Below are 114526 nucleotides of genomic sequence, written 5' to 3' on the forward strand. Positions count from 1 at the left end.
ATTTCCTTGAAAAAGCTTAAAGAGAATTGGGAATAAATCCTCTTTAAAAATTTGGAAGAATTCACTTGTAAATCCATCTGGGCCAGGATTTTTGTGTTTGGGGAAACTTTTTATTACCATTTCAATTTCCTTGATGGTGATAGGTCTGATCAGGTATTCCAGATCTTCTTGGTTCAGCCTTGGGAGGCTATAGGAATTCAGGAACTTATCTATTTTTTCAAGGTTTTCTTGTTTCATGGCATAAAGCTTCTCAAAGTAATCTCTGAGGATCCTTTGAATTTCTGTAGTTTCCTTTTCATTTCCGATTCGGTTTATTAGGGTTTTCTCTTACTTTCTTTCAGTCTTGCTAGAGGTTTATCAATCTTGTTTTTCTCAAAGAACCAGCCCTTGGCGTCACTGATCTTTCAGATTGTTTTTTTGGGTTTCCATCTCGTTAATTTCTGCTCTGAGTTTTATTTTTTCCTTCCTCCTGCCCAGGTTGGGCATCTTGGGTTGGTCATTCTCCAAGCTCTTAAGCTTGAGGTTAGGTTACTTATGTGGGCTCACCCTTCCTGAGGAATGCTTGTAGAGCTATAAACTTTCCTCTTAACATAGCTTTTGCTGTGTCCCATAAGTTTTGGTAACTCGTGTCCTCATTTTCGTTTATTTCCAGGAATCTTTTTATTCCTCTTTGATTTCCTTTCTCAGCCACTCGTTGTTCAGTGGTGAGCTGTTTAATTTCCAAGTGTTTGATTTTATTTTCTATGTGAGTGATTTACTTTTATTTTCAGCGCATCATGGTCTGAGAAGATCATTGATGCAATCTCTATCTTCTTAATTTTATGGAGGTATGTTTTGTGGCTCAGCACGTGGTCTATCTTGGAGAATGTCCCATGCATACTCGAGAAGAACGTATCCAGCTTTTTGAGGATAGTGTTCTGTATATATCTACTAAGCCTGTTTCTTCCATTTCTTCCCTCAGATAAGTATGTCCTTGCTAAGCTTGAGTCTGGCTGATCTATCGAGAGGTGATAAAGCAGTATTGAAATCTCCCACTAGTATTGTATTGCTCTCAATGTCTTTCTTCAAGACTATGAGTAGTTGTTTTAAGTACTTTACTGGTCCCTCATTAGGTGTATATACATTTAGGAGTATAAGTTCTTCCTGCTTGTACAGACCCCTTGATCAATAAGAAATGAACTTCACTGTCTCTTGTGACCACCTTCAGTCTGAAATCAACGTGGTCTGATATCAGAAGGTCCACCCCAGCATTTTTATGGGAGTGGTTTGCCTATAGGCTTGTTTTCCAGCCTTTGACTTTGAGTCTGTGTTTGCTCTGACTATTCAGATGTGTTTCTTGCAGGCAGCAGAATGTTGGATTCCATTTTCTTGATTCATCCTGGACTCTGTCTTTTAATTGGTGCATTTAACCCATTGACACTGAGAGAGATTATTGTTATGGAGTTTTGTCCCATCTTTCTGCTTAAGTTTGGTGCATTTGAGGGGCTTGTCTTGTCTTAAAATAGCCCATTTAGTTGTTCTTGTAACCATGGTTTTGAGTCTATGAAGTTCCTGAACTATTGTCTGTGAAACTGTGTTGTTCCTTCTGATATGAACGAGAGTCTAGCTGGGTAAAGTATTTTTGGTGAGGCATTTATTTCATTGAGTTTTTCCACTATATCCTACCACTGTTCAGGCCCTGAGGGTTTCATCAGATAAATTGGCTGTCAAGCTTAAGGATTTCCTTTATAGGCAATTTCTTTCTTGCGGCTTTCAGAATTTTGTCTCTAAGGTTTTCGTCATTTTGATCACGATGTGTCTTGGGATATTTTTATTTGGATTTCTTTTAGCTAGTACCCTTCCCGCCTCCTGAATATGGTAGCATGTGTTCTTCAGCTCTGGGAACATCATAGCAATGATCTTTCAGTTTCTTTTTTGTCAAGGTTTTCTTTCCTGTCCCTCTGGGACTCCAATAATTCTTATATTATTCCTTTTGGCTTTACCTGATTTTCTCAACACCTGTTCATTGATTGTCTCTTTTCCATTTTTTGCTCTTTTCTGAGGGGTTCTGATTTTTTGTCAAGTTTTGTTTCAAGCTTTAGAAACCTGGATATATGAAACACAAGCATGAAAATTTGTAAATCTATAACTTTATCTCACAGTGATTCACTAATAAAAAAATTTTGTTAAAAGTCACTTGAGAAAATTCAGTTCAATCCAAAAAAAAACCCTGGATATGAGCCTTTTCTCAGATATGAGGTGAGCAAATACTTTTATCATCTTTTCTTTCACAGTTCAGAAGATTTTAATTTGATCTAGTCCCACCTGTTTCCTTTTACTTCTGTTTTCTTGCTTAATTAGATCATTGAAGATTTCTCCAGGTATCAGGTAGAGGTCTTTTATTCGACTATATTTTATAGATTAGTGTCTAATTATCAAGGTCTAATTTATTTTTAATTAGTTTTTGTGTATGGCATGATATAGGTTCAGATTCACTATTTTGCTATAGGTAATCAGTTTTCCCAACATCATTTGTTTAAGAGAAATTAACATAAATGGATGCTGGATCTTGTTGAATGCTTTCTCTATACCTACTGATATGATCGTATGAAGATTTTTGCACCTATGTTCATCAGGGATACTGGTCTGTGGTTTTCTATTCTAGTGATGTTTCTGCCTATTGGTATCAGGGCAATACTGAGTTCATAGAAACTTCAGGAGGTTTCTTCTTTCTTCACCAAGAAGTGAAATTCCTGTATCAAGAACTTTTGGAAAAGCCTTAAGAGGAAGTAGGTCTTTTTTAACGGTTTCAAAGATCTCCTAGTAAGTCCATCTGGGCCCAAGCTCTTGTTTTGGGGAAGAGTTCAATTACTGCTTTGACTTCCATATCAGTAACTGGTCTGTTCAGATGTTTGGTGTCCTTCTGACTCAAATCTTAAGAGGTTACAAGCATCCAAGAATTTCTTTTAGGTTTTCCAAATTCATAGCATAAAGATTTTCACATTATTTTTGGATCATCTTTTGAGTTTCTGCAGTATCTGTTGGAACCTTTCACCTTTAGTTTCTGGTCTGATTTTTGAGGTTGTTTTGTTTTGGGGGGCCACACCCAGTGGTGCTCAGGGCTTACTCTTGGTTTTTTGCTCAGGCTGTTTTGTGGTGCCATGAATCAAACCCAAGTTGGCCATGTGCAAAGCAAGAACCCTACCTGCTGTGCTAATCCTCCAGTCCCCGATTTATGAATTTTCACTCTTTGAGTCTAACCAAAACTTTGCTGGCCTTTATTCTTTTGAAAAACATCTCTTGGTTATCTTTTATATTTTTGTTTTTATTGTCTCTATTTATTTCCACTCTGAATTTTATTATTTCTCTCATTCTATTTACTTTAGGCCCTCCTTGTTGTTCTTTTCCTAGCAAATTAAGATGTGCACTTAGATTATTTTGGGAGGCTTTTTTCTATTTCCTGATGAGCACTTGCATTGCTATGAACTTCCCTTAGAACAGCTTTTGCTGTGTCCCATAAGTTCTGGTATCTAGTGTCTTGTTGCTTTCCAGGAATCTTATTTTTCTCTTTCACCCACTGGTTGTTCAAGTGTAAGCTGTTTAGTTTCCAACTATTTGAGTCTTACCCCTCTGTTTGTGGGTAACTTTTACATTCAAAGCATCATTGCCTGAACACAGTTGATGTGATTTTCATCTTCTTGGTTTTATGGAGACATGTTTTGTGTTCCAACATGTGATCTATCTTGGAGAATATCCCATGTGTATCAGAGAAGAATATATTCAACTTTATTAAATGGAAAGTCCATACCAGTCTATTAGGTCCAATCTCTTCCACTTCTTCCTTTAAAGCCAACATTTCCTTGATTCTTTTCCCAGTTTACCTTTCCAGTAGTTGTGGGGGACGGGGCAAAAATTATAGAGACAGTAAAAAATATTTTCAGGTATACTACAAACCAAGGCAAAAATGAAGTAAAAGTAGAGAAAAAAGGGACAACTTTAGTTCAAGTAAATTTAATAATTATAAAGGCTGTTCTTACAGAATAAACAGATGCAATTTCCATTTCACATTACTTTCATCACCACTGGCACCTAGTGTACAAAGCTTTCACTAGTGACCACTCATTTTCCCTTCCTGTTAGGAAGAAATGCTCTTGTCAACTTGGAGGTCAATCACTGAGGTCAACAATATGCTGAAGAGTCTTTCAGAGTGGTCCTACACAGAACGTGTCCTTTAAGTGTCTGAGAGCTGGCAGAAGTGATCTGGAAAAAAATGTTTTAAGAAACAAGTCATAATGGGGCTGGAGCAATAGCACAGCGGGTAGGGTGTTTGCCTTGCACGCAGCCAACCCGGGTTCAGTTCCCAGCATCCCATATGGTCCCCCGAGCACCACCAGGAGTAATTCCTGAGTGCAGAGACAGGAATAACCCCTGTGCATTGCCAGGTGTGGCCCAAAAAGAAAAAAAAAGTCACAAGAAGATAGATAAAAAGGTAAAAAATGTCTGCCACAGAGGCAAGCTGGGGGGAGGAAAACTGGGGACATCGGTGGAGGAAAGTGGACAGTGGTGAAGGGATTGGTTCTCGAACATTACACCCCTGGATCTCAATCATTAATAACTTTATATCTTTGTAATTCACAGTAGATTCGGTATCTTCTCTGTCCTTAAAAAAGAATTTTCAGGATAAGAAATAACACAACAAATACACAAACAAAGATGATTTCAGGCACAGAAAAATGCTAAGAGGTAAAATGGGCTAATAAGTATATCCTGACAAGAATCAGGTAGAGGAAAGCTAGCTATATTAATATGACAGTGGATAGAAAAGACCTGAGAAGATAAATTTAGAAAGAACAAAGGCTGAAAAAGCAGCCAGCCAAAGATTTAAAGCCTCCTAAGCAACACGGCATGTTTAAAGCCCTAACACTAGAACCAGCTGAAGGGCAAAAGAGAGGCCACCAAGAGTGGAGAAGAGAGAAAAAGAAAATTGGAGAGGACATTGAGGTTGAAAAAGGTAGCTGAAGACTGAACATACAAGGTCTAGAATACTCTGCCTTTCATGCTGGCTCCAGTGAGAGGTCACTGAAGGGTATAAACAAAGGTGATCTGATTTAGAAAGAGCACTGTAGGATAACATGGGGTTTGTCCTTTTAGCCTTGCTGCAAGGAACTTAGTTTACCTTAAAGCAATGTCCTTTCTATATGGATACAGGAAGACAGTTAATAATATGCTTTGTAACTTGGGAGCTGATTAACTCCAATAATATTTACTCCCGGGCATCTGCTTTCTCAACTCAGTTGCCCTTAGTTTCTAGCACCCCAAAAGCAGGGTCCCGACGAGGGACGGAATGGACCTGTAAGCTACCGTGGCATCGAAATGGGCCAGGTCAAAGCGCCACAATACTCAACTATAAGTTGAGAGCATGGTCATAGACAAATGCTGTCATGATCCAAAAGTAACAACGAGACTAGGACCCTGCTGAGGTTAGGAAGACTAACCTGGCCTGAGGACTGTGGTCTGGAATATACAGTGAATGTCCTCAGGAAGAACCAAACTTTAAGTTTGATATATCTCTTACTGTGCTCATACAGAATGACATTGCTAGAAATATTAGAAGTAAATTTACTTTAACTATTTAAGCAGATTACTAGCTCACACACTGACACACCCTTATTTGGACCCCACCCTTGAGTGGATCTCCTAGTAATCTCCTTAGTGAGGTTTTGTTAATCTCCTCAAGAAATGGTCTTACCCTTCTTTGTTGATTTGTTAATGTTAAACCCACCTTTGTGTTACCGCCCTATGTAATTTGCTATATAAACTAAGACTGTGGGGGCACTGATGGGAGACAGAAGAAGACGGGCGACACAAGAGAAGACACAGAAGACACAGGGGAAGACACAGAAGTTAAGGAGACAACATAGACAGAAGAAGACACAGAAGCAGAGACATAGAGAGGTCGGAAGAGACTAGAGGACAGACTACAGAGGCAGAGATAGAGAGACAGACAGAAGAGAGCACAGCAGCACACACAGAAGCAGAGCACAAGGAGGAGCCGTCCCGAACCGGTCCTTACACAGTGGCTCAAGAACACCAAAGGCGAGAACACTAAAGGCGAGTGCGCGAGTGCGCGTGTGAGAGAGAGCTGCCCTGAGTGCCTGAGACAACAGAACAACACAACGCATCATTGAGTCTCCCCCTCCCGCGCGCTCATGCCACCTTTGTGATTTTTTACAGAGCACACTGACTGCCTTTGAACAGACAGACAGTAAAAGGGCATGAATGGAAACAGAATACTGGATGCCTTGGGAATCTTAAGCAGTGATGAAGGAAAATCTAAACTTTGACTATTTCTTATACACACACAATGACCCAACTATTCTAAGCCATATATCCAAAAGAATCAATATATGCACGTACTAAAGTAAATACACAGGAATACTCTTGCAACTTCTATTTGTGCTGGCTCCAACAGAAAACAATCAAAACAACCATCAACAGTACAATGCATAAATAGATTTAATAAATTATTATAGTATAAAACATTCATGAAGCAATGGATAAACTACATAACTAAAGCCGAGGGAAAGAAATAGCATATATATATATATGATTTCATATTGTTATGTTTTGTTTTGTTTTGTTTGGGGGCTACACCCAGCAGAACTCAGGACTTACTCCTGGCTTTCCAATCAGGAATCACTGCTGGCAGAATTCAGAGACTCGGGAGATGCCATGGATTGGAACTAGTCAGTCACATGCAAGGCAAGTGCCTAGCTCACTGTACTATTTCTCCAGCCCCTCAATGTTTTGTTTGTTTTCTGTTCTCATTTGGTGGCAATCAAGTGTTACTCCTATTAAAAGTGCTCAGTGGTCCATTCCCAGACCTCCCATATGCAAAGTATATAGGATGTCCAGTCCTTTGAAGTATTTCCCAGGTCCTGTGAGATTCAATTTTACAACAATCAAAAACAGACAAAACTGAACTATGGTCTTAGAAATCAGGGTGCAGGGAAGGGCACATGAGGATGTTCTGGGGTGCTAAAAATATTTCTCCAGAAATTAGCTTATAAATGGATGGACATGGAGAATCTCACGCTGAGTGAGGTCAGTCAGAAGGAGAAGGACAGACACAGAATGACTGCATTCATTTGTGGAATATTAAAAAATAAAAATAAATAAAACATAGTATGAGACAAACAGCCATGAACAGCAGAAACAAAGGCCAGAATAAATGATCCACAGTGGGAAGCTTGCCTCAAGGGCTAGGGAGAGAGGGAAATTGGGATAAAGAAAGGACCATTATGACAATGATGGTTGGAAGGGATCACTCTGGATGGGAGCTGTTTGCTTGACAGTGGGTAAAGGACCAAACATGATGGCCTCTCATTATCGGTATTGCAAACCATAATGCCCAAAAGAACAGAGGGAGAGGAAGGGGAAGGGGAGGAGAGGGGACAAGGAGGGGAGAGAACAAAGGGGAAGGGAAGGAGGGGAGGGGAGGGAAAGGAGGAATAGGAAGAGGGAGAGGGGGAGAGGGGAGAGAGAAGAAGGACAAAGAAGAAAAGTGTCTGACATGGGGGCAGGTGGGGAGAAGCATAGAGCAGTCTGATAGGGGTGAGGGAAGGGATGCAGGGAAAACTGGTGGTGGGAAATGTACACTGTGTACACTGGGGGAGGGATGGGTGATGGAACATTGTTTGACTGAAACCAATCACAAAAGCTTTGTAACTATCTCACAGTGATTCAATTTTTTCAAAAGTTTTTAATTTAAAAATTAAATTAGGGACTGAAGAAATAGCACAACGGGTAGGGCATTTGCCTTGCATTCGGCCAACCCAGGTTCAATTCCCAGTATCCCATATTGTCCCCCAAGCACTGCCAGGAATAATTCCTAAGTGCAGAGCCAGGAATAACCCAAGCATCACCGGGTGTTACCCAAAAAAGAGAAAAATTAATTAAATTAAATTTATATATATATATATGTATGTGTGTGTATATATATATGTATATATATATATATATCTACTTGATTTCAGTGATATAGTCACTGTGATAACTCAGACAGTGTACTTCAAATGTGGGCAATATACTAATAGCATCAAATGTTTTGATAAAATAACTTATTTAAAATGCAGAAGAAAAGCTGAAACAGATGGACTGCTGATGTGGATACAAGTAAATATCTAGAACGATTTCTTATCTTTGGCAGAAGCAACTAAATGATATCATTTACTGAGAAGAGGACAGGTCAAAAATTAGAAAACTGAAAAACAGTAGGAAAAATTTATTCTATTAGGGCCACATTAAGTTTATGATATGAGAGAAAGGAGATCAATGCAAATCTCTTGAAAGGATAGGAAGGGACAGAAGACATAGGTGCAAAGAGCAGCAGGACATTAAAAGATAAAAGATACTTCTTACACAATCCAATGTAGCAAGAGCATGTTGGGAGTAGATATAAGTGATCTTGTGGGAACTGATGAAACAATGAAGTATTTGATACATCTCTTTATCAAATATGAAGCAAGGACATTAACTGACCCTGGAGATTGAACAGTGAAGATTTAAGGAGAAAGGGAGTGGAAAGCTCATTATAAGGGAAATATAGTAAGACTAGGACTTCAGGGCCAAGCTGTGTGACATGTGAGTTTTATGGTCATGAACAGGAACCTTCTATAGCTGCATTCAAGGCAGAAACTTACTTGTCTCTCAACATTTCTCCCATATTTTCTTACTAAAAGAACTCCCAGTTTTAAGTTGGGCATCTTCTCCTTCAGAATAAAGACCAGATTTCTTGGTTTCTTTGCAGCTCAGTGTGATGCTATACTATGCGGAACTTTTGTAAAGTGTCATGTAAGAAAGAAAGCAGCATCCCAGGGCCGGAGCGATAGCACAGCGGGTAGGGCGTTTGCCTTGCACGCGGCCGACCCGGGTTCAATCCCCGGCATCCCATATGGTCCCCCAAGCACTGCCAGGAGTAATTCCTGAGTGCAAATCCAGGAGTAACCCCTGAGCATTGCTGGGTGTGACCCAAAAAGCAAAAAAAAAAAAAAGCAGCATCCCTTCCCTCTCCTTGTTTCTTCTTACTAGCTAGAACATAGACATGGTAGCTGGAGAAAGCACCATGGATCATGAGGTGATCTTGAGATTAGAGGTACACACAGCACAGCAAAGACAAAAGGAATCAAGACCCCTGATGATCATTATGCTATCACAAATGCCGATTCTGAACCTTCCATACAGCTATATTTTCATGAGAACAAGAATACCTTAAGTCAATTTTCAGTCTTCTAACATCATCTGAACTAATCTGTGTAAGATAGAGTCAGTGTGCTTTTTCCCAGTAATAAGACCTGTTTGGTGGCAGATGCAGAGTAAAATAATCTACATGGAAAGAAACGAGAGCAGCAGAAATGAGCTAAAGAGAAAGTGAGGCAACAGAGGCCCACAGTTCCACATCTCTTCCTTTGTTTTAAGACCCTTAAATTGTAGCTTACTTGTGGGATTTAAGTCCCACAGAAACAACAGCTCTCAACACTCAACTAATATAGTATCACCTATCTTCTGTCACACACCTATCAACTTTATTGTTTTTCACAAAATCCTCAGCTAAAGTCAGAAAACAAAGAGGAGGTGGAACAGAAAAGCAACCAACTGAATCTGCTAATCCAGGAAAGGGATCCCAGAAACCTGGAACACAAAAAAATGCCTAAAGCATCAAAGGCCTGGGACATATTGATCTCTGATAAAAAGAAGTAACACACTTCTTTCCCTGTATCAAGAAGTTAATGCATGCTAGTATGTATTTCAACCATCCCAAATTCCCAAAAACATTCCTCTTAGGGAAGGAGAGAAATGAAGACAGACAAGGAGACATCAGTTCAAAATTTACAATTCAAGATGCCTTTCCAAAGTTTGGTGTTAGATTTTTATTTTGCTTAAGAATTTTTCCAGGAGAGGCTGGAGCGATAGCACAGTGGGTAAGGCGTTTGCCTTGCACGCAGCCGATCTGGGTTCAATTCCCAGCATCCCATATGGTCCCCCGAGCACCGCCAGGAGTAATTCCTGAGTGCAGAGCCAGGTGTCACCCCTGTGCATCACCTGGTGTGACCCAAAAAGAAAAAGAAAAAAAGAATTTTTCCAGGAAAAACATTTTACTACCCCAAATTATCCAATTCAATACTCATGTCCCAGTGCAAGCCCAAAACACAAAGATATCTTACCTTCACCAATACATAGTCCCCAGGCTGAGCTCTGACCCTGATCCCAGGGTTAGTGGAATCTTCTATCTCTACATCAGAGAAGATCACCTTAAGATTTCCATCATTCCGGCCACACAAGTCAGTGGCAGAGCGTTTACTGACCTGCAGAGATAACAAAGGAATTCATTTGTCAGTGTTCAGTGTGCAGAAACTGGGCATTCTATGTCTCAGATCTCCCAAGGTCTTACTCATTGAGCATTCTTCAACCAATCACTGATGACTAACTTTTTCCTACTGCATTACAAATAAGCGAGTGCATGGCACACTGGAGAGCCACAATGAACTTTTACTGCATATAGGCTTTGCTTTTTTGTTTTTTGTTTATTTGTTTGTTTGCTTGCTTGCTTGCTTCTTGGGTCACACCTGACGATGCACAGTAGTTATTCCTAGCTCTGCACTCAGGAATTACTCCTGGCAGCGCTTGGGGACCATACGGGATGCTGGGAATCAAACCCAGGTTGGCCGAATGCAAGGCAAACACCCTACCCACTGTGCAATCTCTCCAGCCCCTGAATATACGTAAATGAATGACTCAATCAAGTTGTTTTTCATTTTCTTTACTTAATGGATTTTTGACTACAGAATTACCTTCTGTATGATGTGCTGTAAAGAGGGGGAGATGAGGTGCCAAGGATATAAACTGGAGCCTAGCACTTGCAAGCACATGTTCCAGCACCTTGAGCTAACTTACTGACCCCTGAAAGTATATTTTCATAAGGTATGTGACAGGTCAGAGATAGCTCAACAGACTGAGTTGCGTGCAAGATTTGCAAAACAGAAGGCCCAGGTTGATACCCACATTTCATGGTCCCCAGAGTGCCACAGAAGCAATCTGAAGCACAGAGCATAGCCCTGAGCACCACCAGTTCATTTTTTTTCAGGCAGTCTAGGGATGTGGTTCGTGGAAAAGCAAATACCTCATGTGTGAGGCCCTGGGTTCAATCCCCAGCAATAAAAAAAAAAAAAAAAATCAGACAACCAAAAGCTGAGACTCTTCATCACCCAAAGACTGACAATGTAAGAAATATTAGAGGTTCCCAAGCATGAAAAAAATGATATCAACTCTCTCAAGACAAACTACCCAGATCATAGTTTTTCTTTTTTAGTGTTTTTTTTTTTTTTTTTTTAGCTTTTTGGGTCACATCCAGCGATGTTCAGTAATTACTCCTGGCTCTGCGATCAGGAATTACTCCTGGCGGGGCATGGGGGACCATATGGGATGCTGGGGATTGAACCCGGGTCAGCTGCGTGCAAGGCAAACACCCTACCTGCTGTACTACCGCTCCAGCCCCGATCATAGTTTTTCTTCACAAAGAAACAACAAATTGTATCTTTACAGTTTTTTTTAAGAGTTCCTTTTAGAAGATCAAAGGTTGCTAATAATATTTTTCCCTAGTTCACTAAGTACAAACATAAATTCAAAAATGAAGGAAAATAGATCAATTTCATTTAGATACATGCAAATAGCAGGAGGGAAAAGCAGAAAACATCATGATAAGCAAATAGGAAGGACAAAAGCACATGCCTGCGAGAAAGCAATGTGGCTCAGAGACTCCCCCACCCTAGATATCTAAGGTTTTATCCATCATCTGAAAGGTGAACTGGAGAGGAGAGATGGGACAGTCAGATACAGGAAAATAACAGAGGGTTGCTTAGCCTGAGAACAAGAGGACTGAGAAGCTGAGCTAAGAGAAACAGACTGGGCCATACCCAGAGGTTCTTAGGGTTCTCAGGTTCTATGCTCAGGGATCACTGATACTTAGGAAACCATTTGTGGTGTTCAGGAATAGAACCCAGGCCTGCAGTATGTAATGCAAGTATCTTACTCACTATGCTATTTATCCAACCCTCAAAGGATAAATTTTATAATGCACAACTAAAATGCGTGTAAAGTAACTGATTACATGCTTTAAAAAAAAGGGGGGGAGAAATTTAATAATACCTCAAAACAGTGAGTAGACAGAATTTATGAATACAATGGAATAAAGATGCACTATGGGGAAAAGTTTTATAGTAATATACACAAAACACAAAACACTTCAAATAAACCATCTTACACATAATGGAATTTGAGAAAGAACAAATAATGTTAAAAACAGTAAAAGAAAGAAAATCATAAAAATCCTAGCAGAAATAAATGAAACCAAAATCTGGGCAGAAAGATGGTAAAAGGTATTAAAGTGCTTGTCTTATATCGGGTTGACTCCAACAGGCATGGTCCCCTGAGTATCACCAGGGGCAATTCCCAAGCACCAAGCCAGGAGTGGAGCAAGAGCACTACCAGGGATTGCTCAACCCTCCCAAAACACACACATATTCCAAAAGAAAGGAAAAAAGGAAACCAAAATACAAAATAAAAGATCACTGAAGGGACTGGAGCAATAGCACAGCAGGCAGGGAGTTTGCCTTGCATGCGGCTGACCCGGGATCGGTTCCCAGCATCCCATATGGTTCCCTGAGCACTGCCAGGGGTGATTCCTGAGTGCAAAGCCAGGAGTAACCCCTGTGCATTGCCAGGTGTGATACAAAAAACAATTAATTAATTAATTAATTAATTAAAAATCATTGAAAATGAAGGGCCAGAGCAATAGTACAGCAGGTTGGGCGTTTGCCTTGCAGGCGGCCAATCCAGATTGCATCTCCAGCATCCCATGTGGTCCCCTAGTACTGCCAGGAGTAATTGCTGACTGCAGTGCTAGGAGTAACCCCTGAGCATCAACAGGTATGAACAAAAGAAAAAGGGAAAAGGAGAGCCTGCTCCGCGGCCCTGAGCACCCCGTGCTTCCCTCCCCTCCGGACTGCCAGCTAAGTGGCCAGCACACCGACCCCAAGCGCCACCACCATTCTGTCTTCCAGCAAAGGTCTATGACGCTCCCTCGACCCGCCCTTCCGGACCCAGCCTGCTCCGTGGCCCTGAGCACCCCGCGCTTCCCTCTCCTCCGGACTGCCGGCCAAGTGGCCGGCACGCCGACCCCAAGCACCGCCGGCATTCTGTCTTCCGGAAAAGGTCTGTGATGCTCCCTCGACCCGCCCTTCCAGACACAGCCTGCTCCGCGGCCCTGAGCACCCCGCGCTTCCCTCCCCTCCGGACTGCCGGCCGACGCCCACCCCAGCCCGTTGTCGGGTTGTGGGAAAGGGGCGCGGCCTAATAGTCAGGGGGCTTGACCTAAGAAAAGTGGGCGTGGCCTTATTACCTGCGGCCAAAGCTCACGCAGCGGCAGATAGTTTCCTCAACATCCTATCCAAGACTAACATCCTACCTATTCGCAAGCAGTAGGACAATAAAACAAAAGACTTCACAGAAGGATTGAAGGAAACATCTCAGTAGGAGACCAGGTTCTACAACCGGCAAGTAAAAAGGCAACCACTATTAACTGAGCCTATTCACAATCCTTTTTCACAACAAAAGGAAACAGGGATACTCATCTTCAAGGGCCCTCTTTCATACCACAACAACAACATGAAGAAACAGTGAAAATCCCCAGTGCAAGCAGAGGATGATCAAAGGAGTCCGGAAACCTCAATGGGCGTTTCCTACAAACTTGACCTCTCTGATAAAGAATTCAGAGTTGAAATCCTCAACATGTTCAATGAACTCAATGCAAAGATGGACAACTTCAAGGAAGACCTGGCAGAAACAATACAACAGACAGCCGACAAAATACGGGAAGAAATGAGAGCAGAAATAAAAAACCTTCAAAAAGAAATGAAGGATTCAGTACATGAAATCAAAAACTCTCTGGCTGCCCTCAACAATAGGATGACTGCAGCCGAAGACAGAATCAGTATGCTTGAAGATGAGCTGCAAGAGGCCTACAGGCAACAACAAACCATGGCAAGAGACCTCAAAATAGCTCTAGCCAGAATCAGAGTCCTAGGGGATGATTTCAAGAGGAACAACATTAGAATCATTGGACTACCAGAACCACAGGGAACCAACCCCAACGAAAAAGGCACAGTCAAACAAATCATTGCGGAAAACTTCCCACAGCTGGACAATGCGGGCATCCAGATTCAAGGCCCCCGAAGAGTGCCAGCTAAAAGAGATCCTAACAGAAAAACCCCAAGATATATCATAGTTACAATGATGGACATCGTTCAGAGAGACACAATACTGCAAGCAGCAAGGTCCAAGAAGGAAATTGCATACAAAGGAGCACCCCTTAGACTCACAGCAGATCTATCAGAGGAAACCCTCCAAGCTCGAAGGCAATGGTGGGATATAGGGAAAAAACTCAATGAAATCAACGCTTCACCAAGAATACTTTATCCGGCTAAACTCTCATTCAAACTAGAAGGAATCATACACTACTTTGGAGATAAACAACAGCTCAGGAACTTCATAGACTCAAAACCAAACCTAAAAGAAGCATTAAAGGGGCTATTGTAAGACAAGAACAACCCCTACAAGCACAACAAACCCTTGCACAAACATGGCACAAAATCCCATAACAATAATCTCCCTTAATGTCAATGGTCTGAATTCACCAATTAAGAGACACAGACTGGCAAAATGGATTCAAAGACTGAACCCAACATTCTGCTGCCTGCAAGAAACACATCTGAATAGCCAGAACAAACACAGACTCAAAGTCAAAGGATGGAAAACAATCCTGCAAGCAAACAACTCCCTCAAGAAAGCTGGGGTGGCGTTACTAGTATGGGACAACATAGACTTCAGGTTGAAAAAGATTAGAAGGGATAGTGAAGGCCACTTTTTATTAATCACGGGATGTGTACATCAGAAGAAATCACACTCCTAAATGTCTACGCACCCAATGAGGGACCAGCTAAATACCTACAACAGCTGCTAAGAGACCTTAAGAAGGACATCTCGAGCAACACAATAGTAGTTGGAGACTTCAACACCGCACTGTCTCCTCTGGACAGATCAAGAAGATTAAAACTCACAAAGGAAATACTGGCTTTGAAGGAAGAAATAGAAGAGAGAGGGCTAATAGATCTATACAGGGCTTTATATTCCCAAAAAAAGGAATACACATTCTTTTCCAGTGCACATGGAACATTTTCCAGAATAGACCATGCGCTAGGCCACACAGCATACCTCAACAGAATCAAAAAGATAGACATTGTACCAGCTATCTTTTCAGACCATGATGCACGAAGATAAAACTTAATCGTGGACAGATGCAGAAAACCAAATCAAACACCTGGAAATTAAATAGCTCGATATTGAACAATGAGTGGGTCAGGAAGGAAATCAAGGAAGAAATCAAAAGGTACCTAGAAACAAATGAGAATGAAGACACAAGCTACCAGAACCTGTGGGACGCAGCTAAAGCCGTTTTAAGGGGAAAATTTATAGCTCTGCAAGCATATCTCAGGAAGGAAGAAAGGGCCCACATAAATAACTTGACTTCACAGCTCAAGACGTTAGTAAAGGACCAACAAAAGGAGCCCAAATCAGGCAGAAGGAAAGAGATAATAAAACTTAGAGCAGAAATTAACGACATGGAAACCCAAAAGACAATCCGAAAGATCAATGAAACCAAGAGCTGGTTCTTTGAGAAAATAAACAAGATTGATAAACCACTAGCAAGACTCACAAATAAAGAGAGAGAGAGAACCTTTATAAGCCGAATCAGAAATGAAAAGGGGGACATCACAACAGAAACCAATGAAATTCAAAAGATCATCAGAGACTACTTCAAAAATCTCTATGCCACGAAACAAGAGAACCTAGAAGAAATGGATAAATTCCTCAACTCCTATAATCTCCCAAGGCTGAACCAAGAAGACCTGGAGTACCTGGATAGTCCAATTAACATCAAGGAAATTGAAATGGTAATCAAAAGTCTTCCCAAAAACAAAAGCCCAGGTCCAGACGGATTCACTAGCGAGTTCTTCCAAACATTTAAAGAGGACCTTTTGCCAGTCCTTCTCAAGCTTTTCCAGGAAATTGAAGAAACCCTCCCAAACAGTTTCTATGAGGCTCATATCTCCCTAATACCAAAAGCAAACAAAGACACCACAAAAAAAAAACTACAGGCCAATATCCCTGATGAACACAGATGCGAAGATCCTCAACAAAATATTAGCAAATAGAATTCAACAACTCATCAAAAAGATCATACACCACGACCAAGTGGGATTCATCCCGGCGATGCAAGGATGGTTTAACATCCGGAAATCAATCAACATAATCCATCATATCAACAAAAGAAAAGATAAAAATCATATAATCATATCAATAGATGCAGAGAAAGCATTTGACAAGATCCAGCATCCATTTATGATGAAAACACTCGTCAAAATGGGTATAGAAGGGACCTTCCTCAATATAGTCAAAGCCATTTATCACAAGCCTATGGCAAGCATTGTCCTCAATGGGGAAAAACTAAGAGCCTTCCCTCTGAGAACAGGGATGAGACAAGGATGCCCACTCTCTCCACTTCTGTTCAATATAGTACTGGAAGTACTTGCAATAGCAATTAGGCAAGAAAAAGATATTAAGGGCATTCAGGTAGGAAAGGAAGAAATCAAGCTCTCACTATTTGCAGATGATATGATACTATACCTAGAGAACCCTAAAACCTCTACCAAGAAACTCCTAGAAACAATAGACTCGTATAGTAAAGTTGCAGGCTATAGAATCAATACCCAAAGGTCAATGGCTTTCCTATATGCAAACAATGAGAGAGAAGAAAGTTACCTGAGAAAAGCAATCCCGTTCACAATTGCGCCTCAAAAACTCAAGTACCTCGGAATCAGCTTAACAAAGGAGGTAAAGGACTTGTATAATGAAAACTATAAAACACTACTTCGGGAAATAAAAGAGGACACGAGGAAATGGAAAGACATCCCCTGCTCATGGATTGGAAGAATTAATATTGTCAAAATGGCAATTCTCCCCAAAGCATTGTACAAATTCAATGCAATCCCTATAGGAATACCCTTGACATTCTTCAAAGAAATGGAGCAAGCGCTCCTGAAATTCATATGGAACAATAAGCCCCCACGAATAGCTAAAGCAATCCTTGGGAAAAAGAAAATGGGAGGAATCAACCTCCCCAACTTCCAACTCTACTACAAAGTGGCAGTCATTAAAACAGCATGGTATTGGAACAAAGGCAGAGCTGCAGACCAATGGAATAGGGTTGAATACTCTGACATACACCCCCAAATATATGATCATCTAATCTTTGATAAGGGAGCAAGAAATGTGAAGTGGAGCAAGGAAAGCATGTTTAACAAATTGTGCTGGCAAAACTGGACGGCTACATGCAAAAAAATGGGCTTAGATCTCCATCTATCACCATGTACAAAAATCAGATCAAAATGGATTAAAGACCTCAACATCAGACCAGAATCCCTAAGGTACATTGAAGATAAGGTCGGCAAAACCGTCCACGACATTGAAGCCAAAGTTATCTTCAAAGCTGACATGCCACTGGCCAAGCAAGTGAAAACAAAGATAAATAAATGGGACTATCTCAAACTAAGAAGCTTCTGCAACTCAAAAGAAACAGTGACCCAAATACAAAGACAATCTACAGAATGGGAAAGGATATTTATGCAGTACCCATCCGATAAAGGGTTGATAACAAGAATATACAATGCACTGGTTGAACTCCACAAGAAGAAAACTGCCAACCCAATCAAAAAATGGGGTGACGAAATGAACAGAAACTTTCCCAAAGAAGAAATCCGAATGGCTGAGAGGCACATGAGAAAATGTTCAACATCACTAATCATCAGGGAGATGCAGATCAAAACAACAATGAGATATCATGTCACACCACAGAGACTGGCCCACATCCGAAAAAACAAAAGCAACCGGTGTTGGCATGGATGTGGGGAGAAAGGGACTCTCCTTCACTGCTGGTGGGAATGCCAACTGGTTCAGCCCTTTTGGAAAACAATACAGACGATTCTCAAAAAGTTAGAAATTGAGCTCCCATTTGACCCAGCAATACCACTCCTGGGAATATATCCCGGAGAGGCAAAAAGGTATAGTAGAGATGACATCTGCATTTCCATGTTCATTGTCGCTCTGTTTACAATAGCCACAATATGGAAAAAACCAGAGTGCCCGAAAACAGATGATTGGCTAAAGAAACTCTGGTATATTTACACAATGGAACGTAGCTGTCAGAAAACATGAAGTCATGAAATTTTCATATAAGAGGATCAACATGGAAAGTATGCTGAGTGAAATGAGTCAGAAAGAAAGAGACAGACATAGAAAGATCGCACTCATATGTGGAATATAAAGTAGCTGAGAGATACAAGCTTACAATGCTGCAATTCCTGGCAGACACTTCTCTGGACTTAGTTACTAAAATACTAAAATACAGAAATCCAAAACTATGCTGCTGCTAGTGCGGCCTCCTGACCTCATATCTCTTCATTCTCAGCAATGGAAAGCAAATTACCAAATGCTTTCTTTTCAGCAGATCGACTTTAGGGGGGAGAAACTCTAAATCAATAATAGTGAATTTTTTTGTTTAAATATTGAATGTAGGGGCTGGAATGATAGCACAGCAGGGAGGGCGTTTGCCTTGCATGCGGCCGACCCGGGTTCAAATCCCAGCATCCATATGGTCCCCTGAGCACCGCCAGGGGTGATTCCTGAGTGCATGAGCCAGGAGTGACCCCTGTGCATTGCTGGGTGTGACCCAAAAAAAGCAAATAAATAAATAAATAAATAAATATTGAATGTAATCAAAGTAAAGTGAAAGTAAAATGAAATTTACCAGTTACACATGCGGGGTGGGTGGCTGGGAGGTGGGGGGAAGGGGGAGGTATATCGTGATTCTTGGTGGTAGAATATGTGCACTGGTGAAGGGATGGGTGTTTGAGCATTGTATAACTGAGACTTTAACCTGAAAGCTTTGTAACTTTCCACATGGTGAATCAATAAAAGAATTTAAAAAAAAAAAAGGGAAATGGAAATGTAAGCTGGTTACAGTTCATTTTTAAGAAATTGTGATTTCAAAAGGATTTAAAGACATAATAAAATGTATTCACACGATACTACTTCCACAAAGATGTTGCTGATAATACTTTTCCTTAGTCTGTCCACTAAGTACAAATATAAATTTAAGAATGAAGGAAAAAAAGACATTGTAAAATGAAGGAAAATAGATTATTTGCTTCCAGAGTATTTAAAAGTTCTTTATCAGGAAGACAATAAAGGAATTTTAAATCAACAGGAGAAAAGGAAAATATGATGAAATGATAATCTATGTAGGAAACCCAACAAAAACCTCTAAAAATAAAAACCTAGAGGTACCTGAATTCAGCAAAGTATCAGAAAACAATATAAACATACAAAATAAATTATTTCTACACAGTAGTAATAATCACAAGAAAACCCAAAACACAATAGCAACTACAAGAGCTTAAAAAGTTAAAATACTTGGCTGTAAACCTAACAAAATATATACAGAATCTGTATGCTGAAAATCACGTAAACTCTGGGATATGGCTCAGTGGCAGAGCACCTGCCTTGTAGGCATGAGGTCACAAGTTCTATACCTGGAGCCACCCCCACATAATTAAGTGATTACAAAATGCAAAGTGTACAATCTCCAGCAGCCACAAACATGTGTGTAAACCCTAGGAGGCACCACATCAAGTGTGTGAGCACAGCAAGCAAATCTGCAGCCCTCAAATATCACAACAATGACAACAGGGAAAGACGAAGGGAAGGAGAGAAAATGCCTTAAAAAAATCAAAGATCTAAATAAAGGAAGACATACTAATATTCTAAAACACACACACTCTGCTGGCGGGAAAGGCAGGCAGGATGGAGAAGAGACCACTAAGCAAATGATCATTGGAAGGATCACTTGAAATGGGAGATGCGTGCTGCAAGGCAAACGCCCAAACATGATGGTTGCTTAGTGTCATGTTGCAAACCATAACACCCAAAAGGAGAGAGTAAGAGGGAATGTGTCTGCCACAGAGGCAAGGGTGGGAAGGGATGGGGGTGGCAGGAGGGACATTGGGAACACTGATGGTAGAGAATGGCACTGGTGGAGGGAAGGGTACTTGAACATTGTTTGACTGAAATAATCATGAAAATTTGTAAGTCTGTAACTGTACCTCATGATGATTCATTAAAACAAAAAATAAATAAAACACACTCTCATTCTCCCTCTCCCATTTTCTGAGTGTTCTAAAACTCCCCCTCCCTCGCCTTGCTCTCCCCCTCCCCCTTCCTCCCTCCCTCCCTCCCTCCCTCTCTCTCTCTCTCTCTCTCTCTCTCTCTCTCTCTCAGAGCCTCACCCCTTCCACCAGCACCAGTTGGGTACAACCCACAGCAGTCTTGTTGGCTTTTGTAGCTTCTTCCCGGAAGACAGTAATAAGTTCTTCTAAACGCCTTAATTTGACCTCTTCTGGAACATCATCCTTCAACCTATGATATGCCCGTGTCTTCTATAAAAAGAGAGAGAAGCAAGACTTAAGAAAGAGTACAGAAGAATGCTTGTCTTGCACACAGCAGACCCAGATTTGATCCCCAGTACCACACAAGTACCACACAATTTGATCCCCAACCCCCACCAGGAGTGATCCCCGAGTGCACAGCCAGGAATAAGCTCTGAGTACCACTGGATAAGATGCCAAAAACAAACAAAAAAGTTCTAATTAAAACAGGAAGACAGATTGGGGCATAATGGGGAGGACAAGAGGGCAGGAACAGACCTGGTAATGAGTTCTCAGGAAGTAGTAAAAGAATGATGTAATTAAAAGAAGATAATGTCATTAGTCCTAAATTAGTAAAAAATCATGAAGGTTCAATAAAAAATAATTTAAAAAATTGAAAAATAAAATGATAACAAAAATTAAGACAAAAAAATCATGAGGGCTGAACTGCTTTGTGGACACAGGGACTGAAGCCAATAAGACTAGTGCCAGTCTCGAATGTTCATCGCAGCACTGTTTACAATAGCCAGAATTTGGAAAAAAAAACAAGTACCTGAGAACAGATGACTGGTTAAAGAAACTTTAGTAGATCTATACAATGGAATACTATGCTGCTGTTAGAAAAGATGAAGTCATGACCTTTGCATATAAGTGGATCAACATAGAAAGTATCATGCTAAGTGAAATGAGTCAGAAAGAGAGAGACAGACATAGAAAGGTTGCACTCATTTGTGGAATATAAAGTAACAGAATGGGAGACTAACACCTAAGAATAGTAGAGATAAGTACCAGGAGGTTGGATCCAAGGCTTGGAAACTGGCCTCACACGCTGGAGGAAGGAACAGCTCTGATAGAGAACGGAACACCAAGTAAAGTATGGTTTGAGGACCCGCATGGGATAGGAGATGCGCACTGAAAATAGACTAGACCAAACACAATGGCCACTATTTCAAACCACAACACCCATAAGGAGAGAGAGAATAAAAGGGAATGCCCTGCTACAGAGATGGGGTGGGGTGGGGGGGATGGGATGAAAGGGTGGGAGGGATACTGGGAACATTGGTGGAGGAGAATGGGCACTGGTAAAGGGATATAAACAAAATGCAAACACGAAAGTTCCTAAGTTTGTAACTGTACCTCACAGTGATTCACTAATAAAAATTAAAAAATAAAAAAAGAGAGAGAGAGACTAGTGCAAGCACTAGTCCAAAGAAGACGGAACCTTTTCCAGAGAGAGGCTTCACAGGAACAGAAGGCTGCGATAAGAACATGGAGGTTGACCACCAAAAGTTCAAAGCTCGTTCCTTTCATGATGCCCTAGCAAGACTGTTTATCTACATAGCAAGCCCCAAGTGGAAACTGTTTGGGATCTATAAAACCAACTTTACAAAGGCCAATAGAATAAGTCCCAATTCTGGGAGTCACCTGAATCCCAACGTGGGATGTGCAATTTCTTTTTATTACTTTATGGGTATCTTTGATTCTCTCCCCTCTGGGGAAGCCCACATTCTCTCTTGAGTATGTTGCTCTCTTTCTCCTTCCCTCCTAATACTCTCTTAATTAAAACTGTTTACTTCACTATTCTTCTCTACCTGAAATTCTTTTCTGCCATGGCAGATAACAGATCTGAAAAGAACCTGGACAGAGATGAGCACTGATTTTCCTTTTCCTGCAAAGGGCAAGTCCTTGCTCCAACCTGAGTTTTAAGGTGCCTCAAGAAACCAAGTGGTGGGGATTAATTCCCAAGCTACGCAGATTAAGTCGGAGTCAGATGCAGTCTACCACTCTCTAGTGGGGCTGGTGGAAAGCAGCATCCACACCATAGGTCACACTTTATCAGGCCTGACCCTTCCAGGCTCTTCCCCAGGTATCTGAAGTGAGCGAAGAGAAAAGCAATAAACTCCCCTCTCCAGGGTATGACCTCTCTTCTCCCCACTTCATAAAAGTCATCCACAACAATTTTACTGAACTACATAAAATAGTAGAGAAATTAATTAAAATAAAAAGACAAATTGCAAATTGAGATCCTTTCCGATCTCAAGGACTGCCTCACGCCCACTCTCTTTTCTCCCGGTTGTTTAACAATTGATCCCAAACAGGTCAGGAACGCCAGTCTCAGTCCAGAGTAGCTCTTATCCTCATCCCCAGACATCCCAAGTCTCACCTGTCTCATGCTGTAGGCAAAGAGAAAGCCTGTGTTGTATTGAACTTCTCGAAGCAAAGACACTGTCTGGAGATGGTCTTCCTCCATCTCACCACAAAAGCCAGCAATGAAATCACTACTGAGGCTCACACCTACGACCCAAAAGACAACAAGGGTGAAGCTGCTACTTACCTTTAAAATTATAGGCTCTATGAATTACAAATGAAAAAAATAATAGATACATGATCTTTCTTGAGACCACTGAAAACAAGTGCAAATGAAATAAAATTTGTTACAGTACAAAAGGATGATAAATCCGCCAGTCTACAAATTTTACATTCCAAAACTGGCTTTTTGATTTGCATTCTATTCAACAAAGGAAGGTATTTTTGTTTCAAATTATGGATTTAATCACTCATTTAGAAATTCACATTTTTTAAATGGTCCTGCTTTAAAACCAAGATAAAAACCTTGCAATGCCTCATACATATAATCTTGAAGTCATTTAACACAATATTCATTTAGTAGCAATAAGAATTACTAACTGAGGCTGGAGCAATCACAAAGTGGGTAGGGCGTTTCCCTTGCACTCGGCCGACCAGAGTTCAATTCCCAGCATCCCATATTGTCCCCTGAGCATCGCCAAGAGAAATTTCTGAGTGCAAAGCCAGGAGTAACCCCTGTGCGTTGCCAGGTGTGAACCCCCAAAATAATTACTAACTACTGATACTAAGAAGCTAAACTATTTATACCAGCAGTCCAATGGCAACTATTGATTCTATCTCACAAAATGTGGATCTTATAGATGTGGATGTGGAATGTGTAACCTTACAGATGTGGAGTCCAGAGACACTGCTCATTACTGTACGCCATAAAAAAATATTTATAAACATTAAAATCACTCCTGCAAAAAGTGATCCTCGAGGACAGAGCCAAGAGTAAGTTCTGGGAACTACTGAGTATAACCCAAAAAATAAAATAATGAGAAATTTGGAACAAATTGTAGGCACTTTCAACCAAATGTAAACTTAAAATAGACTCTCTAGGGTCTAAAAGTAAGGGAAAACCTAGATCATCTTTGGAACCAAAGTATAGGGAGGAGAAAGAAAGAAATTGAGTGAAGGGTGTGTGGAAAACTGGGGACCCTGGTGGCAGGAAATGTGCACTGGTAGACTAATGTGCTCAGCAGAAAATATTTTTAAAATGCACCTGGTATCGAGTCTCTGATATGATCAATCAATTCCATGTATGCTTCCCTTGAATATCTGTAATAAATGAAAAGACTTAGATGAACCAATTATCTTTATTTTTGTTTTTTTTTTTTTTTTTTGCTTTTTGGGTCACACCTGGAGATGCACAGGGGTTACTCCGAGCTCTACACTCAGGAATTACTCCTGGCGGTGGCCAGGGGACCATATGGGATGCTGGGATTTGAACCCGGGTCGGCTGCGTGCAAGGCAAACACCCTACCTGCTGTGCTATCACTCCAGCCCCAGAACCAATTATCTTTAAATTAATTCTGTAAAATGAAAACAGTGGGTCAGAGCAATAGTGCTTGCCTTACATGTGGCTGACCCAGATTCAATTCCCAGTATCCTATACGGTTCCCCAAGCTCTACCTGGAGTGATCAATAAGTGCAGAGCCAGGAGTAAGCCTTGAGTACTGCCATTTGTGGCCCAAACAACAATAACAAAAAGATAACACTATGAATTATCACTTATAATTGCTTCTCACCCTCATAAGTCAGTATAGATTATATTTAAATATCTCAAGATTATGTTTTTGCTTTTAGTTTGTTTTCTGTTTTGTTAAATATTAGGGTTTATTACAAGATGTTTGCATAAGAAAAATATGTTACTGACTGCTATAAAGCATCATACAATTATCAATAAGCTAATTATTAATGGTACAGTCAAAATAAGTACACATTCAGGTGGAGTGATGGGTGTTGGAAACTGTATGACTGAAATCCAATCATGAATAGCTTTGGAAGGGTCCATCTCACAGTGATTCAATAAAAATTTTTTTTTTAAATATGATACACACAATAAATTTAAGATCTAGTTCTTATATCTTGCAGCAGAGATATGACACCATGCCACATCTCCAAAAGAACATGATACCACCAAATATTCCCAAGTAGACTGGACTGGGCTGAGAATTCTGGAGTCTTCTCACAATGGGGACAGGCAGATTCCTCTTCCTGCCTGAAGGCACAGTATCCTGCAACCACACCAATACCCTCCAACATAGAAACAACCCAGCTCTATTATTATTACATTATTAATAATTAGTGTTGTTATTGATAATAATGGGCTGGAGCGATAGCACAGCAGGTAGGGCATTTGCCCTGCACACGGGTAACCCAGGTTCGATTCCTCTGCCCCTCTCAGAGAGCCCAGCAAGCTACTGAGAGTATCTCGCCCGCACGGCAGAGCCTGGCAAGCTCCCCGTGGCATATTCAATATGCCGAAAACAGTAACAACAAGTCTCACAATGGAGACATTACTGGTGCCCGCTCGAGCAAATCAATGAGCAACAGGATGACAGTGATACAGTGATTGATAATTATTATATTATTATTAAAACACCCGTATGGTACTGTGTTCAGGGACCATACCATATGTGGTGCTGGAGAACAAACCAAGGTCAGCCACATGCAAGGCAAGTGTCCTACCTGCTAATCTCTCTGGCACCTTACATATTGTTCTTTAATAAATGAAGATAGGGGCCGGAGCAATAGCATAGCAGGTAGGGGATTTGCCTTGCATGTGGCCGACCAGGGTTCAATCCCTGGCATCCCATATGGCCCGAGAACCACTAGGAATAATTCCTGAGTGCAGACAGCAGTAACCTCTGAGCATCACTAGGTATGACCTAAAAAGCAAAATAAAATAAAATGAATATGTAAACTGCAAAACTCTGCCTATGTGGAAAACAAGGTAAAACCCTAAAACTCCATAGCATCGTTTGCCACCTTCTCCTTTCAGTTTTTTTCTCTAAAACACTCTTAAATTAAGTGACCACCAAAGGTATAAATTCCAAGACCTAAAATAATTAAGTGTTAAGAGCTACAGGATTATAAGCTCAAAGTGTGCTATACTAAACATGCTCCTAAAAAAGTAACCAGGGGACCAGAGCGATAATATAGCAGGTTAGGCGTTTGCCTTGCATGTGGCCAGCCCAAGTTCAATCCCTAACATGCCGTATGGTTCCCCAAGCACTACCAGGAGTAATTCCTGAGTGTAGAGCCAGGAGTAACCCCTGAGCATTTGTGTGACCCAAAAAGCAAAAAAAAAAAAAGTAACCAGTGATCCAACCTTTAGTCTATACTGGCAGGGTGAACAAATATTCTAATGTCCAAGAGTATATTCCCATAATAAATATTTCTTAAGCAGCTACAATGTGACACACAAAATGCTGGATTTTCTGTCTGGTTTTGATTTAGGGTCACAACTGTCCAGGTTCAGGAACTACTATTAGGAAGTCTCAGGAGATTATGAGGGATTTTAAACCAGGGCTCCTGCATGCAAAATATGTGCTCATATGCTGGGCTCTCAGAAAATGTTTGATCTTTAAAGAAATATAGAAATATGGGGATGCCCCCTTCTTGAGAAGTCTGACCCCCGCCTCATGGCCTCCAACACACGACTGCTTCCACTCTGGGCCGGCAGATGGATCTGTTTACAGATATTGTCTCTCTCATGAATCAGCTGCAGGACCTGATCAAACAGAACACAATACAGATCATAAAGAATTTAACATAAAGGAACATTACACTTCTGTTATTTCACTAAGAATAATTTTTAAATAACTTTAGAAGCTCATTAAACCAAACACAATTAAGCAAATCGATTACTTTTACTCAAGCTATATTCTGTCCCAAGCATTTCACCTGACAGTACCTCAACTTTCAAAGAGTGAATAAAACAAGTAGAGATCAGATTTAAGCCACGGTGCTATTTAGAAGTTAGTGCTGACAAACAGCAGAAATGGCATTTGTTTCACCTAAAGTATAAACTAACGAGTTCGTAAAGATAAGAAACTAGAATTAGACTAGCTGGGAATGTAGCTATATGACAAGAGCACATCGCCTAGCATGAGTGACGACCTGAGTTCAATACCCAGCACTGAGAGAAAAAGAAAACATAAATTGAACCTAGAGGTACAGTGGGTGGGGCCAGGCTGGGGCTTGGAATGGGGGTAGGAGTGTCTTTGATTTGGGGGTTCATATCCAGAGGCACCAAGGAGTTCCTTATATGGTGCTCAGGGAACCATATGGAATGCCAGAGATTAAACCCTGGTTGGCCGCGTGCAAGGCAAATGTTCTACCACTGTATTATTATTCTGGCCCCGGATGTGCAAGCTTTGCATGTATTTGATACCAAATACAATCCCTATACCACTGATCCCCCAGCACTGATAGAAGTGTCCCCAGAGTTCCTGTCACTCAAACCCTGCCTAAGCACCTCCAAATATGGTATACACAACAATAACAACAAATAACAATAAAGAAATTTCACAACTTGATGACAATCCAGTAGGGGAGAGACAAATGGCTAGAGACAAAATTTCAAAAGTCACCCAAACTAAAAGGTTTCCTAAGTAGGCTACATACTTCATGTCAGGCATGTTACTATGCACCTTCTGTGTGTTAGACCTCTTTTGCAACAACCCAAGAAGTGATTATTAATCCCATTTACAGATGAAGATGATAAGAGGTGATACCCATGGATAAAGCAGAACAACTAAGACTTTAAACTTATGGGGCCAGAGTGATAGTGCCGTGGGTAGCGCACTTGCCTTGCATGCAGCCAACCTGGGATCAATCCCTGGTACTCCATATGGTCCCCTGAGCACCTCCAGAAGTGATCCCCAAGCACAGTCAGGAATAAACCCTACGTACAGCTTATTTGTGTGTGTCCCAAAAACTAACAAAAAATAAAATAAACTTCTGTCTGAAGCCAGAGTCTGGACTTCCCATTGCATCACACTGTCTCCCTTCCTGTCCATCCTATATCACCTTATATTAAAACCTCTAATGCAAAGCCCTGCTCGCCTCAGGTGAGCTTAATCACCCATTAATATCAGTCCTCTGCTGCCACCTTGTGGACTTTCAATCTTTCTAAAGGTACAAAAAAAATTAGAAATTGATTTAGCACTACACCAAGGAGATTCAGAGCAGAAGTCAAAGTTACTGCTGGGCCTGCTGGATCCAAGCCTTCAGTATGCTTAAGGACACTGGGATCAGTTTGGCATAGATAAATACAAACACTTACCTCATCAGGAAAGTCCTTAGGGTGGGGAGAGGTAAAACGGATCCTCATTTCAGGATCTACTCTGGAGACCTGATCCAGAAGGTAAGCAAAACGAAGTCCCCCTTGCTTGATTTTATAGTTGGCGGAGAAACCACGGCTGAGGTTGGCGGAGACTGTATTGTTGAACTGGATCTCTGAATTGTCCTGAAAGCTATTAACATTCTGTCCAAGAAGTGTCACTTCTTTCACTCCCTGAAAAAAGGAAAGCAAATATATTGAAATCCATTTAAAACCATTTGGGGGGGGGGGGGAGGCAAAATGACAGTAATAACGAGTAGGGCACTTGTCTTGCACATTGACCCAGGTTTGATCCCTAGCACCTCATATGGTCCTGTGCCTGGCCAGGAGTGATCCCTGAATGCAACACCAGGAGTATGCTGGGTATGGCCCCCAAAACAAAAGAACCATATTTGGTAGCTTATCTCTGCTTGGCACCTGGTTCTTGGAGGTACTCACCTGGGAATTTAGCAGAATTGAACAGTGGTGCTAACCTACATAAAGATATACTTCTACATGGTCCTGAAAGCTGTCTTATAAATAAGCTAATTATGTAAATAGAAATATTTATAAAGTCTTTAATTTATTGGCAAAAAACAGAAATAAAACCTGCAGTTAGTTTAACTTCAATATTATTCTTTCGTTTTGGCAAAAGTAACAAAAATAGGAAAATTAGAAGTAATCTCTGTGCAACTCTTCTTTAAACTCAGTTTTTAAAAAAAGTACTATTTTTAAAAAGGCGGGGGCATGAGGGAGGCCCTGCTAGAGACAGTACAGCAGGAAGGGTGCGTGCCTTGCACGAGGTCGACCCAGGTTCAATTCCCAGCATTCCATCTGGTCCACCATGCACTGCCAGGAGTAATTCCTGAGTGCAGTACCAGGTGTAGCTGTTTAAAAAAAAAAAAAAATACAAAACTAAGTATTATTCACACCCATGCATGTAAAAAAAAAAAAAAAAGACACCAGTATTGCAAGCCATAATGCCCAAAAGTAGAGAGAGAGAGTATGGGGAATATTGTCTGCCATGTAGGCAGGGGGCGGGTCAGAAGGACGGGAGTATACCTGGGATATCGGTGGTGGGGAATGTGCACTGGTGGAGGGATGGGTGTTTGATCATTATGAGATTGTAACCCAAACATGAAAGCTTGTAATTATCTCACAGTGATTCAATAAAATAATATTTTTTAATAAAATAAAATAAATAAGAAAAAAGACACCAAACCAAATATCATAAACGTTATGGTACTGATGGTGTCAGAGAGAGAGCTCAAAGGGCTGAAAGCTTGCTGTACATATTGAAGCCGAAGTTGTATCACCCATGCTCAACGCACCCTCCCCCTGACTACATGCCCCCATCCTAACACCACTAGATGTGGCCCCAAAGCAAAAAAACAAAGAGACAAACAAGCAAAAAAATTAGGAAACCGGGATAGCTCAGTGGCAAAGCACTTGCTCTGCAAGAGTGAATCTGATCCCTGGTACCCCCATTTGCACTAACAGTGTTTCTCAACCTTTTTCCAACTACGGCTCCCTTTTAGCCTTGTTTCCTTCCCAGGATCCACCCCCACCCCCACCCACCAATTGGGAACTTAGTCTCACGCCAGGGTCCCCGTTTCCACAATATTCACCTGGGACCCCCTGGAAGTATAGCCCCCAGATGAAAGGCACTGCACTGGCATGATCCTAGCAGTGAGTGGCACTGCTGTTCAGGATACTGGGGGCACAGCGAAAAGCATGTAATCTGTACAACCAAATGTGTTCTTGGACAATTAAAAGGTGATATCATTCCAATAACCCAGCAAAGATGCATTTTTTTGGTTTATTTTTACCACACCCAAGGGAGATCGGAGATCAGTCCCAGAGGTACTTGGGGCATCATGTGGTGTCAAGGATAAAACCCAGCGGTCTCACACATAAAGCATGTGCTCCGGTCCTTTGAGTTACCTGCCCAGCCTCATGTAGAAATCATTTATATATATGATTTTATACATAGATAGAGAGTTATATATATAAATCCCCATGAGAGGGATTTACAGGAAGAAAGTCTAGAGAACTTCTCACCTGCTCAGAAAGCTTCCTCACTTCCTCTAGAATGGAAGCAACAGGCCTACTCCTCTCTCGACCACGTGTGAAAGGAACAATACAATAGCTGCACATGTTGTTACAGCCTCGCATGATAGAACTGGAGAAGAAAACAATATAACTTAGAAATAGAAGCAGAACGTGGCAGTTCAACCCAAGTCACTGGGCACATAGCTTCCTTCACTTTAATTATTCTCTGGCTCTGAATCTTCTTGGCAAGAGGATCACAATGGACCAATCTGACAATCTATATAGCAGTGACAAACACTTCATCCTAGGCTCTAGGGCCAGAGAGATATGAACTACAGTACATGTTTTGTATGCAGAAGGCCCGGGATCAATCCCTAGAACTACATGGTTCTACAAGAACTGGCAGGAGCGACCCAAGTACAAAGTCAAGAGTGGTCCCTGAGCACTGCCAAGTGTAGCCCCCTCCACACTACTCCCAAAATAAACAAGAAACTCTAGTATCTAATCACAGTATATAAATCAAACTATTATTGGTGCTTATAATGTTACTAAAAACTCTGAGGGACAACAGTGGTAAAGTAATGGGGCATAGACATAACAAACTTCCTGGAATTCCTAGGTGCTTGGAGCTTTACCGCTCATCCTTTTAAATAAGATTAGATAGGCCGGAGTGACAGTAATAGTATAGTGGGTAGGATGCTTGCCTTGCATGCGGCCAACCCAGGTTCAATCCCCAACACCCCATATGTGATTCCCCAAGCACTGCCAGGAATAATTCCTGAGTGCAGAACTAGGAATAACACCTGAGCATCACCAATGTGGTCAAAAAAAGAAAAACAGAGGAGGTAATGACTGGCAGAGGGTTTGGTGGAGAACTGTGTTATGCATGAAACCCTATCATTAAAGTATTATAAACGACAGTGCTCAAATTAAAAAAAAATTAATAATAGGTTATGGGACTGGAGAGATACAGTTGGATGGACTAAGCTTTGTATGCAGGAGCCCCAAGTCTAGTACCCAGCATTAAATGGCTCCCCAAGCACCGCTGTAAATGACCTGAGCACCAAGCAGAAAACTGACCCAAAGAACTGCCAGGTGTGGTCCAAAAACCCAATGCAAATTTTTATAAACTCACACAATACACAGACACATAAACACAAAGGAAAACAAAGAAATGATAATAATAATGGTATTTAACATTAGGTGGTAGAAATACAATTTTTTTTCTTTTCCAAATATTTTTCAACAAATAGGAACAACTATTATCATATTTTTAACTTAACAAAACAGGGAAGGGGGAATTAGGGTCGGAAAAGCCTGAAGTATTTTAAGTGAAAACATAATCTTCAGCCATAAGTAAAGAAGGAAATCATACAGTTTTCTACTACATGATGGATCTAGAGAGTACCATGCTGAATGAAATGAGTCAGAGGGAGAAGGACAGACAGAATGATTGTACTCATATGTAGGATATAAAGAAACAGTAGAGGAATGACTAATGCCCAAAAATAACTGAAATGAAGAGCGGGAGAACTAGCCCTTAGCAGAAATCTTGCCAATGTCCAGGAGGGGACAGTTCAGGGAAGGGACCACTGTGACAATGATAGAGGGTGGTGGTGACTCTGGACGAGGATTGGGTGCTGAAAGGTGAAGTGATATGCAGGATACCCTAGCAGTAACAGTACTGTAAATCACAGGGCCTAAAAGGAAAAAAAGAAAGAAAAAGAAAAAGAAAAAGGGCAGGAGGGAAACTGAGGACTTTGGTAGAAGGAAGTGGACACTAGTGAAGGGACTGGTTTTGGAATATCGCATACTTGAAACAAGTAATGAATAACTTTATAGCTTTGTAACTTATGGTGATTAATTTAAGTGTAAGAGGAACTGCAGAAAAAAATCTCATATTACATGAAAGCATATGAAAAGAATCTTTCTGAAAGAGAGATATAGGAAACTACTAGTATGACTACCTGTAAGAGGTGGCCTAGAAAACTGAGTTATGACAGATGAGAGGAAACGGCACACCATTTTTTTGTTTTTGCATTTTGTACTATTTATTGATTTGGTTTGGTTTTGGGGCCACCTCTGGCTGTACTCAGCACCTGCTCCTAGCTATGAGCTCAGAGGATCACTTCTGGACAGGGCTCAGGGGTCCTAGGGATCCAACTGGGGTAATAAGCACACAAGGCAAGTGCGCTATCCACTAAACCATCTCTCCGCCCCCTAAGTTTTCGTTTTGCTTTTTAATAAAAAGCAAAAAAGTGAAAAAGTTTACTCACTCACACAAAGGCAGAAGTAGCGCTGGGGCTCGTCTGAACTGGCATGACATCAGCATAGGTCTCATCCAGAGAAAGCAGAACATTGGCAGCTTGCTGGCCTGACTCAGCAACAGCCAACAAGCGAGGCAGGTCACGGTAGGCATCTGGACCAGCCAAAATATCCACCATTCTCTCTCTGTTGAGGAGCTCCTCCTTCAGTCTCTCAGCCATGCAGCCTGGGAGGGAAAAGAAGTCAGTGCCTGTTCCAAAACGCCTCAAGTCCCACGGCTTCTCTGTACACATTACCTCCAGCCAGAGATAATGCCAGGGCACAGAAATTTCTCTAGAAGTTTAGCATCTTTCCCCATTTCCCCAAAACAGTGCTGAAACCTACATTTTCCTACATGAGAATCAATAGGAAAAGAGTTCAACAAAAATTAAATGCCCAGAAAAAAGTTAAGTATCCCCTAAGTACCTTTCTAGTCGTGACCCAATCTTTTTTTTTTTTTTTTTTTTTGCTTTTTGGGTCACACCCAGCGATGCTCAGGGGTTACTCCTGGCTTTGCACTCAGGAACTACTCCTGGCGGTGCTTGGGGGACCATATGGGATGCCAGGGATCGAACCCGGGTCGGCCGCGTGCAAGGCAAACGCCCTACCCGCTGTGCTATCGCTCCGGCCCCCCAATCTTCTATCTATTGCAAATTACTTGGTAATATAAGTAACAAGTATTTCGTCAAGAAATTTTTTTTGTGGATGTATAATACCTGGTGCTCAGGACATCATACAGTGCCGGAAATCAAAATTAGGGCTCATGCATGTGAAGCATGCACTCTAGCCCTCTGAGCCATCTGCTGGACAGGAACATTCTTAGATATAATGTGCTTACAAATTTTAAAGAGTATAGAATTATACAGAGTTGCCTTGGCACTCCATAGTCACCCAGGCCCCACAAGAAGCGATCCCTATGAGCCAGAGCCAGGAGAAAGCCCTGAGCACAGCTGGATGTGGCCCAAACTAAGTACTTTTTATGACACCTATGTTACTTCAATACCTATTTAGGAGATTTCTGAAATTTCTAACATATACTCAGGAACAAATATATTCCTAACATATACTTAGTTCTCTTGATACTGAGAGAACTAAAGCTGCAAAACATTTTAGTTAACCTCCCATCATCCTATGTCTACTTAGTACATTAATCTGAACACAAGATATGCTCCAACTATGTTCTGACCATCATCAAGAGGAATTAATTTAACTATTCCACAACAGAGGACCTCCGGAACCCAGCCACGGCCATGCTCAGGGCCACTCTCCACACATTCGGACGAGCCTCACACATGGGGGAGCCGGCAGAGGAACCCAGGTGTGCAGGACCCAGGGCCAAGATCTCCAAGGCTGCTCGGATTGGGACTGGGCCTCTTCCACCCAGATCCCCCATTTTCCAGAAGCTAGGCAGTCACACCCAGGGACTGCCCCCTGTGCCATGTAATCACATCAACGTCCAACATCGAGAGACTACAAAACCAAGCTCCCGGAACCTGACAAGCTACCGAGAGTCTATTGCCCACCCAAGAGAGCCTGGCAAGCTACCCGTGGCATATTCATATCCAAAATACAGTAACAGATATATACATACCTCTTGGAGATGCCTGCAAGCTACTGAGAGTATCCCGCCCGCACGGCAGAGCCTGGCAAGCTACCCATGGTGTATTCGATATGCCAAAAACAGTAACGATAGGGCTCATTCCCCTGACCCTGAAAGAGCCTTCAATTGTTGGGGAAGACAAGTAAGGAGAGGCTGCTAAAATCTCAGGGCTGAGTGTAACAGAGACGTTACTGGTCCCCGCTCAAGTAAATCAACAAACAACGGGATGACAGTGATACAGTGATCCCACTACAGAGAGTCTGTCTTTTTTGTTGTTTTTTTTTGACAGGGGAAGGGGGTTTGTTTTGTTTTGGGGCCACACACAGCGGTGCTTAGGGGTTACCTGGCACATGGGATGCAGGGATGGAACCCAGATCAGCCATATGCAAGGCAAGTACCCTACCCACTGTACTATCAGACCCAACAGATAGAACTTTTCTAGTATCTGTACTTCAAGGCACCATGAAAAGCCCCTTTGTAAGTTGCTGCTCAATTAATGCTATAGCTTCCAACATTAAGTACAAGAGTTATTCAATATATATGATATCTTGATACACTGGCTATAATAATTATAATTCATAGAAAAATATATTTTAGGGGGCTGGAGCAATAGCACAGCGGGTAGGGCGTTTGCCTTGCACGCGGCCGACCCGGGTTTGATTCCCAGCATCCCATATGGTCCCCCGAGCACCGCCAGGAGTAATTCCTGAGTGCATGAGCCAGGAGTAACCCCTGTGCATCGCCGGGTGTGACCCAAAAAGCAAAAAAATATATATATATATATTTTATATATATACACATATATGTGTATGCATCAATATATTTGATAATTCAAATATATCAATTTTTGATAAGTTGACCAAGACAATTTTCTCATATATTTAATCTCCATCCATAGTTCTTGGTTTACAGCATCCATAATGGCCAATGAACTAGTCAGTCATGCCAATGTGCTGAATCCTACATAAAAAGCAAGAGGAGGGGTACACAGAGCTTCCAGTTTTACGAATATGAAGCTTTAGAGGAACTCCGAGCCTTGCAGGTCTTCCACCGGGCTATCAACTCATTACCTCTGTAATAAATTGGTGATCTAGTTAAGAAAATAGGTTTCTTGAATTAAGTGAGCTATACTAGAGAATTAATCAAACCTGAGGTGGTTGCCCTGGAAACCTGATTTAATGTTAATCAGCAAAACAGATAATAATTTGGGCTCCAAAAGATACCTTAAGTCTGAATAGAGTATATGAGAAAATCCCATCTATAGTCTGAAGACAGAATTCAAAAGTCCAGGTTACCAAATGGGACTGGTCTGAAGCTTACAACAGGTATCTGAAGTAAAGGGTAAACCTGAGAGACCGACTCTCTAAATCTGCAAAACCTGATGTTCTCTCTTCAGGTGTTAGACAGTGTTAGAATTAAGATGAACTCTTAACATTCTGCTGGTGCATAATAATTTGCTTGTGTGAGATGTCAGCATTTATATGTCTACCACTGGCATATAAAGTCACATCAAGTTCAGGTCTCAAAGGTGACAAAATCCAGTAATATCTGGATACCTAGAATCCCAATCCTGAGAGGTCCTTGGGAACGAGGCCGCTTTGTCTTCAGGACTTTAAGCTGTTTCAAACGATTCCAGATGGTTTGTTCAGCCTTCTCCCTAGAGATGAAAAAGCAAGAACTAAATTGGAAAGCAAACTATGCATAGAGTAATCTAAAAGCAAAGAACAATGTGAAAAAATAAAAATCACTCTCGAGGTCCAGGGATATAGCTCAATGATACAGTATTTACCTAGCAAGTGTGAGACTCAGGTTTCAATCACCAGCACTAAATAAATGTATAGCAATTCGAGGAAGCATTGACACTGACATGGTTTGTCCACCAAGATAAAGAAAATGTTCACCTCCTACAAATGTTCACCCATTTCTCTTCAGAAACACCTTCCTCCTCCACTGAGCCTAACGGAAGACCTACGTCATAAATCTGGGCCACCCACTTAATAAAAAACTTAGGAAAAGGTGACTCACTCAGCAACACACTCTATTTCCACAAAAGGTGTTTAGGGACAGCACATAATTCATAGTTATAAACTTAGTGCCTACATATTATTTAGTACAGGACCTGACACACAGTTATTTGCTCAGCAAATGTCAGTTATAGCATTACTATTTACATGCAGGTCCACTGGCTGATCTTTGAAAGTAAGCCAGTCTAGCACTGTTAGCTCTAACATTATATAAAATATACTAACTTTATAGGAAAGAACAAATTCCCACCTGATTGAACATGTGACAAGGAGGATCACATCAGCCTAAATAAAGAATAGAGAAAAAAATTATGATCTTTGAAATACCCACAATCCTTTTTTTGAAACTGGAAAAAGCATACATAAAACTTACCTTTATAATCATCAAATATACATTCAGAAACATCAAGTACATAGATATTCAACCATTATCACTATTAACCTCCATAACCATTTCATCTTTCCCAACTTAAACTCTTAGGAAAGATGAAATAATTTAACCCATTAAGCCCCCTATTTTCCTCCTACTTGCATCCCATTTTATTTCTTTGCCTGAAGGAACTATTTAAGAAAGCATAAAAATTTCAAAAGTAACTAAAAGAAGCATACTTAAGTCCCATACTATACACTTTACTCAAAGAATTCACTCTTGGTTTTTTGTCTTTTGTTTTTTTCTGATCACACCTGGTGGTGGCAGGGACTTAACTGGGGTCAGCTACATGCATGAGAAGCATCTTAACCACTGTACAATGTTTTTCTCCAGGCCTCATGGAACTCACAATTTCCAGGCTGTACTCATTCCTGCACTTAAGAACAAGAAATGCAGTCTCACCCAAGGTTAGGCGACAAGACGTAAGAGGAAATACAGATACCTCTTGGAGATTACTGGTTCGCAGGTAGCCACTCTTCTGTAAGATGGACCATGCTATCTCTGTGTCATTCACATTCATCTGGCAGCCATAGGTCTCAAGGTAGACTACAAAGAGAAGGTAAGTTCATGTTACGCAGACAAAAAGGAGATCACACAACTGGCATTACCTTGCTAATATTAAATATATATATAGCTATGTTTTATTTTTTTAAATAATGTAAGAGAGAGGAAGGGAGAGAGAGAGAGAGAGAGAAAGAGAGAGAGAGAGAGAAAGAGAATATGTTACTGAAAATATGTTACTGACCTGGGTTTGATCCCCAGAACCCCATATACTCCCTGGAGCACTGCCAGGATTAATTCCTAAGTGTAGAGCCAGAAGTAACCCCTGAGCACTGCCGGGTGTAACCCCAAACTGAGGGGGAAAAAAGAAACCTTTCCAAATGTCCTAAACAAATTAAAGACAGCCTTTCAGGAGCCAAAGAAATACTATGGGGATTAGGGCATTTGCATTGCATGAAACCAACCCCACAGTTCAATTCCCAACACTACACATCGTTCCCTGAACACCACCAGCAGTCACTCATGAGCACGGAGTCAGGAGCAGGTCTCCTGCATAACTGGCCCAAAAATCAAAAAAAATGAAGACAGTTCTTTCAACAAAACTAAGTTACATATGTATTCAATTATAAGCCCATTTCCCATGAGGGAAAACTATGTATCTAAGAATCAAGAAAATGTGGTCTGAAAAATATATAGGAAAAGGGAGGACTGACAGTGATTATCAATCTGGGGGGAAATTAATTAGAATCCAAACATTACATTACTTGAAATAAGATTCTCTAGACTCTGGAAATAAGAGTACTAGTCAGACAGTATACAAAACCACAAATTAAAAATGAGCAATTTGACCCAGCAATACCACTTCTGGGAAAATACCCTGGGGGCCCATAAAACACACAGCAGCAACACCAACTGTATTTCTATATTCACTGAAGTACTAGTCACAGAATCTGGAAAAAAAAATTTGAGAACAGATGACTGGATAAAGAAACTATAGTACATCTACACAATGGAATACTACGCAGCTGTTAGGGAAAATTAAGTCATGAAATCTGCCTACAAATGGATGGACATGGAGGGTATCATGCTGAGTGAAATGAGTCAGAAGGAGAGGGTCAGATATAAAATGACTGCACTCATTTGTGGAATATAAAAAAAAAAATAGTATCCAAGGCCAGGAAAAACAGGGGCCAGGAGGACTGGTCAATGGATGGGAGTTTGCTTCATACTACAAAAAGTCCAATTCAGTGCATATTCCTAAACGCAATAATTTTTTTTTAATTGTTTTGCTTTTTGCTTTTTGGACAGTGGTCAGGGCTACTCCCACAGTGTTGCTTGTGGAGTCACTTCCAGAAATGCTCAGGGAACTGAACCCAGGTTTCCTGCATGCAAAGTACACCAGCCATCTGAGTTATGTTTCCAACCTCCAGAAGCACACTTTAGTACACAGACCCAATACACTCTAGTGACATTAAGTTTAATGATAGGTACTAGAAATAAGGCTTCAATAACAGAGTATATGCCTCATATGTTCAATGTCCTAGGTTCAATTACAGGCACATGATCACTTAAGCACCTTCAGTGTCCAGGGACACCACCACGTCAGTACCATTAGAATCACTGAGAGTGGCCCCTATTAAAAAAATTTTGGAGGGCTGGAGTCATAGTACAGTGGGTAGGGCGTTTGCCTTGCACGCGGCCGACCTGGGTTCGATTCCCAGCATCCCATATGGTCCCCTGAGCACCACCAGGGGTAATTCCTAAGTACAGAGCCAGGAGTAACCCCTGTGCATCACTGGGTGTGACCCAAAAAGAAAGAAAAAATTTTGAATGACAAAGAATCATAATAAAATCAATAGAAATAATTTAGAAAAGAAGAAAGGGCCAGAGGGATAGTACAGCATGTAGTATGCTTGCCTTGCACACAGGCAACCTGGATTTGATCTCTAGCACCCCATATAGTCCCCTGATTCTGCCAGGAGTGATCCCTGAACAGAGAGCCAGGAATAAGACCTGAGTATGGTCATAAAACATCTAAAACATTTGTTGGTTGTTTCCTTGTCTGAAAAAAATGTCAATATTTCTGTCAGTACCCAAGAGGAACAAAAATTTTTTAAAAAACACAATAAGTAGCAGTTGGGGTGGGAGAAATAATACTGAAGATAAAACCCCTTGCACGTGGTGGATGCTGTTTTCCCACATGGTCCCACAAATACCACCAGCCTCAATCAGAGAGCTGGGAGTAGTAATAAATATGGCATGAACATCCCCTGAGTTCCCGGGCAAAAAAAAAAAAAAAGTCATTGATGTACATACTCCATGATTTCTTAATTCAATTCCTAGACTGATTATAATGAAAAAAAAATTAACAGAAATGACAAAAAGAAAATTCCAAGAATGGAACTTAAGTAATTCAAGCTAAAGGACACGAAATGGGGGGTGAGGGGGAGAAGAGGGGGTCACAAGTTAAAACCACCAAGGTAGAGAGTATTATACTGACTCAACCTGCTACATAGGAAACCAAAATATCAACAACCCAAAAGCCAGAGTTTCTGGGGCTAGAGCAATAGTACAGTGGGCAGAGTGTTTACCTTGCACACAGCTGACCCAATTTGATCCCCGGCACTCCACAGAGCCAGGAGTAAGCCTTGAGCACCACTGGATATAGCTCCAAAACAAAACAAAATTCCAAAAGCCAGAGTTTCTAGGAAACTGCAGAAGAAACTGCAAAGACCTGAGAGATGCCCATCAATACTGCAGACTCAACTTGGAAGAGAGCAAGAGCTGCAGAGACGCCTCCTCACCCCGGGCCAGGCTGACTTCATCCGAGTACCGGAGAGCGGAGTAGGTGAGCCCCTCCACCTACCCTAACAAAACTGAAGCAGCCGCAAACTCCAGAACCCAATCACCACCACGTTTGTGGCCAATCTTCACAGGCTCCGGATGCATGAATCCACTGAAAAACCCAGATAAGCAGGTTTTGTGACTGAAACCTCCAGGCTTGCACAGAGTTGGGAATGGGAACCCTTCCTCCATCTCCCTGTGCTTCTGGGTGCCTAGCAGTCATGCCCAAGAACTGCCTCTGGGCACCATACAAGCTCATTAATGGCCATGATCCAGAGACTCACAAATCTCGAAAGAGAGCAACATGCTGCAGAGATGCCTAAAGACCTAAAAGTCACCATTCAGTCGAAAATTTAACTCCAGCTCTAGCACCTTATTTAAAATTTTAGAATTCACGGATTCTCATACTTTATGCCACTGATATACCAAGAATAGCACACTCCATTTGATGGGGTGTGAAGTGTAAGATAACTGATCTTGATCAAAATATAGAGAGATATATATTAGCACACAAGGCTCAACCTGTGACAACATGTTAGTGATCTCTTATACAGGGACTTAAAGGCTCCACGGTGAGATACAACAATTTTCACACACTTTCCTCTAAGGAAAATTTTTTTGATCATTTTATAGTGCATTAGTCATAACAAGCAATACAAAATAAATTATTTAGCATCTGCCTTTGGGCGGTGGTGGAAAAACTTGAAATAATGGTGGTGGGAAGACATTCGAAATTATGGTGATGGGATTGGTGTTGAAATATCGAATGTAATCAATTATTGTGAATCTGCAGAACTTTCAGGACAGTGATTACACGGTTAACACTTAAATGTCAACCAATTACAATTCTTGGTAACAATCTCCGCACTAGAAAGCTTCGTCTACTTTTGGCCTTTCTATAAGCCCTTTTCTAGCAAGTGGAGCTCTCACCCAAGATAGCCTTGGTTAGGAGACTCAAGCTACAGACCATAACCTGACCCCTAAAAAAACTAAAATATGTACAAATATAAGAATATTTTTATGATAGAAAAAAACAAATTTTTGTTTGTTTTTGGTCCATATCTGGCAGAGCTGGGAAAATCATGTGCAGTGAAGGGGATCAAACCCAAATCAGCTGCATGCTGGACCAACTGTTTGACCAAGAGATAGCATAGCAGATAAGAAGATAAAACACTTGCCTTGCACATGACTCATCTGACTTCAAACTCCTGAGCCAGTAGTAAACCCTAAGCATGACTGTGTATGGACCCAAAACAAAAGCAACAACAAGAAATTAATAACTTAATAACCATCTACAGGACAAAAACTAAAATACATCATAGTATTATGATGCCGCAATTTTTCTTAATTATGGATATATTTGGAAACTTTTTTTTTTCCTTTGGAGAGGGTTCAGGGTAGTGGGCAGTGCTCGGGGACCTCTCCTGGCTCTGAACTCAGGGGTTGCTCCCTAGCGTGCTCGGGGAATCCAGTGACAGGACCAATCCGCTATCATATGCAAGGCAAGTGCGTTAACTCCAGCACTGCACTATCATTCCAGCCCTGAAAACATTTTAAAAGAAAATAACAACTTATAATTTGTTCCATGTTGCAGCCAAATCTTTATTATTTTTAAATAAAGGCCACCGCCACTGGTGCTTGGAGGTTCTTATGGTGCCAGGAATCTAACCAAGGGACTCAAATAAGCACCATGAGCACTACCACTTAAGTCGTAGATTCAGTCCCTACACCAAAAATCTCTAAATTATAAAGGGGGGCGAGAGAGAGATAGTACAGCAGGTAGGGTGTCTGCCTTGCATGCACCCAACCCGGTTCAATCTCCAGGATTCCCTATGGTCCCGAGCACGACCAGGAGTAATTTCTGAGAGCAGAGCCATGAGTAACTAGAATACTGCTGGGCGTAGCCCAAAAACAAATAAACAAAAAATATATAAAAAGATATATATTTTTTGAAACAGACGAAAGGTGAAATCTAGTACTCTTTTAGTTATTTTTCAAATATTTTAATGCATTTTAACTAACTGTATAATGTTTCTAAGTAAACTTCTGTATAAGTATAAAAAAAGCACATTTCTAAACCACCAACTGAGAAATCTGTCTTATGATTGAAGACAATCCAAAAATAAGAACAAAAAGTATAGGACTTCCAAAGGTAACCAAAGAACCAAGAGAGGATTTCTGTCCACCAGTTGCATGTACCAACACTGTGAGTGTTATATAAATGTTACGTGGTGGCATTTGACACTTATAATTAAGTGGTCTTCCCATACTTACTTCCCTCCAAAGCTAGATCCACAAAAAAAAAAAAAAAAAGGTAAAGAATCAGGACACAGATGCTGCAAAAGAGCATAGCAAGAAGATTAAAGAGAAAAGCAAAAGTAAAACCAACCTTTTCTCTGTTTTCCTAAAAGTTCATCCATCATGAGATAAGGGGGTAGATCCTCCACATCTGGAGAAAAGTGTTTCTGTTGAGTTGCTGAAGTACTTAAAAAATACTGAAAAGTTGGTCCAGTAGCCAGTCTGGTGCCAAAATCCTTCCGCACTCCATCCTCCTGCTGCTTCTCTGGGTGGGGACATGCAGTGCTGGGGACACTCTTTTGTTCAGTGAAGGTTCTAAGCGATAGCCAGGACACAGAGGCTAAGGGACATCTCCTCAGTGACCTCTGTGATGGGAGGATACGAGTGAAGGGATGCATGGTGCTAAATACAGTCCAACATCTGCAAAGGAATGAAAGTCATCACCAACTTTTATTAAACTTCTTACCCTAAGTACTTCAAGTTTACAGGCAATCCAATTTCACTGCACTTCTCAGATTCTGTTTTCCACTAAATGAAGGTTTGTGGCAACCTCTGAATAAGTCTTTATTAGATCCATTTCACCAGCGTCATGTAGTCACTTCATAATGTGTCTCTCTTTGGTGATTCTCACGCTAGCTCACACCTTTCCATTACTAGCTCTGTTACAGTGATGTGTAAAGTTACAAATTTAATTAATTATGGGCACCACAAACCCTAACTTGTAAGTCAGTAAACCCAATAAATAATGTGCTGCTTTTCATTCCTTTCCTTGTCCCTCCCCAACTCCTTTCCTTCACTGTTGTCTATTGACTGAAATGACGGGGGCTGCACACAGCCTGCTGTGCTGCTCCCACACATTTTTAGCTCTGGTGCTTGCCAAAGTTTGCCCATCAAGTTGTAGTACTTGCAGACCTCACCACAGTGTTCACTGAAATTTGCACTCCTTTAATTCCAATGTCTGCACATATTTGCCAGGAATACCTCCATTAGTTTAGGTACAGTTATAATTATACAGGCCACCAGAAGTCCCCTCCTAGCCATGGCACTCATATCTTTATTTAATTTATCCACAGTACTTTCACTATGTGCTCATTCAACAGTAAAGATACAAGAAATGTTCACATCAGGAAATAACTTAGTCCTGCATATTATTATACAAGCTCAAAATCTGGGTTACTGGGGCTGCAGCAATAGCACAGCGGGTAGGGTGTTTGCCTTGCACGCAGCTGACTGGGTTCAATTCCCAGCATCCCATATGGTCCCCTGAGTACCACCAGGAGTAATTCCTGAGTGCATGTGCCAGGAGTAACCCCTGTGCATCGCCGGGTGTGACCCAAAAAGAATTGAGCTGAATTTCACTCCACGCTCATGGCTACTCTCAACACGCTCGGGCCGAGTCTCAACCACAAATGAACTTTCTCCTGGACCTCGTGCCACTATATTCTAAAAGCAGTGCACCATATTTGGTGGGGTTTAAAGTAGAAGGCAACCAATCTTGGAGGGAAATATATTTTTACAGATATAATATATATATATAAATAAACACATGAGGCTCAATCTTCAACAACATATTAGTGATCTCTTATAACAGGGCTTAATAGCCCCTGGGTGAAATACAAGTATCATCATACACTTTCCTCTAAGGAAACTTTTTTGAATTACTTCCAGCCGTTTATTCATAACAAAAAAATACAATGAATTTCGGTTCTGCTTTGGGGCCGGGGTAGAGGACAGGGATGGAAACATCCCAAATACGGTGGTGGGAAGGTGTTATGGGTGCTCAAATATAATCAAATATTATGGACAACTTTATAATAATAAAAATAAACTGTTAATCATATGAGTAAATCTAAGCAAATAGCCAGAAGAAAATAAATGCAATGTTTTGGTAGTGTAGCTAAAAATAAAATCGTATCATAGATAACTAAAATGAACGAGGAATAAATTATCAAAGAGCTAAGATGTGATTCAGTGATTTCTACTCCTGGCATCTATCTACTCCAAGAACACTTAAACATTAATTCAAAAATATTTTCATGTTTATTATAATGCTATTTAAAAGAGCCAAGATCTGGAAACAACCCAAGTGCCCAGCAATGGACAAGAGGATAAATTGTGAGGGTGGAGCTGTAGTCTAGTGACACAGCATTTGCCTTGCACATGTGAGGCTCTGGGTTTGATCCCTAGCAGCACGGGGAGAAAAAGCTGGACAAGCTATACTTGTATCAGACCCAATGGCACTCAAACTAAAGAGAGAAAGGACAGACACAACTTATTGATCATAGGAACAACAGATGAAGAGGTACTAACTTTAGCCAACACATATGCAACAAATCAAGGGGCAACAACGTGTATTAAGCTTCTGCTCACAGATCTAAAGAGGCATACCGGTAGGGACACAGTTGTGGGAGGCTTCAACACTCCACTTCTGTCATTAGATCAACCATAAAGGCCATTATGTCCTTTATCTCCCTCCGTCCCTCCCTCCTTCTCTTCACTCTTCTCTCAACATGTTCCAGGAGAAACCACATGCTGGGGCACTAACTCAAACAGACATAAATTTCCACATACAAAAATTTTATCAGGGATCCTCTCAAACCATGCTGTGAAAACAGATACTAATCGCAAAAGGGCCAGTGAGATGGTACAGCAGGTTAGGTGTTTGTCTTGCAAGCTGCTCATGGGGTTCGATTCCCAGCACCACATATGGATACCCCAGGAGTAAGCCTGGCATACTGAGGACAGTCAGGTGTGGCCCAAAACACAGGGGAAAAAAACTAAAACTGATCTTAAAAACAGAGTGGGACATTCAGTAAATAAAAGGGGCCAAGGACAGAGATACTACATGCTAAGGTCTTGCACACGGCAGGCCCGTGTTCAATCCCTGGAACCCCATACGATCCCCCCAGCCACCCCGGGAGCTATCCCTGAGCACAGAGCCAGGAGTAAGCTTGTGGCGCCAATATCTAATGGAGCAGGGGAGGGGTTCAGCAATAGAGCGCGGGCCTCACGCAGGCAGGCGAGACCCTGGGTTCCATCCCCGACGACACAAAACACTAAAAAAGTAAATGAGAACCAGGGCCAGGGAGAGAACTCACGGGGCCGGAGCTCACGCCGGGCCTGCGTGTGGCCAGGGCGGCATGAGCCAAAAAAAAAAAAAAATTAAATTAAAATAATATTTTTTTTAAAACACGGAGGCGCTCGCTGAGGGCCCCGAGATTCGTGGGGAGCCGACTGCCGGGAAGCCGCCAGCCTGGCCGCGACGCAAAGTCACAAGTGCGCGACCCCCCGGTCCTGGCGGGCTCGGCGGGCGGCCCCCGAGGTCCGGGCGGGGAGACCCCGCAGTGCGACTCCGCGGGGGGCGCCGTGGCGCCGCGCCCCCGTGTCCAGGCACACCGCGAGGCTCCCCGCCAGGCCAGGCCACGACGGCGGCGCCCCCGACCCCGAGGGGAGTCCGTCCCCACTCACCCGGACAGCCCTGTCCGCGCGCACGGACACACAACTTCCGGTCCGCCGGGACTTTGGTCCGGGGTGTTCCTCCCCGGAACCTCGGTGCCTCCCCGAAAGGGTCCGGGTGGACGGAAGTGCCCTCCCCAAAGGGTCCGGCTGGATTCGAGTTCCGGGATGGGGGTCGGTGGGGAATTAAAAATCATCCGCAGCTGCAGTGAGCCTGTATGTATGGCAGTTCCCCAAAGTCAACTGAAAGCTGGGGTGCGAGTGGGAGGTGCTGCACTCGGAAAATGCATGCCGGGTAGGGGAGGAAGAAGGCAGTATATCTCTTTTTTTTTTCCATAATGTAGGAGTACTGCTATTTGTTTAGCCATTGATTAAGCTGATAGAATTGAGCATGAACTCCTCATTACTTTTTTTTCTTTTTTTAATTGTATCACCGTGGGATAATTACAAAGCTTTCATGTTTGAGATCCGGCCATATAATGTGGGAACATCCATCCCTCCACCAGTGAACATTTTCTACCACCAATAGCCCCAGTATTCAACCCTTCCCAAACACACACACACACACACACACACACACACACACACACACACACACACACACACCAGTCCTCACCCACATCCCAGTCCTCTATGGCAGACAATTTCCCCAATAGTCTCTCTCTAATTTTGGACATTATGTTTTGCTTGAACTTTCCCACCACCATTCAAGACTACCTGCCAGGGGCAGATGCTAGATTGTTTATTTTCCATTGCTCATTTTGAATATCATGAGAGCTCACACAACCACGATTGTAAATGTAAATTTCTAGATTGTAAATTGTTGGGTTCCAGAGACATCTCTGTATGGCACTAATCTATTTTGGGATTCACTTGGGAGTCTCTGGGCCAAGGCTGTTGGTGCGCTAAGATGGCGCCTGGAGGAGAATTGTTGGTGTGGCAGCCAGTCTGCTGGGCAGGCGTGGATCTGGGGAAGGACAGCCCGGGTCTTCTGCCACCATGGAGCCTGGAGGTTCAGTCCTGCAATCCGAACACCTGGGCCTTGCTTGTGGAAGCTCTTGGTCACTGGGATTCCATCTGGAGTAGGCGGGGAAACTGCACCTGCTCTATCTGGGGTAAAGGCAGTATATCTCACCCGAAATTCGGGCTAGCTGCAGAGAGGAGACCACATTGAACCTTAGGTACTTCAAGCCCTGAGTTTGATCCCGACTTCAACTAAAAAGGAAAGATGGGACCAGAGACACAGTTCAACAGGTGGGGTACTTGTTTTGTATATAGCTGAACAGGGTTCACTCTCCAGCACTTCATGTGGTCTCCCAAACGCCGCCAGAGTGATTCCTGAATGCAGACCTAGACGTAAGCCCTGAGCACCGCCTGAAATGGCAAAAAAAATCTTAAATAAGTATTTAAAAATAAAAAGGAGGGGCTGGAGCAATAGCACAGTGGGTAGGGCATTGCCTTGCATGCGACCAACTGGGTTCAATTCCCAGCATCCCATATGGTCCCCTGAGCAACGCCATGAGTGTTTCCTGAGTGCATGAGCCAGGAGTAACCCCTGTGCATCGCCAGGTGTGACCCAAAAAAAGCAAAATAAATAAATAAAAAGGAAAGTAAAAAACTATATTGGTTATGTGTTGACATCATATTGGGTTAAATAAGCATAATTTACAGGGGATGGGGATGCAGCTTAGTGGTAGAACGCCTGACTTGCATATGTGAGGTCCTGAATGGTATCCCAAGACTGCAAAAATTAATTTCGCCTGTTCCTTTTTATAAATAAGTTTCAGCAAACTGATGATTTTATCTTTTATTATGGGTGCATAGTGTTCCATTGGGCTGGAGCGATAGCACAGCGGGAAAGGTGTTTGCCTTGCACACGGCCAACCCGGGTTTGATTCCTCTGCCCCACTCAGAGAGCCTGGCAAGCTACTGAGAGTATCTCCTCCACACGGCAGAGCCTGGCAAGCTCCTTGTGGCGTATTCAATATGCAAAAAACAGTAACAACGGGGCTGGAGCGATAGCACGGCGGGTAGGGCATTTGCCTTGCACGTGGCCAACTCGGGCTTGATTTCCAGCATCCCATATGGTCCCCTGAGCAGCACCAGGGGTAATTCCTGAGTGCAGAGCCAGGAGTAACCCCTAAGCATTGCTGGGTTTGACCCAAAAAGCAAAAAAAAAAAAAAAAAAAGAAAAGTAACAAGTCTCACAATGGAGATGTTACTGGTTGTGGAGAACCTCCACAGGACCGTGCTTCATAAATAACACCTGTTTCTTGTTAATTGCACCGTACTTCGAAAACAACTCCTAATAAGGAAATAGGATGTCCTGTCACGCCCACAAGGTGTAACTAGCCTATCAGCTGCAGACACTTGGGCGTAAACAAGCAGCGAGAGGTATTTAGGGGGGAAGTCACCTAGCTAGAGGTTCCCCCTCCTCAGTCCCTCTCTCCTCCTCCTCTCCTCCTTTCTCCTTGTTCCAGTTGTTCCCTTTTCATGGAAAGTCCCTGAATAAATCGTGGCAAGAAGGATCTCCAAGTTGCGTGACAGCTGGTGGGCCGTACAGGGAACCCGACCTCCAGTACCCGCCAGTCAATTCAGAACTTGCTGCGATTCAGGCCGATGAAGTTCCTGTGGTGAGTCAGGACCATAAAATCCATGGATGTGTATGTTTTGTTTGCAGGTTGGGTTTTTATTTGTCTTTCCTTTTGTTTTTTTGCTCTTGCTTTCTATGCCTACATTAAGGATCAGAAGTGCGGTAAGGCCGTACAACCGGGACAAGTAGTGTTAGAAGAGACAAAGAAGGAACTGTTGGACAGAGGCAACCGTCATGGCATTTAGCCTCTGAGCTAGAGGAGGGCTCGGACGTGGAAAGCGAGGCCTCTAGGGGAACCCCACTGATGCAGGGACGCGCCCCAAAAAAGAGAGGAAGGCCCCGAGAACCATCCATGACCCGTCCATCTGTCTCTTTATCCCTCGCTACGTCAATTTCAGCAGGGACAGGCTAATGGGGATTCTGACCCCTCTATTGAGGAGGAAGCTGCGACACATGATAGTGACCTATACTTGCCGCTAAAGGGCTCTGAGGATGATCCGCCCCCTTATCTTAACAAAGCGGGAGGTGGACTTTATTTCGCAAAACCCGGGCTCTGGGCAGAGGTTAGGCGAGAGTTGCAGTTAACTTATCCTGTTTTTGAAGATAATCAACAGCGATATCACGAGCCCCTAGATGTTAAAATAATTAAGTCCTTGGCAGAATCAATAAAGATGTATGGAGCCAACGCGGCATTTACCTTAACTCAAGTAGAAGGCTTATTTGGATGTTGTATGACCCCAAGTGGTTGGCAACAGGTGGCTAGAGCGGTGTTGACGCCCGGCCAATACTTGGACTGGCGCACTTTCCTAATGGAATTTGCAAAATTGAGCAAGCTCTTACTGCTGCTGGCAATACACGCGTACACATGCTCCAGTATTATTCATGCCACTCCCCTTCATGGAGAGCGATCCACGAATGTTATCTCATTGCCTTGAAGCATGGGCAGCCTGGGGCATCCCAGCCCAACTGAAAACAGATAACGGTCCTGCATACACCTCTGCAAAATCCACCGCATTTTGTGCCCAGATGGGAGTCTCTTTATCTCATGGCCTCCCATATAACCCACAAGGCAGGGCATCGTTGAGCGTGCCCATTCCACCCTTAAAGCATGCTTAATAAAACAAAAAGGGGGAGTTGGCCTGGGACGGCCCCCTTGAGAAAGAACCTCTATTGCACTTTTTACTCTAAATTTTTTGATTATTGATGATAAGGGCACCTCCCCTGCAGACAGGCATTCTTCAAAGATCCCTGTGTGCCAAGGATATGTTAAATGGAAGGATATCCTTTCTCATGAATGGCGCGGCCCGGACCCCATGTTAACCTGGGCCAGGGATTCTGTTTGTGTTTTTCCACAGGACAGGGCAGAACCAATGTGGATTCCTGAACACCTGACACGGAAGACTGAACCCCCAGTAGACCAAGATGTGGAAACTGATGCTCCTGCTCAGCCTGGTTCCTGTGACAATATGAGCTGAAGAAGCAGCTTTCTGGGCCATTGCTACAACATGGCCTGCTTTAATCCCTTCCTTACCCATCTTAATGTGACCAGAGTAGAAGTCCCCTCCATTTCTTCAAAGAGTGGGCGGGGGTGGGAGCAGTACTATCCTTATTGTTTCTCACTGCTTTGGTTTTTGCCTGGTGTCTATACAAAATGCAGCAAGAACAACTATTTACAAAGGCGTGGTATTTACAGGCATTCGTGGCCCTGGAGGCACAGCAATCCCAGCAGCTTTGGCTTGCAACTCTGAAACAATAATCTCGCTTAGAACAATCAGGTCTAGCTGGATGTAGCAAAGGATGCAGCTGAGAGCCCTTAACTGCAGGGGACCTCCTGTAGTTGAGTTTGAAAGGGTGCATTATACCCACCTGACCCTTGGACCAACCTAAGACAGGGACCTAGGAGCGAGAGGGCTCCCAATGACGGGTAAGGCCAAGGGGGCCGCTTACTGTTCTAAAACAAAAAGGGGGAACTGTGGAGAGCCTCCACAGGACCCGTGCTTCATAAACAACACCTGTTTCTTGTTAATTGCACCGTGCTTGAAAACAACTCCTAATAAGGAAACAGGGTGTCCTGTCACGCCCACAAGGTGTAACTAGCCTATCAGCTGCAGACACTTGGGTGTAAACAAGCAGCCAGAGGTATATAAGGGAGTAGTCACCTAGCTAGAGGTTCCCCCTTTCGTACCTCTCTCCTCCTCGTTCCTCCTTGTTCCCATTTTTCCCTTTTCATGGAAAGTCCCTGAATAAATCGTGGCAAGAAGGATCTCCGAGTTGTGTGTTTCTTCGCTGGTCGAAGCAGCGCGTGACAACTGGTGCCCGCTCCAGCAAATGAGCAACGGAATGACAGTGATACAGTGTTCCATTGTGTTTATATATCACAACTTCTTTATTCATCCATTATTTGATGTTTGATTTGTTTCCATATCCTGGTGAGTGTATTAAGCACTATAATGAATATAGGTGTGCATATATATTTTTGAATGAAAATTTCTTGAGCATGGGGTAAATATCATGATGGGAATGTTGACTCCTTCAGCATCTTTGGAAAATAGAATGGAGATTTCTCAAAATGTAAAAACCGGGGCTGGAGCAATAGCACGGCGGGTGGGGTGTTTGCCTTGCACGCGGCCAACCCGGGTTGATTCCCAGCATCCCATATGGTCCCCTGAGCACCACCAGGGGTAATTCCTGAGTGCAGAGCCAGGAGTAATCCCTAAGCATCGCCAGGTGTGAGCCCCCAAAAAAGCAAAAAATAAATAAAAACAGAACTTCCATATGATTCAACGATTTCTTGTCTTTCTACTTTGGGGGATGTGTGTGAGAGATTTCAACCAACTATGCTCAAGACTTACTCCTGCTCTATGCACAGGGATCATTCCTGGCAGTGAAAAGGGACCATATGTGATGCTGGGGGATTGAGCCCAGGTTGCCTCATAGAAAGCAGGTGTCTTACCCCTATACTATCTCTGTGGTCCCTTCTCTTTGCTCTTATTGATATGGCTACTGAAAAAAAATTATTACATAGGTGGTTCACATTCTTTTTCCATTCCATAGCCTAGTTCTATCAGTTAAAGACTTCCAACACATACCTTATGCTGCAACTTTCTTCGGGTGTCTAATGACCGCTTCTAACTTCTACAGATCACTTAATTCCCACACACATTACTGTCATTGTCACTGTCATCCTGTTGCTCATCGACTTGCCCAAGCGGGCACCAATAACGTCTCCATTGTGACATTTGTTACTGTTTTTGGCATTTCAAATACGCCACGGGGAGCTTGCCAGGCTATACCATGCAGGCAAGATACTCTCAGTAGCTTGCCGGGCTCTCCAAGAAGGACACAGGAATCAAACCCGGGTGGGCCTCATGCAAGGCAAAAGCCCTACCCGCTGTGCTATCGCTCCAGCCCACATACACATCATCTCACAAAATCTGTTCGACCCAGTTTGGCCAATCCCTGTGTAAGGTTCAAGCATCCTCCCAGTAGCACAGGAGAAATCTACAAATCATTTTTGTTTCCTATCTCAATCTCCATATTCAATCTGTCATCCAGGACTGTCAGCTCAAACTTCAAAATGTTGCAAATCTGTCGACTTCGGGTTCTGCTGTTTTTCTACTACAGATGGCATCGTTAACATAAAAAAAAAAAATGACTGCAGTCTGGGGATGTGGCTCAATGCTAGCTCATGTGCTAGAATGCATGAGACCTGGAGTTTGATCCCAGCACTGCAAAATAAATAATGGCAATCACCTGCATGCTAACTATTCTTGCTTCTGCCCTTGCCCCTGTGCCCCAGAGCAGTGGCTTTCAATCTACTTATGCTGACCAGTGACAACAGGAGAAACACTTCTCATTCCAGTCATTGTCACTGTAGCACTGTCCTCCCATTGTTCATCGATTTGCTCGAGTGGGCACCAGTAACATCTCCATTGTGAGACTTGTTACTGTTTTTTGCATATAGAATACGCCACAGGTAGCTTGCCAGGCTCTGCTGTGCGGGCGGGATACTCTCGGTAGCTTGCCGGGCTCTCCGAGAGGCACGGAGGAATCGAACACAGGTTGGCCAAGTGCAAGGCAAACGCTCTACCCGCTGTGCTATCACTCCAGCCCCTCATTCCAGTAAGATAGAAAATTGTTAAATTGTAGCAAAAAATATTTTTTTCCATATCATTATATACAGTAGTGCTGCAACATGATCCAGGCATATCATATGTTATGTGACAATCACCTTTTTTTCTGGGCCACATCCAGCAATGATCACAGCTTCCTCCTGGCTCTGTGTTCAGGGGTAACTCCCGGCAGTACTTGGGATCGTATGTGGCACTGGGGATTGAAGTAGAGTTAGCTGTGCACAAGGTAAGCATCTTAACTCCTACACTATTTCTCCAGTGGCAATAAACTTTTCTGCAATAGGCAGGAAATTTCTGCAAACCTGTGGCTCTGTATAAACCATTTCTCACAGAGTCTAAGAGAGTGTTTTTTTTCTTTGTTTTGTTAACCCAGACCATATCATTCCTCTGCTGAGAACTCCTAATGGAGTTCTTAACACTAAAACCTAGATTTTCTAATGTGCCCTAGGGTCTACATGATCTGATTTCTGATTACTTTTAGTTCTCCAGCATACTTTTTTTTACTGCTTACTTCTCTTACCATGGTTTCTCTAACTGGACCCCACTTCAACTACATAATTTTATTTTGCTCCTTCAAGATCCTAAGCCCCTGTTTACCTCAGAGCCTTCATGCTTACTACACTCTTTCTGGGAAGTTTACCCACAAATTCTTTCTTGGGTAGTTCCTTCACAGCCTTTTACTCACAGCTTAAATATCAATTCTTCATTAAAAATATATATGTATTTGTATTTCATATGAGTATACTTATACATACATGTCAAGCTACTGAGAGTATCCCGCCCGCACAGCAGAGTCTGGCAAGCTACCTGTGGTGCATTCAATATGCCAAAAATAGTAACAAGTCTCACATTGGAGACGTTACTGGTGCCCGCTCCAGCAAATCGATGAGCAACGGGATGACAGTGATACAGTGATACATATATGTATGGGCCAGCAGTGGACTTTAGAAGTAGAACATTTACTGAGGCTGGAGCGATAGCACAGCGGGTAGGGCGTTTGCCTTGCATGCGGTCGACCCGAATGCGGTCGACCTAGGTTCGATTCCCAGCATCCCATATGGTCCCCTGAGCACCGCCAGGGGTAATTCCTGAGTGCAGAGCCAGGAGTAACCCCTGTGCATTGCCGGGTGTGACCCAAAAAGCAGAAAAAAAAAAAGGAGTAGAACATTTACTTCATATGTGTGTAGCCCTGGGGTCCATCCCTGCACTGCACCAAAAAAAAAAATAAACTTAAAATTTAAAAATATATTTAAAAAATAAATTACAGTTCAATGAGGCCCTCTCTGACCATGACTAATAAATGGCACGTCTATACTGTCATGATCCAAAATGCTAGCATTATTTGTTCTCTTTTTCTCTGAGACCAGGGCTAGTCTGTCTTCACTGAAATATCCCCAAGGTCTAGCATAGAGTCTGACTCATAGAAGAGTTTAATAAGCATGTGTTGAATGAATAAATGATCGCTTTGTGTTTTAGTTTGTGTTGCTAGGAAGCTGACCCTACAACAAGGATCTGAGTGCAGTAGGTGATGTCAGGAACCCCGCAGGGCGTGGGGGAATGAGGCAGAGGGGAGGGATCCCATCACGAATGTGCTGTCAAACCAGTTACCCTGGGTGCCGCATGGATCTGAGTTCTGGTGGGGCCTTCTGGGCAACAGTGTATAATATCTCAGAACTATTTCCCCCAAGGGAGAAGGAATTTGGGTAGTTATATGCTAGCAGTCGGACTGGAGCGATAGCACAGCGGATAGGGCGTTTGCCTTGCACGTGGCCGACCCAGGTCCAATTCCTCTGTCCCTCCCGGAGAGCCTGGCAAGCTACCGAGAGTATCCCGCCCACAGGGCAGAGCCTGGCAAACTCCCCGTGGCATATCCGATATGCCAAAAACAGTAACAACAAGTCTCACAGTGGAGACATTATTGATGCCTGCTTGAGCAAATCAGTGAACAACGGGAGGACAGTGCTACAATGCAGTGCTAGCAGTCATTGTGGTAGAATGCTTCTACCGTTTTAATTCTCAGCCTGCTGTGTAGAGACCTGTGGTTCTGAAGAAAACCCTCAGTCTCAAGACGCCAACATCAGCCCCAATACTCAAATCTGGAAAGCAAGAAGAGCCTGACCATCCTGCCTCAACTCAAACTTTAACCTTCATTAGAAGTCTACAGGGTTATTTTTGGCCCATCTGGTGGGGGGGGGCGATTATATTTGTTAATGGGTGTTGTTTTTGTTTGAGGGTTCAGGGATTACTCCTGGTTCTTTGCTCCAGGGATCACTCCTGGCAGGACTCAGGAGTCTATATGCAATGCTAGGGATTGAACCAGAATTAGCCATATGCAAGGCAAGTAAGTGCCTCATCCACTGTACTAGCTCTGCAGCCCCTAGAGTTAAAGTGGTGACAAGAGTGGAGCAGTAGCACAGCGGATAGGGTATTTGCCTTGCATGCCGATGACCCGGGTTCAATTCCAATTCCCAGCATCCCATATGGTCCCCTGAGCACTGCCAGGGGTAATTCCTGAGTGCAGAGCCAGGACTAACCCCTGTGCATCACCAGGTGTGACCCAAAAAGCAAAAGAATAAAAAGTGAATGTTTATGGAGCGTCCAATGTTACCACACCATGCCTGTCACCAAAGTGTCCCACCCTCTATAGCAATCTCAATTCGATGGTCAGAATGTAAGACTGTTTCTTTACGTACCCCCTATGGGTGAGAATATAGGGTATTTCTTCATCTCTTTGCCTCCATAGTGACTTGTGTGGAGAATACACTGCACTGGAGAGGGGAAGGTGAGGAGACACATCAGGAGAGTATTTCAGAGTCTGGAGCAATTGTTCAGAGAATGATATCAAAGCCCCGGAAAACAGTGGCAATAATCCTTCTGGATGCTATTTGAGACTAATGCAATGAGGTTTACTCTGTCTCCTTAGAGGATCATTGGATATTAATCCAATCAAAAATATACGGCTGGGGGCCAGAGTGATAGTACAGTGGGTAGGGCATTGCACATGGTCAACCCAGGTTTGATTCCCAGCATGCCATATGGTCCCCAAGCACCTCCATGAGTAATTCCTGAGTGCAGAGCCAGGAATAACCCCTAAGCATTGCTGGATGTGACCCAAAGATAAAAAACATATACATATATATATATGGCTGAGAACTGGAGCATAGTACAATGAAAAGGACTTGCCTTATACGTAGTCAAGCCAGGTAACCCAGCAACCCCATGTGGTCCTGAGTAAACCCAGTGTAACCTAAAAAAAAGAGGGAAAAAAACAGGGCTGGAGATATGGCTCCTGGGAACAATACATGTCTCACATGTGTGAAGTTCCAAGTTTAATCTGTGATGCCACAAACACAAACACATAAACTCACACATACAAAGGCACATACTAGCCAAGAAATGTATTAGGGGGGCTGGAGATATACAGTAGATAGGGCACTTTCTTGTATGCGACTGACCCAGCTTCAATCTCTGGCATCCCATATAGTCCCTCATAGAGCCCACCAGGTATAATTCCTGAGCACAGAGCTAGGAGTAACCTCCAAGCACTGTCAAGTGTGGCAAAAAAAAAAGCAAAGAATTATATTATCGTTTTGGGCTGGAGCAATAGTACAGCAGGCAGGGCATTTGCCTTCCATGTGACCAACCCTGCTTTGAACCCCAGCATCCCATATGGTCCTCAAGCACCACTAGGAATAATTTCTGTGTATGGAGCCAGGAGTAACCCCTGAGCATCTCCAGATATGGTCTCCAAACAAAAACCAAACAAAGCATTGTACTATGGTTCTTTTTCTTCCTTTTTTCCCCCCAAGTCAAAAGAAACAACTTTTTATTATATTGACAGGTTCTGTGTGGGTTAGGAATCCAGAGATGTGAGGAGTGGTAGAAGGGCACAATTTCTGGGTTCAGATTTGAAGACTCAAAGGCCAGAAGTGTCTTGAAGATCATGAGCTGAACTTACCTGAGCACCTCCTCAGCCAGACTGAGGCTGGCTGCCAGGGAAGAAGCCTCCCAAGATGCCCTTAACAGGTGCCCGGGATGTCACTCTGGCACACAGATTAGTGAGAACTGAGATAGGTCAAGGCCCTCCCACTCCCCTACATTAGCATCTTTCTGGTGCCATCACATCAGGCCCAAAGGAGTATTAGGGTTCTTGTTTTTCACTGTGACTCTTCAGGTAACCTCAAATGTGGTAGAACTTTTGTGGGCTATAAGAGTTAAAAATAGCACAGTCGTATGAGAGTGAAAAAAAAGATGATGGGGTATAAGAGTAAAAAATAGTACAGTGCTGGAAAAGTGAAAAAAATCAGAATGTCAGAAAAATATGGATTCTAAAGACAAAAGTTTGGATCCAAGAAGAGAGCTCAAAAAGCCGGAGCTGGGACCAGAGTGGGTTGGGCTTGCCTTGCACACTGCCAACCCGAGTTCAATCCTTGGCATCCAATATGGTCCCTGAGCACTTCCAGGAGTAATTCCTGAGTGTACAACCAGGAGTAACCCTTGAGCAACGCTGGGTGTGAGCACATCCTTGGCAGTGGAAAGCCCAATTTTGATCCCTGCTACTGAACAAAGTGCCTTACCTCTTGTGCTCTGTCACCTAAATTTTATTTAAATTTAATTAACCTTAATATAAAAAAACAGTACATTTGCAAAAACTTCTGTATCTGAATCTTTTTTTCAACTTAAAAGATACGTTTATCACACATTTTGAATAATTTTTATTAAAGTAACATTGTATGATAACATTACTTAAGTCTTAGGTATGCATAATTATAAACTAATGTCTGTAAATTGTACATTAATTTCACTAAATGAATCCATTTTTTGTAACTGCAAATTTTATGAAATCTAAATACAAGTGAATTTCCAGTGAAAATTTGGCACCTGAATAGACATATACTATAGATGTGCTTACTTTTTGTTTTTCCCGTGCTGGGGATTAAACCCAGGTCTCACTGCATGCAAGGCATGCACTTTGCTGCTGAGCCACTCCCCGGCTCAAGATGTGCTGAAGATATAAAAATACATCCCAGAATTCAGAAACATGGCATAAAAATAATGTAGAACGTTTCATGAATAAGTATTTCTACTGTTACATAATAATACTGTTACAAAAACAGTAACAATAGATCTCATTCCCCTGACCCTGAAAGAGCTTCCAATTGTTGGGAAAGACAAGTAAGGAGAGGCTGCTAAAATCTCAGGGCTGACGGGAATAGAGACGTTACTGGTGCCCGCTCGACTAAATTGACAAACAACAGGATGACAGTGATCGTGATACAGTGATACTGTTACATAATACATGTAATATTATTTGGGATATAGTGGATTAAATAAATATATATTATTAAAATTATTTCTACTGTTTCATGTGAATTCTAGGAAATTTTAATCATGTGTGCATCTCTCATTCTATTTCTAACAGACAGTGCAAGGCCAGAAAGTAGAAAGACCTGGTTTGAATCCAAGCTTAGACATTTCAGAGATCTTTTTACTTGGGGCAGTCATTTTCCCCCACAGAGTCCCAGTCCCCTTCCCTGTGAAACACAGACGAGTGTGCCCAGCACACAGGTTTGGAAGTGGTGAGGATCCATGAGGAAATGGGTGCACAGTGCCAGCAGATGATAAACTCTCTCTGAATGTCAGCTACTAGTACTGGAGTCACTGATCGTTCTGGTTGTGGAAGCAAAGCAGTTCTAAACAAGGCAAACCCACATCCAACCGTCACATTACAGCTTCCAAAGAAATCTTCCACGAAGCACACTCCCAGTGCAGGAATGGGGCCCATAGTGGCCCTATGGTGGTCCACCAATTCTCTGACATTTCTTCAGGGGGTGCAACCTAGCCCCACTCCCCTCAAGTTTGTGCTCAATGCAGTGCCTCACTTCTAATGAAGAGAATAAAGCAGCAGCCTGTGACATCCAAGACAAGGTCATCAAAGGCCTGTGGGACCCTCTTGGCTCGATAGGGGTTGGGGTCAGCTCCTTGTCATGAGTAAACTCTGTTCAGGACCAGGTGGTGAGCAGCTGCGGCTTCCTGCCCACAGCCAGGTGAGTGAGCAATAATGCACACGAGACCCAGCCCCACTCACGCCCTCAGAGGATGCACACCCTGCCAACATCTTGGCTATAACGTCATTAAAAAATAAAAGAAAGAGGAAAGAACAACACGCATAGGGTCCCCTCAAGTACCTGATCCACAGAACTAGAGAGATAACAGAGTCTCAATTCAGCTGTTAAATGTTGGGGTTAATTGCCACACAATAATGAATAATTTATATTCTTTTGGGGGGTGGGGGGAACATGTGGTCAAAAGCCTGCTCTTCTACAGGGCAAGAAGACCCGGTCCTGAGTCTGGTCCATCTCGGGATGATTGAGACACGGTAGGATCCCAAGACCGAGGTACGAAGCACAGACACTGGACCAGCTGCCTGCATGCTCACAGACTGTTTATTCATCCAAGAGGAAAACCAGATGCCCCAATAGTTGTGGAGCTGAGGGGAGAAAAGAGCTGAAAGGCTCCTCTTTCTCTTGCTTTGCACCCCAGGGAGCTCCAGCTTCAGGTGGGGGCCCTGGGAATGGCTGGGGGGCCTCAAGGAGACCCAGCAGTTGTTGGCTGGTCTCAGGATCTCTACAAGAGCAGTTTCCAGGCTCGGAATGGCTTCTGTGTACACAAAATATCACTCTGCAAAAGGCACTGGTGGGGGGTGGGGGGAGGGGGCAGGAAGACTCCCCCATCACAGGTAGGATCAACTCTGTCCTGGGTCTCCACCCCTGCCCCTTCAAGATGACCCACCCCCAGGGCTGGGTCTCTGCACCCTTGTTCCTCCCTTCTCCCTTCTGTCAGTCCAGCGGTGAGCAGGCAGTCCACGGAGGGCCAGGTCAGGCCAGGTGCTCTTCAGGGCTGGGCATCCAGAGACTCCTAGGCCAAAAGTCCCAAGCGGGTGACTTTGGCAGAGAGGAAGGAGTGTATGATGAAAACCATGGTTTTGGGGCATGAATGCAGGTCCAGTTGCTGCAGGGTGGATGGAGAGAAGGGTCATGAGCTCCATTCACTTGATATCCCTCCCCCCCCCAATTCTGCGCCTCCACTCACAATCTCTCCTTCAGTGCCCCCAAAGTCCAGGAAAAGGAGGCTGGCACCGTCGTCCGAGGACATCTGCAGCTTCTCAAAGGGCTGGCGGAGCAGCACGGCTCGGGTGGCGCCCGGCTCAGCAGCCCACAGCGTGAAGCCCTTGTCGATGTGCACGGAGAGGCTGCAGGGCCGGCCATTCCACGTGCAGGCTGTGAGGGGCAGGAGGACAGTGGAGTGGGCCTGGGCACAGCAAGCACCTCCGAGACTGCACAGCTCCAGCCCCCACCAGCAGCTCCCAAAGTGGAGCCCGGATGCCCCCAGCAACCAGCTCACTGCCACACCACGGCCACCCACCCTGCAAAGACTCACACCCCTACCCACAAAACACAGACAGACGGGCCCCTGGAAGACCTGCTTCTGGCACCGCTTCTAGAAGCCCAAGTGAAAAAAGGGAGCTGCTTAACCTCTGCCATCCTCCGCAGAAGGGTTACCAAGTAGGTCACCAAGCATGGCCCCGGGCAACCTCAGAGACCTGCATCACTGCCCAGTGAAAAGAAAATCCCTGATGCACATGGATCATTGGTGTTTACTTAGACTAAAACAAAACTCTGTGCTTTTTCTAAAGCTCAAATTTGGAGGTTGGCGTTGCAGTACAGCCTAACATGTATGCATGCACCTAACCCTGGTTCGATCCCTGGCACACATAAGGGTCTCCCGAGCTCTCCAGGAGTGATTCCTGAGTGAAAAGCCAGGAATAATCTTATGAGCACCATAAAAGGGTAAAAGTTTGTAGTGATGTTATTTCTGGTTGTACTTTCCCTGGACTTTATACAGAAACCCAAAACCTAATGTCATCTTAGTATCAGCAATATGTAATGGTTCCTTCTTAATGGGTCGGACTTTTGTGGGAGATCCTAACAAGAATAGTAAGTCTTTTGCTGAAATATTGAAGGCAATCAAAGTGGTAGCCATCTCTCTAGACTGAACTAAGCTATATCCCCACGCCGGCTGAGAAATATCCTTCTTTCTCGGGAAGAAACGCGGCGTGGTGTCAAACATAGTGTGATGTCCATTAAGCAAACAGACCTGGTGGCGTGGGAATGGGATATAAGGGGAAAATTATGTACATGGAACAGCGGGACGCTGGTGGAATCTCGAGCCGGAGCCGATACCAGCGCAAGACCTTTGGTTCCAGAAACTGCTTGCAGACACTCTACTAGACTATCAACTAAGCCAGAGCCCCACGCCGGCTGATGACAGGAAATAACCATCCTCTTCGGTTTTTTTTTTTCCCTTTGTCAGACAGCGTGGCGATTACTAAACAGGCGTGAACTCGGTGGCGCGGGGCAGGGGGAAAAAGAAAAGTTATGTAACAAACAGTGGGACTTAATATCTCTATATTCTTAGCAATGGAGAACTATCAAATGCTTCCTTGGCAATAGGACTGTCTTTTTCTTTTTGGGGGGAAACCCCAGCAATGGTAGTGAGTTGTGTGTTGAAACATGGAATGTAATCGAGATAAAGTGTAAACGAAGTGAAACTTATCACGTACAAGGGTGGGGACTGGGGAGGTGGGAGGGGCGGCAGATATACTGGGGGGGTTGGTGATGGAAGATGGGCACTGGTGAAGGGAAGGGTGTTTGAGTATTGTATAACTGACATAATCCTGAGAACTATGTAACCCTCCACTTGGTGATTCAATAAAAAAAATTAAAAAAAAAAAGAAAGAAAAGCCAGGAATAAGCCCTGAACACCACTGGGTGTGGCCCCAAAACAAAACCAAAAAATTTAAATTACATGTTTAAATCAAGCTGTTCTATATTTGATCTGACAAGCCTAGTCCGGGTGCTTATTCTCACATCCTCACCAGGAGAATCTCAAAGTCAAGCAAGAAAACCAGAGAAGACTCTCACCCCGAGGACAATGGGACAACCAAAGCAGAAGGCTGGGGCAGAGAGATGGTTCAGCAGCCAGGGGGCTGGCCATGCACACTCTGACCCAGGCTCAATCCCTGGCACCCAACATGGTGCCCCAAGCACCACCAGGAGTAAGCACAGAGCCAGGAGCAAGCCCTGAGCACTGCCACATGTGGCCCAAACATAAAAAAAGAGTTTCTCGAGATCTCCCCAATACCCACGTTTTACCCCTTCCTCTAACACCCTACAGAAGAAAGCGTCTTGGGGGCTGGAGCAATAGCACAGCAGGTAGGGGAAGAAGAAGGAAGAAGGAAGAAGGAAGAAGGAAGAAGGAAGAAGAAGGAGGAGGAGGAGGAGGAGGAGGAGGAGGAGGAGGAGGAGGAGGAGGAGGAGGAGGAGGAGGAGGAGGAGGAGGAGGAGGAGGAGGAGGAGGAGGAGGAGGAGGAGGAGGAGGAGGAGGAGGAGGAGGAGGAGGAGACGACGACGTCTTGAAGCTGGGGCTAAGAGACTTATTACCTGAGAGGCACCCCCAGATCCACTCAGCTCACCTGTGGACACTTCCTGCACACCCTCAGCTGCCCGGTGACAGCCATCCACCAGCTGGCGGGTCCAGGCAGCCAGCTCCTGCGGAGACTCCACGCTGAACAGATGGGTGTCCACGCCATGGCGCGTGCCCGTGCGCAGGGCAAAGGAGAGCTCTGCGTCATAGGGCACCGAGCCCTTGGAGGGGCCCGAGTGGACCAGCCTGGGGGCAACAAGAGCCAAGGGTTTGATGGGAAGCATCAAGGAGTTGACTCTGGGCCAAGGGGCTGGACAGAACATGAGTCTGGGACTCAGTTGCCACCTAGCCATCCATGTGATGGAGCCTCCAGATGGGTACTCACGGACTCCCACCCTCTACCCGTCTCTCTCCCCCCCCACCTCTCCATGGCTCCTGCCATGCTGGCATCTTCAAACTCCAAGCACACTCAACCCTGAGCTGCTCTGCTCCCTCTCCTCCTTCAGACCTACCCCCAAGTGGTGCCAGCTTGGAGCAGTGCCCCCTCGCCTCCCTGCCTGAGCCCACATCACACTGACCGGAAGCAGACTTGTTCCAGGCAACAGTTGGTTTCTGATGCCTCTTTCTCTCTAGAATATCACCCAGGCTTTCGTACAACTTCTTGTCTAATGTGTTTACTCTTGTAAACAACTAAAACATCTAGCACAGAGCAGATGCTCAATAAGCATCTGAAATCAATTCATCAATTACTGAGTGGGCAACCCATGACTCACGATCCAATCCATGACCTGCTGCTCCCAAGGGCCAGTGCCCAGCCCAGAGTTGTGGGAGACAAGGCCTCAGACACTCAGCCTTAGGCAGCTCACGGTCCTTCTTTGGGCAGCAGGCCTCAGAGCTCCATCGGCAGCCACCTTTGCTTCCCTTCTTCATGCTCTCTAGCTGAGTTAGCTGCCCCAGAAGCTGCCGCTCAGTGTCCCATTTCTCAGTCCTGACCTCCAGGAGGCCTCTGGGTATCGAGATTCACATCCTAGACCCCCCCTCCCCGCACCTATCCACCCACACTCTTTAGACTCAGCTCAGCATCTTGCTCTGGACTCCTCCCTTTGCGCGCCGTCCCCCAGCCCCATGCTTGCCCAGACACTGTGCCAAGCCTCCCCGGGACCCACTCATCCTGGACACCTCCCTCACCCTCCCCATCTGGCCCGCGCGGGAGCTGGCTGCATTTTACCACCCATGTGCCTCCCCATGCAAATGTGGCCTTTCTTCTCCATCTGCTGCCTCCACCCACCTTCCTCAGATCCCCTGCACATCCCTGGCAGCCTCCCAGCTTCCATCCTGCCCCCACCACGTGGCATTTTCCATGTGGCAGCCATGGGGACTCTTTTTTAAAAACGCCACCTGAATCAACCTCTCTCCCAAAGCGAAAGCCCTGCCATCCCTCCAAAAGGCTTCAGATGGAGCTCGGGTTCTTGAACCAGGCAAAAGTGCCTCTACCAGGTCAGCCCCCTGCCAACTCCCCGCTCCCTCCTCTCCACTTCCTGCAGATTCTGCTCACTGGGTTGTACATGATCAGCCCCCATCATGCTGCTCCTGGTCCTCAGACCTCTGCACCTTTGATGGTATTCTGTGTGACAATCTCTCCCATCCCACAGTCAAGACATCTCCTTTCAGGGGCCAGAGTAATAGTACAGTGGGCAGGATGCTTGCTTTGCACACGGCTGAGCCAGGTTCGATCCCCGGTACTCCATATTGTCCCCCCAGCACCACCAGGAGTAATCCCTGAGCTCAGAGCCAGGAGTAAGCCCTGGGTGTGGCCCCACAGCCAAAACTAAAAGACTCCTATTCATCCCGCAAAGCCCAGCTCCAATGAAGCCTTCCCCCAACCAGGCCCAACAGAGCTCAGCGCCTCCTCCCTCTAGGTGGTTGAAAGCTATTCCCAGGTCAGTGTCTCCCCACCCCCGCCCCCGTCCAGGTGCGCCTTTGGGGAGACTGTTGGCGGGGGGTGGAGGGGCTCCCTGTCCCCTAAACTATGCAGCATACGGTTGAGTAGAGTGGGTGGCAATGAATGAGATATGAGTGGGCCTCACTTCCTTCTGTCCCAAATCCCCATTTTACAGACGAGGAAACAGAGGCTCCAACAGGGTAAAGACTTGCCTTGGTCACCAGGGGAAGGAACTTCTAGATAAAGAGCTGGAATTCCCCAGCTTTTCAAGCTCCACCTGCTGCCACGCCCGAGGTGTGGGTGAGACAAACACCCCCACCTGCTGATACCTGGTGGTGATGAGCGGCGCGCTGCGGGAGGGCTGGCTCAGGGCCTCCCGGGTCTGGGGGAGACAGCAGTAGAGGAGCAGCTCCTTCTCCGTCAGCAGGGCCAGGGTGGGGGCTGTGCCTCCGTTGGGCAGCTGTTGAGGACAAGACCCAACGAGAAGGGGTGAGGGCGAGTGGAGGGCTGGGGGGTGGGGAACACAGTGAGGAGCAATGAGAATGGACGGGGGGGGGGGGACCCCAGCCCAGCAGGCACCTGCTCAGTCAGCCAGCCGATCTGCTTGATGGCCTGGCTCCCCGCTGCGCTGGTGGCCGCCAGCAGCGCCTGCAGCTCGTCCTTGACCCACGGCATCAGAGTGTTGACCTGGGCTTGGATGGCCGCTGCCCATGACTTTGCACTCGCCTCATCCTTGGCCCTCAGGAAGAGGGTGTGTTGGCCATCTGCGGAACAGATCTCCAGGTACCTGCAGGCACAGATGGGGGTTGGGCGGGAGGAGCCTGTCCATGGGCTCCTGCTGTGCAGCCCTGAAAGCTGGCCTAAGAAACCCCATCTACCGTAACCAGGAGAAACCATCCAAGACGCCTGCGAGAGACCTGGGCACCTGCTCACTGCCGGGCTCCAGCTGCAGGACTGGAGCCATGCGGGGTCTAGGGGAGGGAGACGATGACATATAAATAAATAAACATACACTCAAACATGTGATAGGAGCTAAAGCTATCAGTGTAGAAGAACTCATGATCTTGTTCTTTTCTCCAGATTCTAAGGAAAAAAAATTCTCTTGCTAAGCCAGTACACAAATTTCCATTTTATGGCACAGAAAGCAAGCACTGATTAAGGTGTGGGGTGGGGGGACGACACATAAACTAAAGAGAATTGATGGGCCAAGTTGATCTACATTTAAAAAATAATAACTCAATAGGCTGAGCACATGCTTTCATGCAGGAGGCCTGGGATTGAGCCCTGGCACCATATGGTCTTCCAAGCACTGTTGGTAGTAGCCCATGAGCACTAAGCTGGGAGTAGTCCCAAGCCCTGACAAGTATAGCCCTCCCTGCTAAACACACACACACACACACACACACACACACACACACACACACACACACACTGGATTAGGAACTTGGAAGGGAAAAAAAGCAATATGGGAAAATGTGGAGAAGAGTTGTTAAAAAAATACCAAGAGTGACAAGAGGGAAATTTTTAACATTTTGTCTAGCTTTATTACTTTTTTTTTTAAGGGCCAGTAATTAAACCAGTAAAGCTCTGGGTCTACTTTCTACTAGGTGATGCTATGGATCAGGGGGTCATTTCTAGTGGTGCCTGGAAGAATCATGGGGTGCCAAGGATGGAATCCAGTCCAGCAACATGCAATGCACACACCCCAGCCTCTTGAACTCTCTCTTGGGTACCTGTTTTATGGGGCTTTAAATATTCACATTTGAGGGGGCCAGAGTGATAGTACAGCAAGTAACGCATTTGCCTTGCCTGCAGTTGTCCTAGGTTCAATCCCTGCACCCTGTATGGTCCCCCAAGTCCACCAGGAGAATTACTGAGTGCAGAGCCAGGAGTAACCCCTGAGCATCGTTGGGTGTGACCCAAAAAATATATATATACATACATATATGTATGTATATATATACATATATATTCATATTTGAGGGGCTAAAGAGGATAGTACAGTAGATAAGATGCTTGCCTAGCACAAGGCCAACCCTGCTTTGATTCCCCAGAACCCCTTCTGGCACTCTGAGCCCTGCCAGGAATCATCCCTTAACACAGAGCCAGGAGTAAACCCTGAACACCTCCTGGTATATCCCCAAAACAAGAACAAACCAAAACAAAACAAACAAAAACAGATGCACGCCATGTTGACTTTTCCATAATTGGTGAGAAGGGGTAGAAACTGGAGGATGATTCTTACAACATTTATCCCAACCCTTTTCTCCTTTGTCTTCCCCTAGTGCTAGAGCTAGAGAACGAAATACTTGAGCTTCCAGACCCTCTTGCTGATAGGGTTCATCATGAAACCAAGTTCTGACCAATGAGAGATAGATGGAAGTCTTTAGCAAGGGTATTCCTTCCCAGCTGAAAGACAAATCTTTCCTTGTTTCCCCCTTTGGTTCTTGGGCCACACCTGGAGGTGTTCAGGGCTTACTCCTGGCTCCGTGTTCAGGGATCCCTCCTGGCAGTGCTTGGAGAACCATATGCGATGCTGAGGATTGAATCTGGGTCAACCACAAGCGAGGCAAACACCTTACCTAAGGTACTACTTCTCTCGCCCAGAAAGACAAAGCTTTTCTAAAAGATGGTCTCCACCAAATCCGCCTGTCCAGTTACTTCTCTCATCAAAAAGTGAAGTTTATTTCTCCTCTCTTGGACCTTGTGACAAATAAAATGTGGTAGAACTGACATGCCGTCGTGCCATGTAATCCGGTTACTGTACCTTGTAGCCAATTACCCTGTGAAGAACAAGCTAGGATGTGGAAAGGCTATGAGGAAAGAGGAAAGCTTAATCAGCCCCAAGTTGTTCCAACCATCCTAGATGAGGCAGCAGTGAGTGATGCAGCCATCTTGATGTCCTGTACCGGGAGAGTCCACACAGAGCAGAACTGACCAGCTGGGTCAGCCCATATTACAGAACTGTGAGAGATAACAAATTGTTAGGGGTCAGAGAGATAGTACAGTAAGGCACTTGCCTTGTACTTGGTTGACCCAGGTTTGATCCTCAGCATCCCACTTGGTCCCTGAGCATAGGAGAAATCCCTGAGTGCAGAGCCAGAGTAAGACCTGATGTAGCAGGGTGCAACCCAAAAACCACAAAAATGTTGTCAGTTTCCAAGTCACTCAATTTTAAGATGGTTTCTAATGCAGCAAAAGAATAAAATAGCATGAGAAGAGTTCATTTTCCTTCTGATTTCCTCCTGTCTGGAATACGGTCACGTTTTTGGCTTGTAGCCATCATCCTGCCTCCAGGAAGAAAATCCACAATAAAGATGGCAGAGAGAAAAGCCTGAGGGCAAGCTTGAACAGGAACGGCAACCAAGCTAGCTCACCTCTGGATTTCTTCTTAAACACGTAGAAAAATTAACTTATTTGTCATTGATTGCATGTTGGGATTACGTGTAACTCAAAGTAATCCTGACATTGAGTAAAAGTTAACTATTTATTATATTTTGGATGATGTGTCTTTGACTGGGATACTGTGTTTATATGGGACACCAGTTATATTCAAGTCATACATGCAGCTACTTATGTACGCATGTGGTCTATGTATACACTTACAGCATATATGCATAGTAATCAACACAAATAGACACAAATCTACAAGTATAAATGTGAAAAATGCTGTAATATACACATAAATACTTGCATTTACATGCCATCAACAATATATACATACATGTACACACATGGTTCAGAGGATACCTGAGGTCAGGCTGGGAGCAAGATAAACCTAAAGGTCTATGAATTTCAGGAAGAACACATAACATCTCACCTTCAGTCAACACAGATGGTCTGGCATTGGACCTAATTTATAACTAGGGCCCACAATAAAAGTCTTTTCTACCCACTCCATACACAAACCACCCCACATACCATCCAGCCCACCTGTCAACATTTACTCCATTCAACCACCACCATCACTTATGCACCTGCAGCTTCTAAGGCGGAGAGAGCTACCTGGAATGAGGCAAGTTCCATCCCTTCCTGGGTGTATGGTCTTGGGCAGGTTACTTCCTCTCTCTGTGCTCATCTATAAAATGGGGTGAAATAATAGGACTTTGCTCATAGGGCTGCTATCAGAATTAATTGAAACTGTGCATGATCAGCACTCAATAACATTAGCTGGTATCAATCTGATCGTCAATGAATTATTAAGGAATGCTCATATGAGAATGATGATAAGTTTCAATGTTCCTGACACAGATGTGGCTATATATCTCAGAATCTCAGTTGGTAGAAACTCAAGGGACCTAACAACCTCATTTTACAATGGAGAATCTTAAGGTTATTGGGAGGGAGGGGAAGGATCACTAAGTCAGGGAGTACAGAGGGAGTAGAATCCAGGGTTCCATTACAAAGTTCCTTCTCAAATGTGAACTGCCACAGGAATAAGAGAGAAGCAAAGCATGCCATCATCCCACAACTTCACTCTTGCATCCATGCAACAAATATTACAGTAGCACATAACTGTGTTTGGGCACTGTGCTTGTAACTAGAAACACAAGTCCTTGGGGTCCTTTGGCCCTACCATCTTAGTACCAGGATATTGGTCATTTGACTTACCTGGGCTCTGGATCAGTAAGAGTGCACCTCCTTGAGACATAGGCCATCTTCAAGGGCACATGTTTGGCCTCACTGAGATCCCGGGATGGGGGGCCAGGAGAGGAGGGCTGCCTCTGGAGGGGTGAGGCAGGAGGTGAGTCCCAGCCAACTGATGTTCCGCCAGCAGAGTTCTTGAAATAGGGTGAGACCTCTTTCATGTACTTGACTGTCAGGAGACAGAGCAGCGGTTACCACAATGATATGAGCTGCCAGGCAGCTCCCATAACAACTGTCATTAATTCATTAGGAGTTTCCATTTGGAGTCAGAGAGAGCCTTGCATGTAGAAGGCCTGGGTATGATCCCTGCACTACAAAATCCCCTGGGTGTTATGAAGGGGAAGGAAGGGAACAGGAGGTGAGGGGAGAAGGGGGAAGAGAAGGAGAGGAGGAGAGGGGGAGAGAGGAGGGAGGGGAGGGAAAGGAAAAGAAAGAAGAAAGGCCTCCCTTTCCCCACTTTTTCACCTAACAGGGGTGATCTCTCCAGAACACAGACTGGTGGGACACTGTCTTGGTCATAGGACATAAGCCACAGTCTAAGGTAGGCTGACACACAAAATAGGAATAAACCAATGCTGACACTTTTCAGATGCCATGTCAGATTTGGGCCATTACCACCCGCCAAAAAAACCAAGGAAGTCATATTATATTTAACTCACAGTATTTTCAGAGTCAGTCGCAACAGCCTAGCTTGTACCCTAACCAATATAGGAGCCTAGAGCCTTTCTTAGCTCTCAACACCTTCACTGAGAAGTGAACACTGAGAAGTGCCCCACAGACCTTTTGGTGGCTATATAAATGTTCTATATATACTCTGTACAATATAGTAATCACTATCCATGTGTGGCTACCAAGCACTTGAAATGTGACTAGTACAAATAATGAACTGCAAGTTAGGGGCCAAAAATCAACAAGAAAAAACAAAAAGTCTTGATTGCGGACTGGAGTCAATGTGTTTCTTAAAAAAGAAGATCTCAGGGCTGCAGAGATAGTACAACAGGTATTTGCCTTGCATACACATGACCTGGGTTTTATCCCTAGCACCACGAATGGTCCCCTGAACCCTGCCAGGAGTGATCCCTGAGCATGAACCTGGACTAAGTTTTAAGCACTGCTGGGTGTGGAGAAAAAAAAATTAAATTAAAATTTAAAAATTAATTTTAATGGGGCTGGAGCGATAGCACAGCAGGTAGGGCGTTTGCCTTGCACGCAGCCAACCCGGGTTCAATTCCCAGCATCCCATATGGTTCCCTGAGCACTGCCAGGGGTGATTCCTGAGTGCAAAGCCAGGAGTAACCCCTGTGCATTGCCAGGTGTGACCCAAAAAGCAAAAATAATAATAATAATAATAATAATAATAATAATAATAACTAAAATTTTAAAAATTAATTTTTTTGAAAAGGAAATTTTCACTAACATGGGTGGCTATAAGTGAAGGGCACTCTGAAGACAGTCAATCCTGAGAGTGGATGGCAGGGATAGAGAAATTCAGAGACAAGTTAGATTGATGTGCCAGGTTTGGGATTGGCCCTTGTCCTGGGATTATAAATACATGACACTGTGCTGCTACTTTTCTATCTATTACTCACAGACAATATAACTAGTCAGGTAGAGTTCTAAGGCAGCCACTATCAATCAGAGTGATTGGTAATCGGGTGAATTAAGACTGGTGGGTAGGGGGTGAAATGATAGCACAACGGGTAAGGCGTTTGCCTTGCACACAGCCAACCTGAGTTTGATTCCCAGCATCCCATATGGTCACCCTGAGCACCGCCAGGGGTAATTCCTGAGTAACCCTGAACATTGCTGGGTGTGACCCAAAAAGAGCAAAAAAAAAAAAAAAAAAGACGTGGGTAATAAGTCATATTGATGCTAGAGAGATAGTATAGGAGTGAAGGCACTTGCCTTGCATAAAGTCAACTCTGTGTGGAACCCTGAAATTGCCTGATCCCCTGAGCACTGCCCCCTGACCCCCTGATCCCTGCCAAAAATGACCAACCCCCATCCCAAGCACTGCCAGGTATGACCCTACAGTCTCTCCCAGGAGGGAGAAGATGCCACAGCCCAGGAAGTCCCAGCTCAGCTCAGACACCAGCCTCAGTGGGGCTTTCTCAAAGGCCTAGTCGGGACCCCTCTCCTCCATTGACCCAGACACCCCACTCCCCCCGGGGGGGTCAGTGTAGGGCTCTGTGCCCCCCACCAGGCTGGAAGCACATGAGGGCAAGGACTCATGGGACTCAACAGAGTCGGGGATACGCGTATGCGGCGACTCAGCTCAGCAAATGAACAGCTGCCCCCCTGGAGACCAGAGAAAGTGCTCAGGGCCCTGCCCCCCCAGGTTTTCCCGGCACCCGGCCCACCCTCTCCTGGTTCTCCTCCCGCAGGAACATGCTATAAACGGACGGCACGCCAGCTGGTGCCTGAAACAGGACTTGGATTTCACTAACCAGTCGGCCTGTCCCAGGGTGGGGGTGGGGTCCTGGGGACCCAGCACGGGGCTATAAATAGCCCAGCTCTGAGGCCTCCTCCCTGCTCTGATTTCTGCCTGAGTCATCCAACCAGGCGGGGCTAGGTTGCCCAGTGGCTGCACCTCAGAGAGTCGAGGGTACTTTCAGGGCACTGTGGCCCATCTCCCGGAGACTCCAAGGCAGAGCCCAGCGGAAGGCCACATCCTCCTGAATAAGCCCCCGTGACAGGAGCCGGACAAACAGTGATACATGGGCCCACTGGGGAGCGAGATAGGCAGACCCCCTCCCCGCAAACAAGACCCTGACCTCCAGAGACTTCCGCTTCTTCCAAGGAGAGAAGCCAAGACCCAGCCCTGACCCCAGAGAACCAAGATGAGATTCCATAGGAAACACTAAGAGTGGAGACCAAACAGGAGCACGCACTGGGAAAGGACATGGTGTGGCAGGGAGAAGGGGATGCATCAGTCTGCTCAAGACAGTATTCCAGTGTATATCCCCATGCCAGGTGAACACTGGTGACTAAATGTCCTGGCTCTGGGGCCAGAGCAAAAGCACGGCAGGTAGAATGCTTGCCTTGCACGCAACTGACCTAGGATCGATCCACAGCATCCCATAGGTTCCCCCAAGCACTGCCAGGAGTAATTCCTGAGCATTGCCAGGTGTGACCCCAAAAGCCTAAGTAAATAAGTAAATAAATAAAAGCCCTGGCTCCCATCTTGGCTGAAGATAAGCCTGTCCTCTATGCTGTTTCTTATCTGTTTAATGAAGGGTTACTTGGTTGGCCCTCCCCGAAAGGATACGATCAATCCACTGAATGTCAGTCGCTGGCCTCCCTCTTCTTTCTGGTTCACTAGGCGAGCCACAGCACCTTGAATAGTATCTGACATACACCAGGTCATGGATGAAATGTGTTTGAAGACTGTATCAACAGGCCCGAGGCTGCTTAGCTTGCAGACAGAATGCTGGGGGGACGGGGGCCCTCCGGGATAAAATGGGGCTTAGATTTACTTTTACTTTCCTCCTCTGGGAACTCACACAAGCTCCTTTTCTTCCCCCAGTTTGGGTGTTTTTTTTTTTTTCTTTTTTGGTGGAGGGAGGAAGGTTTGAGCCATACATAGCAGTGCTCAGGGCTTACTACTGCCTCTGTACTCAGGGACCACTCCAGGTGGTACTCACGGGACCAGATGCAAACCCAGGGATCCTATTAGGGTCAGCTGTGTATGTGCAAGGGCAAGCGCCTTAACCTCTGTACTACCTTTCCAGCTCTATTTCTCCATATGAATAAAATACATCCCGCCTCCCATGGTTCTAATGCTGAATAGTTACAAAGCATTCTCTGCCTGTCAGAGAATAGGTTTTCAACCAACAGTAGTTAGGTTATTTTTGCTTTTTTTTTTTTTCCGTTTTTGTGGCAGAACCGGCTATGCTTATGGGTAACTCCTAGCTCTGCACTGCATTACTCCTAGCAGTACCCCGGGGGATCATATGGGATACCAGGGATCAAACCCAGATCAGTCACATACAAGACAAGTGTGCTACCCACTGCTCTGGCCCCAATTGTGTTACTTTCGCTGCTGCTATTCTTAGTGTGACAGTATAAGGCAATGGGCACAGGAGGCAGAGACACAGAAAGTTTTCCGTTTTGGTCCTCTCACTTCCTCTCTGGCCTCAGCTAGCCCCACAGTATCTCTGAGCCTCAGTTTCCTTGCCCACAGGTAGGAGGAGATCAGCTCTTTGAGCACAGCTCTGTGAGTTTCGAGTCTCACCTACTCACCTGTCTGCCCAGGATGGTGTAGAGGACAGGAGATTTCCATACTCTAAAAGGGATGACATTTAAGGTTTTGCTAGTCCAGCAAGGCTGGTCTAAAAATAGTCTCCAGCCCTGGCAGACCCTGCATGAGGGCTGACCAACGAAGTCAGAGCTGCCACCCTCTGGGGCATAAAATTTCACCTTACCACACCCTTGAATAAGTGAGGGAACACCAGCTGTCAAAGTCCCAAAGACAGCTGATCTCTTTGGTTTGGGGTTTGTATTTGTGTGTGTGTGTGTGTGTGTGTGTGTGTGTATTTTTCAGGGCCACTGTAGCACTGTTGTCTGATTGTTCATCGATTTGCTCGAGCAGGCACCAGTAACGTCTCCATTGTGAGACTTATTACTGTGTTTATATAAGTACGCCACAGGTAGCTTGCCAGGCTCTACCTTGTAGGCAGGATACTCTCAGTAACTTGCCAGGCTCTCTGAGAGGGACCGAGGAATCGAACTTGGGTCAACTGCATGCAAGGCAAAAGCCCTACCCGCTGTGCTATAGCGCCAATCCTTCAGGGCCATACCCAGTGGAATTCAGGGGTATCTTCCAGCTTGGTGCTGAGGGGACCAGGCTGTGCCAGAGATGGGACCAGCTCTCCCACATGCAAGGCACAGACTCCAGCCTTTTTGAGCCATCACTCTGTTTTTTTCCCTATGGTACCAGGAACCCAGGGCCTCGCACCTGTGAGCCATGCGCTCTGCTATTGAGCCACATCCCCAGCTCCACAGGAGCTCCTGGACCTAACAATACTCGTTCCAGGAACTTCACTTCAAATAAATCTCACAGGTACATGGAGGGGCCATGGCTCTGTTGTTTTCTGAACAAAGGTTGTTTGGTTTGGTTTCGTTTGGGGGCCACATCCAGTGATGCTCAGGGCATACTCCTGGCTTGGAACTCAGGAACTATTCCTTGATGGGACTTGGCCAACCATAATGGATGCTGCTGATCTGAACCCATGTAAGCCGCGTGCAAAGTGCAAGCCTTTCCTGCTGTACTATCACTCAGAGCCTCTGTTGTTCTTTGGAGTAGGAGGCTAGGAACAAGTTTAATGTCCAGGAGCAAGTGCTACTAAATACAAGTTGTGAACTCCCTGACTGGCAGAGACCACTCTGTTTGCCCAAGGCTGTGACCCGTTACCCACATGTAGTCCTTGCCCAGAGCAAAGATTCAGGTTAGTAAACACAGGAATCCCAATAAAGGGATGCTATGCAACCACTGGAAAGAAGACAGAACTACACGCACCAAGTTGGAAAGAGGTTCTCAACTGGTTAAATTACAAAAACAAGTGTGGGAATGATCTGAAGGTATGTAAAAATATCAGCAGGTATCATCACTATGGGATGATAATTAATCTATACTCTCCTGGGATTTTTTTTTCTTTTGGGGTCACACCCAACCATGCACAGGAGTTACTCCTGGCTCTGCACTCAGGAATTACTCCTGGCGGTGCTCAGGGGACCATATGGAATGCTGGGATTTGAACCTGGTTCGGCTGCGTGCAAGGCAAACGCACTACACACTGTGCTATCGCTCCAGCCCCTCCCCTGTGATTTTTTTATGGGGGAACTACACCTGGTGATACTCCAGGGTTATTCCTGGCTATGTACACAGGAATTACTCCTGGTGGTGCTTGGGGAACCATACGGGATGTCAGGGATTAAATCCAGATCGGCTGCATGCCAGGCAAGTACCTACCTGCTGTACTATCACTCTGGCCCAAGAAATTTTTTTTTAGGGTTCTGAAAGTTTTTTTATTTAGGGTTTGCTTTTTTTTTTTTTCAGAACTAGGAATAGAACCCAGGGCCTCACACATGCTTAGTCACATCCCCAGCCTCTTGGGTTCTTTTTATGTGTATATTACTTTTTACATTTTTTTTTAAATCTAGCTTTTTTTTCTTAATCACATCTACCTAAATTTGTTTTAAAGTACAAACTACCTAAGCCAGGATTCAAACATTATCTGCTGTCAACTCAGGAAGTCTAGACTTGGTTTGGGGTTTTTTTAGGGCGTTTTGGTTTTTCTTTTGGGGGTCACATCCAGCAGTGCTCAGGGATTACTCATGGCTCTGTGCTGAGGGATCACTTCTGGCAGGGTACAAGGGACCATATGGAGTGCAGGGGATCAAACCCTTGTTGGCCACATGCAAGGCAAATGCCCGATATATAGTACTATCTCTTCAACTCTAGGAAATCTAGACTTAAAGATTTGGTGATGGGAGAATGAAGCACTTATTGAGCACCTACTATACGCCAAATACCATAAACACATTTTCAGCTAACCATGCCAGTTCAATGAGATGGATCTATGATCATTAACAATTTAATAAATTAGGAGCTAGGGAGATACTTCACAAAGGTAGAGTGCACACAGGAGCCCAGCATTTGACCCTCAGTCCCACAAAGCCCCAAGCACTACCAGCTCTACCCCCCAATAAAAAATAAAACATTCATGGGGTTAGAGAGATAGTACAACAGGTAGGGTACTTCCCTTCCACACAGTCAGCCCAAGTTCAATCCCCAACACCCCATTTGGTCCTCCAAGCCTGCAAGGAGTTAAATTCAACTAATTAAATAGGACCAGGGATGTGGTCAAATCAAAATGTATGCCTTGCATACCGGGGTGCCCCAGAGGGGGGCAGGTGAAAGCCCTCCCCACCCCAAGGGACCCAGCTCTGACAGCCAAAAACCTCCACAACCCAACCACTGCCACGCTCAAGGCTGCTCCCCACGCCCTCAGCCGAGCCCCACATATGAATAAACATACTCACGCAAAAGCGGCCGCATGACACAATATAAAACACTCCCTATCCATTCCCCATAATTACCACACCACATTTGATGGGGTTCAGATAGTAGGCAACAAATCATAGAGGGAAATATATATGCATATATACATATTTCCAGATATATATGTATATATATATATATATATACCAAAGCTCACATCACCCAAACTTTAACATATTAGTGATATCCTATGGAATGTATTGTGGCTTCTGCCAAAATAGAACAATCTTCACACTGTTTCCTATATGAACACTTTTTTGTAAGCATGTTCAGCAGTTCTTCATAACAGACAATACAAAATATATTATTTCAGTTGTGTTTTGGAACAGGGATTGGGGTTTGGGATAGAAACATCCCGAATTTGGTGGTGGGAAGGTGTAATGGTGGTGAGATTGGTATTTGATATTGAATGTAATCAAACATTGTGAACTAACTTATAAAATTTAAAAAAAATTTACAAAGTAATGTGGAATTCATGCCCAATTCAATCAGCTTAATCAATGGCTGAATAAACAGCAATGCTCCTACATTATTTAAAAAAAGTGGGGGGTGCTTTTGGGTCAGAGCAATAAATAGCACAGCAGGTAAGGTACTTGCCTTGAACATGCTGACCTAGGTTCGATACCCAGCACCATATGTAATCTCCCAAGAACTGCTAGGAATGATGCCTGAGCACAGAGCCAGGAATAAGACCTGAACAGTGCTGGGTATGGCCCCAAAACAAAAGCAAAACAAAACAAAAAGAACATGGACTTTGCGAGCCCAAGAGATATTACAGCAGGTAGGGCCCTAGCCTTGCACACAGCCAACCCGGTTCAATCCTCACCACCAAATATGGCCCCCAAAGCCCCACCAGGAGTGATCCCTGAGCCGTGCCAGGTGTAGCTCAGTCAAAAACCAAAAAACAAAACAGATGGGTTTTGGCGGCCAGAGAGATAGTACTGGGGCGAAGATGCACATATGCCTCACTTGTGGCTGACACCAATTCCCTGGCCACACGTGGTCTCCTGAGCACCACTAGGAAACATTCTTAAGCACTTTCAGGCATAGTGCCTGCCCCATCCTCCCCACCCCCACCCAAAAAAAAACCTGTAGGTTTTGGGCTGGGGGTGTGGCTCCATGGTAAAGCACTGGTAGGGCCTTTCATGTGCCCTTTGGTTCAATTCCTGGCTGCAAAAAAAGAAAAGTGGGTTTGAGAGATCTGGGCTCAAATCCCATCTCTGTCACTTTGTGACTATGGGCTCATAACTTCACCTCTAAACAGTGTGGTGAACAATGCATTAAATCATAGAGGTGGCTTTAAGAATTCAAGGAGATCACATACGGAAGGGACTTAGTACATTGCCTGTCAATCTACTCAACAAACAGCAAATATTATCATGTCTATTACTATCATTATCACCACTGTTATTCCTCCTCTACCATCTGCAATAAGGTTCACGCACTCACTGAGGCCATGAGCAGCTCCAGAGTGCCACAGGCACTTTAATCAAGATCCAAGAATAAGCCTGGGCTAGATTAAGCCAAGTTTTATCTGTAGGGAGTCAGAACCATATGTGTCTGTGCAGCCTATGGTCTCCTTGAGAATAGCAATCAAAATAATAGTACTGCAGGTAAGGTGTTTGCCCTAGCACACGGTCAACCCAGGTTTGATCCATGGCATCCCATAAGGCCCAAGGACCAGCAGGAGTAATTCCTAAGTGCAGAGTCAGGAGTAAGCTCTGAGCACCTCCAGGTATGGGCCAAAAGAGAAAAACAAAATCAAACAAACAAACAACAAAACCCACAACAGGTCTTTGCAGCCAGGTGAGAACTGGCTGGGGGGCTCCATTCAAGACTCAGTTCCTAGCCAGGAGTTCATCAGGCACCTCATAGTATGCCAGAGTTCAACTAAGCTAAATAGGATGGCCACCAATTAGGAGCATCTGTTAATGATGGCACACATACATTATTTGCTTCCAGGATCCCCGAGCACAGAGTCAGGAGTAAGCCAAGTCACCCCCAGGAGTGGCCCCCAAACAAAAGCAAACCAAAATAAAAACCACTTGACATTCATAATTCCTTTATTTTACTTTTATGGGCATGCTTGGTCTCTTCTCCCCTCTGGAGAAACCCACATTCTCTCTTAGGTGCATCAGTCTTGCTCTCTCTTTCATCATAATTCCCTAACTAAAACTATTTTATTGCGGGGGGAGGGAAGAAAATACCTAATGTATATTTTATACACAAGATACACAGAGTCAGGCCAGGTGCTCAGAGACAAAATCCATCTTGGCGTCTGCCCCCAAAGACCTTCCAGTACACTCAAGTAACCAATCACACTGCTCTGCTGTGATGACAGAGGTGGACGTTTATTGAACGTTTGCCACATGGAAGACATCGTGACCGGCACTTCAAATCAATTGTCTCATACTTATAAATAGCAAATAAAATAATCATTCTTTTTTACCGAATATGGGCAGGGGCCTCAGCATATGAACATGAGTTATGAGGCACAGGACAAGCACTGCTTTTCAGTCTGGCAAACAACCATTCGAGGTAGACCAGTTAGCCAAAGCTGAGATCACTGTGGCCTTACAATCAGACAGACCTTAGTTTTAATCCTACAATTGCCGACATATTGTGTCACTTGAAACTATTTTAGTCACTTAAAGTCATTTAAGTCACTTAAAGAAAGCTATTTAAGGTTGCTTTTAAAGAAAGTAACATTTACATTGGTGACCTTGTCTATAAAACAGGGATGACAAGAGCTGAGGAGGTTATAGGGGCCTCAAAGGACTGAAGTGCATGTTCTGCTTGCTAGAGCCTCAGGCTCAGTCCCCAACAATGCATGGGCCCCCAAGCTCCAGTAGAAGCAATCACTGAGCATCAAGCTAGGATTAGCCTCAAAGCACCTTTGGGGTAAGGCCCAAAAGCAAACTCAAAGATTGGAGCTGGAGTGATAGGACACTGGAGAGGGTATTGCCTTGCAAGCAGCCAATCCGGGTTTGATCTCCAACATCACATCTGGTCCCCCAAGCACCGACTTGAGTAGTTCCTGAATGCAGAGCCAGGAGGAAACCTTGAGCATCACTAGGTATGACTCAAAAAGCAAAACAAATAAATAAATCATTAAAAATAAAAACTCAAAGATTAGGGGCCAGATAGTAGTAACAGTTGGTAGGGCACTTGCCTTGAATGCAGCTGACCTGAATTCTATCCCCAGAAGACCATCTGGTCCCCCAAACACAACCATGAGTGATCCCTGAGCACAAAGCCAAGAGTAAGCCCTGAGCACTAACATGCATCGTAAAAAAAAAAAGCCCTCTCAGAAATTAGAGTGATTCTTATTAGTCTATTCTGTTTCTTATCATGCGTATTTGTGGACATGCTACTCTATGCCTATCATATCCTTTAAAGGTCTATTCTTCAAGTGGGTTGTACCATCCCAGTTTTGTACAAAGCACTAAAATTGACTTTATTAAACTTTACTGTTCTTTATCCTATTGCTGTTGGTATTTTCTGTGACGGAGTCAGGGATCAAACCCAAGGCCTCTTACACATGAAGCACAAAATCTACCACTAAGATCCATACTGGTCAGTTTTACTGCTCTTCAGCATTATTTTTTATTTTTATTTTATTTTATTTTATTTTATTTTATTTTATTTTATTTGCTTTTTGGGTCACACCCAGCAATGCACAGGGGTTACTCCTGGCTCATGCACTCAGGAATTACTCCTTGTGGTGCTCGGGGGACTATATGGGATGCTGAGAATCAAACCCGGCTCTACCGCATGCAAGGCAAATGCCCTACCCACTCCAGCCCCTGGCAGCATTATTTTGTAATGCATCACACAGTCTTGCCAACAATGCTGGGGTGGCAGGAGGGGAGAAGGCATTTGGTTGTTCCTACCCCCTTTCCCCGAGGCCACATCTTCAAGGGCCCAACTGGCCCTGGCTTCATGTCCACACACACAATGGGCCTTTCTGAGTGGCAGACAGAGGCCTGTTGGTGTCTGCTTGGGCCCAAACTCTGAGCACAAGCTCACCCCTGTGATGGAGAAGATGAAACGCAATTCGCCAAGTCCTGACCTCACAGAGGAAAAAGTCCAGGAAGCACAGTGGGGTGACGGAGCCCAGACTTAGCCAGGGAAGCAGGAATCTCACCAGCATCAGGAGTTTGTCCTCAGAGGGCCTCAGGGGGCTCTGCAACCACTGAGGCCCAGATTTAGGAAAGATGGTCAGTTGCAGGGCAGGGATATAGCCCAGCGGTAGAGCTCCTGTCTCCCATGTGGTAGGTCCTGGGTTTATTTTCTTTTATTTTCTGTTTTTTGGGGTCACACAGCATTTCACAGGTGCTCCTGGCTCTGTGCTCTCTGGTGGGGTTCAGGGACTATATGGGGTGCTAGGAATCAAACCCAGGTCAGCTGCATGCACAGCAGATGCTCTACCCACTGTACTATTCTCTCTGGCACAGGCCCTAGATTTAACAGTCAGTACTAAGGTGGGGGGGCAGGGAGCCTAGTTGCACTGCTAGCCCTAAGACAGGCTTCTGGGAGGGTACCTCACAGAGGGGATGGGCACAGGGACAGACAAGCCAGTGATCAGGTGAGGGGCAGGGTGGGCGGCACAGGCTGAAAGAGGCCCCTTGAGCTCTGGCTTCGGCTGGAGCAGCTGCCAGGCCTCAACCTTCTCAACACACTCCAAATCTCAATCCTCACTCAGCATGCAGGTGCTCGGGCTTCTCAGATCAATCTTACAATCTGAATCTTCACCTCATGCTTCCTCCTTAACTCCTCAGATGCCTTGGTGTGGGGTTAGTTCCTTTCATGAGCCTCCAGGGTCAGGAAAAGAGCTCAAAAGCAAAAACAAGAAAAAGCTGGGGGAGAGAAGGACAAAGCAATGGCCTGATGGGTAGGGCATTTGCCTTGCATGCCACAGACCTGGGTTCAATCCCCTGCATCGTACATGGTCCCCCAAGCACTGCAAGAGTGAGTCCTCAGTTCAGAGCCAAGAGGTATGTCCCCAAAACAAACAAAATCAATAAAAAGCTGGGGACACTAAACCAAAAGAACCCAACTTCCAGACCTTTCCTTTCCCCAGAGAAAATAGCTTAAGGAGTAAAGCATATGCCACCAATGGGTCCTGGGTTAAATTCAGAGCACCATAAGGGAAAATAGGCAGGAACAATATGAGAAGATTATAAATAAATTTATGCTAATAAATTTGACTACTGAGATATGTGGGGAAAGTCTTGAGCAGCATAAACTACCAAAGATTACTCAAGAAAAAAATAAATTATCTGGGCTGGAGAGGTAGTACAGCAGGTAGGGACGGCAGGTAGGGCACTTGCCTTGCACACAGCAGACCCAGATTTGTTCCCTGGCATTCCACATGGTCCCCTGAGCACCACGAGGAGTAATTCCTGAGTGTAGAGCCAGGACTAGCCCCTAAGCATTGCCAGGTATGACCCAAGCACTTCTTAAAAAATAAAAGAGTATGTAAAGTGCTTTATTAAAGATGCTAAAACCAGGAACTGGAAAAATGATATATCAGGTAGGTTCCTTGCCTTGCACACAACTGATCCAGGTTCAATCTACCACAGCTTATATGATCTTCTGAGCTGTCAGGAGTAATTCCTGAGCACAGAACCAGGAATAACCCTGAGCACCGCCAGTGTGCACAAATCTAAAAGAAGAAGCAGCTTGAACCATATTTAAAACTCTTTTTATTTTCATCTGGGGATCTTTTGGGTCACTCAGGGTGCTACCTGTGTATCCCTAGTTCTGGCAGTGCTCAGGGACCGTCTGAGGTGCTAAGGATTCAAACCAGGTTTAGCCTAAAGCAAAGCTAGTGCTTTACCCCTCCTATACTATCTCGCTAGCTCTGTGTGTGTGTGTGTGTGTGTGTGTGTGTGTGTGTGTGTGTTTGGTATCCAGTCAGGGATGCATCCACTCTGCATGCTAAGCCACACCCTCAGTCCCTAGAAACCTTCCTTTAGCAAAATTGGAGAATGCTACCAAATATTAAAGCGGGGGGAATGATACCAACATACACATGTGAGGGGGCAGGAGAAGCATTGCCGATATTTATCACGTCTACTCTGTATGCCAAATGCCAAATTCTATTCTGGGCCAAAAGATAGGCCAGGATCCACCTAAAGAAATTTCCCAGGAGAAGGTTTTACCCCATGAAAAATCTCAGAAAATGCAAGTGCTGGAGCCCTTTGTCCTGTGGTGAGAGAACTGTCACTCCTCTCTCCTCAGTACCAGTGGACATGGCTAATCAATGTCAGCTTCTTTCTGCTAAGCCCAGGCTAGACATCCTAATCCTTTTAAATACAGCACTCCCACAAGATGGGAAGAAAGTCATCAAGACTCTGTGTGAGGGGGCTGGAGCGGGTAGGGCATTTGCCTTGCATGCGGCCAACCTGGGTTCGATCCCCAGCATCCCATATGGTCCCCCAAGCACCGCCAGGAGTAATTCCCGAGTGCAAAGTCAAGAGTAACCCTTGTGCATCACCGAGGTTGACCCAAAAAAAGCAAAAAGCAGAAAACAAAAAAAAAGACTGTGTGAGGAGGAAGACACCAAGAAATGAGTCACCTTCTCTTATCTGTATAAGAGTCAGAATCATTGATCACTGAATTAAACAAGACTTTGTCAGGCTGGAGTAATAGTACAATGGGTAGGGCATTTGCCTTGCATGTGCCTGACCCAGATTCAATCCCTGGCATCCCATATGGTCACCAAGCACCACTAGGAGTGGTCCCTGAGGACAGAGCCAGGAGTAAACAGAGTAAACCCTGAGTACCACCATGTATGGCAAAAAAAAAAAAATACCTTCGTCTGTCACTGCCAGGAGCCACACCAGGAAAACTAACAGTCACTATCTTTTTTGGTCACCTCTGATCCAGTCTAACCCCAGTCAACAGAGAAGCTGAGGTCCAGAGAAGGCAAAGGTCTTGTAGAATACCACATAGGATTTCAAACACTGGGAAGAGAGGCCCTGTTTGTGTTTTATCTTGTCCACCACAGATTGAACTCATCCAGGAGATGGCCTGAGTTCCGTGGTGCTTTGGCCCAATGCTGTGCCAGGTATCTGTGTTTCTTGGCTTCGCAAAGAAAGAATGGAGAGAATGAGTTCAATGGGAGACACAGGTATCATCCCCTAAACCAAGCAATGCTTCAAGCATCTACCGCATGGAGAGGCCACTTTCTCAGAAGGATCCATGCCCAGAGCCCAGAGAGACATTCTCAACCTACGAGGGAGTGTAGGGGGCTACACTGTAGGACAGAATGCAACCATAGGGGCCAGAGTGATAGCACAAGAGGTAGAACACTGCCTTGCACATAGCCAAACCAGGTTCGATCCCCAGCACCCCATAGGGTCCCACAAGCTCCACCAGGAGTGATCCCTGAGCACAGAGCCAGGAGTAAGCCCTAAGCATAGCCAGTTGTGTCCCAAAAAACAAATAAAATAAAATGGTGTAAAATAGGGGCTGGAGCGATAGCACAGCGGGTGGGGCGTTTGCCTTGCACGCGGCCGACCCGGGTTCAAATCCCAGCATCCCATATGGTCCCCTGAGCGCCGCCAGGAGTAATTCCTGAGTGCAGAGCCAGGAGTAACCCCTGTGCATCGCCAGGTGTGACCCAAAAACCAAAAAAAAAAAAAAAGGTGTAAAATAAACATAAATGAGTCCATAGTAGAAATCTCACCATCCAGAGAACAAACTTTTGAAGAGCAGAAAGTAATTTCATTCCAAATCAATAAAATAGGGCATTTTGATGAATTTCACTAAGTTCAAACTGTACTACAGGTTATAGATATAAAATACTGAGGGGAAAGTCTCATATCCTTAACACTTAAGGGTGATGTTAGGGCCAGGAGTGATAGTACAGCTGGTGGAGCATTTGCCTTGCAAGCCGCTGATTCAGATTCAATCTCCGGCTTCCCTCATGGTCCTCTGAGCACTGCTAGGAGTAACCCCTGAGCGTTATCAGTGTGGCCCCAAAACCAAAAATAAAAAAAGTCATCTTATTAATAATAACTTTGAGGTTAAAAATATGATTCCTGGCTCAATCCCTGGTGTCACATGGTCCCCTGAGCACCTGCAGGAGCTACTCCTGAGCACAGAGCTGGGAGTACCCCCTGAGTCACCAAGTGTGGCCAAAACAAAACAAAAAATTCAGTTCTGGATCAGCGAGATAATACAGGGATTAAGGAGCTTGCTTTGCATGCAGCTTTCCCCAGCTTGATCCCTGGAACAATGTCTTGAGCACCAGCAATGGGCCTGAGCACAAAGCCAGGAAATAGCCCGAGTACTGCTGAGTGTGACCCAAAAAACAAAAAGTAATAATAATTAAAAAAATGTGATTGCAACAAACGTCCAAGGATAGCTAAAACAATTCTTGAGAAAAAGACGATGGGAGGCATCACCCTCCCCAACCTCAATCTTTACTACAAAGCAGTAACAATTAAAACAGCATGGTACTGGAACAAAGGCAGAGCCGTAGACCAATGGAACAGGGTGGAATACCCTTACACACAACCCCAAATGTATGATCATCTAATCTTTGATAAGGGAGCAAGAGATGTGAAGTGGAGCAAGGAAAGCCTCTTTAACAAATGGTGCTGGCACAACTGGACAACCACATGCAAAAAAATGGGCCTAGACCTTGACCTGACACCATGCACAAAAGTCAGATCAAAATGGATTAAAGACCTCAACATTAGACCACAAACCATAAGGTACATTGAAGACAAGGTTGGCAAAATCCTCCACGATATTGAAGATAAAGGTATCTTCAAAGGTGACACAGAACTAAGCAATCTAGTAAAAACAGAGATCAACAAATGGGACTACATTAAACTAAAAAGCTTCTGCACCGCAAAAGATACAGTGATCAGAATCCAAAGACTATCCACAGAATGGGAAAGGATATTTACACAATACCCATCAGATAAGGGGTTGATATCAATGGTATATAAAGCACTGGTTGAACTCTACAAGAAGAAAACATCCAACCCCATCAAAAAATGGGGCGAAGAAATGAACAGAAACTTTACCAAAGAAGAAATACGAATGGCCAAAAGGCACATGAAAAAGTGCTCTACATCACTAATCATCAGAGAGATGCAGATCAAAACAACCACAAGATACCACCTCACACCACAGAGACTAGCGCACATCCAAAAGAACAAAAGCAACCGCTGTTGGAGAGGATGTGGCGAGAAAGGGACCCTTCTACACTGCTGGTGGGAATGCCGACTGGTTCAGCCCTTCTGGAAAACAATATGGACGATTCTCAAAAAATTAGAAATTGAGCTCCCATTTGACCCAGCAATACCACTGCTGGGAATATATCCCAGAGAGGCAAAAAAGTATAATCGAAATGGCATCTGCACATGTATGTTCATCGCAGCACTGTTTACAATAGCCAGAATCTGGAAAAAACCCGAATGCCCTAGAACGGATGACTGGTTGAGGAAACTTTGGTACATCTATACAATGGAATACTATGCAGCTGTTAGAAAAAAGGAGGTCACAAATTTTTTATTTAAGTGGATCAGCATGAAAAGTTTCATGCTAAGTGAAATGAGTCAGAAAGAGAGAGACAGACATAGAAAGATTGCACTCATCTATGACATATAGAATAACAGAGTGGGAGACTAACACCCAAGAATTGTAGAAACAACTACCAGGAGGTTGACCCCATGGCTAGGACGCTGGCCTCACATTCTGGGGAAAGGGCAACCCAGAGAAGGGATCACCAACTATAATGTAGTCGAAGGCCATGTGGGAGAAGGGAGTTGCGGGCTGAATGAGGGCTAGAGACTGAGCACAGTGGCCACTCAACACCTTTATTGCAAACCACAATAGCTAATTAGAGGGAGAGAACAGAAGGGAATGCCCTGCCACAGTGACAGGGTGGGGTGGGGGGAGATGGGATTGGGGAGGATGGGAGGGATGCTGGGTTTACTGGTGGTGGAGTATGGGCACTGGTGAAGGGATGGGTTCCCGAACTTTGTATGGGGGAAGCATAAGCTCAGATGTGTATAAATCCATAACTGTACCCTCATGGTGATTCATTAATTAAAAATAAATAAATTTATTAAAAAAAATGTGATTGCTATATAAAAGCTTCTAAGGACCAAAATGCAATCACCTTCTAAGTATATATATATATATATATATATACATATATATATACATATATATATATTTTATATATTTTAAATGCACCCACGGTAGTCAGAGAGATAGTATATGGGTTCACATGCAGCCAACCTGGGTTTGATCTCCAGCACCACACATGAGCCCCCAAGCATTGCCAGGAGTGATCCCTGAGCTCAGAGATGGGAATAAACTATAGCTGGGTGGGCACCTCTCCACCTCTCCTCACCACCACCCCCCCCCCAAGAAAAGGACAAATAGGGGCTAGGGAACTGAAATATTTCAAAGGGCTAGAGCACATATTTTACAAGTGGGAGCAATTCCCAGCACCACATGGCCTGCCAAATACCACCACGATGCAACCCGCAAATAGTTCCTGAGAACCACTGAATGCAGCCCCCACACACACACAAAAAAATCATGTTAGTAATCTCTTCTACAGGGACTTCATGGCTCCAGGGTAAGATACAACAAGCTTTTACACACTTTCCTATAAGGAAAATTTATGGATCACTTTTAGTTGATTATTCGTAACAAGCAACACAAAATAAATTATGTAGGATCTGCTTTGGGGGCAGGCTTGGGTGGTGGTGGGAAAATTCAAATTAATGGTGGTGGGAGGGTGTAATGGTGGTGGGACTGGTGTTGGAATATTGAAGTAATAAATCATTATAAACTGTATCACTGTATCACTGACATCCCATTGCTCATCGATTTGCTTGAGCGGGCACCATTAATGTCTCCATTGTGAGACTTGTTGTTACTGTTTTTGGCATGGGGAGCTTGCCAACTTGAACAGCTTTAAAAAAAATACAATACACTTAAAATGTCAAAATAAAATAAAACAAAGCTGAGCGAAGTGAGCCTGGGGTCACAGAAAGCCAAAGATGATCCCGAGACTCAGAGTCTGTGCCCTTCTGTGGCCTCCAGAGACCCCGCTAGGGAAACAAAGGCCACTCTCAGGAGCTCAGCCCGGGCCGCTCAGCAGCCTTGATGGCCACGGCATTCTCCACCAACCCCCGCCACCCCCCTGTGCCGGCTCTGGGCCCTGAGCCAAGACACATTCCTCAGGCCCCCAGAACTTCTGGAACTGAGAGAGCAGAGTTTGAGAAAAAGGCTGAGCAAGGCAAAAACACCTTGAGAGAGAAGGCAAGAGGCAGAGATGGGACCACCACAGCAAGAGGCATCCAACAAGCCGGGATTGATGTCTGGTGGAGGTCAAGGACTCAGCCAAAACAGTATCATGGAGAGGACAGACAGATCCACCGAGACCACCCCCACCCCCCAGCCCCCATGAAACTCTGATCCTTGCTGAGGAACTTGGCCGCCTGCCACATACAGGAGGAGGAAGGGCTCTGAGCGCTAGACAGATCTAACCCAAGGGCTCTCTATTTTCCTTAGGAACAAATCTTGTCTTGGGGGCTTTGGAGTAGGGGAGTCACACCTAGCAGTGCTCAGGGGCTATTTCTGGTTCTGTGCTCAGGAGTGAGCCCTGGCAGTGTTCAGGGGACCACATGCAGCGCCAAGAGCTGAACTGGAATCAGCTGCCTACCTTACTTACTGCCTATGCTCTCTCTGTGGCCCGGAAATAATATTTTTGTTAGTATTCTTGTTGTTGTTTGGAGGCCACACCTAGAAATGCTCAAGGACTCATGGCCACGGTATTTTCCACAAGTACAGTGATTCTGCACTCAGGGATCATTGTGGTGGCCTCGGGGGACCATATGGGATGCCAGGGATGGAATCCGGGATGGAACCCAGATTGGTACATATAAGGCAAGTGCCTTAGCCACTGGGCTATCACTCCGGCTCCAGTAGAAATGAATCTTACCACACTGCCCCATCCCTGCCCCCCTCACCCCCCTCAACCCAGCTTAGTCACTCAGTGGATGGCCCAGTTGTTGGCATGAACCTTTGTGAGTGTGTGTGTGTGTGGTTTTGTTTTGGGACTACACCGAAGGTGATCAGGGATTACTTCTGGCTCTGCAGTCAGGGATAATTCTTACTGGCTCTTGGGGGGGGCGGCTATAAGGGGTTCTGACCATAAAGGTCAGCTGTGCGCAAGGTAAGTGTCCCACCCATGATACTCTCTCTGTACCTTTTGCCCTGTACCTAACCACCCAACAGGCAGAAGTTACCTCCCCATTTTACGAAGGAGGACAAGAAACATCATGCAAATAAAGTGACTTGTTCAAGGCCACACACCACAGAGCTCGAGCATGGAAGAGAAGAAATAAACACCACGTCTGTCTGATTCAGCCAGAGCCTCACCCATACTGTCTCAAGGTGGTACCTAATTTTTTTTTTTCTTTTTGGGTTGCACCTGGCGATGCCCAGGGATTACTCCTGGCTGTGCACTCAGGAACCACCCCTGGCGGTGCTCAGGGGACCGTATGGAATGCTGGGATTCAAACCCGTGTCGGCCATGTGCAAGGCAAACGCCCTACCCGCTGTGCTATCACTCCAGCCCCGCCTAATTTTTTTTTTTTAAGAAGGAGTCCCACCCAGGGAATCTTGGGAAACCATACAGGGCTAGGAATGTGCTCTTCTCTATTGCTATCACGTTCAACCCTGCCTACCTCACAATCCCCACTATTGGGGACCCAGCAGGGGCCAGAGAGCAGTAAGCAGTCATGGGGTTCCCAGGGCTTACCCTCCAACACCACTTCTTTGCCTGTCTTCTTCAGCACCTGTACCGCCTCGTCATGGGTGGCAGTGGAGAGGTCTTCTCCATTCACAGACAGGATGGCATCGCCCACAAAGAGGGCCTCTGTCTGGTCAGCTGCCAGGCCCTTGAAGATCTTGGAGATGAGAATAGGCATCTTATTCTCCCGGCCTCCTATACAGCACAGAGAAAGGGAGAAACTGAAGCAAATGCATCAGTGTTTGGGATTACTTACTGTGTGGTGTCAGGAGTTGAACCCAGGTCTCTTGCATGTAAGAAATGTGCTTTTCTGGTGAGCCACATCTCTGACTCTAAAATTATTTTTTAGGGGGCCAGGATAGTTCAAAGGGTTAGAGCCACATGCTGCATCCTGAAGCCCTGGGTTCGATCCCTCCAGGTAGAGAGTCCCCTAAAACATCCCCAGGAGCAGCCCCTGAGCAACAAGCTGGAAGCAAACTCCAGCACCACAAATGTGACCCAAAAACCAACCCTTGGGCTGAAACAATAGTATAGTGAGTAGAGTGTTTGTCCTGCACTTGGCCAACACGGGTTTAATCCCCAGCACACAAGGCCCCCTGAGCACGGAGCAGGAGTAAGTCCTGAGTACAGCTGGCTTTGACCCAAAAACAAGACAAAATATCCCCTCAAAAATTTCTTTCTTGGGGGCTGGAGTGATAGCACAGCGGGTAGGGCATTTGCCTTGCATGTGGCCGACCCAGGTTTTATTTCCAGCATCCCATATCATCCCCTGAGCACTGCCAGGAGTAATTCCTAAGTGCAAAGCCAGGAGTGACACCTGTGCATTGCCAGGTGTGACCCAGAAAGAAAAAAAATATATTTCTTAAGGCCTTTTTCAGTGTCAATTCCCATTTCAGGAAAGGAGAATAAAAGGGCAAAAAGAACGTCAGAAGATGTGCCAGAAGGATATAGCACAGCAGGTAAGGCACTTGCCTTGTACATGGCCAACCCAGGTTAGATCCCCAGCATCCCATATGGTCGCCTGAACACCACAAGGAGTAATTCTCGAGTACAGAGCCAGGAGTAACCCCTGAGCATTGCCAGGTGTGGCCCAAAAACTAAAAGAAAAAGAAAATTGGCACCAGGGCCTCACATATGCAAGGCATGTGCTCTACCACATGAGTCACAAACCTTGGCACCCAGAATCACTACATTTTTGTGGGTTTGTTTGTTTGTTTGTTTATGGGCCACACCAGTGATGCTCAGGACTTACTCTTATTTCTGCACTCAGGGATCATTCCTGGCGGGGCTCAGGGAACATATAGGTACGAGGGATTGAAACTGGTCGGGTTCATGCAAGGCAAGTGCCCTACCCTCTGCGCTATTGCTCCAACTCCAAAACCTTAAGCTTATACATGCAAACCAGGCCCTCATGCCTCACACCGCCAGTCCATCCCCAGTGAGTTGGAGAACTGAGGGGGGAGAGAAAGGGGAGGTGACTCCAACACCAGCTCTAAGGCCCATGCAGGAGCAACAGAGCGACAGTTTGCTCAGTGCACCGTACTTAGCCTGAGGCCCAGGAAAGGAAAGGATTTCTATTTATATCTGCCCTTCTCCATCTGAAACTAGGAACTGCGGTTCAGTCTGAGCTGTGATCGTTTCAAGCTTCCTGAGGCCAGACTGGACTGGACCCTAAAGGTAAGGTCAAGGTAACCAGCGAGCTGTCTCCATTTCCGTTCAAGAATACAGTGAAGCCGATACTCCCTCCTGATGCCTCCTGAAAGTACTTTCAGCCCACCTGGAATGGTAACTTATGCGGCCTCAGAAAGTTTCTGCTCCTCTCCAAGTTTGTCCATTTGCAAAATGAACTCTGTCTGATCTCAAAGTTCTTTTCCTCCCTGAGCATACAACTTCTGGATTAATCTGCTAACCCTGCCAGAATGTGGAGGGCCAGGAAGATAGCAGAGATGTCAGGGACAGCTGCTTGCCTGTAGGGGAACCCTGGTATGCCCTACACCCCCAAGTACTATGGGGATCACCCCCACCTCAAAAAAAAATATGGGTCAGGACAGAATGATAGTAAGGCAGGTAGTGCATTCACCTTTCATGCAGCCGACCCGGGTGAATTACTGGCACCCTATTAGTCCCCCCAAGACTGCCAGGAGTGATCCCTGAGCACAGAACCAGCAGTAAGCTCTGAGCACCACTGGGTGTGGCCCAAAACCCAATATATTTTATATTAAATATATAGACATACTTACTCACTCACTGGCTTCCCCATTTCCCACCTTATTTATTTAGGTTTTCGGGTCATACCCGGCAGTGCTAGGGATCATTCCCAGCAGTGCTCAAGGTACCATGTAGTGCCAGAGCTCAAACCTGGGGTTCCTGCACGCATGAATTCTAGCCCTTTGAGCTCTCTCTGTCTCTCCATCCCCTAGTTCTTGCTTTTAGACCCATTTGATTGGTTGCCTGGTCAGTTGCCTCACCATGGGGAAGAACCAGCTCCTCAACTGGAAGGTCTAGTGACCTGCTCTAGAGGTTCTAATCCAGTCTGCCACCACTATGTAATTCTGGGGAAATCACCCTCCTGACTCTTCATTTCTTCACCTGCAAAATGGGGGTTATAGTACCTACCTTCTTCCACCTGTTGCCAGGATGAAGTGGATGCAGTACAAAGTGGTACTGAGCCAATGACATCCCTACTTCCTCATCCAGGACAAAAGGACTAGAGGCACCAGTGACAGGGGGGAGAATAGTACACATCCAAGATTGACAGCCTTGGGGGCTGGAGCTATAGCACAGCGGGCAGGGTGTTTGCCTTGCATGCAGCCAACCTGGGTTCAATTCCCAGCATCCCATATGGTCCCCCGAGCACTGCCTGAGTGAAGAGTCAGGAGTAACACCTGTGCATCACCAGGTGTGACCCAAAAAGAAAAAAAAAAAAAACCAAGATTGACAGCCTTTGGGGGCTGGAGCAAGAGCACAGCGGATAGGGCATTTGCCTTGCACGCGGCCGACCCAAGTTTGATTCCCAGCATCCCATATGGTCCCCTGAGCACCGCCAGGGGTGATTCCTGAATTCCTGAGTGCATGAGCCAGGAGTAACCTCTGTGCATTGCCAGGTGTGACCCAAAAAGAAAAAAAAAAAGATTGAAAAGATTGACAGCCTTTGCCAGGGCAGATAGTACTGCTCTGGGGGCTGAGCTGCAGAGGGCAAACCCCGCAGCTCGGTGGGCAGGGATTTTAGCCACTGTGGTCAGCTGTCTGGGGAGTCTTTCCTGGGTTCCGCTTCTGACAGCAATAATTAACCAGGTACCTAAGGGTGCTGGAAAGTGAGTCCATTAGACTTGTTCCAATCACAGCCTCCTTTTGACTTGTTTCCTTCCTGTGACCACCCTGTACTACTGGTTGGCCTCAAATCTCCTGCTTGGGCCCCATTTACTGGATTTTCACCTGTGGCCGCCTTGGACTATCCGGGTGACATGGCCCACTGGCTGAGAAACACGTTCTCGCTGTGTTTTCACAGAAACAGCTCTTATCAGCCTCCTCATTCTGTAGCTGAGGTTCAGAAGGGGGAAGTGACTTATCCAAGTTCACACAGCTGATTCTGGATTCAAATACAGACTGGCTGCAGTCTCAAGACAGCTGTCAGGGAGTCTGGGGGAAATGGCCCAAAAGGCTGGAGCTCATGCCCAGCCTGGTTCCATCCTACCCCCAGCAACAGGCGGGTGTGGCCCCAAAAAAAGAAAGAAAAGCAAGCCTCCGGTATTTTGTCCGAGTCTCTGAATTCCATACAAGGTAGAGATGGTCAGATAAGGAACCTCCGACCCAGCTGTCTGGGCTCTCTGCCTGCTACACAATTCCTGGATGCCCAGAGCCCCTGAGCCGGGCCTTTCCCCCACACACACCTTGGCAGTACCAGTGACTTCCCCTCCCTGCCCAAGTCAAGTTCCGGGCCTGAATCTCCTCCTCTCTGCATCCTTCGATCTCCGAGGCCCGTCCTGTCCTTGGTTTCCTGCGCCCCCCGCCCCCACCCCGGGCATCTCTTCCCTCCAGGAGAAACTTTAACACCCAGCGGCCCTTGGTGCGCCCCAACCCCTTGCACACCTGAGCCTTCGCTTCTTACCAAGACCTCGGTCTGCCGGTACTGCGGGGGCCCTCGGCTCGCCCGGTCCCCTGCACCTCCCTTACTAACCCAGGACGCAAGTACTCCAAGTCCACGTCCTCTGTTGCCTGTCGGCGCTCCCCAGCCGCCCTCGGCGCACCGCACACACCACGACCCCATGCCCTCGATGCCCGGCGCCCACCTTTGATGCTAATCCCCAGACCGCCCGCGTCGGCCTTGCGCACGGTCACGCGGCGCCGCTGGAGCAGCAGCGCCTCGGGCAGCTGCGGGGGCGCCGCGCCCGGCTCGGCGGCGCCGTTGAGCTGCGCGGGCTCGGGCTCCCGCGGGCCGGCCGGCTCGCCGTCGGCGGGGCTCACGGTCAGCGCGTCCTCCGCCAGGCTGAGCAGCACCCGCTGCCAGCGCTCGGCGCCGGCCCCCGAGCCCGTCCCGGAGCGCAGTTCCAGCAGTCCCGTGCGCGGGGTGCGCCTGCTGGACGCCATCTTCGCCGCACCAGCCGGGCCCCAGCGAGCCGGGCCCACTCCGACCCAGCGCCCAGGGCAGAGGGCAGCGGGGGCCCGACTGGGCCAGCCGCCACCCTAGCCCGGGCCGCTGAGGGTGGAGCCCCAAGGGGCGGGGCTGGTGGGCGGGGCCAAGACAGAGGGGCGGGGCCAGGGCAGCCAGCAGGAGGAGTGGGCGGGGCCCCGGACTGAAGCAAACGACGTGGCTCTGCTTGGGGGGTGGGGCCATGCGAGGGGTGGGGCTTAGGGGCGGGGCCTCTGCCTTAGACGAGCCAATGAGGTAAGGAAACTAGGAATTGGGCGGGGCCCTGCAAGGGGCGGGGTTTGTGTCCAGGCGGGACCCCAGCACCGCAGGTTCCAACTCTTGCGAAACAGCTGAGGCCCAGATTATTAGATTCAGATGTGGGAGCAACAGATGAAAAAAAGCAGATTATGAAGCTCAGTGGGAGGTTTTGTGCATCAAGGAAGGGCTTTCCTATGGCAAGGGATGAACTCTTCAGACAGGGATTGAATGAAGCGGCCAATATCCAAAGAGGCTGAACATATATGCCTGGCACCCAGGAGACCCGGGTTTAATTCCTGGCACCACGTGGTCCACAGAGTACCACAGGAGTTATCCAGAGCACAGAGCCTGGAGTTTTCTTTTTTTTTTTTTTTTTTTTTTGCTTTTTGGGTCACACCTGGCGATGCACAGGGGTTATTCCTGGCTCTGCACTCAGGAATCACCCCTGGCCGTGCTCAGGGGACCATATGGGATGCTGGGATTCGAACCCGGGTCGGCCGCGTGCAAGGCAAACGCCCTACCCGCTGTGCTATCGCTCCAGCCCCAGAGCCTGGAGTTTTCCCTGAGCACCTTCGAGTGTAACCCCTACGCCCCCTAAATAAAAGTGGCAGACACCAAGTTGCTATGAATTTTATGGCGGGGACGGGATTTTGCAAATGAAGAGAAAAAGAAAAGGAAGGACAGAAGAACAGAAGACAAAAGGAAAGAAATATATATGCATTGATATTTCATTGTTTTTTTTCCTGATTTTGAGGGAAATGACTCAAAGAATCAAAGAGTGCACGTTTTGCATGCAGTTCAGTATCTAAACCTCGATGGTCCCCCGGCACTGTTCAGTGCACCTCTCCAATAAAAGGGAAAACTCTTTCCCTCTCCCCCTGCTTGTTGGTGCTGGGGATATAATTCAAGACTTGATATGCATGAGGCATGTGCTGTACCACTGAGCTACATGCCCAGCCTGCACTGAGATCTTAAAAACATTAAAAACTCTGCTTGGGGGCAGAGCAGAAGTACAGGGAGTAGAGCACTTGCCATGTACATGGCCAACCCAGGTTTGATCCTCAGCACCTATATGGTCCCCCAAACCCAATTGGAGTGATCCTTGAGTGCAGAGTCAGAAGTAACACCTGAGCACAACCTAAAAACAAAACAAAAGCATAACTCTCGGAGGTGTGAAAAAGTGTAGTAGAAATGACATCTGCACTTGTATATTCATTGCAGCACTGTTTATAATAGCCAGAATCTGGAAAAAACCCAAGTGCCTGAGAACAGATGACTGGTTAAAGAAACTTTGGATATCTACACAATGGAATACTATGCAGCTGTTAGAAAAGACGAAATCATGAAATTTGCATATAAGTGGATCAACATGGAGAGTATCATGCTAAGTGAAATGAGTCAGAAAGAGAGGGACAGACATAGAAGGACTGCATTCATTTGTGGAATATAAAGTAACAGAATGGGAGACTAACACTCAAGGATAGTAGAGATAAAGACCAGGAGGATTGCTCCATGGCTTGGAAGCCAGCCTCACATGCTGGGGGAAAAGGCAGCTCAGATAGAGAAGGGACCACCAAGTAAAGGATGCTTGGAGAGCCAGCTCAGAATGGGAGATGTGTGCTGAAAGTAGACTATAGACCAAACATGATGGCCACTTAATACCTGCATTGCAAACCACAACACCCAAAAGGAGAGAGAGAGCAAAAGGGAGTTAGCCTGCCACAGAAGCGGGGTGGGGGGTCGGAATGGGGGTGATGGGAGGGATACTGGGACCACTGGTGGTGGAGAATGGGCACCAGTAGAGGGATGGGTACTCAATCATTATATGACTAAAACGTAAGCATGAAAGTTTGTAAGTCTGTAACTACCTCACGATACTTTTTAAAAAGTATAACTGTACTTAAAAATAGAAAGTAAACAGAAATTTGGGGGTAAACACTTGTGACAAATGAGAATGCCATTTTACTTGACTTTCCCAAGCTTCACTGACACTGTGGAGTCGATTGGTCAGAAGGCCAGAGACCCGGGGCGGGGAGGGCCCTCCTTCCCAGAACCAAAGCCTGAAGCCAGATCCTTAAAAGTCCTCCCACGTACTGCCCTGCTTAAAAATGACTTAATGAGTCCCAGACAAACTTAGTGAGAAAAAGTCTTGATCCAGATGGCCTCCCCTAGGGGACTGCTTTCTATGATTATAATGGGGAGGGAGGAGAGTGAGATGTGTGCAGAATAAAAGGAAGCCAGCAGAGAAGGGAACTGGGGGATGTAGAGTCAGAGGAAAGAGCAAGAAAACAGCAATGTGTAGTGTGTGTGTGTGTATGTGTGTGAACTATATGTGCGTATGTGAGTCTCTCTCTTTGTCTCTGTCTCTGTCTCTGTCTCTGTCTCTGTCTCTGTCTCTCTCTCTCTCTCTCTCTCTCTCTCTTTTTCTGAGCACAGGCACTCTGAACTTTCCTCTCTTCCTGGACCTCCAGGATCAGGTAGGGAGGCACGCCCAGACACAGTGTCCAGTACAGGCGGGTCACTCAGGGCCAGAGAGGGGCAGAATACAGGCAGGGCTCAGACAGATGCCCAGGAAAGCTCAGGCAGGACTGGAATGCCTCAGTAATGACAAGGTACTGAGCCCAGGAGTCTCACCCACATGCATGTGGCCATGGCTGGAAACTTAAGAAAAGCATACACGGGATAGAAAGCACAGGGACAGGACCTGGTAGTCATTCACGGGAAGTAAGTAGAAACACAGGACAGGACTGGTGACATCATTCACAGGTAAAAGGAGAGACTTGCACATGTAGGGAGGGACCTGGATCCATCTACCTTTATCCGTACAATAAACTCTTAACTTTTTATCTACTGGGTTTTGTATGCAAAGTTTTCATAAAATTCTCAAGAACTCAGCAGAGCAGGAAAACCAGCTTCAATGCTAACATATTTGGAGATTGTGTGAGAGTATGAGAGAGTATTGGGTACACTCGCATGTGACAAGGACAAATGGAGACGTTACTGGTGCCTGCTCGAGCAAAATGAAGATCAACAGAATGACAAGTGATACAAGTGATGAGAGATTGTGTAGGCCCATGATCTCATGGAAATCGCTGTGCCAGTGGGCTGTGCACCCCTTAGACACCCCCAGGGCCCTGTAGAATGCTCTGCCCTTCCACTGTGGTCAGTGGATACCTCACTGCTATAGCTCAAAATTGGCCTTAGACACACGTGTCCAGAGTTCCTGGTGCCAGGCTAAACCCCAGGGCAGAGCTGCCAATTCCCTCCCAAGGGATTAGAGAGGGGAGGAAAAAACTGAAACGCGCCTTCAGCAAGAGAGCACTCAACTCACCTTGCATATGGGAAGCCTCGGTTTCATGCCTCAGTAAGACAGAAAGGTCCTTGGGGGTATGATGCCACCAACAGGTCAACCTATGCCTGTAGGGCAAGTGCATTAGCAGCTTGATGGTGCCTTCATGCTTCCTGACACCCCAAAAATGATTCTGTGCCCTTGGCAGGACCCCAACAACTTGGGATCAAGTTTACCAAGAAATTAAATGGCCAAAAGTTAAGTATGTGAGAGCCATGCCCACAAACCACTTCCATGCAGCTATACAAGCTCATTTATTGGCCTTATTTCAGAGACCCATAAACAATCTCAACAGAGACCAAAAACCACAGTTAATCTCGGACCCACAAATGGCTAAACAAACTGGGGTAAATTGGAGGGGGGCAGGTTGGCCTGTGCCTGCCCAAGCAGAGCCCCTAGCAGCCGCCTGCTTCCACAATCCAAAATCGCTGCCATTCCCCCCAGCCTGACTCCACCATCTCAGGACAGACCTCACCAAGATACAATCTGCTGAAAATTCAGGTATGCGGTTTTTGTGACTGAAATCTCCAGGCTTTCACAGAGTTGGGTGTGAGGGAGGGCTATCTCTCCCCACTTCCTAATACACATGGAAGCATTGGCAGTCATCCCCGTGAACCAATTCCAGCACCACCCTGTAAACTCTATTACTGGCCTTGCTTCAGAGACCCATAAATAAATCTAGAAAGAGATCAAAAGCCAGAGACACAGCAGTGAGTCCCGGAAGACACCACAGAACTGGAGATCTCTCCAGGCCCCATACTGAGCCAATTCCGCTTGGGCACCCCAGACGGAGCAGGTGCAGTTTCCCTGCCTAATCCAAATGGATTCCCGAAACCAAGAGCTACCACAAGCAAGGCCCAGGTATGCAGGATCCAGGACAAATCTCCATGCCACATGGAGGCAGAGGCGCCAGGCTGTCCCTCCCCAGCTCCCTGCCCGCTCATCAGGCTGGCTGTCACCAACCACAATGCGCCTCCAGGCAACACCTTAGCGCACCAGCAACCCTGGTCCAGAGATGCCCAATTAAGTCCCAAAATGGATTAGTGCCCTACAGAAATGTCTCTGGAACTCAACCATTTACAATCTAGGATTCCAGCAGCGCATGGCCACGGCACCCAAGATATTCAAAATGAGCAATGGAGAATAAATTATCTAGCATCTGCCCCTGGCAGGCAGGCTTGAATGGTGGTGGAAAAATTTGAGCAAAACATAATGCCCAAAAGTAGAGAGAGACAGCATTAGGGAAATTGCCTCTCATGGAAGCAGGGTGAGGATTGGGATGGGGGGAGGCGGATATACTGGGGACACTGGTGGTGGAAAGTGTACACTGGTGGAGGGATGGATGTTTCATCATTGTACAGCTAAATCTCGAACATGAAAGCTTTGTAACTGTATCTCATGGTGATTAAAAAAAAAGTAATGTGGAGTTCATGCCCAATTCAATCAGCTTAATCAATGGCTGAATAAATAGCAGTACTCCTGCATTAAAGGGAGAACAAAAAGACAGAAAGGTCTTAAATGTTCATTAAAGGCATTACAGGCTTAAGTCCTTGAACCAAGAATCTAGTACTTGAACAGGGAGGCTTCTCTTACATAGTCACCAAGTCAGGGAGCAAAGATCCCTACACCTCTGACCTCCCAAGCCCAAAGATGCATCACCTCATTTCCTGACCTGAGCTTGGAAGCAACTACCAGGAGTTGCTTCCAAGCACCACTTGGTATGGAGCAAAAGAGAAATTTTTTGCTCCATAAATTAAAAAAAAAAAGTTTTAAGATAATCCTAGGGCGGGGCTGGAGAGATAGCACAGCGGGTAGGGTGTTTGCCTTGCACTCGGCCGACCTGGGTTCGATCCCCAGCATCCCATATGGTCCCCTGAGCACCAACAGGAGTAATTCCTGAGTGCAGAGCCAGGAGTAACCCCTGTGCATCACCGGTGTGACCCAAAAAGCAAGCAAGCAAAAAAATAAATAAATAAATAAAGATGGGGCCAGAGCGATAGCACAGGGGGTAGGGCGTTTGCCTTGCACGCGGCCGACCCGGGTTCGATCCCCGGCATCCCATATGGTCCCCCAAGCACTGCCAGGAGTAATTCCTGAGTGCAAAGCCAGGAATAACCCCTGAGCATCGCTGGGTGTGACCCAAAAAGCAAAAAAAAAAAAAAAAAAAAGATAATCCTAGGCCAGAGTGATAGTACAGTGGGTAGGGCATTTGCCTTGCTTGTGGCTGACCTGGGTTTGATCTCTGGCATCCCAGATGGTCCCCTGAGCACTGCCAGGAGTAATTCCTGAATGCAGAGCCAGGAGAAAACCTGAGCAGTATTGGGTGCTCATTTCTTTTTCCAAAAAGGAAAAAGAAAATAGATAATTCTAAAAAGGAGGTCACATGTTTGTACCCATTAAGCAGATGACGAAATTGAGGCTCAGATACATGAAATCACTGTCACTGTCACCCCGCTGCTCATCGATTTGTTCGAGCGGGCACCAGTAACGTCTCTCATTGAGAGACTTATTGTTACTGTTTTTGGCATAACCAATACGCACGGGTAGCTTGCCAGGCTCTCCGAGAGGGGCGGAGGAATCGAATACAGGTCAGCAGCGTGAAAGGCGAAAGCCCAACCGCTGTGCTATGAAATAATGGGTTTATATATATATTTATGTATATATATATACATATACAGGACACATGAAGTCTTAGATGTTGGATACCTCCAGTGTGATATATATATACATATACATATATATCACACTATATACTTATATCATATATATATATCTCACCTTCAGTCCAGCCTGTGAATCAGGCATTAATACTTCCATTTTGCAGAGAATAAAAACAAGTTTCAAAGATAAAAAAGTGACTTTCCAAAGTCATACAGTTAATAAACATCAGAGTCCAAATTGAATTTCTTTGGGGGGGGCACACCAACAATGCTCAGAGATTACTCTTGGCTCTGCACTCAGGCAGGGATTATTTCTGGAAGTGCTCAGAGAACCATATGGGATGCCGGGGAACAAATCTAGGTTGGCCACATACAAGGCAAGTGCCCTGCCTACTGTACTATTTCTCCAGCTCCCAAACCAAATTACTTCTGATTTCAAGCTTTAGTCCTTTCTACTGGAATACTTAGGGTCCTGGTTAAAATCCGACTCTCACAATATGGAGAAGGCAAATTGCCATCATATGAAATTTAGAGTAAAGAATCTTAACATCCTATGGAACTAAAGGACAAATAAGCTAACACCATGCTAGCATCATGCTAAACATGCTAAGAAAACTGTGTCATAGGAAAAAAGACAAATATCGAATGTTCTCTCCCTTTTTGGTGGAGGTGAATCTTGGACCATACCCAGCCGTGCCCAAGGGCTATTCCTGGCCCTATGTTCATCTTGGGGAATCATATGTGGTTCCAGTGATGTAGGATGAGAGGCAAGAAAGCGCCTTAACTCCTGTACTCTCTCAGACCCCAAGAGTAATCTCTCTTATAGGTGGAGTTTAAAGGAAGGTTAGGGAATAAACAATGACCAGCAAATACTTAAACAGCTTTTTTCCCTTTAGAGAAGCTCCTGTTCTCTCTTGAACATGTATCTCTTTTTGTTTGTTTGTTCAGGATCAGCTCTGCGGTTTTGCAAGCCCGAGAGCTGAAGCGAGTCAACCCCATGCCTGGGCACCGCCTGGGACCGAGCTGCTTGCTGCTTGAATCAGGACAGTGCATGCTCAGAAATTTTAGGGCTGAAAACTTGAATTGGGAGCCCTCTTTAAAAAAATTTTTTTATCCTCTTTCTTTTTAATTTGATTTTTGCAGATTTTATTCTTCATCGCGGCCGACCCGTGTTCAATTCCTCTGCCCCTCTTGGAGAGCCCAGCAAGCTACGGAGAGTATCGTGCCCGCACGGCAGAGCCTGGCTAGATACCCGTGGTGTATTTGATATGCCAAAAACAGTAACAATAAGTCTCTCAATGAGAGACGTTACTGGTGCCCGCTCAAACAAATCGATGAACAACGGGATGATAGTGACAGTGGCAGTTTGTTTTTTGTTTGGGGGGGGCCAAACCTGGTGATGCTGTTCTACCTCGCCAGCCCCTTTAACACATATCTCCCTTTCTTTCTCCATACACTTCTCTAAATTTATTTCAATACAAGCCATTTGCTTTACTAAAATATGAATCAATTAAATTTTAAAAATTTTAATGTTTAAATGCTGCCAACAGAACTGAGGAAGCCAGAGGGTAGGGTAGGGCGGAAGGGGCCTAGGGACAGCTGTGAAGGAAATTGGGGTTCTTGTGGTGGGTGTGGTACAGTAGCATTGTAAGCCTGGAACATAAATATTAACACTATTGGTTTTTGGTTTTTTTTTCTTTTTGGGTCACACCTGGCGATGCACAGGGGTTACTCCTGGCTCTGCACTCAGGAATTACCCCTGGCCGTGCTCAGGGGACCATATGGGATGCTGGGATTTGAACCCGGGTCGGCCGCGTGCAAGGCAAACGCCCTACCCGCTGTGCTATCTCTCCAGCCCCTTAACACTATTGTTAATCATGACACCACAATAAAAACTTTTATAGTGTGTGTATATGTGTGTGTATGTGTTTGTGTGTGTGTGTGTATGTAGTGGGGGGACTAGGTTAAGACATTGGTTTTTTTTTTGCTTTTTTTTTGGGGGGGTCACACCTGGCAATGCACAGGGGTTACTCCTGGCTCTGCACTCAGGAATCACCCCTGGCAGTGCTCAGAGAACCATATGGAATGCTGGGAATCAAACCCGGGTCGACCGCTTGCAAGGCAAACGCCCTACCCGCTGTACTATTGCTCCAGCAAGACCTTGCTTAAAGGGCATGTGAATGTATGAGGCATGCAGAAACTCTGGATTCGATCCACGCACTGCATGGTCCCTGAGCACCACCAGGGGGCAACCTTCAAGCATTGAGCAAGAAGTAGCCACTAGTGGGCTGGAGAGATGGTACAGAAGTCAGCACACTTGCCTTACCTGAGGCCAATCCAGTGTCTATCTCTGCTATCTTATATGGGCCCCTGAGCCCTGCCAGGGGAGAGCCTTGAGCACAGGGCCCATAGTAGTCACTGAGCATCACCAGCTGTGGCCAATAATAATAATAATAATAATTTTTAAAATAATAATAAAGAAGTAGACACTCAGGGCTGGAGTGATTCCCAGCATCCCATATGGTCCCCTGAGCACCACCAGGAGTAACTCCTGAGTGCATAAGCCAGGAGTAACCCCTGTGCATTGCTGGGTATGACCCAAAAAGCAAAAAAAAAAAAAAAAAGTAGACACTGAACACCACTGAATATCACTGGTTTTCGGCATTGTATCCAAACCAAGAAACAACCACAGCAACAAAATTCTTTATGTCAAGTCAAATTAATTATATACTATACAATTTCATTTGTATCACACTATGAAATAAGTAGGTCTTTAAAAAAAAACGGTGGTTTTTTCAGAGGCTGGGATAGGGATATTAACTTTTTAATTTTTGTTTTTTGGGCCACACCCAAAAAACCTGGTGCTCAGGGGTTATTTCTGGCTCTGCATTCAGGAATTACTCCTGGCAGTGCTCAGGGAACCATATGGGATGCCAGGGATTGGACCCTGGTAGGCCATGTGAAAGGCAAATGCCCTATCCACTGTATTCTCTCTGGCCCTGGGACATAAACTTATAACTAATGGAAATATTTGATACCTTAAATATAAAATAGCATGTGGTTAAAAATTATGTTATCAATGAAAAATTAAAAATAAATAAAATAAAACTTCAAAAAGAAATTGTGTAATCAGAGCCAGAGAGATAGTACAGTGTTAGGCATTTGCTTTGCATGGTGCAACCCCGGTTCCATTGCCAGCACCATATGTGCCCCAGAGCATCACCAAGAGTGCTCTCTGAGCATGGTGTGGCAAAAAAAAAAAAAAACTAAAGTAATTGTACACAAGTGATTAAAAATTAAACCTCAATTTAAAACATAAAAATGGGGGCTGGAGCAATAGCACAGTGGGTAGGGCATTTGCCTTGCACGCGGCCGACCTGGGTTCAATTCCCAGCATCTCATATGGTCCCCTGAGCACTGCCAGGAGTGATTTCTGAGTGCATGAGCCAGGAGTAACCCCTGTGCATTGCTAGATGTGACCCAAAAAGAAAAAAAACATAAAAATGAATAAATAGGGCTGAGAAATAGAACAGTGGGTAAAGTGCTTGCCATGCGTGCAGCTGCCATGAATTCAATTCCCAGCACTGTAAGCAAAGCAAGCACTAGAAGTGATCCCTAAGCACAGAGCCAGGAGTAAGCCCTGAGAAACTGCTGGGTATTGGCCCAAAACTAAAATAAGTAAATAAATACAACTATCTGAAAGACAAGAGGAAAGGAATGTTTGCATCCTAAAATCTTGGTGTTCAGAAGACACCCACCAAATGTCACCAAGTCTAATAGCCACATCCTACCCCAAAGAAGAAGCCCCCTGTAGAGCATCCTGGGAGTTCCCACAGCCTTGTCGTTGCCTCCATTTACAGAGACCTCATCCATCTACAAGGCTGCCCTCTCTTATTAAGAGATTACTCTCCACCCTCTGAGCCAAAGCACAGAGAAAACTCACTCAGTCATGTGTAGGGGAGGGGGAGCAGGACCTCATCTACCAAAAACACACCCTCTATCACTAAGTAAAAGCAGCAGAGCGGGGCTGGAGCAATAGCACAGCAGGTAGGGCATTTGCCTGGCACTCGGCTGACCCGGGTTCAATTCCCAGCATCCCATATGGTCCCCCAGGCACCACCAGGAGTAATTCCTGAGTGCATGAGCCAGGAGTAACCCCTGTGCAATGCCAGGTGTGACCCAAAAAGCCAAAAAAGAAAAAAGAAAAAAAGCAGCAGACTACTTGTCTTGCATGTGTAAAGTCCTGGGTTCAGTCCTCAGCACTGTCCCCCAGAAAGCACATCAGGATGACAAGCTCCTTCACCATCATTGAATGTGGGGTTTTTTGTTTTTTGTTTTTTTTATTTTTGGGGTCACACCCAGCGATGCTCAGGGGTTACTCCTGGCTCTGCACACAGGAATTCCTCCTGGCAGGCAGTGTTCAGGGGACCATATGGGATGCTGAAGATCGAACCTGGGGCTTCCACGTGCAAGGCAAATGCCCTACCCGCTGTGCTAACACTCCAGCCCACTCATCATTGAATGTGAATCTGTTGGTGTGTGAACAGTTTAATCTCTGTTAGCAGCAAGTGTCTTTCTTTTAATGTTTGTTTTGTATTTCGATCACACCCAGCAGTGCTCAGGAGCAATTCCCAGCTCTGTGTTCAGGAGATGCACCTGGCAGTGCTCAGGGGACCCTGCAGTGTCAGGTCAGACCTAGACCTCCTGCATGCATAGCATGGCTCAGTCCTTGAGCTTTCCCTAAGGTCCCTTGTGCACCTCTTGAACCACAGTCCATCTAATTGATCAAAATTTTTATTGACAGTAACTTGGACACTGGAGTGGAAAAGTTTGATTCACTCCCTCAGAGAGTTCTATGATACTGAACTCTTGGTCCAAATAAGTCCCAGGAGGCCAGAGAGATGGCCAGGAGGTAAGGCACTTGGCTCACTTATGGCTGCACAAGCTGCTACTCTGGTTAGAAACCCTGACCTGATATAGGGTGCCCTGAGGACTGCCAAGTGTTGCCAAACCACCACCTCCAAATAAAAATTGAATTAAAAGGGGGCCAGAGTGATAGCACAGCGGGTAGGGCGTTTGCCTTGCACACGGCCGACCCGGGTTCAATCCCCAGCATCCCATATGGTCCCCCAAGTACCACCTGTTGTAATTCCTGAGTGCAAATCCAGGAGTAACCCCTGAGCATCACTGGGTGTGACCCAAAAGCAAAAAAAAATTGAATTAAAGGGACTTGCGCAATAGTACAATGGAAAGGGCATTTGCCTGGCTCATGGTGGACCTGGGTTTGAGCCCCGGCTTCCCATATGGTCAGCTTCTCGAATGCAAAGCATGTGCTACAGCCCTTTTGTTAGCAGGATAATTTCCTAGCCTAGTGAGTTCTTGATCCGGACATGGAGAGAATTACATGACCAAGCTAGACTTTGAATGCTCGTTTTATTTCGCCAAACCAAAGAGCATATAAATTGTTTCACAGGGAGGGATTCAGAACATTCCCTCCCAAGGCCCTGTAGAGTTCCCAAAAGTACCACCAGTCCTGGGTACATTCAGCAATGACAAAGAATTTAGCTGCAATGTAGAGTCAGCTGTCTCATCCCATTTTTATTACTATTAAAGGTTGTAATTTTTAGATCAAGAATTCTGCTGTCATACTTGATATACGTACCCAAGTGTTTTTCAGTTTTCATTTTGGTTGGGGGTCATACCTGGCTGTGCTCAGGACTTATTCCTGGATTTGTACTCTTGGGAGGGCTGGGGCACTGTATGTGGTGCTGGGGATAGAACCTGGATTGGCACACTTGCAAGCACACAACCCACTGTGCCCTACCTACTCTCTGGCCCATGTACTCAAAAATGATAGAGAAGATCTTGAATGGATAATACAGTTACTCTTGTCCAGTCATGTTTGAGATGTACATGTAAAGAGCCTCTACACATTGATAACTTTTAATTTTTACATATTAGAAATTGTACGGTTCAGGGGCTGAAGAGATAGTACAGTGGTTAAGTCATTCACCTTAAATGTGGTAGCCGACCCCTAGCCGACCTAGCACCACATATTGTCCCCATCAAGCCCACTGGAACTGAGCTCTGAACACAGAGCTGGGAATAACCTCCAGGCAGCTGCTCAGTGTGGACCAACCCCCACCCCCGCCCAATAAAAAGAATAATAAGTTGTGTGATTCAGACATTGCAGTATCAAAGTGCATTTTGCCATATCCCTTTCACTCTTTGCAGCTCAATCTTGTATTTTTAGATTTTACTCAGTATGACTAGATATTTTTCAGCAAGAGAGTTGTTCAGCATATCTAATCCTCTAAACTGTTGACTGATTTATGTTTTTAAACATAATCATATGTTAAGCATAAACATAATCATAAAATCCCTCTCCTCACCAAATACTACGGATGATATGAGAGGGGTGGGTTAGCGGCAAGGAGACCGTTCAGACTACCATTCAGATTCTGCGTTGTGGAAGACACACCCCCACGAGCCTTGCCTTAAGAGCAGTCAGTGAGTCTTACTGGGTGAGACGCTTGCCTTGCATTCAACTGGGTTTGATTTCTGGCACCTCTTACGGTTCCCTAAGCCCGCCAGGAGTGATTCCTAAGCACAGAACCAGGAGTAAGCCCTAAACATTGCTAGGTATGCCCCCCCACACCAAAAAAAAAAATTAGATTTACTTTCATTTTTGTTTGGTTTGGGGGTGGTCAAACCTGGGGATACTCAAGGGCTACTTCCAAGTATGTTGCTTAAGGGGGGGGTCACTCTTTTTTTTTTTTTTTGCTTTTTGGGTCACCCCTGGTGATGCACAGGGCTTACTCCTGGCTCTGCACTCGAGAATCACTCCTGGCAGTGCTCAGGGGACCATATGTGATGCTAAGAATTGAACCCGGGTTGGTCACTGTGCAAGGCACATGCCCTGCCCGCTGCGCTATCACTCCAACCCCAAGGGGGTCACTCTTGATGGTGCTTAGGGGACCATGGTGCCACAGAGCTAGCTCAGGCTACCTTTGTTAAATGCATGCTGCTAGCACCTTGCGCTATCTCCACAGCTCTCTTTCAAGATGCCTCCCTCACAGGGCTGGCAAGTTGGTGTAGACTTTTGGCTAGAAGTTCCAGCAGGGGTTCATGGGAACTGGGTTTTTTGTTTCCTCTCCCCGAGCTGCTGGGTTCCCCACAATGTGACAGGTAACTCACGAAAGCCAATGTCCCAGGGAAAAAAGACATTCAGACACAGTGCTGTTATTTATTTCGGGGGAAGTTGGGGTCGCGCCTGGCAGTGTTCAGGAACAACTGTTTTTTGTTGGGGTTTTTTATTTTCTTTTGTTTTGGGGGGCCACATCCCCTGATGCTCAGAGGTTACTCCTGGCTCTGCACTCAGGAATTACTCCTGGTGGGCTTGGGGGACCATAGGGGATGCGGGGGATTGAACCCAGGTCGGCTGCATGTAAGGCAAGCACTTTACCCACTGTACTATCTCTCTGACCCTCAGGGGCAACTCCTGTCTCTGTATTTACTCAGAGATTAATCCTGGCAGGGCACAGGGCGTAGGGAAGGGCACATGAGTGCCAGGGATCCAACAGGGTCAGACGGAGGCAAGGTAAGCTCCTTAACCCTTATACTATCTCTCTAGCCCCAAGATGGTGTTTTCATGATCTAATCTGAGAAGCTACATAATAGCATTATTGCTGTAGTCCCTATTGGGCAAGACAGTCACAAGTTCTCCCCAGATTCAGGAGGTGGAAGTAGAACACTCGACTCCACCACTTCATGGAAGAATGACAAGACTCTAGAAGAGCATATGGGATGGGGGATACTCCGTGGCAGTCGTTGGAAAACACAATCCGCACAGAGGCTGTTGGAGTTGTCCATATGGCAAGCGATGGTGACTTAGGGAGGCGGCTGCAGTGGGCATGGAGGGGAGTAAATATAATTAAAAGGTACCGAGCAGGTCAGATGATTAAGACTCGCTGAGGGTTTAGGTGAGGGAGATTAGAGTGAGTCAACAGCAGTTTAAAGGCATTTAAAGTTTTTGACAGTCGAGAATCATCGAGGTAGTAGAACAAAGGGAAAAGAAAAATCAGCCAAGGGACAAGTTCTGAGAGAAATCACACAAAGGAAAGTGAGAAAGTATAGATGAGTCTCTCAGAAAGAAGACACAGGACCAGGGAGACAGTGCAGGAGGGCTGTGTGCATGGTCTACATGCAATGCAAGAGGCCCGGGTTTGATCTCCAACATCAAATGATCCCCTGAGTATCTCCAGATGTGCCCTGTCAAAGCAAGCAAGCAAGCAGGACTTTTATTGTTGGGCATGTATTGAAAGCCAGATGTGGAAGTAGGAACAGGTAGAGTGTATGAAGAGTGATTAAGAATGGGATTTTTGGGGCTGGAGTGATAGCACAGCGGGTAGGGCGTTTGCCTTACATACAGCCAACCCGGGTTCAAGTCCCAGCATCCCATATGGTCCCCTGAGCACCACCAGGGGTGATTCCTGAGTGCATGAGCCAGGAGTAACCCTTGTGCATTGCTGGGTGTGACCCAAAAAGCAAAAAAAAAAAAAAAATGAGATTTTCAGGGGCTGGAGCAATAGCGCAGTGGGTAGGGCGTTTGCCTGGCACTCGGCCAACCTGGGTTCGATTCCCAGCATCCCATATGGTCCCCTGAGCACTGCCAGAGGTAATTCCTGAGTTCAGAGCCAGAAGTAACCCTTGTGCATTGCCAGGTGTGACCCAAAAAGCAAAAAAAAAAAAAAAAGGGATTTTCATGGGCTGTGGAGGCCGTACACAGTAGAGCAGGTAGGGCACTTGGCTTACATGTGACCAACCTGGGTTTGATCATTGGCTTCCCATATGATCTCCCGAGCATCACCAGGAGTCCCTGAGCACTGCTGAGTGTGGCCCCAAAACCAAAAAAGAAAAGGAAGGGGATTTCCAGGGGCCTGAGTGATAATACAGTGGGTAGGGCATTTGCCTTGCACGTGGCTAACCTGGGATTGATCCCTGGCACCCCATATGGGCCCCCGAGCATCGCCAGGAGTGATCTCTGATTACAGAGCCAGAGTAAGCTGAGCACCACTGGATGTGTCCCTCCCCCCTAAAAAAATGAGATTTTCAGGGACCAAAAAGATAGCTCAAGGGGCTGGAGCATATGCTTTGCATGCAGGAGCCCCGTTTAGTATTTTGGGGTATTTTGGTTTTGTTTTTGGAGTGGCTTTATTTGTTTGTTTGTTTGGGGGTTACACCCAGGGTGCTCAGGGCTTATTTTTGACTCTGCACTCAGAGGTCATTCCTGGCAGGCTCAGGGAACCATACAGGATACCAGGGATGGAATCCAGGTTGCTCACATGCAAGGCAAATGCCCTACTCGCTGTACTATTACACTGGCCCCAAATGAGGCCCGAGTTTGACTCCAGGAACCACATGGTCTCCCAAGCACCTGTAGGAAAGACTTCTCAGCCTAGAGCTGGGAGTAGCCCCGAGCACTGCCGGGTGTGCCCCCAATCATAGGGTTTTTAGTTCAATCCAGAATTTCATGAGGGAAGAATCACAGGCCCTATAGCAGTGAACCAGCCTATATACCAGCCCAGTTTGGGTCACTGGCAAGATACTTGGCAAAGGGGCTATTTTCAGGATGCCTTGCCAGAGTCCCCATCCAAGAGCCACAGCTGACAGGTGCCAGCAGGGGGCAGCAGAGAGCCAGGGCTGCAGGCTCTGGGCATGAGGTTCATGCCAGCCCTGGCAGAAGGAAGGCAGGAGTGGAGGACGTGCAGGATCTTTGAGAGGGACGTTTCCAACGCACTATCTTCCCTTTTTCATGTGGAGATCACACACATATATTTCACATATGTTGATCATAATAATAACGATCGTTAGCATTATGATACCAGTTGCCATTAATTGATACCCAGGCCCCAATCATCAGAGTCACAAACTCAGTCAGCAAACAGAGAGGATGCAGGAGTAAGGCAGACCTGCCTGGCCTCCAACTCTGGGTTTTTTTACAGACTTACCATGTGTCCTCAAAACGGTTGTTTTGGGGGCCGGAGAGATATAGCAGTAGAGAGTTTACCTCGGATGCAGCCACCCAGGTTCAATCCCTGGCATCCCATATGGTTCCCCAATACTTCCCTAAGCAAAGTCAGGAATAAGGCCTGAGCACCACTGCATGTGGCAAACACACACACACATACACACACACACAATGGTTGCTTCCTGGGCCAAAGAGGTTGTACAGAGAGTACTTGCCTTACATGCATCGACCTGGGTTCAATCCCCAGTTCTGTATATGGTTCCCCAAACATCATTTCACTTTCCTCATCTGCATAGTGCCAACCTGGAGACGGCTCAGTGATTGAAAGCAGCTGCTGTGTCTGTTTCAACCACAGGTTGTATCTCAAACGCCTCTCACATACACCCAGAGGCTCCAGTGCACAGCCAGGTGTCTCTGGGCCCCCAGAAGCTCTATGAGCACTAAGTGCAACTCCCAGTGAGCACTGCCACAAGAATCTTCATGCACAGTATGACTACCTGAGTATGACTCCTGTCAAACACTTCACCAGCTCCCAAATTTAAAAGTATATGTAAAAAAAAAAAAAAAAACTATGACCCTTGGGCCAGGGAATAGCTCAACAGGCTAAGCAATACTTTGCATGCAGGAGGTGCCAGGTTCAATCCCTAGCACTATGTGGTTCCCGGAACACCCCTAGGAAGAATGACATCAAAGTACAGGGCCAGAAACAACTCCCTCAATTACCACCTAAGTGTGGCCCCCAAACAAAAAATAAACTGTATGAACCCCAGCAAACACCTCAGCTGAATGTGCGAATGCCACAACCAAATGTGAGATTCCAGATTCCCCCACCAGCAATCCCCACCACCAAGAATTTACAACCCTCAATTAAAAAAAAAAAAAAGTCAAGAATTAAGGCGTTTGCCTTGCAACACACCAATCTACCAGAGCACTACCAAGGGTCAATCCTGAGCACAGAGCCAGGAAAAATCCCTGAGTATTTCTGGGTGTGGCAAAAAAAATTGTTTTAACCAGGTGGGGCAGGGTCGGGGGAAAGAAGGGTGCATTTGCCAGCATCTCTGTCAGAGAGGTGTGTTTCCCTTCTCTTGCCCTCTGACCTCTTTGGCCCACACCTACCTGTGACATGTACTTTCGTACCTGACGGCACTTTCGTCCACATCCCTGCTTGGGGAAGCTTGTGTTAGTTCTTTAGCAGAGATCTTTCTTTCTCTTTCTTCCCCCTTACATACCAAACAAACTTGTTTTACTTCACATAAACACACACACACACACACACACACACACACACACACACACACATAGAGCAAAAACAGAACCAAACCCAAAACATAGGAACAGACATCAACAGACATCAGTAGATAACATGAAGGGCTATAGCACATGCTTTGCATGCAAGAGGTGTGGATTCAAACTTCAGTACCATACGGTCATCCAAGCACCTCTAGGAGTGACCCCTAAACATGAATATCCCCCAAGTATCGGCGGGTGTGGCAAAAAATTCAAAACAAACAGAAACAAAAAACCTCTTGTTATAAAGATTCTCCAGCCATCTTCCAATTGATTATTGGATTATTGGTTATTATATGATTACATTGTCATCCTCATATACTGCACCACCTCTACTGAACCTGAAGCACTGTAACCCCATTTTTAAATATCCTCAGGACATTGGCTGAATGCTGCCATAGCTTTCTGCTCAGATTTTGACTTCTGATAACCTGCTGTTCTTCTTTTAGTTTGTTTTTTTGTGTGTGGGGGGCGCTATACTGAGCTGTGCTCAAGGCTGACTTCTGGCTCTGTGCTCAGGAATCATTCCTGGCAGAGCTCAGGGGACCATATGCAGTACTGCAGATGGAACCAGAGCTGTTCGCGTGCAAGGCAAGCGCCCTACCCACTATACTATATCACCAGCCTCAGAACTTCTGTTTTTTAGCAAGTTTTATTCAGGGGCTTCTACTGCTGCTTCAAGAATCCCGCTTCTAAACAGCTTCCTACTTCTTTTTTAAGTGACTTCAATATGACCTTTCTCTCAGCTGGAGAACTGAGGAGGTTCTGAATGGGGCACCCCCAAAAAGGGTCCAAGTCTGCAAGCTGGAGTACTCAAAAGGGGATTGATTGGTCACAGATTTTAGGGTTGGAATCTGGTAGATTAATCCTAGCACCTTAGGGACTGCAGAGATCATACAGGGGTTAAGGTGCTTGCCGTGCAATGTGACCAACCCAGGTTTAATCCTGTACAACTTGTGGTTCCCTGATCATTGCCAGGAGTAACCCTTGAGCACAACGCCAGGAGTAGCCCCTGAGCACCATCAGATATGGATCAAAAGCAAAAAGACAAAAAAAATCCTAGGACCTGAAAATCCTAATTCATAGCTTTTTCCCAACCTACACACACACACACAAACACCATTCAAACTGGAAGCTGTCCCCCACCTCCCCTTGATGACTGACACCCAGGGGAGTTCCAAACGGTGTGGGGGACCCACATGACCCAGAACTCATGGCACATCTAGAACAACCCTTCCCCCATCCTTTTTCATAGCTGTATCACACACCTTCATCTTTCTTCTAAACCCCCTCTAAAGCTTTCATTGGCAATTTTTTCCAAATCCCAGTAATTCCTCTGATATTAATAGACCTGACTTTGCATGAAGAAGCTGTTAAAACTTGCCCAGGCCCTGGCGCTGGGAAGGATTCCTGGAGGCAGCCCACAGGAAGCCTGGCCTGGTGGCGTCCTGTGCTCACCTCCCTCGCCACCAGTCTTCTCAGCCCACAGCCTGAAAACCCTCAGATCAGACCCCTGAGGAGCACTGGAGGCCAAACCGGACACTCTCCAGAGGCTGCCACCCCACAACAGCACAGAGGGAGCACCTGAGGAGGAGTGAGGCTTCTGACCACCAGGCCACACTCTCTCTATTGAGTTCAGGTCCAACATAGCTCTGACTCAGAGGCCCTCCCAAACCTCACCTGTGGCAGGGAGGTCGCTCAGCAATAGAGCATTTAACTTGCCTTGTATGTGTAAGACCCTAAGTTCAATCCCTGACATTGCAAAAAAAAAAAAAAAAGAAAGAAAGAAAACAATTAATTTTGAGTAAAAAAACCTAGGTTTGTGTAATAAACTTTGGGGGGAAGGCCACACCCCATACCCCTGGCTCTGTGCTCAGGATTCACTCCTGGTGGCACTCAAGGGGCCATTTGATTTTTGTTTTGAGGGCCATACCTGGAGGTGCTCAGGCCTTACTCCTGGCCCTATGGTCAGGGATCACTTCTAGAGGTGCTCAGGGTCACATGGGGAGCTGGGGATCAGCCACATGTAAAGCAAGTGCCCTACCCACTGTACTGTCTCTCCAGCTCCCAATAATAAAACTTTTGTTGTAAAAATAACTCTTCCGTCTGGATGAGGAGAGTAAGAGATAGCTGGAGTGAGGGCTGACCCTCCTCCTAACTCCAAATAAGAGCACACATTGGTATGATCCATGAGTTTACTTTAACCTCACAGTGTGTCCAGTGTGATCACTTGCTGTCATTGAACCCATTCCATGGATAAGGAAACTGAGTCACAGTCAAGATGGAAAGATGGTGTCAATCGGGGGAGTTCTAGGAGAGAAAGAACACCAGCCCAGCTACGAATGCCCTAGACTCCTCCTCTCCCTGCCCTGGCTTTCTTCGCTCCAGCACTGCAACCACTGTCCAAAGCCCAGGAGAGTGGATTTCGCTCTTGTGTCCGATAGCCCACTCTAATACCGGCTCCTTCCCTTACCCTGACCTGCCCTCTGCCACAGAGCTGTGCTCTATGAGCACAGTCCTCTAGGATAAGCACTTCGTTAACCACACTTTAGATGCAAAAAGAGAGCTTAGAGGATCTGTCCAAGGACTCGTCCTCAGAGCAGATGTGGGATCAAGTCAGGTGGGACTGACTTCCAAGCCTTCTCTCTGGCTCACGAGAGTTCTCTAGACCTGATTCCCCAGGTCAGCCTCTCAGAGACTACCAACCAGGCTCAGTGGAGTTCTAGACACTATTTTGCTGCAACCCCGGCTCACAGCACTTGACCTTATTATTGAATCTGTGGCTCCTTCTCACTGGAGAAACGCTGTCTTGGTTGGCTTTACGTGCCCACTCTCTGTAGAATGATAAGTAGGTTTTCTTTTCTTTCTTTTTTTTTTTCTTTTTGGGTCACACCTGGTGATGCACAGGGGTTACTCCTGGCTTTGCACTCAGGAATTACTCCTGGTGGCGTTCGGGGGACATGTGGGATGCTGGGAATCAAACCTGGGTCGTCTGCGTGCAAGGCAAATGCCCTACCCGCTGTGCTTTCACTCCGGCCCCGATAAGTGGGTTTTCAAGTCTGAGGCTCTCTAGGAACATTGCCTGAGAAACTTCCGGGACACATGGGGTGGAGGAGGGGTTGTCTCTGCAGAAAGGCTGCCCAGGGAAAAGGCAGGTCAGGGCTGAGAGTGAGCGGGCAGCCAGAGACCAGACTGGCCAAGCTGGTCAGGGTGGGAGGCAAGTATAGAGGATCTTTTGTCGGGCCAGAAGCTGCAAGGCCGCCCCATCCCCACCATCTGGCTCTAGCTCCAGTCCAGTGATGCATGATGGGGAAAACAGGAGGGGGGGCGGTCCTGGGGGCTGCCCACCTGCTCTGCCTCCTGGGATAAGCCAAGCTGAGATCTCCCAAGCCCATCTGGTCAACACATCCCTGAGGCCCCGATCACCCCTGGGGACTCCTTCTGACAGGCTGAAATTGGCCGGGAGTGTGGCCAGCTCGTCAGGGTCACAGGTCACTGTTAATCTGCCAGAACGAGGACAAGGACAGGCAGGCGGGTGGGCAGGCAGCCGGTGTGGCAAAGCCCTGGCAGTTCCTGCCGTCTGCTCCAGTGGCCACAGAGGGAGCGAGTCCTTTTCAGGAAGACAGGGGCGAAGGCAAGAAAGAACACAGCACAATTGGCGGCGCTCACATCTCGTTCCCGAGCGATTTCACTTCTATTAGGCGGCATACTGGAGGCGACAGCACATTGTATGAGATAACACAGCACTGGGTGCCCATCAATAGGGGACCAGGCAGCGATAAGGTCCCAGACCCTCTTCTTCAACTGACGTCTTCCACAACCACCGAGTCTGAGAACTGAGATCCCCCTCTGCCAGCACGACTTGACTGTTTGTTCCAGGAAATTCTTGCCCAGAAAGATAAGACTGTAAACCAATAATAAATTCACTATTTGCCTCAGGAAATTCTCGCAAACTAATTTGTTTGGGCGAACAGTTTGCTCACCTTGGCAAATAGCTCTCTTATCAGACACCAGTTCTGTTTATCAACGTTTCTAGAGCTTCTTCTCA

General features: G+C 45.4%; 2 protein-coding genes across 3 annotated transcripts; both read right to left on the reverse strand.

The window, feature by feature from the left end:
* Positions 1-3942: 3942 nt before the first annotated feature.
* On the reverse strand, positions 3943-45738 carry CDK5RAP1 (CDK5 regulatory subunit associated protein 1). Of its 2 annotated transcripts, none has more exons than XM_055140651.1 (14): positions 44534-45583; positions 42237-42565; positions 36945-37048; positions 36323-36357; positions 35605-35705; positions 32425-32635; positions 30154-30274; positions 28057-28287; positions 26402-26499; positions 23986-24041; positions 22798-22928; positions 20496-20645; positions 10203-10343; positions 3943-4239 (listed from the first exon to the last, which is right to left on the reverse strand). In XM_055140651.1, exons 2-14 carry the CDS (start codon positions 42541-42543, stop codon positions 4159-4161), a joined length of 1767 nt encoding a protein of 588 aa, XP_054996626.1. In that variant the 5' UTR covers positions 42544-42565; positions 44534-45583; the 3' UTR covers positions 3943-4158. The 2 variants fall into 2 exon arrangements, with proteins under 2 accessions (XP_054996626.1, XP_054996625.1); XM_055140650.1 differs by lacking the exon at positions 44534-45583 and adding an exon at positions 45614-45738 and having other exon boundaries at positions 3944-4239.
* Positions 45739-57025: 11287 nt separating this feature from the next.
* Positions 57026-92978, reverse strand: SNTA1 (syntrophin alpha 1). The gene is made up of 8 exons (XM_004612567.2): positions 92554-92978; positions 88274-88459; positions 68367-68571; positions 64335-64542; positions 64085-64215; positions 61863-62059; positions 59420-59607; positions 57026-59338 (listed from the first exon to the last, which is right to left on the reverse strand). The coding sequence occupies exons 1-8, from the start codon at positions 92849-92851 to the stop codon at positions 59246-59248; spliced, it is 1506 nt and encodes a 501-aa protein (XP_004612624.2). The 5' UTR covers positions 92852-92978; the 3' UTR covers positions 57026-59245.
* Between the last annotated feature and the right edge of the window lie 21548 nt (positions 92979-114526).

Source organism: Sorex araneus, chromosome 5 (assembly GCF_027595985.1).
Source record: "Sorex araneus isolate mSorAra2 chromosome 5, mSorAra2.pri, whole genome shotgun sequence".
NCBI lineage: Eukaryota > Metazoa > Chordata > Mammalia > Eulipotyphla > Soricidae > Sorex > Sorex araneus.

Bases quoted from the DNA above. Each gene is read 5' to 3' on its own strand.
- SNTA1 (XM_004612567.2), bottom strand. From the start codon at position 92,851: ATGGCGTCCAGCAGGCGCACCCCGCGCACGGGACTGCTGGAACTGCGC. The intron at 88,460-92,553 runs GTGGGCGCCGGG...TGTGCTGTATAG, and splicing joins TCTGGGGATTAGCATCAAAG to GAGGCCGGGAGAATAAGATG. The intron at 68,572-88,273 runs GTAAGCCCTGGG...GTCTCCTGACAG, and splicing joins CAAAGAAGTGGTGTTGGAGG to TCAAGTACATGAAAGAGGTC.
- CDK5RAP1 (XM_055140651.1), bottom strand. From the start codon at position 42,543: ATGCATCCCTTCACTCGTATCCTCCCATCACAGAGGTCACTGAGGAGA. The intron at 32,636-35,604 runs GTATCCAGATAT...TTTCCCTCCCAG, and splicing joins TCTCAGGATTGGGATTCTAG to GCTGCATGGCTGAGAGACTG. The intron at 30,275-32,424 runs GTGAGTGAGTAA...TTTCTTCTCCAG, and splicing joins AGCGCTACTTCTGCCTTTGT to TTCTATCATGCGAGGCTGTA.